The 123353-nt window shown below is 40.6% G+C and overlaps 3 protein-coding genes across 5 annotated transcripts; 2 read left to right on the top strand and 1 right to left on the bottom strand.

The window, feature by feature from the left end:
* Window positions 1–2078: 2078 nt before the first annotated feature.
* Window positions 2079–16192, bottom strand: LOC311039206 (polyhomeotic homolog 3). Of its 3 annotated transcripts, none has more exons than XM_084048872.1 (12): window positions 16070–16192; window positions 13380–14133; window positions 11752–11898; window positions 10754–10846; window positions 10324–10540; window positions 8587–9759; window positions 7510–7814; window positions 6455–6641; window positions 6017–6122; window positions 5286–5406; window positions 4379–4682; window positions 2079–2236 (listed from the first exon to the last, which is right to left on the bottom strand). In XM_084048872.1, exons 2-12 carry the CDS (start codon window positions 14112–14114, stop codon window positions 2082–2084), a joined length of 3543 nt encoding a protein of 1180 aa, XP_083904998.1. In that variant the 5' UTR covers window positions 14115–14133; window positions 16070–16192; the 3' UTR covers window positions 2079–2081. The 3 variants fall into 3 exon arrangements, with proteins under 3 accessions (XP_083904998.1, XP_083904997.1, XP_083904999.1); XM_084048871.1 differs by having other exon boundaries at window positions 10279–10540; window positions 13407–14133; XM_084048873.1 differs by having other exon boundaries at window positions 13407–14133.
* A 4048-nt stretch (window positions 16193–20240) lies between these two features.
* LOC311038895 (epithelial-stromal interaction protein 1) lies at window positions 20241–24102 on the top strand. The gene is made up of 5 exons (XM_084048521.1): window positions 20241–20760; window positions 21829–21887; window positions 22016–22099; window positions 22436–22509; window positions 23643–24102. Exons 1-5 carry the CDS (start codon window positions 20342–20344, stop codon window positions 23685–23687), a joined length of 681 nt encoding a protein of 226 aa, XP_083904647.1. The 5' UTR covers window positions 20241–20341; the 3' UTR covers window positions 23688–24102.
* Window positions 24103–25371: 1269 nt separating this feature from the next.
* Window positions 25372–61838, top strand: LOC311038463 (cullin-1-like). The gene is made up of 22 exons (XM_084047999.1): window positions 25372–25524; window positions 39585–40012; window positions 42548–42722; window positions 43883–44050; window positions 44925–44975; window positions 45298–45388; window positions 46373–46536; window positions 46837–46999; window positions 47456–47586; window positions 47960–48067; window positions 48585–48691; window positions 49827–49875; window positions 50268–50399; window positions 52758–52875; window positions 53275–53351; window positions 54071–54189; window positions 56965–57070; window positions 57487–57534; window positions 59099–59181; window positions 60026–60131; window positions 60242–60355; window positions 60632–61838. The coding sequence occupies exons 2-22, from the start codon at window positions 39873–39875 to the stop codon at window positions 60710–60712; spliced, it is 2331 nt and encodes a 776-aa protein (XP_083904125.1). The 5' UTR covers window positions 25372–25524; window positions 39585–39872; the 3' UTR covers window positions 60713–61838.
* Window positions 61839–123353: the final 61515 nt, after the last annotated feature.

Genomic DNA, 123353 nt, shown 5'->3' with positions numbered 1-123353 from the left:
TCGGGCTGGTAGAAAAATGCACAGAATGGGATTGACAGGGTGTGGTAGGGAGGAAAAAAACAACTTTCAGCCCGAATCTTAAACCAATCAGATCTCATCTCTGAGCCTATTCCTAACCTAAACCAGATATGGAGAACTGCATATCTTAGCTACTTATGAAACAGACCCAGATAGACAAAAATATGGTTGGTTCTAATTTAAACTAATAATTATGAACACAAATGCAGATATCCATTAAAGAATATTGAAATATTTATCCTATAACTAAAACTGAACTGTCTGGTTCTACTTCGGTGCAAAAAAAGAAAAGAAAAAGCAGCACATATTTGAGGTCCAGTCTGTAGAGTTCCAATAATATGTGATATGAATTTAAATAACCTGGGTTTATAAAATCCAGATTTATCATCATCCTGTAAGAATCCTGGTCTCCATATGTTCCTGTCTGTGGTTTGGCCCGTTAACTTATACATGATCCTGCTCACCACCGCCCTCTAGTGCTGCGTAACGAAACGGCATCTCATTCCAACACCCTCTCCACCATTTTAGGTTCAAGAAAACGAAAATCAAATTGCATTTACTTGATTAATTCATTTATTAAATAATTTCGAGCAGGATACGATAAAAATGTGACAATTAAAGACATCAGTCTCTACCCTGATAGTGACCTTTTTCAAATCCACAGACATACTTTTTGTCCAGAGGTTAACGTGATATAAAACATGAAACTTTGATTAATCACTTACAAAGTCTACTTGTCGTTATTTTTCTTCTTTGCACACACCGGTTATGATTTTCTACTGAATAGATTTTTCTCGTTGACCTCACGCTCTAAAAAAACTAAAATAGACAAATTTTCATATATTAAATGTTCAAAATCCTTCGTTGAAATAGCTTCAAATTTACACTCTCCAGCCGCTTTGGAAAATATACACAAAGATACAAAAAAATCTTCTCCATCCTCCTGCTACAGATGGAGGTTCCAAAATGGCTAACTGCCACTTCTCATCGGATTCCTTACTCCACCCTCGCTGCCATTCACATCAACGGTCTCCCATCTCTTAAGGCCACCCTCAACTTATAATCTTATAAATTAAAAATCATTGATTTCTTTTTGTGGACTTGGCTTCCATCAGGTCCTCATTCCACAGGAGAGGTGCTTGGACTTCTGGGGGGCCGCCATGACAACATATCAGAATGGACCCCCTATATTTGTTTAACAATAAAGTAAGGTAAGTAGTCATGGGAACCAACAGTTCCAGAGCCATGTGGCTTTTTAGTTCAGGAGCCAATCTCCTGTTTCTGCAGCGCGAGGCAGCTTGATGCACAAGTATCCCTGGACATGATGCTAGTATGTCACATGATGTACAAGTACACCCCCTGAACATGACGTACGTCACAGGGACTTACCCCCAATACGGCCCTTGACGCTGAGTGCCAAGCAGGGAGGCATTGGGTCCCATTTTTATAGTCTTTGGTATGACTCGGCAGGGGATGGAAGTCATTGAACCCCGAGCCTCCCAGTCTCAGGACGGACACTCTCTAACCACACGTCGTCCGCTGAGCTGATATTTTATTTATTTATTAAACAATTCAATCTAGGAATTGTGGAATCTTTGAAGGAGCCCCGTCATCGTGGGCCCTTGGAAGCTTTCAAATGTTTTATTCCTATATTTGACACTCTCCCTCCCTTCCTTCTCTCCCACTCTTCGTCGAACCACTTCTCTGTCAGACTCAAGACAGAAATGTTTTGCTGACTCAAGTGATTCTAGCTTTAACTTTTATTGCCATGTCATATTACCCCTCTTTCTCCCTCTGACACACACACACACACACGCACACGCACACGCACAGGAACACACTTACACACACACACACACACACACACACACACACACACGCGCACACACGCGGATGGAATTGTACCACAATCAGTAACACAGTTGTGAAGTTCAAACCTCGCTCCCGTGAACTTTTCCCTCTCTCTCTCTCTCCCTCCCTCCCTCCTCTCTCTCTTCTTTTTCTCTCACTCTTTCTCTCTTTTGCTTTCTCTACCCATAACCACCCCCCCCCCCCTCCGCTGTTCACTGGTGTTTCAGTGCGTTGATGTGAGCACAGATCTTGAGCGCTGGTCCCAGTTTGATGTTCAGACTGGTCATCAGGTGATCCTCAGTCAGCAGCAGGAGGGCCTGGCCGTCAATCTCCTGCACCCTGAATGCCTCCGCGACCTCGCTGCAGCCTGCAACCACAAGAGAAACCAGTGAAACTATAGCTCAAACAAATAGCTCTAAAACACACTAAAATGGCATGGTTTTCAACACTCACTGCCAAAATGTTCCGGTTTTCACCACAGTTAAAAGAATAACATAGATGTTTATCATGTTCTGTTCTGTTGAAAGGTCCAGACGACTAGGCATGCTAAAATAATTGTCCCCCATCCTGAAAAAAAAAGGCTAAGAAATTGTTAAAAGTAGCTAAAATAGCTCACAATGTGTCGCATCATTATGGGTTGTGAACTTGTATATATGTTCTTTTTATTTTTTTTATTGGTTTTAAGGGATTATGGGTCCCAGTTTTTGAAAATATACAAACAACTTGGTAGAGTTGGCTAGTTGCCTGAGTTCATGCAACTTGACAACCAATCACAGAACCTTTCAAAATGTATTTTATAGATCGGTATTCGGTAAAATTTTAACAAACAAATCATGTCATTATGATTTATTTTTATTGGGTCCATCGCTTTCGGCTCATCGTAGTAAATGAGTATCAGCTGGTCACAGCAGTACGCAACTGAAAGTCACGTGACGTGATATCAGCCTTTTAATTGGTTGCTGCATGAAGCTCTTTGCAAAATGTTCAAAGTGCTTCATTCAGCTGAATGCAACTAAGCTGCATGGAATGTCTCGGTTAATTGGAGGGGATGACACACACTGAAGCTGTATGTTGCATGAACCAAGTCGCATGGAAAGGTTTCATTTGTAACACTGCATAAGAACATAGAAAGAGTGTCTTTCTATCCATAATCCATAATGGAAATAAAGTGGATTGGTTTCATATTAAGCCAAAGCACCTATGACCGCTTGCTGAATGCACTGCAGCCTTCCAGCTCAACTGTGTGATTTTAGCAACAGAGAAGCCATGCAAGCTAGCTCGCGCAAACACACATAATTTACAAGCCTCAGCATTTTGCGAAACGCTTAATTTGATTAGTCATCTGGCTGCGGTCATGTGTTAACTATTACAACACCCCAGTCCCCAAGCCGTCGCGTAAATCACAGGTTTACTATGACAGAGCTTGTCGTGTGCAAAGAGGTTGAGATTGAGACCCTGGGAGGGTTATGTATGGTTACATAACTATAAATCATTAGTACAGTATTTTAGCAGCAGATATTTAGTTTTTTTTTTGTATTGTTGTTTGTCCAGTTTGTTTGAGTGTTGAGTGTTTAATGGCCCAGAATGGAAACAAGCCTTTGGCTTTTTTGTGTCTCAGCCATTTGATGTTTTTAGCCCATTGTGCTGCTGTACTTTTAAAATATTCAATCAATCGTGTGTGTGTGTGTGTGTGTGTGTGTGTGTGTGTGTGTGTGTGTGTGTGTGTGTGTGTGTGTGTGTGTGTGTGTGTGTGTGTGTGTGTGTGTGTGTGTGTGTGTGTGTGTGTGTGTGTGTGTGTGTGTGTGTGTGTGTGTGTGTGTGTGTGTGTGTGTAGTGAATGACTGCAAATAAAAGGCAGGGTAAGTGATTTTCTTTTGTTAAAATAAGTGTTATTAGCTCTAAATTCTGATAGTAATCATTGCTATAGAGCGGGGGGTTTCAACTGATTGTGAACCAGGGACCACTACCATGATTAAGAATCAATCTGGGGACCACTGTTGTGTTTGGTGGGGATATGTGGTTTAAGATTGGTTTCTTGGTATGCATTATAATCTGCTTATAACACTGTATAATTATAGTTATAAGAACTCATAAATACTCATAATGCTTTATAACACTGTTTCTCAACGAATGGTCCACGGACTACTAGTGGTCCATGGTATAATTAGGTCTGCAATGTGGTCCATGGGAAAATGTTTAAAATGTAAATTCATAAATAAATATGTTTAAATAATACTTTATAAGTCCATCAAATTTAAGAAAGTATTTGATTTAATTGATTTAAATAATGGCTGTTATGATACAATTCGTTGCACAATACTTCCCCTTCTTGAGATTCTAACTCCCTTTTGTGGAACTTCTTGACCTGCGACTTCCCAGTAAATGACAACATTGACGCGTCATCTTAGCTCAGCAGGTCATTTAGTTTCTCAACTAGTGGTGCGTAATTACCGGTGGTCCGTGTCTGTCTCTTCTTGGTTGTAAAATGTATTTTCTGTAGATAAGCTACCTGGCAGTGTGTGTATGAACGTCGTCACTTCCTCCACGCTCCAGTGGGCGGGGACAGGCTTGTAGGTGGTGGTCGGGGTCGTCGGGGCCGTGGTGGTCATGGCCGGCTCCGACGCCGTTCTCCTCGTTCTCCTCGCCGCGCCCCGGCGCTCCGCCTTGGTTGTCATGACAACCGCAGGTTCCTCTTCATCCGCTTCCTCTCCATCCTTCTCATCATCATCCTCCTCCTCCTCCTCCTCTCCCTTCTCCTCCGCTTCTCGCCGGGTGGCGGTCCACAGGACCCGAGGCTGGAGGGAGTCGCGTGACTGAAAAAGTTAATCGGAACTAATAATAAAATAAAACAATCGATGAATAACCAATCCCTATTTTGGGCATGTCATTATAGGGAAAAATGTAAAAAAAAATCAAGCCCTTTTGGGCCGTAAAGCCCAATCCACACCAATGATTTGCAATGCAACAAGTTGCAGCAACTTACAACCACTTGTAACTACTTGCTACCGAGTCCCCAAACTGTGCTGACCTGCAACATGTTGCAGAGAGAGTGGCTGTGGACTGGACTTCATTTTGTTAGTTCCCCAATACATTCATACAGTCTTTGGCAATTACTGGTGGCTCCCTCTTCCTGTTTGTTCTATTTGTTCACCAGTGACCATTTTGACTTTGTCCATGCAGTTGTTGGTTTTGAGTGTGGAAAGTTATGTTTAAAAAAAGAAAGAAAACCGTGATAATGTATTTCTTTTTAACAATAAAATATAAATCATTGTCTGGGGGCCAACTTTTGCAGCATAATATTAGATATATATTTTTTCTTCTATATGCATAGCCAAAGTGATACAGAGACTGAATTGATCAATATTAAAATTGGCTAGAATTTGCTTTCTGTTTTGAGTAAGTGGGTGAGTTTGTACCAGGCGCAATAGAAGGGGTTTCCCAGGGACGGACTCCGCCCGCTGGAGAGGTGGTCTAGGTCTCTCTGGGCGACTGCCTGCACTCAGAGCCCGCAAACGCTTAGTCAAACGAACGTTAAACCTAGAGAGAGAGACAGAGCGAGAGAGAGAGATGGAGGAGACAGATATAAAAGGGAGACAGAGTGAAAACATGAGACAGCAAGAGGGGAAGAGAGCAGATAGAAGAAGAAAACGGAAATAGGTGAGAGAAAGTGAGAAAAAGGAAACAGACATAAAGACAGAGGTGAGCACAGGTTGTCTGCCTGTGTGCTCTGTACTTGACACCTGTGTGTGTGTGTGTGTGTGTGTGTGTGTGTGTGTGTGTGTGTGTGTGTGTGTGTGTGTGTGTGTGTGTGTGTGTGTGTGTGTGTGTGTGTGTGTGTGTGTGTGTGTGTGTGTGTGTGTGTGTGTGTGTGTGTGTGTGTGTGTGTGTGTGTGTGTGTGGCGCCACCACTTCCTGCCTGACATTTCACAATGCACGTGTCACGTTACAATACATTTCGTGAAATGTTTGGAGGTGAACTAAACCGTTTTTTAATACAATGGACCCCCAGTTAGATATGCATTAGGCCATGGACCCCCAGTTAGATATGCATTAGGCCATGGACCCCCATTTGATATAAACATCTATCTCCGGGACCCCAATCTTAGGACCCTTTGCTGGGTTTTAGCCAATCACATGCTCTGCTCACCCTCGTGCACAGGATGTGGAGCAGAAGCGCTTGGAACGCATGAAGTTGTGGGCGTGGCCTCTTTTCCCACAGAACTGACAGTGCAGCACCACTTTGTCCTTCTGACCTGAGTCAGAGAGAGAGAGAGAGAGAAAGAGAGAGAAAGAGAAACGCCACAATTAATGTAATTTACATGCTATTTAAACAGATGCTACGTTCATTGTTTACCTGGTAACCTATAGTTTCGATGTAAAGATTGCAATTTCAATAGTATATTGTTTAGACTGATATAATACCAGGTGCTTGGTTTACCTTGGATCCTAGTTTCTTGAGGCACTACACTGTCTCTCTGCATTGTATGTACGTGATTACCTTGCTTATTATAGATATATATTATATATTGTCAAATATCTTCTTTTGACCAGGCTAAAGTTCTTCTCTAATTTCCAGTAAACGTACTGGTCCCACCAGGGTCGTCTGTAGCTCCTCCCTCTCCCTCTCCCTCGTCCGTGTCGGTGGAGTGTTCCTGTTCCGTTCGCTCAGGCTGCTGGGTCTCGGGGAACACTGCCGTCCCATTGGTCCCGTTCACTTCCTGGGGTGTGGTCGCCGACTGTTCAGACTCAACAAGCAGCGAGCTGCGATTCACCTGTAGGCGGGACAATCAAAGCTACAACTGAACCGCAACAAGTACTGGCTGAGAAGAGGATGTATTTCACCAGTTAGTTGTCTAACTGGTTGATGTGTTTAGTGCGTGAGAATCAAACATGATCTTCCACATTTCTTACCTCAGAATAGTGACGCTAGGGTGGTTAACCGTGACCTTTAATGCTACACAGCGTGTGTGTGTGCGTGTGTGCGTGTGTGTGTGTGTGTGTGTGTGTGTGTGTGTGTGTGTGTGTGTGTGTGTGTGTGTGTGTGTGTGTGTGTGTGTGTGTGTGTGTGTGTGTGTGTGTGTGTGTGTGTGTGTGTGTGTGTGTGTGTGTGTGTGTGTGTGTGTACTTGTACTACTATCGTTATGATGGCCAAATGTCCGTACAAGTACAGTAGAATTTGAGAATGGTTGGTGAAATAGATGGTGGTTGTTGTTTTTTTTACCTTTATTTTACCAGGAACTCTCATTGAGATCAGAAATATCTTTTACAAGAGAGACAGACCTGTGAGGTAAATTTTCCTGGTTCTCACAAGAGAAAAGGTTGTTTTATGGTTTGGGGAGTTATTCTTACAATTTAGGTAAGGATTCAGTTTGGGGATGGGTTAGGATTAGGCATTTAGAGGTTAGATTTATTGGTTACGGTCAGAGTTATGCCTGATTTATACTTAGTTGCGTGCCAGTGTCATAGCACAGCGACGCCTTCTGAGCTTGTAGATTAGATTTTCAGCTTGAGGGTTAGGGTTAAAAATGTCGAAAAAGGAAATAAAATGGCATCCGTAAATTTGCTGATCTAAAATTGTATGTCCTGACAAATGTGTGTGTGTGTGTGTGTGTGTGTGTGTGTGTGTGTGTTGGTACCTACAGGGAACGGCTGCAGTCCCTCCTGGATGACAAAACCCTCCACCAGGTGAGTCAGCACCTGCCTCCCCTCCGGCCACGGCCTCGGAGCCCAACGCTCGTTGCCCTCAGACTCATCCTCTGACCGGTCGAGGTTCTTCTCGGCTTCTTCCTGCGATTGGGTGATTTTGTCGGGCTGGTGCAGAGGCAGGCTGAGGTTGTCCGGGCGGGCGGGCTGAGCGGAGGTGGGAGGCAGGAAGGGGGTGCGGTCTGAGGACGGGGTGATGAAGGGGGAGGAGGGGGGAGACTGTGACGACAGGCTGGAGAGAGCTGGAGGCAGCGGAGAGAGAGGAAGACGTAAGCATAACAAGATGACTACTGTGTCATTATTATACAGAATCAGACTTCAACTTTATTGTCACCAGTCTGCATGCAATCATCATGCAAACATGTATGTATGTGCATATCGTCGCTGTCGGGTGGAAACTCTTGTACGATGAAATAGGACATTAATTTCCGTAACCATAAATAATAATAATATAATAAGTTGAAATATGAAATATGAAGATACACGTTTTTTTGCTAGACAGCAACTATATGCATTATGTATATGTACATTTGAGCCTCTATGTACAGTATATATGTTTATATATTTAAATATATATTTACATATATGTTACAGTATGATAGGAAAACCAGTCAGATTGAAAAAATGCGCTCCCCTGTGGCGCAACGCTTGGCACGGTGACTCGCTCGCCTAAGCCCGCTCGGTGCCTCTCGTGGCTCAATCACCTTCGGACGGCACGCCTCCGTCGGTGAAAACGAGTGCACCTTATTCAATCTGACTGGTTTTCCAATCATACTGGGACATATATACAGTATATACACTGTACTGTATAATGTGTCTGTGTGCTATGTACAGTATAGTACATACAGTACAGTATATACAGTGTGTGCGCACTGTTTGGAAGAGAAATAAAGTGTGTGTGTTTTATCACTGAGTTTTATTGCTGTGCAAATACATAGACAAAGTACATACACAATGAAGCGGAACTAGCAAAGATAGACTCAGCTAAGCTAAGCTGTGTTTTGTGATTTCCACCTGATTGGTTGTCAGACTGGGTGGACATGTTCTCACAGAGGTCCTCGTGACTGATTGGTTCCCTTTGAGCTTCCGCCAGCCTCTGGTTCTGTGCAGACAGCTCTGGGACCGAGCTTGTTGCTACTAGACCCGGCATCATGGCCTTGGGTTCTGGCAGGCTGTTTTGGATCGTAGCCGGGTGCGAGTTTGGTTCCGGGTTGTTGGGCTCCGAGTTCTGGTGCCGATGGACGTTCCTAATGGTCAGGTTTTCGGCCTGGTCCATGGGGGTCTCCCTTCTCTCCACATCCTGCTCCTCCTCTTTTTCGCCTCCTACTGTCCTCTCTCTCACCCTCTCTCCTTCCTCGGTCACCTCCATCCGCTCCACCTGGTCGGTAACCGTTTGGGATCTCTGCTCCAGTGGATCCGTGACGATCGTCTTCATGTTGCTCGCCGGACCCTTCCTCTCCTCCTCCTCCTCCTTGGCCTCCGCTCCTCTTTGGTCATCTCTAACGTTCACCCTCATGTCCTTTCCCACGATGTCCTCCTCTCCACTCCCGCACCCCGCGCCTCCCCTCCCCTTCTCTCTTTGCTCCTCCCCCCCCTGCTTCTCCCCTTGACGGACCAAGAGGCCGTGAGTTTGTGGGGGAGCCGGGCCAAAGGAAGGACCTCCAGGGGATGAAGGACACAGGAGAGAGGGGGGTGAGGACAGAGGAGGAGAAGAAGAAGAAGAAGAAGTTGTTTTTGGCATTGAGGGGTTCAGAGGTTGATGAAGGAGAGGGGGCGTGTCTCCGCTGCCCAAAGTCCTCTGTAATTGGCCGCCGGGTTCGGGGGTTTCCACGGTTGTGGAGGGAGTGGATTGGACCGAGGCGTACGTGTGCACGCTGTTGCCCTGTTGTGATTGGCGGCCCGAGGAGAGGGCGATGATCTGCAGCTGCCTGGCCGCCGAAGGCGAGCGCTCGAACGGGGAGGCGGCCATGGACAGCGCGGCATGCTGGGATTGGTTGGCTTGAGATAACGGACAGGCCTTCAGGGTGACCAGGTGCCTGTTGATGGGAGGGGCTTGACTGGTGTGGGCGGGAGCGGAGGCGGTGATTGGTTGAAGAGCTGGACTCTGCCTTATGGGCGCCCCACTGTGGCCATTGGGAGAATGAAGCCTGGGTCTCAGTGGGACGGCCCTCACCGGAGAATAGAGAGCTAGAGAGAGAGAGAGAGAGAGAACAAATTAAGCAGAGCGTACAAAAGAGAGCGGTAATAGGAGACACAAGAGCAAAAGAAACAATGACAGTTGAGAGGAAGAAAGGGAGAGAAAAAGAGGAAAAAAGACAGTGATGTTCAGAACACATTATACAAACAAACACAACACAATTAATCAAACTAATTGAATTAATCGATCATAAAAAAATGCATTATTAAAAAGATTATTGGCGAAAATAAAATAATAAAAAAAGGAGGCTCTTTGAGTCTCTGACTCCGCCAGTCGTCAAATTATTGGCTCAGTCTGTGACAAAAACAAAAAATTCTCCATGAATTCAAGGCTTCATGGAGTGTGTAATTGATAGAAAATAAGTCATATTTTGGGTGATCTAGTGCTTAATTGATTATTTGATTAATCAAAAAAGTTATCAATTGAATAATCAATATAATCGATAGTTGCAGCCCGACACATCACAAACAAACACAACACAACAAAGTACACAAACAAATACAACACACCATGCAAATGCCACATGTTCTTTATCACCGTCCATGGCAACTTACTGGGAGGCGGGACTGACAGGTGTGGACGAATGGGCATGGCCAGGCTCTCCGTTGCCGTGGTGCCAGGCTGTGGGCGTGGCCTGAGGGGCGGGAACAGAGGGGTGCGACCGCGAGAGAGGGGAGGGGGCGCTGAGGAGGAGATGGGACGTTTGAGACGAAGAGAAGGAGGGATGGTGAGCATCCCTGGAGGAGGAGGCCTCAGGGTTAGACTCTGGAGCTGAGGAGGAGAGGAGAGGAGCGGAGAGGAGAGGAGAGGAGAGGAGAGGAGAGGAGAGGAGAATGGAGAAGAGGAGAGGAGTTAAAAGAGAGATACTTCCCTTTAAGACTGAAAAAACATTTGTGGTACCTGCACATGCAAACACACACAAAGACACAAACACACACACACGCATAGACACACGTGCGTGCGTACACTTGCAGAGCGGCTCACCTGAGCAGAAGCAGGATGGGAGGAAGGGGTAGAGGAAGAGGAAGGACGGGAGGAAGAGGAAGGGCTAGGTCGCATGGCAGACGTGAGAATCAGCTGCCAGACAGAGAGCAGGGCAGAAAGAAAGGAGAGGAGAATGAGGCAGGCAAACGCACAGCGAGCCTTCAAGCAAGTGCTTGAGAGTAAGAGTGCAACAGTTAATAGAAATAATCAATTTAATCAATTATAAAAGATAATCGATAATTGATTATTTGGTTAAATAATCGATCAGTATTTTGGTCATGTAATTGCAGGTGAAATGTTTTTATAAATGTCTTCTTCTTTTAGCTTGTAGATCGCCTATATGAGACATATAATATTCAGATATTATATTATATTACGTATATTCAGTGTTGCAAATGATTGAGTGTTTACACTGTGCATTATACCATGGTTGAATTGAACTCCCCATGCACAGCAAAATGCCTGAGAGGTTTGGGTTAGCAACCATAATGTTTCTGGTTGAATTGTGGCTGAAACTGGTTGCTAATTGCCAGAAACCATGTTATAAATGCAACAATACACTTAGTTGAGGGCAGGCTATGATATGTTGCGATTGTAGCACACAATTTTAGCTATACGGGTGTTTAAGCGTGGAATTATCACAATATTATATCATGTTTTACAGCTTAATTATATTGTCACAATCACTAAGTGAGTGCTTTTGTTTGAAATGATAAAATGTATAGTTTGTATGCGTTCAGTAGGGGATACTTTTTTCCAAAGATGGTTAAGTATTTTTCTTTACGTTATTTGCGTGTGTGTGTGTGTGTGTGTGTGTGTGTGTGTGTGTGTGTGTGTGTGTGTGTGTGTGTGTGTGTGTGTGTGTGTGTGTGTGTGTGTGTGTGTGTGTGTGTGTGTGTGTGTGTGCGCGTGCGTGTACACACACACTTGTGTATGTGCCTGCATGCATTATGTATGTATGTATGTATGTATGTGTGTGTGGGTGTGTCAGTGTTTACCATCTGAGCTCTGAGCAGCGCCTGGTCTTGGCCAGACCCTTTGAGGCCTTTCCCCAGGAGCAATGCCTGTTGGGATACCCTCTGTCTGACAGGTGTGGGGATCTGATTGGCTCTCACAAGACCAGGTGTGCCTAGAGCTTGTGTCACCTGGAACAAAAGGGGGGGCATGTGGGGTGGGGGGGTTTAGAGTGAGGATATCTGCACACTTACAGTAGGGGGCGTGTCCACCAAGATGTTTTTTTTTTCTGAGCGCAGCGTATGTTTTGAATTGTTTACAATGCGAGTGCCGAGTTTTTGGTAACACCAGCAGCGTAGCGTGGCGCTGAGCATTTACATTGCGCTGGCGCGTTCACGTGTGGAGTTTTTTATCAGCTTGAAGCTGCGTGAAGCTGGAGCTGAAATATTTTCAACTCTGTGCTTTGGCGTTTTCAGCCAGGAAAAAAAGCCTCAGTGGACACGGCCCCTTATGCTAACATTTCTTAGGCGTGATTTAAGACTTTGCTGCGCATCGTGTCGCACAACAAAAATAGCAGACATATAGCTCACCGCATATCACGTCGTGATTCGTTGTGAGCTTGTAGATTTGCTATTTTCGATGCACGTCACTGGCATGCAACTAAGTATACAGCATATCATTAGACAGACAAACTGTGTGCATGAACGTGCGTGCGCACAGGGGGACACCAAGAAAAACAAACAATGCAAATGTTGAGTTTTGAATGCTGTGCTTAGCATATGCAAACCCATGTGGCACAGAGACAGACATGGATGTGAATGAATGCACACGTCTGCCCACGTGTATAACAAGCTCTGAACGATCAATGCATGTTTGTGGGTGGGCTGGAAGCCAAAGACTTCAGATAAAAGAAAACAGAGGAAATGAAAATACCAAACTGAAACTGAAACAAGGCCTGACCCCGTGACCAAAGAGATTCACACTTTCAGAGTCGTCTCGAACAACAGTCCCTGTTACAACTGCCAACCACATCACCATGTGTGCAAAATGTGTTTTTTTTACTAATACACTTTCAACAAATAGTTCACATCCATCTTTCAAAATATACAAAATCTTGATTAGCAAATGTATTTTATGAAATAAATACTTAATGTAAAAGATAACATGATACATTAAACAAATATGCTACACTCAAAACAAGCATGATAATTATGAAAAATTATGAATTATGAAAATGATTATGTATCTTGGCAATACTGACATAAAGTCGTCCTGGACATGATGCTAGCATGTCACATGATGTACAAGTACACACTAACATGTGTAACATGATGCTAGCATGTCGCAGGGATTACCCCCGTAATCCAACTCTGACATGCAGGAAGGCATTGGGTACTATTTGGATAGACTTTGTTATGATGACTCGGCCGGGGGTTGAACCCCGACCTCACAATCGCAGGACGGACACTCTACCACTGAGCTGGTACTGTATGTGTACATAACCTATATCTTCTGTGAAGGTGTTTGTTTGCCTTGCACTTACAACATATTGCACCAGCATGCTTGTCCATGCATGCAGTTATGCGACTATGAATGCTAGTCTGTGGTTGAGTACTGTATGTGCATGTGTGTCAGTGTGTGTGTATGTGTAAGTGTGCGTGTGTGTCCTCACGTTTTTACGTGCGCATTGGATATCTACCTGTCTGCCGGTCGGACTGGCTGGAGTGTGGAACGGTGTGATGGCTGTGGAGGTATGCGTGGATATGGGCCGTGCGTTCCCATTGGTCAGGACGGCGGAACTCTTGGGCGGCGCCGTGGCATCGCCGTGGGTTACAGAAGGAGAGACGGAGGACGCAGTGGGAGAGAAGGGGAGAGGAGGAGTGCTGGCCACCGTGGGGGAGGAGGATGAGGAGGAGGAGGAGGACACGTTGGACACAAGGGGGGAGCGAGCGGAGAGTCGGAGGGAGGACGAGGAGCTCAGGGCGAGTATCGCCGCCGCCGGGGCGGAGGAGGGCATTTTGGGCGCGGCCATCGGGGAGGGCAGGATGGGGCGGGAGTACGTGCGCAGGATGGGGGTGCCGGTGGAGGTGAGCCTCGGGGGAGCAGGGGCCAGGATGTGGGGGGGCGGAGCCCCGGCGACGGCCGCCGCCGCCGCCACCGTTTTGGGGACGTGTGACGCGGAGAGCGAGGGAGCCGGGGTGAGAGGAGGGGGAGGGGGGGAGGAGGTGGGCGTCTGTGCGGCGGGGTGAGTGGAGTCCAGGAGGGTGGGGTTGGGGGTGAGTCGAGGGGGGGTGGGGGTGGGCGTGGTGCTGATGGTAGTGGTGGAGGTGGTGTTGTTGATGCGGCTTGCACCGTTGGTGGCATTCCCATGATCTGATTGGCTCTGCCGGACCGGCTCTCTCTCCATCCTTCAAATGTTTATCACACTGTGGAACACACAGATGAATTAATAAGCAACAAGGGAGATCTCTATTGTTTATTTCCAAACAAACAATGCACCTATTTATGAAATACATCCTCACCTGAAGTTCACCATTTGCTATTTTTGTAAATCACAAACATGAATTGCCTACTTTTATCGTTATTACTTTAATTACCTATACAGTCATTTTGATTTTGCTGTCATTTTTTATAGATAGCATACACCTTTCATACTGTACAACTCTGACATTTTCCTTTGCACAAAGGTTAAAAATACGGTACTGTGCTGTCTGACCTTTGACAGCCTATTGATTTTAGTGAATGGTTGAGAAAATATTTGCCTAATATTTGTGGCACAACAGTATGACAGTTAGATACCAGATTTTTTTGATACATTGAATTAGGGAATTCAATTATAGACCTGTAAGCTAATGAAGTGACTCCAGCAATTTGAACACTTATCGCCTTTAAGAGTGTAGACGTGCTTTATATCTGCGAAGCGAAGCAACATTTAGGGATTTAGGGGTTTAACCCTAACCCCCAAAATGCATGCCTGGGTATCATTGGTATACACATAAATATCAATCCATAGCGTTCAGTCGTGAATTATGCGCAAGGACCTGTACAGCCAACCGTCCAACACACCATTGGTTCTCAAAGTGGGGTCCAGGGACCCCCAGGGGTCCTTGGGGGGCGGGGGGGTTCCAGGGGGTCCCCTCAAAAGTAGTTAACATAGCATCGCAATCATTTTAACCACTTTATCCATGTATATGTTGGCTATTCAAATAAAGCAGATCTACGAGCTTGTACATCAGCTATTTTTGATACATTTTGAAAAATATCAAAAACGTTTGGACATGTTTGACAAATCTTCTCTTCTGGGGGTCCCTGGCACGAAACATTTTCAGGTGGGGGTCCACGGCCAAATATATATATATTTGGGGGTCCTTGACATGAAAAGATTTGAGAACCAATGCAACCCACCATGCAACAACTTATTGATTCTGAACCACCTCGCATGTAATTAAGGCCTCACCTGAGAAGAAGCAGCCATAGGTCAGGAAGGATGGTGTTGTTTAATAAAGCTACATCATCAATATAATATAATATACACCAGCACATGAATGTAGTATCCTAATGGAAGTTCTCAATTAGGGGATGATATGAAAATGACATGTCACATGATTGTGGCAAAAATAATAGCGATCAACGATATTATCGCATAATCAAAAATATGCTTAAAACTTAAAATGCCACTTTTGTTAACCATCTCCATCTGAACCCCCAGCATCCCTATTTTTTGGGGGGCGGGGGGGCGTTAGCCAAAAATAGCAGATCTACAAGCTCACAAAGCGTTGCATTGCAACGCGTTGTGAGCTTGTACATCTACTATTTGGATATCGATTTGTGTGTAGAGTGAAATAAGAGCGTACCAAATGCGCTCTTTGCAGCTCAACAAAAGCTAATTCATTCTATAGTGTATGACGGAGGACAATTTCACGATGAATGTCAATCTCCGCGGTACATTTATTGTGACAATTTCTGAGCGTTTTTCTTATCACAATAAACGATAATAACCATTATCGTCCCATTCCTATCATCTCGATCAGTCGGGAGGTGAGAAACAGTCAGCTAAATGCATGCACCATCATCGCGCATGCAAGCAGGTGCGACACGGGGCGCTCAGCAGATGCTGACACATCTGGCCAGCCGACACTGTATGTTAACATGCATGTAAAGGTGACCCGCTGAAGGTGATCATAACAGTGACACCGACCACAACTAACTAGCAATCGGGGCCTAGATAATCATAACGGCGATTAAAAAATAAAGATGGTAGACTCTAGACTGTCAGGCAGGCCTCCAGCTAATAACATTTCAACAACGCGCGTATTAAACAGAGACCCCCCCTCCTCCAAGACGCACAGGGGTCTTCTTTACCTGCTACCCCCGAAATCAGCGACGGTTGGCGAGCTGTTATCCCACATCCAGAGGCGTTTGCATGTTTATAGAAAGTCTGTTGACTGTATCTGATCAACGTTTTTTTTTCCCAACTGAAATGGGCGTGCGTTTAAAACCTCACTTCCTCGTCTGACAGGCAGCGCAGGACCGCGTCACACAAACCCCCAGACTGGGATTTCTTTAGCCCTGCCTGAACCATGACTATCATACCATGACAGTCATGGATGAACTTCAACCTGGTGTATGCACTTTCTCCATTTACGGCCCGTACATCTACATAAACGTTCAGATTTCAAATATAAAGTGCTTACCACATGGCCACGGATGTTACAATTATGTACGGGCCCTCAGAAGTACTCGTACCTGTATTGTTCAATAAAACGCATTTTAATCCGATCGGTGGCCATTTTTCGTATTTTCGCCATATGCTTTCAACTACGCTACCCTATCGGTTGAGAGGTGTACTGCACTCTGTTACATTATAACTCTATGAGAAAATGGCCACCGATCGGATTAAAATACTTTTCATTGAACAATATTGAATATACGTGTACTTATATGGGCCCGTACAGAATTGTAACATCCGTGGCCATGGAGTGAGTACATTATATTTGAAATCTGAACGTTTATGTAGATATATGGGCCAAAAAGGGAGAAAGTGCAAACACCAGGTTGAAGTTCCTCCATGACTGTCATGATATGACAGTCAGTCATGTTTCAGGGCTAGCCTTGAACCTAACATTGCAGCACGAAAGATGCAATTTTTACCCAGTCATGTGAGTGTGTGGTTAGGCTATGCATAGGCCATGTGTCGGTTTCTGTAGACTGTTAGGTCAGGATGTGCAGAACAGGCTTTTTAAGCCTACGTTTAACCACCTAAATATCCGCTACTTTCTTTGAAGCCACTAAGAGCCATACCTGGCTGCTCCGTGTTGCCAACCGCAGCAGCCCCGCTTTGGGGCCACCGTGCAACGGCTACGGGGAGGGCCTTGCAGTCGGTCGGTAGGGGTGTTGATCCCATAGCTCGGAGAGATCGTCTGACCGGATGCGCTGTGCTGCGATTGGCTGATTATTCGGTTGTTGGGCCACCCAACTGTCTTCTAGCAGTGGTTCTCAAACGTCATGTCAAACTCAAGGACCCCCCAACTGGATATTTAATTGGCCATGGACCCCCCCATCTGAAAATAGTCTGTGCCAGGGACCCCCTGAAGAGAAGATGTTAAAAGAAATTCTAAATTATTAAAAGTTCTCCAAACATTTTCAAAAATAGCAGATACGCAAGCTCTCAGCGTGGCAGGCTGTGAGCTTGTAGATCTGCTATTTTATGAATAGGACCAATTTGAGGACCAATGTTCTAATAAGCATGGACTTGACCACTGGTTCTCAAACTTTTTCATGTCAAGAACCACCCAAATCTTTTCAGATGGTGAAAAACATATTAATTAGGGCAATGAATATGTTTTTGACCATCTGAAAACATGTGTGCGCGTTGTTAACGTGTATATCGTCTATTTTAAAATAGCTGAAGTGTAAAGGGTTAAAGTGGTTAATTGATTTTTATGCTATATTATCACATTTTTCTGTGGACCCCCTGGAACCCCCTTAGGACCCCTGGAGGGCCCCGGCCCGGACCCCACTTTGAGAACCACTGGTAAATATAGGCCAATGTAGATAAATACGTAACAAAACATTTTAGGAACAAGCAGCTGCAATAAGAAGCTTTTTTGTGCCAGGGATGAGATTTGTGTTGTTAAAATGTTTTTAAAATATTCTACATTATTTGATTTTTTTCCCAAGATTTTTTTAAAATAGCTGATCCGCAACCTCATGACGTGTGGCAATGCGAAGTGTTGTGAGCTTGTAGATCAGCTATTTTCATATAAACCAATGTGTTAAAGTGGTTAAACTAATTTAGCTGGGGACCCCCTGGAACCCCCTCAAGGGCCTCTGGGGGTCCACGGGCCCAACATCGAGAACCACTGGACTAGGCATCTCAAAAAAACACAGTTGCGAGTTCCCCTGTCAACCAACCAGCCAATCACAGCGCGACAGTCTCTGCTGACTATGGGATTGTGTGTGTAGTGTACCTTGCGGGAGGAGCTGTAGAAAGCAGTTTGAGCCAGAGAGGAGAGACAGCTCCACTCACAGCATAGGAGGACCACACTGTAGTGAATAGGCAGTGGTGGAATTGCAGTATCGATTCGATACTGCAATGTAGAAATACTCTGTTACAAGTAAAAGTCCGGAATTAAAAATTGACTTGAGTAACGTGCAAAAGTATTGGTATCAAAATGTACTTAAAGTAGAGGTAGAAAGTGCTCATTCTGCAATAATTAATGTCCCATTTCACAAGTTTTCAGATGTATACAAATCTTTTGAAAATAGCAGATCTACAAGCTCACAATGCGTCGTTGTGAGCTTGTAGATCGCTATTTTCAAATAGCCAAATCTATATATGGGGCTGAAGTGGTTAATATATGTTTTGTATATATATATATATATATAATAATCAAAACCTACAAAGTAACTAGTAACTAAAGTTTTCAAATAATTGTAGTGGAGTAAAAGTACAATATTTGCCTCTGAGATGTAGTGGAGTAGAAATAAAAGTAGGCTACTGGAAATTGGAAATACTCTTGTAAAGTAAAAATACCTCAACATTTTACTTAAGTGCAGTACTTGAGTAAATGTACTTAGTTACTTAGTGTACTTTACACCACTGACTGTAGTGGTAATAAGAGCTAATAGACTCTTATTAATGTCATAATAATAACAACAACAACTGATTATGACAAACATGCAGGCCTATACTAAACACTTTAGACCAGTCAGTTAAGCCTAGAAGTAGCCTACAATGAGTCTCAAAGTGGGGTCAGGGCAGGGGACCACCAGGGGTCCTTGAGGGGGTTCCAGGGTGTCCCCAGCAAAATTATTTAGTATTGCATCAAAATAAGTTCAATCACTTTAACATCAGCTATTTGAAAATAGCTTATATAGATCTGCTATTTTCACAAAATCTTGATTCAAATTTAACATTTAGAATATTGTTTTAAAAACAATTACACAAATCTTGTCCATGGGGTCCCTTGGTACAAAATATTTTCAAATAGGGGTCTGTGGCCAAATACATTGGCTATTAATTTGGGGGCCCTTGACATGAACATGTTTGAGAACCCCTGGCCTATATGGATCACACCCAATGGTCCTTTGTCACAACCGTCATGGATGAACTTCAACCTGGTGTTTGCATTTTTTGGCCCGTACATCTACATAAACGTTCAACTTTCATATATAAAGTACTTACCCCTATGGCTACGGATGTTACAATTATGTACGGGCCCTTAGAAGTACCTGTATCTTCCGTATTGTTCAATAAAAAGCATTATAATCCAATTGGTGGCCATTTTCTTACAGTTATAATGTATCGGAGTGCAATACACCTCCCCACCGATAGGGTCGCGTAGTTGCAAGCATATGGAGAAAATTCAGAGAAAATGGCCACCGATCGGATTAAATGCTTTTTATTGAACAATACGGAAGATACAGGTACTTCTGAGGGCCCGTACATAATTGTAACACCCGTGGCCATGGGGTAAGCACTTTATATTTGAAATCTGAACGTTTATGTAGATGTACGGACCAAAAAGGGAGAAAGTGTAAACAGCAGGTTGAAGTTCATCCATGACTGTCATGATACCATGAATAACTGTCCAGGTGAGGTGTAGTAGTTAACTCATTAACTGGTTGGTGGGGGAAATGCAAGAACTTGAACAAACTAAACACAAAATATATATTAAAAAAAGATTTTGACCAAGAAATGGTCAGTTGGAGGTGTGTTCTTCTCTACTGGTGTCATCGTTTGCCATGACTATAAATGTATTTGAGCCTTGAGATTTAGTGCAGATTTAGGTGTCAAGGAAACCCCTGGCCAAGCTATCCTATTAATGCCAAATAATCGGCTCAGCTGCTGACATCGGATCTGCTTACGGTGTCGGTGAGCCACACTGCTTGCTATGGGATACCATTACCATGAACACCGTCAACAGTGCATCAGATAGCCAACTGGAGCAAAATTTGGAGCAGGAGCATGTTTTGGACGTTTCACAGAAGACTCGGATAACCAGCTGATAGGATGACACATACAGTATGATCTATCAAATTCTCATTTCAGTGATGGACGCGCACGAAAAAATAAATACACAGGCTAAATAAATGGCACAATTGTGGTATTACGTTTTTATTTTTTAAAGTATGCCGATCACAAAGGTTATCAAGCCGGTGGAGACGACGACGAGATTGGTCGTAAAGCCTATTAAACAGGTTAAAATGAAAACTGGGATCCAAGCAGAAAGTGTAGGTAAAGTCCAGACAACTCCGTGCAAACCACGGGCTTCAAGCTGCTCAAGAAGTGTCCACATCAGCAGGTGTGAAGGTAGGAAGACGTCCACGGCGAGGAGAGAAGAACGGAGATCTAGATCAACTTGTGTGACCGCTCCTAAACCCGCTGGAAGTCGGGTTAAAACAACAACAAATACCCAGAAGGTGACCACTTGCTCTGTAGGCCTAAAACACGCAGGCATCGTTACTGCAAAGTCCGACAAGACTAGAGCGGCAGAGCTGTCAACAACAAAAGACCAGAAGACCCAGCTGCAGCATAAGGATATTCAGTGGTGAGAACTTATAATATTGATAGGGCCTGTATATACCAATTATTTTCAAACCATGTAATTTCAAGGACCCCCATAACCATAACATACCTAGGGGCCCGTAGGGACTGTTCCTACCCCCGAGGTGAGTATTCCTTTTTCAGTTGAGGTGAGTTTGTCTTGAGGTGAGTCTTCTTGTATTCCCCTGCAGGGCCCCTGGATCCCACTTTGAGAACAACTGGCCTATAGGCAACGATGTAGTTACTAGGCCTACTAATATGGGATTTTGTACTTTTTAGGTGATCTTTTTGATCACTATGGTCACTATCTATGACAATTTGGTTCTAACATCTACCTTTTGGAAGTTGTTCGTTTCTTAGTTCTTCTTAGTAGCCTAGTTCTTAGTATCTGGAGGACAGGTAGAGCAGACCTAATGTGGCTTGCAGCTTGACACGTGCTCTGGCCATCTGTTGCCATGTCTTAATCTCACTACACTTTTGCCACCCTTGAGTCATGCTTGGCAGATAGGAAGGTCTTCTGCAAACCTCTCAAGCCAATGTAAACATCCAGGAATAGATAACGGATATGGAATCAATCAATCAATCAATCAAGTATGTATGTATGTATGTATGTGTGTGTGTGTGTGTGTGTGTGTGTGTGTGTGTGTGTATGTATGTATGTATGTATGTATGTATGTATGTGTGTGTGTGTGTGTGTGTGTGTGTGTGTGTGTGTGTGTGTGTGTGTGTGTGTGTGTGTGTGTGTGTGTGTGTGTGTGTGTGTGTGTGTGTGTGTGTGTGTGTGTATTTATTAAGATTCCCTTATGTAATCTTTTACACTAATATACATACATATATACATATATATATATATATATATAGATATATATATATAGAGAGAGAGAGAGAGAGAGAGAGAGAGAGAGAGAGAGAGAGAGAGAGAGAGAGAGAGAGAGAGAGAGAGAGAGAGAGAGAGAGAGAGAGAGAGAGAGAGAGAGAGAGAGAGAGAGAGAGAGAGAGAGAGAGAGAGAGAGTGTCACAAAACTGTGAATTAGTTTATCAACCATTTTGTTTTGTTTTCTATACATTTCAGCCACAAAGCTTTCACAGTCATCGCCCCAAACCCCATGAGAAGAAGAGAGATCCAGAAGAGTGAGTCATCACATTCACATCTACATCTGGGATTAATTACTTGTTTGTTTATGTTGTTGTTTATTGTATTTCTTTTTTTTTATTATTGTGAGCAACACGTGATTGGCTGCATGGTTTGTGTTTGTCAGAGGCGGAGGAAGAGCTCGCTGCTCTGGAGGAGCTCAGGCTGAGCAGAGCCATGGCCTATGTAAACATCAACCCCAGCAGTGTTGGTGAGACGCACGCACGCACGCACGCACGCACGCACGCTAGAGTTGTTCCGATACCGATACCAGTATCAGAAAAGCTGCCGATACTGCCTATATTAATGCTGGTATGGTACTGGTTGATGTTGCACAACTGCTTTCATACTCTTACTGTACTATTTACATTATAATTTTACTAACTTGTAGCTGCACATTAACAATTATTAATGTGGGTTTTCTTTTTATCCTCTGTGTGTTAATGTGTAGCATGTGCACCCAGTTGCATGGTGTGACCATAATGTAACTTTCTTCTGATAAGTGTATTCTTGTGCAGATCCAAATAAAATAATTAAAATGTTACAGGAGGCTGTATGAGTCTTCAGGAGGTGCGTTTGAAACAGCAGCAAGAGATGCAAGGCAGCAGAAGACAAAGAAAAGTAAGATGCGATGATCATCACTTGAGCATGACAAAATAGAGAGTTGTGATGAAATAAAATACTAACTGAAAATCATGAGGGCTTTGAAGAAAAGAAAAAAACGCAGCCTAAAAGAATGGGGTACAAATTCACAATGTACTGTAAAAAGTGTCCGGAATAGGGACAATATAGGAGAATGACATAGATTTTAGCTCTTCCACAAGCGCTGCTAAAATTGATGTAATTTTGCTAATAATGATAATGTCAGTCCATCTGTCCCAACATTTTGGTCCAAAACTACTACTGGATTACTACCATTTGCAGTGTTTGTTCATCCTACTGATTTTGATGACCCCATGGTGGGCTTTCCTTTAGCACCACCCATGGGCCAAAATGTCCAATTGCACACACGATATCTGAAAATGTAACTGGCAGCTTGCTGTGGAATATGAAAGATGTTCTGGGTCAGTGGTTCTCAAGGTGGAGTCCAGGGACCCTCAGGGTTCCTTGAGGGGGTTCCAAATGGACCCTTACAGGGCTATAACCCCCTGAGTTACAGGGGTCCTTGACATTAAAAAGTTTGACAACCACTGTTCTGGGTAATCAATAGGTGCTGCAAGATGGAAGCCCATTGCTGCTCTTATCTGCCTTCAAGGCAGGGCCTTTTATTTTAAGCTGACAGTGAGTGAAAGGGGGGTCTTTAACTGTTTCTGCATTAAAATGCCGGCTTTATTTTCTCCAGAAAAACTTTTTAAAGAATAATTATGATTTATGCCACAAGTCACTGCCAAACTGTAATGGTTTATGAAAGTCTTGCACCGTGTCTGAATATTCTAGCACATTTTGGCTCAGAAACGGTCGGAATTGGAACCATTATTTTTTTCCCTAGGCACAATTTTTCTGGTATTGAAAAACCTGGGCATTGGGAAAAAGAAACTATATAAATAAAGCACATGTATTGTAGCTATTCACTCTGTGTATGCACGGACCCACACAAGTGTGCGCGCATGCACACACACACACACACACACACACACACACACACACACACACACACACACACACACACACACACACACACACACACACACACACATTGTATATTGTGTATTATGTAATTATATGCTATATACTTCATGTGTCTGTTGTTTCAGATAAAGAAACTATTGGTGGAGCCAACATCTGTAGTGATGAGCTGAGTGTCACTTCTTCATTCTCCTCTCATGCGGCAGTAGCTTAGTATACGTGACGTGTCGAAGACATTAGCTCCTCCTGAGTGCTCATCATGACCATCTGAGCAACCAGGTGAAGCTGAAACCGAATTTCCGCCCTGGGATTAATAAAGTTCTACCTACCTAGTAACACAAAAAAACATGTAGCCTACTTTACTTGTAGGTTAATGGTTTTTCAAATACTTACCTCTTGCAAGCACGCACCCTCCCACACACACAGCCTGCTCCAGCAGAGCCAAGCCGTAATAATCACCTATAAAAGACTACCACACACAAACACATGGTTAAGATGATTTATGCTTTCACAAAAAGGCACATAATGCAGAGATAAAAACATGAAACTACAATGTTATTTAAGAAATATATTTGTATATATACAAATATATATATATATATATATATATATATATATATATATATATATATATATATATATATATATATATATATATATTTAATAAATTATCTTTACAAACTTTATAAATTATCTTTATAAACTTTATACATTTCCTTTACAAACTCTCTTTAACTCAGATGCTTGAACATATAAACCCCAATCTATATTTTGTTTAGTTTTTTTTTACCCCAAAAATGTTGTAAACCCTCACATCATTATAATCCTGGACCGACTCAAAGGTAGATATACACTGAGATATTTTGCACGATTTAACTTGTATTACATTTAATTGTAATGTATAATAAATATAAGGGATTTTGGTGAGATTCTGTTTCCCTGAAATACTCTCTTTTCTTGTCCTGTATACTGCTGTTTATGTTGTGATAATATCAGCAAAAGACAATTCACCTAGTTGGAATCTATTTCCACTTGTCTGGCAATATACTTGATTTGACGGTTATTAATAAATCATTGAAGGTTGGAGAAAGGAGGCTCTGTCATTCTCTGACCCACCAGTAGAGGTCGTGCTCTACCCATCAGAGACAGCCACAGCTGCAGGAGATGGGACCGGGGCTGCAACTATCCATGATCTTCTTATTGATTGATTGATTGAATACTTTATTTAGAAGTTTGCAGAAAAAATGTACATGAAAGTACAGTTCAAATACAAGGTCAACTAAATAGGATTTAAAAAGCCCAAGATGGCCTTGGCTTGTCTCCATAAGGTTTCACTTATAAACAATTCAAAGTTATAATGGCAGCGGTGGGGTTCGAACCCACGCCTCCAGAGAGACTGGAGCCTAAATCCAACGCCTTAGACCACTCGGCCACGCTACCGTACGTAATGCTATCAATCTGTTGATTATGTTGTCAATTAATCGAGAAGCACGTTTTTTATATTTTACTTATTTTATATATGAACAACTCAACTAACCACTTAAGGCTAGTTTATACTTAGTCGCACAATGGTGTCATGAAACAAAATAGTGAAAATAACAAATCTACAAGTTCACAAGGCACATCGATTATTAATTGATCATTACATTGCGATATTAAACAAGTCTATGGGAATTCTGAATGGGGGGGCGGGAACGTGACCCAGGTAGGATGCATACATTACGTCAGACTTCGGTGCTCTATTGGCAACGAAAGAGTTAAGCGCATGACGTCACAATATTGTGTAGTCCACGCAGCCATGTTTGTAGTCTTTCGGCGATCCGGTGGCTCGAGCGATCTTTGTGCGAACGAAGCTGAAGGGTTTCCCATCAGGCAGTCGCAGTTAGCAGCAGGCAGCCACAGCACACACAGACGAGACACGGCTAAACGGAGAAACAACACTGCTTTTGGTCACTAATATTCAAACATCCTACGGGTTATAAACGGGAACATCGGAACGGTCCTAAAATGGTAAGAACAGAACAAACACCGCATTTTCCCGAACATAGCCTTCGTTTAGCAAGCGTTTCCCTCCGACGGCATCTTGACAATATGAACACATTTAGCATTAGCCTGCTAGCTGACGGCTAGCTGGCTAATGCTAAATGTTTTCCTGACTCATTACTGAGTAGCCCGGGCTGCCATTTTGCACCACCACTACCAACACTGTGTCAGCTGCTTTGCTGCCACACAGGGGTTTAGATTTTTACTTTAGAATAATAATATTGTTGCGGTGTATTTAAAATGTGACCACTGGGTTTTATCACCATGGGACAGAGGGAGCTCGGTTGGCTTTGCGAGGTCTAATAGTCTGTGTCTGCTAGCTACGTAGCTAGTTCATCAAACGTCTCCCAAGGCTAAGCTAACATTACCCAGCAGATAGCTTCTGTTAACTGCAGTGTTGCCATGTCTGCTTGTTATAAGCGACTTTGGGCTTGCTTTTCCTGTAAAGTTGCTTGTAAATATTGGTGGTGGTTGCGGTTTTTTGGACTTGTTTCTAAAGTGGAGCTGCTTATTTGGTCGTGTTTCCTAAATGTTGTTTAAATCAGTGGTTCTCAAATACTTCAAGGACCCCCTGATTACCGTGGGATTTGTGGTGTTAAAAATATTATTCAAAAGATTTCACAGTCTTTACCAAGATTCTTTTGAAAGTGGCAGATCTACAAGCTCACGACGTCAGCTATTTTCAAATAGCCAATGTACATTGGTTGAAAGTGGTCATGTTGCTTTTTTTGGGCTTGTTTTCATAGACCTGGGTACTTATTTCTATCGCAAAATCTGGCAACACTGGTTAACTGGGCTAACCTAGGCTACAATGCTAATGCTAGGCAGCAGAAATGCGTCGCAATGTATCACCCCTGACTGTCATAGACTGACTGTATATACATGTGTACGAAACGCTTGTTATACTTGTATTATGTTAGGTTAGTGTGATGTCTGGTGTCTTAAGCATCTCCAAGACAACGTTGGCAAAACCAGGAACTTAATTTGTTTACACTAACAGTCCAAGGGTAAACAGATTGTGGGTTTTGGACTTAAGTAAAATATTTTAGGGTACCGTCATGTTGGCTATACCTGCCAGGCTCCCACGTCCTTACCCTTACTTTAAGCAAACCAAAACCATACCTAAAGCATTTATAAATCCTAAACATGCACTTTTAACCATACACTTAAATGTGTCCACTTCTAATGTTAAGCCCAAACACAACCCTTTTAAACTTAATGTCTTACTGTACCACGTGGTGTTTACATTTCTGACTAATAAAGTATTCATTCAATCAATACCTGAACTTGGGTAATTGGCTTTGTTAATATGATACTTTTGGTTCAGGAGCCACTACTAATATTTGATCCTTAAAAGGCACAACTTGCAAACTACTGTAGTGTGTGCACTAGTCACATGTTTACAAATGTGTTGTCTTTACCTGTTGGCTACACGTCACATCTGAATAACAGCTACATGTGTAACTGATACCTAGACGTTCATGGAAATCGATGTGGACTCGCCCCGATTAGTTCCTGGAATTCTCATAACACATCTATTGTGTGAGATCATGACAAAGTATGTGAGATACCTGTCCTCTGGTTATTAGGCCTTTTAAGGTTATCATTAATGTTAACTGTAGTTTCTTAAGTCTTTCTGAACTTATGCTTCTAATTAACATACTGCCTTTGCCTTATGTATGAGCTTTGATATCGGCAGCAGTGTAGTTCTTTCCAGGAATTATAGCCACCTGGCTGCATGTTTTCTTGAGCATTAGTAGGCAAGTCTGTGATGAGGTTTGATTTGACATGTAGGAACAGGCTACGTCTACCCTGGAAATGTCTTGTGAATGGCACTGTCTGTATGTACTATGTATGGGCCTTTTGGGGTGGGACAACATTGAGTCAGTGACTACACAAATATAGGAATGAACATGGGTATTGTAGTATTACAATTGATGCTACTGTAGGTTTGACCATGTAATAGCATTGAATGTGTTATCTTGTTATATGGCCATGCTTTAGCTTTTTCTCAGTTATGTAGAGAAACTGTATTGCAAGAGACTGTCACAATTTTGAAGCTCAACGCATCACGTTGTAATGTGTTGTGACTGTGAGCTTGTAGATGTATGTAGAGAAACTGTATTGCAAGAGACTGTCACAATTTTGAAGCTCAACGCATCACGTTGTAATGTGTTTTGACTGTGAGCTTGTAGATTGGCAGATTCCGGTGGTTTTCGCCTGTGTGTGTCTGTCTATCCATGTGTCTGTCTGTGTACAGCTAATATTGGACACCGTTGGCGACCGTTAGCGACTGGAGTGTCACTGAAGTGAACTTTGCATGCATAGTCCCAGCAGGCCATGGAAGAACCTCCACCCCAAGTGTTTCAAATCTGCCTCATGGTGGCATTATATTGTGTTTTGATTTATAACTCTTTCTTGACATGTAAGTTACAATCACGCGCCCCTCCCTGATTCCTTTGATCATTCATGACGCAACTCCCCGTATAGCCCACAGCTATTTCTGCCTAACCATATTTTACAAATATTGGCCAAAACTCACAAGTTGGTACAGATCATCTCTGGAGTCATTTGATGAACATCATTCACATTTGTCATATTCCATTCTGATTGTTTTCCAACATTTGCGAGAAGTTGAATCACACATTGGGGGCCTCTAAATAATGCAGAGACAAAAGCAATTTCACTTCCACCTATAGGGGGTGCGGGTGCCACACATGCTAGAAATGTCACTGCTTGTTGGAGAAACATGATTATTGTTTGAAACCTTTAAACAGTTGTGGGAGGGAGCCTATTTCATGCAAAAAACACATATATCATGAATGCAACATCCAATCGGCCACAAATTGGAATTGCAAGTTGAGTGGCCTTTATAGAGTGCACCACCAAAAGCACTTTCATTTCTGCCCATAGTTGGTGCCACAAATGCGTAAAGTTGCACCGTATTTTGTAGAAATGCTATACCCCCCCTCAGCTTCCCCATGTCCTGATAGCCACAACAGCCCTGTCTAGGCAACCCAGCCTGGCAGAGATTCTGCACACAAGAGGAGCTCACTTTTCTAGTTATTTGCAGCCCTAGAGTGTACACCTGGTCTCTGTAAAAGGCTGGTTGATTGGACTGAAATGTGGCACCAAGGAAATCATTATCAGGTGTTTGTAGAAAATGCATACCAGGAATGACTTAAAAATAATATAACCACATGCGTAAAAAAAATATTTGTGTCTCAACATGACTGACTCACATTTTCTCTAAACTTATTGAAATGCACAATTCAACCATCCACGGTGTGTATGTCTTTATTTGCAGAAGTCAGTATTCAAAACAAAAGCCAATGGTGGCGATAAAGTTAAGAACAACACGCAGACAAAGATCGACGTTTTGGTCACACAGAATCGAAATGTAATTTAAAATAAAGTCAAAGTCAATGCAAAGGTGATTCACTGTGTGGGACACCTCTTTAGCAATAGAGAAAATCTGATTCAGGTCACCAGTATCAGAGGTTTCTTGTTTTGGGGTGCAGCAAAGAGCAATGTTGTACAATGTCTGTACAACGAAGGGGTTACATGATACACTCACTTAAAAACTGAACGTTTGACCTGACAGTGGTACTACTACACTGACTAGAGGGTCATGCGGTCTGAAATTATTACATTTATTCCCCTTGGGAACAGGAATGTGTACACAAGACTTTATATTATTCTCACTACATGTATTATCTTGGAGAATAAGTTATGGTATGAATCTATGTTGGCTTTCTGTTTGGGCAACACTATAGTACCCCCCCCACCAGCAAGCTCTGGGACTCAGGCATAAGCCACTATTTTAAGGATATTTCTAAAGAGGTGTTTGTACACTCAAGCATGTACTGTGCCAGATATGCTCTGTCGCAATGGGGTGCACCTTCTGTAACAAAAACTCTAGAGCTATTTCCCCTCGCCACTGGCACTGAGCATCACACCTTTGAATCGACGCTGTCGGTGTGTTCCAAATGCTGTTATGTTTTACCTGATGTGACCTGATGTAGGGAGTGTGTGCATTATGTATGAGGTGTGGCGGAGCGAGCGAAGTCATGGAAGTTGTTGTGAGTAATTATGAAGTCTATCTTGGATGGAGAGCCTCTGGCGGCCTGGCGCTCTGTGTCTCTGTTGAATGCTGAGCGGAGGGAAATCACAAGGTGCTTGCCCTGCTGTAATGTCCTGCTGAAATGTATCACTGAAATGTTCTGATGACATGCTTTACTACTTTAAACATCCTACTGTAATACCTGATTATCCCACTGAAATGTACTGATAAAAAATCCCACTGAAATGTCATGGAAAAAAAACATCCTACTGATGAAACGGCCTTCTGAATGTCTTGATGAAATGTATCGCTGAAACGTCCCGGTGAACCATCCTACTGAAAAGTCCGGGAGAAACATCCCGCTGAAAAGTTATGCTCACATGCATGTAAACCCATACATAACACACTTGTTCATTACATACACTCATAAGCAAGTCTTAGGATTTGCAAGAAGTCCCCAACATGCCCCAGTTTTGGCCCAGAGAGTTCCTTCACCTTCTCTCGTTAAATGATTTCACTCTCAGACCAGACTTTCTGCTAGGCAATGTTTGCCACCGTGACCGGCAAGATTATTTTTATCGGCCAAAGAATACATTTATCGGACATAATTTAATAAACGTTGCTTGCGTGTTTGCAGATACAGTATTACCTTAATATGCAGTAACCTTTTGTTTTATTTGATACTGTTACGTTTAGTTCATGATGGCAAGGAATATGTAGAACTGCTGCAATGTGTCACCAAGTTATTCCACGCTCTCTCCACTGTGCTTGCTTGTAATATTATCGTCATTCGGATTCTATTAGGGTCTCTTGTTTATCATGTATAATGCCCGAGGGAACCAAGACCACCTGTACTCAGTGACAGCGGCGCTGATCAGGAGGAGAGAAACGCAGCTGTGAAGCCTGATCTATGCTTCGTCGCATGACGGTATTGCACATAAAAAAACAGCCCTACAAGCTCACAACGCGATGCGTTGTTAGCTTGTATGACTAATATTTTCGATGTGCGACACCGTCATGCAACGAATAGGCTGATCTCGGATCAGATAACTGCAGCACAACTAGGCAGCAAGCTATCGGGATCAATAAGCTCATAAAATACGTATTGTAATTTTAGTAAACTATGTATTGCAATGTTGTGTTACATTATCCAAATAATAATAGTCTAATCATATAATATAGCATTTCCCAGCCGGCTAGGTGGCTGTGATGTTTTTATTCAGCGGTCAATTAAACGTTTTTATCGGTCAATGGCCGATATATACCGGAATATATAACGGAAACCTTGCCATTGATGTTGTTGTTGTTAGCTTTTGTCATAATACAGTCTTCTCTTAATGTAAGGGAATTGATGTACGGTAGCGTTGAGTCTGTGAGCTCTGGAAATATTGCAATTAAGTAAGGTTGTATTTGTTGTGTGTGTGGCGGCTATTTTTCTTTTTCACTGATGTATTGTTTATGTGTGTGTGTGTGGTACATGTAGGCCAATAGGTTGGTGTGTCTCTAGTCAGGTCGCGCAACAACCACCATAATCAGATTGACCGGGCTCAGGCTTTTGTTTTGTCTTCCATGAGTAGTGCTCTCTCTGTCTGTCCTCTCTCTCACTCACTCCCTGCCTCTACCTCCCACCTATGCTTGATGAACTTTCTGTTGGGTTGAAGGCTCCCCCATTCAGGGGGTGACAATGCCAGGTTCCTGTGTTGTGGTGTGATAATGGAGATACAATCGGGGTGAGAACTTTAACAAAGGCCACCAGCAGCCAAATGCTGCATGGCTGCTAGGTTTGGCTACTCCAACATACACTTTGGAAGGGAAGTTTGTAAGGGCTGCCTGCCATTGTTCTGTTTGTTTTCTGGCTTGAAAAATCGATGTTTTGTTGTTCTTATATCGTCATTGGACGGAACACGTGTTACTTTCTGTGCTGGATGTAAAGCTGTTTAGCGACTTGCAAAACAGCGATGTTAGCTGGTAAATGTTTTGGATTCCCCAGCCACAGTAGGATGGTGCAAGTTATTTTCCCTGAGCTGGACAGAACAAACATTTTGTAAACATACATCAATACATACACACCCAGGGCAGCTGTTTGTTTACTGTCTGGCTGCCTAAATATATCCTTGCGCTTTTCCTAGAAAGTGGCATGTTTCAGGGTCATGATGACCTATGAACATTGCCCCCCCCCCCCCCCCCCCCCCCAGGCCTTGTGTGAGGGAGGAACTTGTTTGTGTTGATTACAGGCATACACTTCCACTTTAACAAATAAGTCATTGGGAAACGGGGCCATGCTGTGATTGTGTAGGCAGCCTGCTGCGCGGCCGCATACTGAAGGAAGTGGTAATGATGCCGGATGCTGTGTCTGTCTGTACGTCTTCAGTGCACTGGCTTTGGTGTGGGTAGAGGGAACCCGCAATCTGACCCCAGCGCCGTGGTGAAGGGCACCATTCTTAACTTTTCATAGGATGGAACTAAGTGTCGCTGCTGAAAAGCCATGTTTGTCTATGGTGTGTGTCTTGTGTAAGCAAGAGCGAGCTAGTTGCGATTGTGTGTAAAAGGCCTTACCTTTTGAGTCCAGTGGCTACAGAGAGGTATTGTCTGCCCCCCCCCAGTTGCCATGGTAACTGTGGGAACAGCACACTGTACAGGTGGGGTTTGTCTTTCAGTGTTATGTGAGGATTCTTTGACGTTTGTGTGTGCGTGTGTGTGTGTGTGTGTGTGTGTGTGTGTGTGTGTGTGTGTGTGTCGATCCAGACACAGATATACTGAAGGTCTTGGAGAAGTCTAGCCTATAATGAGGAGCTGTGTGATCTAGCCAGCCAGCTGTGTAAGTAGGCTATAGGCTAACATCTGCATCAGAAGGCAGAGGTAAACCCAACCAGCATGTTAACTCGTAGGAAATGAAACGCCAGCCAAACCCTGGCAGATGTTTTGATAGTGCTGATAAAATGACAATTTCCTCTGGCAGCCACTTCGCAAGAGTTGGAAAAAAAGAAAAGAAAATCTATTCATCTAATTGTTTTTCCCACACTGCAGGTCAGCAAGCAGTGGGCAAACGATGCCAAATTCAGGACACTTATGGACAAACGGCAACAGTGCCTGTGAAAATTGAATGCAAATCGATAACCACGTGCCATAAGGCTGAATGGCCACAGTGCTACACCATGTGCTTCTACATATCATGCTTGTTGTAGACTTCCTTACATGTAACGGATGTTTGTTTTTAACGGCATGGCTCTGTAAGAGACCAGACTTATAGAAGAGGTTCTGTCACTCTGTCGGATTGTGTGTCTGTCTGTCCGGAGGCAATCTTGCAAACAACTTGTGCACATTTCCATTAGGCTAACTAGAGTTGGGCCCAAAATATTCCTATCGGCCACCGTCAGCCCAAAAATTGGCGATTTCCTATATATTTGTGCATCTGGTTGCTATAGTAGTGACTGTGCACTGTCAATGAACAGAGATGAGGCGACAGACTCTTTCTGATGGCATGCACCCATGCGATGCACCTCTCCCACTCTCACTGGCCAAAATGTGTCTATTCAAAGAAGAATTGTTAAACATTACATATCACTTATAGGATATTCTTTTCAGGAGCAGGCTAAGATCCCAGCAATGAGAGGAGATGATGTGAAGTTGAAGCAGTGTTGACTAGCTTACCCCAGTTTTCACCGTTGACAGCAATGATGTGGCAAAACACACCCATCCAAATTTACTTTTTACATAGACACTGTATTTTTAATAAGACGGACAAAATAATCAATTCTGCCACTGGCGGATAATCACCCAGTCCCCTCCCTCTCTCCCTCGTAACTAAATGGACTCGCAAGGCATTTGGGGCTGCAAACTTTTTTTTTTTTTTTAACTCACTGAGTGCCATTAACGTGTTTCACGTGTTTTTAGCGCTATGGCTCAACGTGCCATTAACGTGTTTGACGTGTTTTTGAAAAATTAGCATAAAAATTATTATTATTATTTTTTTTTTAAAAACATGTTCAGAACCCAAGATATCATCATCTGAAGGTGTGCAGCTCCACCCACTCCTTGTTTAACTTAGAACTGAAAAAGGCTGTATCTCGCTTCCTAAGCACTTTTTGTTTTCTGTGAAAAAAACTCTGGCACTTTTCAGAATCAATTCTGAAATAATTCTGGCAATCCTGGCACTCAATGAGTTAATATCCAGACTTTGCGGAATACAGAGAAATTTGAATGACAGCAATCAGTTAAGAATTAAGTGCAGGATCTTGTAAGACCGGGGGACATGCGTTTCTGTGTGGTCAGCTTGTAATGCGCAGCGAGGCTTTGCATTCTATATAAACAGCTATTGTAGGTAGGTTTCACTTTAGTTTTTACAGCTCGTTCTTTAAAAAAATAAACAAGGCTTTGCTCTCAAACGTACAGTAGCTGATAAAGAGGAAGCTATTCCTGCTCTCCTCATTGTGTTTTGTTAGACTCTGGGTAGACACACTGACCTGGCGGGGATGTGCGCTCAGATCGGAGCACACTTTTCTAGTTTGAATGCTCTTTTCAGTTGAGTAAAGTGAACTGGTGAGGTTGTGAGCGCTGGTCTGTCACAACAGCAGAACATTTTGCTTCCCTGCCTGTTTGTAAATCCAGCATCAGTTGGCAGTTTGACCAGGTAGCAACAGAAAGTTTGACTGGAGGTCCGTACGTTATTTTCTCTGTATTTTTGTGTTGATATATTTGATATGATATTTTAAGTTTGGTTGATACTATATATGTCTATGATATGAATACCATGGATCTCAACGGAAACAAGTCCGCAAGGACTTTTTTTGGCCCCTTTTAGACAAAAGTATTATAAATGTAATTGGGATGTTTACATTTTCTTTGCCTAATAAAAATTTCAATCAATCAAAACCTAGGCTGTCTTTGCTAATCTGGAGAGAATGATCCCCTCAGGTTGTAGAGATAGAGAGACAAGGTGTGTGTGTGTGTGTGTGTGTGTGTGTGTGTGTGTGTGTGTGTGTGTGTGTGTGTGTGAGAGAGAGAGAGGATCCAATGCCTTCATAAAGGTGAGGACAGTATTGTGATCGTCAACTTTAAGGATGTGGTTAGAATCAGGGATAGGCTGTCTGGACATGTAGCTGTTTTAGTTTATGTTTCAGGGAACAAATGTAGTTGGTGGAGATTAACAGAATGTCCTCAGAAGTGTGTGTGTAGTAGTGGTGTTTGAGTGCATGTGTACTTCTGTGCAGAGATTTCAAGTGCCACAAAGCTTAATCCAAGTCCTCACTTGCCTTTCAGGCTGTAGTGAAGTTTCCCTTAGGCCAAGTCAGCGCCTCTCTGCACCTGTCACAGATGAGCTGTTTACGGTGCATTGATTCATACTTGGATATGGGAGGAGGAGTCCCATCTGTGGGAAAGACTTGTAAATTAGGCAATCACACTGTGACCGAATCCCTACCTGTCCATGCTGGCGGTGTGGATAAGAGATGACTGCTGCTTGAGTGTGTGCATGTTAGTTGGCGTGCACAGTGTGCTTACGTATGTGCGTGCTGCATGCACGTCTAAATATAGCCTCTGCTGACTATACCAATATGGGTCATAAGCAGAGAGCCACACATGCACTCTGGTACTGACCAATTTAAAGACACACTGACTTTACCTCACTTTTAGTACTGGACAGTAGACCATCACGAAGTGATCCTATTACGAAATCTTTACCGTGATTGTTTTCATTTCAGTGTTGTCAGACGATAACGGACACTGTGCTATCTATATCTATATCTGTTCCAGGAATCTCTGCCTGTCTCTCCTTTGCATATCTTTAGAACCGTTCATCCGATCGACTTGATCTAAGTAAGGACCCGAGGAAGTGCAGTGTCGAGTCAGTGTGAATTTGATCAGATGAGCGGTCCTGTACAACTGGCCCGATCTGAACGGCCACGCATTCCCACGTGGCCGTTCCCATTCGGGTACTGCAATAGTACAGTAAAATCCAGAGTGTTAATTTGACTCTGAGAGTGCAAAAACAGACCCGTAATGTATTCTACACACATGCTTTGTGTGTTCACTGATGTCTCCCTCATGTCTCCCTCTTTGTCTCTCTCTCTCATTCTCATTATACAAGTCTTTTAAAATTAAATTGTTTATAATGTATAAAGGACAATAGGCAGGCAAATCGTAAGTAAAGTTTTTAATGATGAAAACCTTAACAATATCTGGGGGTCCCTGTAACAAAATATTTTCAGATGGGGTCGGCGGCCAAAGACATGTAATTTTGGCTGGTCCTTGACGTGAAAACGTTTGAGCACCACTGATATCTATCAACGTAAGTTTTTCAGAAACCAAAGAAAGACATTTGTATTTTGTAGATGCGTCCCTGGATTGAATGGGTTAACAGGAGATGAATAGTTCAGGTACTGTACCTCTGCATCTACTTCTCTCTCTCTCTCTTCCTTCCTTCTCTTTCTGGTCACATCCAGAGCCATTGGTCTTAATAGCAGGGAATGCGTTACTAAATTTAGCTCCTCCACTGCCTGTGTGTCAACAACAATGAACACTCCCATCTCTCTTTGTGTTTGTCAGTCTTTCTGTCCGTCTCCCCCTCCCACTGTGTGCCACTGCCTGCCCATCATCTCTCTCCTTGTCCTCCTGCATCTTCCATGTCAGGTAGAAACCTCATATGTCCATATGTCCAAAACCTAACTTTTCAGGATTCAAATTCAAAAGCAGCAAAAAATAGCAGATCTACCAGCTCAAAATGCAACTCGTTTTGAGCTTGTAGATTGGCTATTTTTGATGCTTTTGTGTGACACTGTAGTTGTAGCATGACGGAGAAACGTTAAAAGTTACAAAAATACGGAGATGAGAGGTTTCTGCCCGACGGCAAGGATTTCTCTGCCAAGTGCCAATCACTCCGTCAGTTTCTGTCTGCCATTGTCCCGCTGTCGCTCTCTCCTATTGCCTTCAGAATCCCTCTTGTGCCTTGTCTTTACTCTCATGTTTATTTCTCTGTCCCATTGTTTGTCACTCGCTTACTCTCTTTATTTCTGCCGTGCTCTTGCTGCTAGTCTTTCTCCCCCTTGCCCTCCTCTTTCTCAAAAGATGTTGACGCTGCAAAAAACACCAGCATTCATTTATATTATACTTCCTCCTCCTCTTGTGTCTGAACTGCATAGATGAAATTACAGCTTTTTATTAATCACTTAAGACCTTATGTCCTGTTTTGGGGAGTGTCATTGGTGACAGTATGAAGACTGACACGCAGTTGCAGTTACTGATTTATTACATTATTTACAATGTGTTTATAGGCTGGGAGGATGAGAGTCACAGTGTGTGTGTGTGTGTGTGTGTGTGTGTGTGTGTGTGTGTGTGTGTGTTAGCGTTTGCGTGCGCTTGTGCAGGGTATATTGGGAGGTCATAGTTCACTGCTGAGCCCTCTAAAGGTGTTGGGGGCCTCGTTCAACCAAACCTCTGTGACAGGAGGTGTCCATAGCAGGGCTCAAGACTAACGCCCGGGGAACATCTCCCCTAGGACAAGGTCGAGACGAAGAGGATTCTTTTAGCCTACTGCATATCACTGTCACTGCATAAATGGTCCGGAAAGCCGCACCACGAGACCACTTCATTTGCATTGTGAGATTAAAGATAGTAATTAGGGATGTCCGATTTTATCGGCCTCCCGATATTATCGGCCGATATTAGCATAAAAATTGATATCGGGAAAATATCGGTATCGGTTTTTGAAAAAAAAAAAATTTTTTTTTTTTTTTTTTTTGCTTTATAAATAAGTTACAGGAGTTCTTACTGTATATGGTGTGTGTGATATGAAATTTGAGCTTACCCTAATCACAATAATCCCTGCATATATCGGTATCGGTTGATATCGGTATCGGTAATTAAGAGTTGGACAATATCGGTATATCGGTTATCGGTAAAAAAGCCAATATCGGACAACCCTAATAGTAATGTTAAATGAAACAAACGCAGCCTTTTAAAAAAGAGCAGTTGTATGAATACAGTCTAGTCAGTCTACATTGTTATTACATTGATCGTTTTCTTGTTTCACCTTTGGTATCTGGGTAAAATGATCACTTATTTCCACATTTTATTAAACTCTGAATAACAGATCTCAACTCATCTCAAATAAATCTCTAGGTTTTGGAAAGCCACAGGCTCCAACTGTTGGAGATGCATTGCCTTCCGCACTTCCCATAATTCCTCCAACTCTTGTGCAATGTGCATGGTAAATCTTTACTAGCAGTCAGATGATAAGATCTTGTAACAGCGTTTCTTTTTTTTGTGGCCACCACCAGTCACAATGTGGAAATGGAAAGGATGGCCCAAGCATATTTCACCAGAAAAATATATAATAAGTTTTGGGATGGTTAAGCTTTACATTCACTTTGGGACTGTGTACTTGGGGATGGTTCTGGGATGTTTTGAACATACTGTAGGTGGCGGTGCTCAAGTCAACTTGAAATCGGGACATGGATGGGATAGTTGAATCACATCCTGTGCTTTGGTAAACCCGTAATCTAAGACCAACTGTAATTGTTGCCAACATATCACACTCTTAAGATTTATGAAGAAACCGGGTCTTGATTTATGATTTAGATCAGTGGTCCCTACTCCTATTTTTGACATTTTGAGGGCTGTGGACGGGGCCTGGGGACAACAATCAGGATTACTCCATGTCATTGTTTATTTGTACTGTGATCTAGGAGTGAAGCTTATTTATTTCACAGTTGCACTTGCTGTAAGCTGCCTTGGATAAGAGCTCAATTAAATTTCTCATACCCTGAGACTGTGCTGGATGCATAGTGTTTTATATAAGTTGTTACTGTGAGTGATAGGGACTCGTTTTGGGAAGGGAGTGAAACGTAATGAGTGGGGAGAAACCGTAAGAGCTGGGTTAGGTTCTCATGTAAATGAGTGGTTCTCAAACTTTTTCATGTCAATGACCCCCAAATTAATGTGTATTCAGCCGAAGACCCCGTCTGTAAAAAATATTGTGCCAGGGACCCCCATATACAAGATTTGCTTTGTTAAAATGTTTCAGAAATATTGAAAATTCTGTCAAGATTTTTTATTTTAATGGATTTACAAGCTCACAACCCCTGGATAACCCCCAAGGACCCCTGGGTGTCCCGGAACCCCACTTTGAGAACCACTGTTGTAAATCATACAAATACCCCTGAGCACAGACAGTCCAGTCTCAGTACTTTAGGGTGAACTATTATGGTTAAAATATCTGAGCATTGGGGTGGTGGTGGGTGAGTCAGATTCTTCAGATGTTTTCAGTGGTTGTTATAATAACCAGAAGCTTATCAGAGAGACTCAGATTGGAGCATGGACCATTAAAATACCAAAGTACATTTTGAACTGCCTGCATTGGCCAAGCAGTAATGTTAACAATATGGGCTTGGAGCTTGTACCAGTGTAGTTTATTATAAATGTGATTATTCTGTGAGCCGCCCTGGGAAGGAAAGGAAAACGGGGAAGGAGGAAGTAGTACAGTGGACTAATCTGCAATTAGCCGCGTGACGTCAGTGTTTGGTCGGCATGGCTACGATCAGGGCAGGGAGCCAGGTGTCCCAAGGATAAACCCTTCCTCCCTGCTTTGTACTGACACACTGTGTCACAACAAATATAATAGACTGTCAACTGCTGCTCAAACAAACAAAACAATTACAAAACTAGGGCTGCAACTATCGATTATTTTCTTAGCGGTTATTCTGTCGAATAATCAAGATGCGCATTTGTTTGATAATTAGTTTGATTGTATATATCAACAAATTAACATAATTCTTATTGAAATTGAAAAAAAAATAATAATAATCTATATCCCGCCAAAGTGTATGTATTCAAATTGAGTGCTGATTATGTTTCATAATCAATTAACTGTTGCACCCCTGAAAAAAAGGGGTTGGACACAAAACTAAATAAAAAATAATTATCCAGATTTACTAACCCCTCTGCTTTTTGATCTGTTGTTTTCTCCCAGGTCATCTGATGAGGAGTACCACCAACTGAGGGTTGCTGTTTGGCAGAGGCTTGGCAGACAGCACCACCTAGGTGCGTGGAGGAGGGTACTACAGCCTTCTTCTTTTTCTCCACAAACCAAAGGGCCATCTCTCCTGAAAGTGCCGCCGCTGCCAGATGGACACCACACCCTGAGAGCAGAGCAGCACAAGGAAAGAACCACGACAGGCGAGGGGAGGGTGGAGAGAGAGAGAGAGAGAGAGAGGAGGCTAAAGGAGGGCATTGTAGGGAGACGGAGAAGGCTGACAGAATGTCGTCTAACCGGACCCAGAATCCCCATGGACTGAAACAGATCGGGCTGGACCAGATCTGGGATGACCTGCGGGCCGGGATCCAGCAGGTGTACACGCGGCAGAGCATGGCCAAGGCTCGCTACATGGAACTCTACACGTATCCCACACATGCTTAATAATGAGGAGTCAGTGCGGGAGGCACGGTTGTGTATTTTGGCTGTGATTTTGTTGTTACATGCTTTCTCCATGGATGTTTTTTACCAAGAAATCCCCACGCCTACATGCAACACCCAAGTTTCTGGAGGATACTGTTGAAATTTAATGATTTAGTTTTGTATTCGTATTGTATTTTGTATTTATTTGCAAGGAAATTTTCCTCAACTGACTTGCCAGAGGAGAGAAGCAATTAATGTCAAAAAGTGTGTTGAATAGAAGCACTCATACTGCTGCTGTGTTTTCTGCCTTCCCAGGTAGTTGAGTAGTTCTCACTATTATCTTAGAGACACTCATTTTGTGAATTAATGTAGTATTCTATCAGGAAGTTAACTATGTTCTCAGTGTGCCAGATCGAAATAACTCGCTAGTACTGAAAAACCAACAGTCTTCTCGGTCCCTGCCGAATGGCGCTGTTATAAAACACTTATACTGCAAGGGCATTGTTTGCAGAATGAAAGCTGTCTTTTGCAGTATATAGCTGTTTATCCACATAATGCATCAGAACAAACAGACGGCTATTAAGATGATCAGAGTCTTATCTGTGAGCAATCCCCCCCCCCCATGCCTGTTTATTATTCGCCTTGTAAATGTGAGTGAAGTGCTCGTAAACAACAACTCCATCAAGATCATCATATGAATATAATCATGACAAACCCTTTCTTTCCGCACTAGATATTACACTAATAATGTAATGTAATACATTGTGAGATGTCAGTAGACAGAGTTGCAGCCCTGTACAATTCAGGAATTGTTGGTAGTATATCTGGGTGTGCGGGTGGCACGGGGTAAAGCTGTAGGATGTCCCTGCTGTCTTCTAGTCCAGTTCTCAACCTTTTCTGGATCAGGGCCCACTTGAAAATATCAAAAGCGTTCGTGGCAAATTAGACGGCCAATTCAAGAAATTATGACACTAGTAAATTAATCGAGCATATAATGATTGAGCAGGTTTGAAAAGACGTTACATATCATAAAATCGCTGTGTTTTGCCAATTATTTGGGGGCCCACTTGCAATATCCTCACGGCCCACCAGTGGGCCCCGGCCCGCTGATTGAGAATCGCTGTTAGAATTAATTTCCAGTTGAAGAGCTGGAGGAATGAGCTGGAACCAGCCCGAAACCAGTACATTCCTCCTCTCCAGTGGACATGCTTCATCTCACAAGACATTTCCCAGATATCATTCTCCGTTCAATCCAGCAGAATTAAACTGCTCCAATTCAGGTTGCCTGACTGACATTTCTGCTTATTAGAGCCTTTTTTGGGGCCCTCACTCTTGCTGTTGCTCGCTGATAGCTCCAAGGTGTGTGTGTCTGTGAAGATTCTCTGACCTGAATCATGAATTTTATTTGCATTTCGGGCATTTTACAGACACTGGTAGTGACTTAGAATGAGTGTCGCAGTACAATAAGCATGAATTCTGACTTTCAGGCAATAATTCCAACAGTTAAAGACGCACTCCTCACTGCTTGTAATGATGTAGATCCAGGAGTTAACGCTTGAATTGAACGCCATCTAAACGTTTATAGAGGCTGCACAGAATGTTTGGAGGATCATTCTGCCATGTTGAAAGAGAGATGGCAGAAGCAGTTTGTAATTGTAGTGGCCTCTTCCTTCTTGGCTAAACGATGACAAAGCACTTAATTTCTGTGTAATGAGAGGTGATATTTAAAATATCAAACAGGTCAGGGAGGTAGAAATGATGATATCACAAACTTCCCTTTTGCTGTGTGCCGTCTAATTGTTGCCGTGTGCCGTCTAATTGTAGTTTAATCACCCTCCAAACATCCCCGGGGAGGCCTCTAGTAGCTTGGTCTGCATGACCCTAATTATTATGGAGACCTGAAATAAAATTATATGATGCCACAATCTCATCACAGCAATCTCTCCGTTTTGGTGCCACTTCATCCAACATGGAGGCACGTGCCTCGTAACCATTCTGTGACAGGGCCCTGATTAAACCAGATTAGTTGTGACATACAAACGCTTTGCAAGGGCAGCATTTTTAAACTCGCCATGCCATGTTTAGTCTGTAATGAGGAAAATCTGTTTATATGCGTCCTGTGTGTCTATGCGCTAGCTTTCCCAGATCCACAACTAAGCGCTAGGTTAATTTGATCCACCATGTTTATTCTCAATTTAGCATATCGTTGCCGTCAGACAGACACCTTGTATCTCCATATTTCAACTTGATTTTATTTTTGTCTAAATTAATGCCCTACTTCATACATGAGTGTCGCACAAAAGTAGTGCAGATATACAAGCTCAAAACGTGCAACATATTGTGAAATTGTAGATCGGATATTTTCACTATTTTAAAATGGTTTTAAATTTATAATAAAGGAGTGGTTTTGGACTTACAAGGTTTCCACCTGACACCGATGGTATCGGTGATGTGCATATTGTGTATAATATATACACAACACGTTGACATTTTTTGTTTGCCCTCTGTTGTGTACTCACCTTAACCCTGTGCCTCAGACATGTATATAACTACTGTACCAGTGTGCACCAGTCCAGTCAGGGCAGGGGCTCTGTACCCGCGGCCAAGCCCTCCAAGAAGACCACCACTCCAGGCGGAGCCCAGTTTGTAGGCCTAGAACTCTACAAGAGACTCAAAGAGTTCCTCAAGAACTATTTAACCAGCCTGCTTAAGGTCAGTCCTTAATACACCATACACACACTAACATAACCTAGCAAACAAGCCTGCTTATGGTCGGTCCATTATACATACATCAGTACATAGTCACATTAGGGGTGCAATGTTTCTGGGATTAATATTGAATGGTACAGTTCCATATCCACTGTTCAGTACGCACTGGTGAATTGCAGACTTTTGCACATAATTCACACATTTACATTTCTTATGCCAAAATGGCTCTGTCATTGGAGAAAACCCTGTACCCTTGTCGTCTGGACTCGCTGTAACTTGAGCTTGTTGCCTCGTTCAAAAATCTCCAGCTCAAACAAAGTGCTCTATGACAGACAACACTAACCCAACAGAGGGGTAAGCATTGTAGGCACAACATTTTTTAATCCTTCCACAGAGATCAAAACGACTAAAAACAGTTTTATTGCCATATTCTTTCTTTGTGAGGGTCTCTCCCCCTTCAACAGTGAAGTCAGCAACGTAACGTTTTTTTCCCTTGGAAATAATTAAAGGCTGACAATGTTGTCATACTGGAATGTGTCAATTATGTTTCTTTTTTTAATAGGCAAAATAAGGATAGAATTTGAGATTTTCTCTTCTTAAAAAGAATTTGAACGAAAACGTGTCTCAAAATCATAGGTACCGTGGGTTAACTCAACCGTTGCACCCCTACATCACATAGTTATAGTCACCTATTATATAGGTTTATATACAGTTCATTAACACCACAAATATGCACATATATCTGTCTGAACACATACCAGATTTGATTTATGCGTGTGTACATGAACTTGTTCATTGGAAGATGGAAAGTCAGCCTGAAGGAGGACAAGAAAAAAAATTGATTGGGAAGAGATTAGGAAATGACATCTGTGTCAACTTACATTAACACAATGGTTTCTCCTTTCTCTTTTATTCTCCGTCTTTCCCCCTCCTTTCTTCCTCTATCTTTTTCCTCTTTTCTACTTTCTTTCTACTATTGTTCTTTTCGTATCTATTTTCTTCGCTCTTCCCCTTGCCTTTCCTCCCTCCCTCCTCGTCTCCCTCCCTCCCTCACTCCCTGTCTTCCTTCCTCTATCTTTCCTTTCTTCCTTCCACTCGGCCTCTCTTCCCTGGCTCCCTTCCTCCTCTCTTTCTCCCTTCCTTCGTCTATCCCTGCCTTCCAGGATGGAGAGGACTTGATGGATGAGTGTGTGTTGAAGTTCTACACACAACAGTGGGAGGACTACCGTTTCTCCAGTAAAGTGCTCAATGGTATCTGTGCCTACCTCAACCGCCATTGGGTCCGGCGGGAGTGTGACGAGGGACGCAAGGGCATTTACGAGATCTACTCGGTAAGCACACACACGGGACGGCCTGTGTAGAGCTTGAGATGGTGAGCTTGCAATTAGAAGGTCACCGGTTACAATCCCCCACCTGGCGAAGTTGAGATAAACTTGATTTGGAAAGAAAATTTAATACACAGGGAAAGTCGGTTGATTTCATACAGGAAACGCATGTACAAGTGCAAAAGTGCAGCTTCAGCAGATGAAGAAAATAGACAATGCATAACTTGCAAGCAAAATGTCTTGGGTAACAGGCTTTGGGTTGTGGGGCTAGCTGGAGGAAGTGACGAGATACCCTCTCACTGCCCCATCTACCAGTAATGTGCCCTTGAGCAAGGCACACAACGGCTAACCCTCATCCCCAGAGTGCTTAATGATAAACTGCTGGTAGTACTGACTATTGAGTATAAGGAATTTTGTTGTTGACAGAGAGCTTGCATGCTTGGTATATTTTTACATGTCTCCTAATGTCCTCCATTCACCTCGTCAGTTGAACAGATGCTTGTTGTGGGCAGCACTGGCTAACTGTGCCAACTGCTGCTGCTTAGATAAGATGATGCTTTTATCCAGCCATAAAGAGGAAATAGGGACACTGGAGCAGCCTGTAGCAGTATAACGGATATAGACAGACCACTACTTAAAATGAAAACAGCACAGGAGGACAAATGTTCATTTTCGATCATTAATTTGTGGTTGTATGCGGTACGTTCGTTGATCTTCTATTAATCCTCTCATTCTCTTCTTCTGCTCTCCTGTCATCCCAAACCACATCTCTCCTCTCCATAACCCTCCTCCTTTCTTCCCTCTCCTCCATTACTCGTTCCTCTCCTCCTCTCACCTCCTCTTCATCTTTCACCCCACGCCCTCCTCCACCTCCTCCCAGCTGGCGTTGGTGACATGGAGGGAGTGTTTATTCAGACCCCTGAACAAGCAGGTGGGTGGAACTCGATCTTGCAGACACACGCTGATGCCATCTAGCTAGCTGATCTGAGAGAAGACAATTAACCACTGAAACCCTATATAGACTTTGTTGTACAATGAATAGCGTAAATAGCAGATCTACAAGCCCACGATGCTTCTCATTTGTGGGGTTGTAGTTCGGCTGTTGACATGGATTTTACCAATGTTTGCCTAATATGACATGCCTAAAATAGGGATGCTAGGGTTCATCTTGTTTAATAAACATAAAGTGATGATCAAAGCAATGATATCGCTCTCTCTCTGTGTGTCTATGTCTCTCTTTCTCTCTCCCTCAGGTAACAAATGCAGTGCTGAAGCTTATAGAGAGAGAGAGGAACGGAGAGACCATTAACACCAGACTCATCAGTGGCGTGGTTCAGTCTTACGGTACGTTACCTCTCGATGACCCCTGTACGTTTCCATTGACTTGCTCTAAGCTGTTGTGTTAATTCATCATGATCATGTCATGTTACTGTATTTATGGACCGGTTTTCTAGATACGTCAGATGTTATTTAAAACATGCTTTTTGACAAATGGGTCATAATGTGCTTTTCAGAGAATATAAATAGAGACGACAAGAAAAGAGAACACAAAGTATTACTTGATGAACTTACCTTTTTAATATTTGAGTGGTGTATGCTCTCATCAAAGAGTTGCTTACAATGAAACTCAAAGTAAATTATATTTGTACAGCACATTGCATGCAGGTGCAATCCCGATATGCTTCACTTTAAAATACAACAATAGTAGTGAAATACGCCAAGTCAAGTACCAAAAATATACAGTGATCACCCTAATCATTCACATTCACATTGTAATGACGCCCCCCTCACACAAACAACAACTTACATATGCCCAAATAGGGTTTGGCAACACCGCACACACACAAACAAACAGCAACTAAAACAAAGTATGCCCACGTGGTGGCTGGCAACGCCACACATAAATATTAGCACACACATTCTAACCATTAAAGGCCTAGCAGAACAGAAAGCTCTTCATTTTTTAGAACACAATTTCTACACACATCAGGTCATAAGGTGATTTGTCCCAAAGCATAGGCCCCCCACCCACTCACAGACACAGATACTCCCCTTTACATTTCAGACATGCTTATCCATAGCGACTTACCAGGTCAGAAACAAACACAATCAGGATGAGTGTTACCGTAGAGCAAAGGTATACAGTAATAACTCAGGATATCAACGGCATTTCCAGCATTTAAGCTATGAAGTCGATGAAAAGCAAGTGCAGACGCAAAGACGTTTTTTCTCTTGTTGATGCTGGTGTTGCTCAGTTCTTTTCCTGGAGCAATTAGCTCAGTGGAAAGCGGGTGTGATTCATGATGCGACTGATCTCTCTCTCTCCAGTTGAGCTGGGTCTGAATGAAGAAGACGCCTTCGCCAAAGGCCCCACGCTGTCTGTGTACAAGGAGTATTTCGAGTGTCAGTTCCTCACCGACACAGAGCGCTTCTACACACGAGAGAGCACAGAGTTCCTACTACAGAACCCTGTCACAGAGTACATGAAGAAGGTACGGCGTACGCACGCCTAATATGAATATTAGTATTACTACTACCACTAGCATTACTACCACGATTAGAACTGTTAGTATTACTACTACCACTAGTATTACTACCACGATTAGAACTGTTATTACTACTTCCGCTGTTACTGTTAGTACTGTCCCTAATGCTATTTGTGTATGGGTGTGTGTTTGCATGCTTGCTTCTCTGTCTGTGTCTATTTTTCTGTTTGTGCGTCTGTCTCTGTCTGTGTTTCGTTATGTGGCTCTGTATTGCACGTGTGTGTGTCTGTGTGTGTGTGTATTTAGGCTGAGGCTCGTCTGCTAGAGGAACAGCGTCGTGTTCAGGTTTACCTCCATGAGTCCACTCAGGATGAACTGGCCAGGAAGTGTGAACAGGTGCTCATAGAGAAACATCTGGAGATCTTCCACACCGAGTTCCAGAACCTTCTGGATGCTGACAAGAATGAAGGTAAGGTCCTGCATTCATTCATGCATCAATTTCAATCACTTTTATTTATAAATGACAATTCTCAAGACACAACATATAGATCAGTCAAGACCATGCTGTTACAGAGACCTACCAGTTCCCCCTATAACTGGAAGAAACCTCAAAATGAACACATGGTTTTGCAAGGCAGATTTATTGTACTTAGAACAGTTGCATCCAGTATCATTGGGCATACAGTACGATATGGCAGCGCTCATGGTGTTAGTAATATATCATGTATAGTATATATGATCAAGTTAGTTGAGAGTAAATCAGTACAGTGTATCAAAATGATGCAGGTCAGGTCTCCAATGGGAAACTGTTGATCAAGATGATGTTCAGACGCAATAATGGCAGCTTTTTTTTTTTTTTTGTGAGAGCTTGTAAATCTTTTTGGCACCAAGTTAAGCATGTGTGTGTTTGTCCCCTCTCTGTCAGACCTGGGCAGGATGTACAACCTGGTGTCGCGCATTACAGACGGTCTGGGGGAGCTGAAGAAACTTCTGGAGACTCACATCCACAACCAGGGCCTGGCCGCCATTGAGAAGTGTGGAGAAGCTGCTCTCAACGTATGGACGCCACTGAGAAAAAATCTTATGTTAAAACTAATTCACAACGATGACACAACTTAGCTTAAAAGAGTCACTTCGACATATTTTTCAGTTGAAATTGCTTTTTTACGTTGTTGTTGGGCATCACGGTTGTGCGATGAAGTATGAATTAAAACTTAAGGGCGCATATTTTCACTGCCAATTGTTCTGCACACTACTAATTATTGAACAATTTAACCATAACCACAGCTATCCAATGTAGCGAAGATAACAAACTGTATTTGTATAAGGATGAGGATTTTCAGACTTAAACAACAAAAATGGAAAAGTAACTCAGTATATGATGTTATCCGATCAAACCAAAGCGTACTGTTTTGACGGTCTATCCCAGGACCCGAAGGTTTATGTCCAGACCACGTTGGACGTTCATAAGAAGTACAACGCTCTGGTCATGTCTGCCTTCAACAACGACGCTGGCTTTGTGGCTGCCCTCGACAAGGTCAGTGGCACACTCCTCAGTTTTGAGCTTTGTACGCAGTCTAATATGGAGTATTTTTTTGCAGTATTCTGTTGCACTAATGCGAGTCCTTTTTGTGCATTTACTTTGTAAGTAAGTTGTCAGCTGGTATATGTGTAATGCTGGGTTTTAGGAATGAAATGATTAGCTCTATAATTGATCAATTGAAAATAAAGTACAATTTTTGTAATCAATGATTGGTCATTTACAAATATGTGCTATTTACTACTTAACCAAAATGTGAATGCTTGGCTTTGTTCTGTTATAAAATGATTTGTTTTTGAGTGCTGGCTAAACATGTAAAGCTATTTCAAGATGTCTGTTGATGTCTGGATAATGTGTGATGAGTATTTACCATACTTTTTTACTTCATTACCATGTTTTATCAACATTATATTATTGAGATTTTTAACAGCGTAATCGGTTATGAACGTGCTAGCTAATTCCTTGTATGAACCTCACATTGACTGATGTGGTGTTTCTGATTGTGTCTCTTCAGGCTTGTGGTCGTTTCATTAACAACAATGCAGTCACCAAAATGGCTCAGTCCTCCAGCAAGTCTCCTGAACTACTGGCCAGATACTGTGACTCGCTGCTTAAAAAGAGGTGAGTGTTATAGATTTACCAAAAGACAAAACAAAGGCCCAGATACTTCTTAGGGTTTAGGTTTGAGGTTAGGGTTGGTTAAAGGAGTTGTTCACCCAAAAAATGACTTATTTTCTATCATTTACACACCCCATGAAGCATTGAATTCATGGAGATTTTTTTGTTTTTGTCGCATTCCTAAGCCAATTATTTGATTACCGGCGCTCTCTCCGGTAGGAGACTCAAAGGAGACTTTTTGAGTGTCCTACCGGATACATTAGCATCTTTCCGCCGGTCATCAAATTATTGGCTTAGGGACAAACTTGCGACAAACTTAAAAATCTCCATGAATTCAAGGCTTCATGGGGTGTGTAATTGATAGGAGATTTTTCATTTTTTTGGTGACTCCTTTACGGTCAGGGTGTCAGTACATGTCATTCACAGCATAAGTCTCCTGTTAATGGCTTAATTTTCAGATTGCATGTTTGTTTTCATTTTCTCCATAGTCATTAAAACGTTACCCGAATGATCGAGTCAGTGTTGGCTAAACATCATTTGCTCGTTTGAATTACGTTCCTTAACATTTTCTCAGGGACTATTTTTAGCTATACGTTTCAAATCAATCAATCCATTTAAAATGGATTATTTAAAACACAACAATAAAATAATTCTGATATAAAATAACCATGCAATAATATTGAATGTGTTTCATGTCTCAAGTATCAAGTCTCCAATTGATTTTCATACCAATGATGAAAAAAAGCCCTTAGGCGAACTCCAAGCACGCACGCTCAGTACAAGCAAGGACAAAAGTCAAAACGCCTTTAATGTGTCAGGACATACAGATTAAAAAAACAAATTAAAACGCCAAGGATTTTCATACCACCTCCAACCACTGGAGTACCAATTATATTAATACTTTACCATTCAGATTGGCTGAAATAACAGTTGTATTGATTAAAATATGATCAGGATTGCAGCTTTAAAGTCCATACTTCATTGCAAATGTGATAATGGAACACAGAGAAAGAAGTTGAATGGGATGAAACCTTAAATGACTGAAAGCCATGTTTTCCAAATGCATTTATTGCATTTGTTAAGGTTCTTTATATAAGCAGAAACTAATGGATGTACATTGTGTGTGTGTCCATTCTAGTTCCAAGAACCCAGAGGAGGCAGAACTGGAGGACACACTCAACCAAGTGGTGAGACACTCTGACCTCTATTAATAAAAAACAGTACTTCGTCTAGGAAAATAAATATATAAGGATGCTTTGATCTCGCCATAGCTGTACTCTGTCCTTATGTTATGTTATTACAAATATTTTTGTACTTGTTTAGATAAGAGCTTCTTGCATGTGCTTATTGTAATTGGATACTTTTTTAACTAGGTAGATATTTGTATAGAAAGGCCTAACCAGGGACAGGGGTCACAAATTAGCCTTGGCTAGAAACCCCACATACAATGCAATGGTTTCATGTTTTTATAACTTGATACATTGTTTAATGTATTGTCCCTGTCACATAAACATAAATAAATACATCTTTTTTGTGGCTTTTATTTTGTTTAAACTTGTGTGTGTGTATGTGTTACCAGATGGTGGTTTTCAAGTACATCGAGGACAAGGATGTGTTCCAGAAGTTCTATGCTAAGATGCTAGCTAAGCGCCTGGTCCACCAGAACAGTGCTAGCGATGACGCTGAGGCTAGCATGATCTCCAAACTAAAGGTCAGGAGACACACACACACACACACACACACAATTCATCCAGGTGGCGTAGAGCTGTAGTCTCCAACCACTGGGTCACGGACCGTTAGTGGTCCATGACCCATTTACGTAACGACTGGTACGTGCGGACCAGTTCTGGAAGGTGTGCTGTCTGGTTTCTGATTTCACTACCAGACTAAACGGGTGAACACGAATGTGAGATTATGCACTGTGTGTCATCCAAAGAGAGATGCTGTCTAGCGGAAAATAACAGCGTGTATTGAATGGCGTTATTAAAATTATCAACCACATCAAAGCCCATGCACTTAGCTTGCATCTGAGTAGATATGTGAGGAAATGAATGCAGAGCACAAACGCCTTCTCTTACACGCTGATGTCAGATGGCGACCCACGGGGAGATCCCTGGCCAGGGGGTTTGAGTTACGTGATTTCTTTGAGAAATAAAACCTGCGGTGGCCGCACATTTCAATGAGGGGGAATGGGTCTCAAAACTCACCGGTGTGACACATGCAACCTGCTCAAAGAACTCAATCCGTCAATCCGAGAGAGTGGCGACTCTTTTTAAGTTGACAGATAAAGTGGCTGCAGCTCCGCTGGATGAGCAGGGCTTGTAGATGAGACTGAGACTGTGCCTTCCTTCTCCCAGCTTTTGCGTGATCGCCTAGCCTCGCTGTCAGTGGAGATCGAGCGTTACTTCCCAGCCACCCCCGCCAAGTGCAAAGGAATGGATCCGCTATCCATTTGTGGTGTGCCAGGTGAATCGCCCTTGTCCATGGAGGAAGAAGATCAACCGGCGTTAACGTTCACCATGGCCGAGCCATTCAAAAACAATACAGACACACTGGACAGTACGTTTCAGGTGTGGGCAGGTTTAGCATACTGAAAGTGCAATTATCATATGCATGGAATAATTGCTTCATCATGGCTGAACCATTCAAAAACAATGGTACAAAGCATATGGCCAGTAGTAGCCTACCAGCGCTTATGCATCCTACAGATGAATGGGGGAAGTGGATTACTAGTGGTTAAGTTTAGCATGGAGCCTACACAAAAAACAATGCATCATATGCATGGCCTGATTCATCATGGAGGCACTTTTAAATAAAAAAGGAACAAACCAGTGAAATAATTTCTTAACAATTTGCAGCTACAAAGAAGAAGCATAGATAAGAAACAAAGGGAAAAAGTCAGATAACAGGACAACAATATCAAATATCCCATTTCATATCATTGTGCAAGTATAAAGAGAGTAAAATTCTATATTGTTGGTTGATAATTAATACAATATACAAGACTGTCTGGCCCCCACCCCCGTCGCAACCGCTCTACAATCGAACACATGTCAGTGTTCACTGGTGGGATGATGGTGAAGGGATCATGTCCTTGTCGCTGCACTAGCGGCCCCTGCTGGCTGGTGGGGGCACCTGTTCAGCGGGGGAGGGGATCGGGGGAGATAGTGTGAAACCTCATGATGAATCTCCACGTGCGTTAAGGTGCATTCACACCGGACGCGACTTAATTCAGCAACACGATTCAATATTAAGTCAATATAAATACGTAATATCAAGCAATATTTCACGTCTACCCCTGAATCGACGCGAATAGAACGATACGTGGCAAACAGATTTTCATCTCAATCGATTTTTGCAGAACAGAGCGACATTCAATAAGATGTGTGTGGATTTACTGAGCTATGTGATACAACACTGGTCAATAGACTACTGAGAGAGCAATCTGGGAACCCATTCAGTTCAAAATATATGTATATATGTTTTACCCCTGGGGGCAAGCTCATTTCAATGTCTGAATGACAGGATATCAGGCTTGGCCGTGCCCTTTTTAGGCTAATTTGCTTGCTTCCTGCGAAAGGGCTCGCCCCCTCGGAGAGCTTCTATTCCACAGAACCGCGATCCTGACGACAGATTTTCATTGAAATCCTATGAAAATCTGTCTTGATAGAATTCACCATCTCTGGTAAGCATGTGTGCGTGTTTTACCTTGCTTGACAAACACACTGATCAAAACACGCATTGCTGATGCTGCCGCGACCAAATTCACAAAATGTCAGTTGAATAGAGCGACAGCTCCCACGAGCTCCCACAAGCAACACAATTATTTTATCGCGTCTGGTGTGAATGCACCTTTATGCTCTCCTGGTGAAACTCCTCATGAAAAAAAGTGTCTGGTAACTCTGTGTATCAGAAGACTCATATGGTTGTCTACAACCTCCACAGGCCAACTGTGGAGGTTGGGAGCCACAGGGACCACAGTGCACATGGAGGGAATTGTCAAAGTCACCCATAAGGGATGTTTTGGCTAATTATCCAAACGTTTCTGTATGTGTTGGTCCTTTTACAGCAAGCGTGTGGGTTTGAGTACACGTCCAAACTGCAGAGGATGTTCCAAGATATAGGAGTCAGCAAAGACCTCAACGAACAGTTCAAGAAACACCTGTCCAACTCGGAGCCACTGGACTGTATGTACTGAGACACACACACTCACACAAACGAACGTTGGTTTTGCTAACTTTCATCACATTGGCTTACATTAATAACAGATACATGCCTAACCTTTACCCTTGCCTTAACCCTAATGGATACATAACTAACCTTATGTAAATGGGGACATTTACATGGGGACACAAATTGTGCGCACACACGCACGCACGCACGCACACACACACACACACACACACACACACACACACACACACACACACACACACACACACACACACACACACACACACTCACACTCACACTCACACTCTTCCTCCAAAAGCCAGCTGTAGACAACTAGTTAGATAATACATAAATTATAGGACCTCTGAACAATGGTTGATGAGCTGCTGATGTATTTTGTTGTTTGTGTGCAGTGGACTTCAGTATCCAGGTTCTGAGCTCTGGATCCTGGCCCTTCCAGCAGTCCTGTACCTTCGCCCTACCCTCTGAGGTGAGACACACACGCACACACACACGCTTGCGCGCACACACACACACACAAATAATCGATAGCTCTGCTGTCACGCATGTATGAGCCTACATATAGACTGTTTAGTGTTGTTCTTATGACCATCTGACCCTTAAAACATAGTTATTATTGACAGAACTAGTCTTTTTATTATTCTGAGGAGAATAAAGTAGAGATATGAGTTCATCCTCTGATAGTAGTCTGTCTGCCTTCTTGTAATCTTCATCTCTCTTTCTCTGTCGCCTTGTGTGCGTGGATAAAGTTCAGTCGCCACGACTGATTTCAGTATTTTTACAAGATTAAAGAGTATTGGAATGTGTCAAACTAGAAATAAAAAAAAATAAAAATAAAAAAGAAATAATTCATGTTCAGAATCATCTAACATAAAACACTTAACGGTCTCGGATTTTTCATAAACGCAAAGATTAAAGCCTCAACCTGTAATTCCTTCAACTGTTTGGCTGACGGCTGTATGTTGCTTTCAAGAACATACTGTAGGTTTAGAATGATAAAACCTAACGAATGATAATACCTAACATAACATATTGTGCCAATTGTTAGGAATTGTTCCTTCCATGCTGTTTCACAAATCGCAGATTGGAACGGCCTATCACAACTTTTCAGTCGTGAGATTTGTTTTTGCTTTAATCCGTGCGCGTGTGTGTGTGTGTGTGTGTGTGTGTGTGTGTGCGTGCGTGCAGTTGGAGCGGAGCTACCAGCGGTTCACAGCGTTCTACGCCAGCAGACACAGTGGGCGTAAACTCACCTGGCTCTACCACCTGTCTAAAGGAGAGTTGGTTACCAACTGCTTTAAAAACAGGTACGTACTGTTAGGGTTGGCATCCTTTAGGATTTTAACCATTCCGGTTCCTTAACGGTTCCCTTTAACGATTCCTACATTTAAAAAAAAATCTATATAATTTTGGCCTTCATTATTATTTTTTCTAAACACACATTCAATCATACATTCAGTATTGCATACATATTATTGTACTAGTTCTCAAAGTGGGGTCCAGGTACCCTCTGGGTTACTTCAGGGGGTTCCAAATGGACCCTTACAGGTCTGTAACTCTGAGAGTGTACAAATTTGGACCCTTACAGGGTCCAAATGTCCATTTGCGCATACTCAGAGTTATGGTTGTCATTGAAATGAAAAGGTTTGAGAACCACCGGTATTGTAATTGTATAGCAGACCACCGGTATTGTAATTGTATTGCAGACATTCTAGCTCTGACAGCGTGAAACCGTTTCCGGAAACGGTTCCAAATGTGATGGAACCGATTCCGGTTCCTCAATGTTGGCGATCCAAACTCAGGACTCCTGGTTCGCTGCCCTCCACTTCCTCCTGTCCAGCATCAGGGGCTAGAGCTTTACAGTGTTGCTTGCTCCGCTGTTTTCTGAAAAATCACATTTTTATTGAAAGAAAATCAAAAATAATGTTGCCATATAGTATAGCAACATCTAACATCACACAGATGCTGCAGCAGAGTGTCTATGTAGGTGGTGCACCTCTTTCCCCACCCAGCTGTGCCTTGGGTTGGCTCCCACAGTCTTAGTTTGCTCGCTAGTCGCTACCAATTCAAAACACCGGCATAAAAACCTCTCCTGGCAAACACAGACTGAAATCAACCTCAACAGTATGTTTTGGTGTGTTTGTAGGTAGTGGTACACTCTGCAGGCCGTCAGGTGTATTATGTCTTAACTCATTGAGTGCCATTAACGTGTTTTACGTGTTTTACCGCTATGGTGCAACGTGCCATTAACGTGTTTAATGTGTTTTTGAAAAAAATAGAAAAAACCCCCCCAAGATTTCATTATCTGAAGATTTGCAGCTCCATCCACTCCTTGTTTAACTTATAACTTAAAAAGGCTGTATCTCGCTTCCTAAGCACTGTTTTTTTACTTTGAAAAAATAAAAAAATAAAATCATAATGGCCAGAAATAGATAATAATAATTTGGGCACTCAATGAGTTAAATGTATTGTTGTGCTTCTGTAGTGACTATATTGCTGATTTGTTTTCTTGTTAGTTGTACTGGGCAATATATTCATTATCATCATATGATGTACCTTAAATGTGGTATTTTTCTGGTCTTAAATGGTATGTGTTGTATGTTATACATGTTGCTTTATAGAGGTGACAGAAAAATAATGAACCTTCTGTAACAGCGGTGATGTAAGAGTGCGACATCTAGTGGCTGAATGTTTTCTAGTCCAGTGTTTCCCCCTTTAAATGCTGCATTACAGTAAATGCAACATTTAAGGTAAAACATATTGTGGCATTTTGTAACTATCACTCAGCCCTAATTGAATTAAAGTCTGCATATAATGGTTATTTTCATAATCTCTCAATTATTGTTTTTGATTATTCCATTAATCTGTGATACATTTTAAAATAAGGCAATACTGTACACAATGTTGGTAAATGTTAACCCACATGATGCAACACAGAACCAGTTATTTGATTACTAAAATGTAATTTGATTAATTTTATTGATCAAATATTTGATCATGCAGGCATTGTGTATTCATTGCTGCTGTTAAATGGGGCTGCAACTATTGATTCTTTTCTTAGTGATTATTCTATCGGATACTTTTTCAACTAATCGAATAACCAACAAATTGAAAATGGAAGATCTACAAAATCACTAGGTTGTGAGTTTGTGGATTGGCTATTTTCGCTATATCTGAATTGTTTTGAATTAATGTTTAAACTTATCGATATTGATCTATTAATAAATTATTTTATAAAATTATCATTTTTATTTTAAAATAATAGATTTTTTCCATTAACTCTTGTACCCTTATTGATTTGTAACCCATTCAGACCTGTTTAACCTACACGTTTTTATGCCTTTTAATCCGGGACAGCGTCTGTGTCATTTTAGAAGTAAATTATTTTCAATAGAATTGCGACGTTTTTCTTAAAGGGTCTACACCATGAATTTTAACTTTTTCTTCATTTTTGTGTGTTTTTGGTCTCCCCCACCTGTCTTCTGTTCCAACAAATACCCGACTTCGAGCATGCAGGCTTTCATAGGCTATCTGTGGTTTTCATGTAAATTGGTCTGAAAACAGTCCGTCAGATTTGTTCCCCCAGCCTACGTCACGTCTGGGAACAATTCCTCCCGTTTTTCAGTTCTAACCAAAAAAAAAAAAAAAAAAACATTTTTTTTTCATTTTTATTTTTTTAAAAATTATTTCTTATTTTTTTTTTTTACTTTTTCCACACAGAACCAGGACATGACATGCATACAAACTGGCTCAATAGCGCCCCGTGTCAAACAGGACGATGTGGTATTGCAGGTGAAAGTGCTTTATAAGCCAGAGAGAAGTTAGTTGGAATGAGTATATCTGAGGCTTGATTTAGGCTCAAACCTTTTGAAAAACGTTTGAGGGACATAAACAATATGATATCAAATATTATTATTATTTTTTAAATTCATGGTGTAGCTCCTTTAAAACTGTTAGAATGTAGGAGGTGTTTTTAGAATGGGTCTCAATGTGTGTGTGTGTGTGTGTGTGTGTGTGTGTGTGTGTGTGTGTGTGTGTGTGTGTGTGTGTGTGTGTGTGTGTGTGTGTGTGTGTGATTGCAGGTACACTCTTCAGGCCTCTACATTCCAGATGGCCATCCTGCTTCAGTACAACACAGAGGACATGTACACTGTCCAGCAACTCACTGACAGCACACAGATCAAAACGGTAAGACTCAACTGTCTGTCTGTCTGTCTATCTATCTAATCTCATCTTTCTAATCTTCTCCATCAGATCAAAAAAGTAAGACTCAACTATCTATCCATCCATCTATATAATCTTACCTTTCTAATCTTATCTATTGGATCAAAACACATTTGAGATCTGTTTCAGGAAGAAAAGCATTATTTATTTTTGGTAAAAACATATGATCTGCATTAACACATTGCAAGTGCTATTTTATCATCTATGGAAAATAATTGTAAATGTGCCACTAATAATGGAGGTCAAGTTTGAATTAAAGTCTTAACTAAAAAATGTTGCCTGTCGATTTCTCTCACATTATACCGTACATATAGCCTAAATCCATTGCCCGTCAACTTTACATTGTTTAGTGTTCTAACTGCTTTTTGTTTGTATTTCAGGACATTCTTGCACAGGTGTTGCAGATCTTGTTAAAATCCAAGCTGCTGGTGAGTGTGATTATAGTTCAGTTTTTGTATAAATATTTGCCCTGTCTTTTAGCGCGGCATAGAATGTTACTGAACCCTGCAGACTTCTTTATATAAACACACTACTTGGTCTCATTCAGTGCTATATAAACACACTAGTTGGTGTCATTCAGTTCTAATCTACAGACCATTTTTGTGGTCTGAAGGATTTTCAACCCAGAAATTGAAATCTCATCCAAATGTTAAAGCTACAATCTGGGACTTATTTTAGTGAATAAAACGTTTAGCCATTCTCTATGGTAGAGTATTAATATCCTGTAACTAACACGTCTACAATGTCTGGAGGTGGTCTCCCTGCTCTTCTGTTAAGACATTTCCACCATCTTTGCCAGACCCAAGGGGTCTGGCCTACATGAGGCTTTGTACCTGTTTTCTCCATACATGGGCATGCCCCCTTTGCCCTTAGGCCCCAGCCATAAAAGTTTGTACCCGTTTTCTCCATACATGGGCATACACAGGCTGACACGTCATGTGAAGGGGACGGACTTATAAAAGTCTGTCCCCCTTTCGTCCATACATGGGCATAGACACAGGCTGACTCGTCATGTGAAGTCCGGCTTAGCCGTGACGTAGTCTTATAAAGTACTTATTCTGGGTCTGGCAGAACCAGGTCTCCTGGTCTTGTTATTGTAGTTTAAACATTGTTGCAGTTGCCTCTAGGGTCTGAAGTACTTACCACTAGAGTCTGATGTACTTGCCCTGCAGGGCAAGGACATCTCACACCATTACACATCAGACCAAATATGGAGATTATTAAAAAAAAATCACACCCAGTGTGAAGTGAGCGGTGTTATTTAGCAACAACAGTGGTCATCACAGTGATGGAAGCACTAATGTTGATAACGTGCAGTACACCCTCAGAGTTCCATTGCACACACCATAGACATATATATATATATATATAGCCTCCTCCGGCTCTGAGGCGCCAGTATCTCGTGTGCCATTTTGGAGAAGGCAAGCTTCCTGACTACTGGCCAATCACAGCGTGTCCTTTTTTTCCGGGACTTGGCCAAGTTTAGTTGTATAAAAATATAACGTGGTATTTTTATACAACTAGGTTCTGACGAGTTCCGGAAAATACGCGGCGTGATTGGCCAGTAGTCGGGAAGCTTGCCTTCTCCAAAATGGCGGCCGCGATACAGGTCGCTCCAATGAACTGCAGAGGCCAATGAGGTATCTAGGTTTCTATATCTATGGCACACACTACCACATATTGGTGCCTAAGGCACAAACGTTATGCAAAGCTCGGCCAATCCGTGAAGCTGGTGGGGTTGGCCAATCAGGGAAGCCGATGCCTACACCCCCCACAGTCTGATTCGGTGCGTCCTGCACCAAATCAGACCCACAGACACACACAGACATCCCATCTGCCATTGCACACCTCCGGGTCGTCTGAGACACCCATACCAAGTTTGAACGGTTGGACGGTGCCCAAGTACAGACATGAATAAACACACAAAGGTTGCGTGCATTTATAGATGGGTATGTATTCTTATACAGCATATGATCTCCTTTCTCCCACCAGGTCCTGGAGGATGAGAACGCTAACGTAGATGAAGTGGACTTTAAACCAGATACACTCATCAAACTCTTCCTCGGATACAAGAAGTGAGATCTACTTATCTTCACTTTCTGTTCTACATGCCTTTACCCTTTTCTTAACTTGTCTTTACTCTCTTTTCTCTCACTTACTTTTCACAGCTATATGTTGTTAGTTAATGGGCATGTTTTTCAATCCCCCCAAAACAACGTTTCTGTGCCATTTGACACCAAACTTGTCACCTTGCCACTTTAGAATGACCTTCATGTGAAATGTTTTAGCTGCACTAGCACTCTAAGGATGGCAATGGCCCCACCCTTAAAGGAGGAGTTCACCCAAAAAATGACTTATTTTCTATCAATTGCACACCCCATGAAGCCTTGAATTCATGGATTTGTTTTTGTGGCATTCCTAAACCAATAATTTGATGACCGGGTGTGTATCCGGTAGGAGACACAAATAATCTACTTTGTGTCTCCTACCGGATACATTAGCCAGTAGGAGACGGGAATCAAATTATTGGCTTAGGAATGCCACAAAAACAAAAATAAATCCATGGATTCAAGGCTTCATGGGGTGTGCAATTGATAGAAAATAAGTAATGTTTTGGGTGAACTACTCCTTTAAGCCAAAATGGGGCCTCGAAGGATGCCAATGTCAGTTCAAAACACGTTGGTCCAGTTGGTTGTAGAACAGCAGCAACAACACTGCCACTAGCTAGGCTTAGAATCTTAGTCGTGTTTATTACATATTTGATGTCCTGGCCTCGAAGACCTTGTGAGATGCTGATTAATAAAATCTTGTTAATTATATTTTAAAGTGAAAATATAGTGTACATAAAACTGAACTGATACACACCGAACAGGAGTGTTTTCAGTATTTATAGTAACGAGTGTTTTTGTCTAAATGCAGTAAGAAATTGCGGGTGAACATCAACGTACCCATGAAGACGGAACAGAAACAGGAACAGGAGACGACACACAAGAACATAGAGGAGGACCGCAAGCTGCTCATACAGGTCTGTGTGTTTATGTACTATTCAAATGTATCTTGTAACTCACAAAGTCGGGTTCAGAGGTCTCACTGTTGTCTTATGTTGTGTGTGTGTGTGTGTGTGTGTGTGTTCAGGCTGCTATTGTAAGGATCATGAAGATGAGGAAGATGCTGAAACATCAGCAGCTTCTGGCTGAAGTCCTGAACCAGCTGTCCTCCCGTTTCAAACCCAGAGTCCCTGTTATCAAGGTAAACACGCACACACATCTTCCTGCATTTAACCCAGAGTAATCATTCAAAACATAGACACATGCCATTCACTCACCTACTTTTCAAAGAAAAACGGTCCTTGATTTTGAACCTGTGCTACTGAATGAACATAATATAACATAAATTAATGTTAATGTTAACATTATGGTAACATTACCACACCATCCAGGCCTTCCTGGTATTAATTACACATCATTCTCGCTCTGCTGTTCATCATCTCTTATATCTTGTCTCTCGTTTCCCTCCATTGATCAGAAATGCATCGACATCCTGATTGAGAAGGAATACCTGGAGCGAGTGGATGGAGAGAAAGACACATACAGCTACCTGGCCTAAACATCAGCCCTTCCCCTACTCTTTTTATTTTATTTTTATTAGGTTTTTTTTTTTGTTCTTTCTTTTGTTTTCTTTTTAATGTCTGAGTAATAAAGTGTGAATCCCTCTGACGTGATGACGGACATGTTGCTTGCAGCTTATTGGGGGGTGGTTGTGTGTGCGAGGATGTAAACGAATCAGAATGACAGCCACGGAAGTGACAGGGGCGCAGGGATGAACTATGATCCCCCATGGAGACCTCCCCTGTCCGACCAGGAAGTCAGGAGAACGACATACTCACCCGTCCTTTTGAGACAAAACTTAAGTGGATCTATAGGACTCAAACAGACACCAACCAACACCTCCTGCTGTGTTTTCATAATGTAAATATGAACCAGACACTTGTAAGAAAACGAAAGAGAAAAACTTAACTTCCTCCCATCCTTTGTTGCATAGCGCAAACCTTAATGAATTTAGCCTACAGCCAATGAGGAGGTACTGCATCTTATAAAAAAAAAAAAGGGGGGGTGGGTGTTACTGCATGCTACAGCCTACCTGCATCATGGCAACGGCGTGGATAACCAGGAAAGAAGGAAAACAAAAGGTGACAGCGTGGAGCTCCCGACGGCCAGCAGAGAGATGCAGTCCTACAATATTAGACGACCCACTGGAATGAGATGAAAGACATAAGACTGTACTCTGTTTCAACTGTAATTTATGTATGTGACTGAACCCATGCAGGACTCGTGGTGAGTGCTGGTTTGGGTGTTTAAGGGGAGGGTTATGACCCTTCTACCCCTCCATAGACTTGCTGCTGCCTGATCCCAAACTGCCCCGTAACCCCCCTCCCCAATCCCCCAAGCCCACCCCCATTTCCCAACCCTGGGCACTTGAACAGACCTGACCAGAAATCTGATAACGGAGCGAGTCAAGAGACCTTGCCCATACTAGCTTTAACTCCATTATCAGTTGAAGTTGAGAAATTGATCGTCTCGTTTTCAGTAGCGGGTCTGTAAGGGCTTGAGGTCAGTTGGGATCATGCGCGTACAGTATGTCACCTGTATTATTGCTGCAAGGTGGACAACATTTGTACAGTGTGGTTCATTTTCTAAATGTGTGATAATTAAAAAGTAAAGGTTTCTCTATGCTTGCCTCTCCTCAGACTCAGTTTTATTTGGATCAGGCCGTTTTAAAGCCATTTCTGCTCCAGTAATTGAAAAGCACTGGGGTTTTGACCACATATTATTTAGATTTTCAGTGTAATGTGTACAACTGATGATTGAATCTTAAGGATATTCCAGACTGCATACATTACAAATTTAATTGGAGTCTCCACCCCCCTCGGACAAGAATAAACGTCTTCCACGATAAATACGTATTTTTGATGACTGTTTGGGTGACAGTCATAGTAGCCTATATGTGGTATTTTGGGTGACCATTTTTGTGACATTTACAGAGAGGGATCTTATCTTGGTACCTGGAGAACGTTTTGGAATCAAGCCCTCTTAAAGCTTACATTTCTAAATTGAGCAACAAGGAAACCGTGGGAAACTCCCAGGAAAACAACTTCATCTGGATTGTGCGGTTCTCTGCAGGCCTAATAAGGTTCTTAGTTCAACCCTTATTTCTGTTCTACTTTTGCAATTGTTATGAAAGCCAGGGGCTGGTAAAAAGTCAAGAATTCAACATTCAAAATCCCTTTCAAGAATGGATAAGTACCTGTAGAGTAGGCCAGTGGTGCTGACAAAACACTCAACCATGGACCAACCTATGTGGTTCTTGTCCATAAGGTTGAGTTTATTTTAAGAGGGACAAAATCAGAAAACCATTCACTTTGCAAGTCAAGTTTCTAGAATATTTGGAGGAATGATGGCAAAAATGTCAATGGTGTAATCAAAAACCAAATAATTCAACAAAAAACTAGTTGATCTTAACTTACAAACTATTTAATAGTCATTGAAAACAATGGATCACCACAGCTCTGAATATAATTCATTTGGGGAATGATGTCAGTTACACTTATACCAAGTTCATGAACACAGTTCCTGTGTCTCAGTTCCCAGGGTGCACCCTTCAAGGTGTGATGCCTAGGTAGTAGCGGTGGTCTCTTCATGTTGTAGTTTAGTAATGAATGGCTCAAGCTTCTCTCAGAGCCCCTTTTATGCCAGGTGAGTAGGCCTACAGGTGATGGCCCAGACCCCCACCCCTGGCACTCCTGGTACCCCATGAAGACAAAGGCCACATTTGCATCACTATATAGGTGAGGGTCGCACGCTCTGCTGAATGGACGCGGTGGTGATTATTAGCTGCCTGCCCACGTGAATGGACGAGGAGGCGGGCTAATGGTCTGACGGCTACTATTCTGTTTGGATTTCTTTTCACTGCCTGTCTTTTTTGTTGTTTTTGAGACATTTAACTTTAAGCGTCTAATGCATTGTCAATGGCAATGGATATAGAGCACCGAAGTGTGACGTCACTGCCAGTAGAGGGCCAGTAGAGGGCCCAAGACTCAAGACCCAAAAGAGTCTTGAGTCGAACGCATTAGATCCAAGTAGACATCAAATTTCTATTTTGGGCCTTAAGTCCCAAGACTCCATGCCCAAAAGAGAAATTTGATGTCTACTTGGATCTATTGCGTTCGACTCAAGACTCTTTTGGGTCTTGAGTCTTGGGACTCAAGGCCCAAAAGAGAAATTTGATGTTCATACTTTCTGTGGTCTCTTGCACGCTCTTCAGTGAAAGATAGAGAGATAAAGGTGCAACAGGTTGGATTTTAACCGGGAACCTTCTAGTTGCAAGTCCTGTATATAAACCACTGCACCACAGAAGTCCTTACATGTTCTGTTGACTTGCGTGGAATTTTCGGAAAGATTAGATAAAGGTAAAAGCCCCAAGTAAAAATTAGAAAGATGTCCTTGTGGGATTTGAACTCAGGACCTTCAGAATGCAAGGCCTGAATCTTAACCACTGCTCCACCATGGTACATACTTTCTATGGTCTCTTGCACGCTCTTCACTGAAAGATCAGATAAAGGTGCAAGAGTCGGGTAATAGTTGGAAACCTATCCTAGATGGATTTGAACCGGTAACCATCTGGTTGCAAGTCCTGTATCTATTGCACCACAGAGGTTCTAACTTGTTCTGCTAACTTAGCCTATCACATTTTGTACCCTTTTCCCTTTAAATATCCATTGCCATTGACAATGCATGGGGTGCTTAAAGTAAAATATTTCAAACACTACAAATCATTTCAAAGTAAAACATCTCAAGGATGCATGTCCACAGTAAGGTGGAATTTTTGAACTGTGAATGGAGTTTCTAGGTGAAAGTGTTTTTTTGAGGTCCCAAAACCTTCCATCCGCCTCCATTATAAATCTCTGAACTTTTAAAGGAGTACAATTCTAAAACTATGCAACATTTCAAAGATTCCTTTTCAGGCAAACATGTCCACAGTAAGATGAACATTTTAAAGTATGAATGAGGTTACTAGGCGTAAGTATGTAGTTGTAAGCCTGCCTTTAAATGTCCATTGCCGCATTAACAATGCATGGGGCGCTTAAAGTTAAATATCTCCAAAACTACAAATGATTTCAAAGAAAAAATCTCAAGCATGCATGTCGGTCAGGGGATCTTAGTATAATCTTACATTTCAGTCCAATTCACTTTAAAAAAAAATATTTTACTGATTTTCCTTTCAGACCCCAAATTAGATATTGCTCAATTTTTCAAATATTCACTTCCAATTTGAAGCTCAGATTATACTAAAATCCCATAAGCCTGTGAAGGAATCTTAGTATAATCTGAGATTCAATTCGAATTCACTTCTCAAGTCTATTTTACTGATTTTCGTTTCAGAACCTAGATAAAACATTGCTTCATTTTTTCAATTTTCTATCCCACCAAAAAATCAGGAAAATGCTACATTTTTCTGATATTCTGCTTAGTATTTTGTCTTGTTTTGATTTGGGACTGACACTGAGAAAAGCTCAAAATAGTTTTTTTTTCAAATCTTTCATCCCAGAATAAAAATCAAAGAATGTCTTCATTTTTCCAATTTTCTAGCCTACCCAAAAATCAGGAAAATGCTCCATTTTTCTGATATTCTGCTTAGTATTTTGGCTTCTTTTGATTTGGGACTGACACTGAAAAAATCTCTTAAAAACGGCTTTTGCCATTTTTTCATCCCAGAACAAAAATCAAAGAATGGCTTCAATTTTCCAAATTTCTAGCCTACCCAAAAATCAGGAAAATGCTCCATTTTTCTGATATTCTGATTAGTCTTTTGGCATCTTTTGATTTGGGACTGACACTGAAAAAAGCTCTTAAAAACGGGTTTTGACATTTTTTTTATCCCAGAACAAAAATCAAAGAATGGCTTCATTTTTCCAAATTTGTCGCCTACCCAAAAATCAGGAAAATGCTCCATTTTTCTAATATTCTGATTAGTATTTTGGCGTATTTTGATTTGGGACTGCCAAAGGAAAACATGTTTTTTTTGTCTTTGTTTTTCAAAATGTCAGTCATCTTTAAATCTACATTTTTCATCAAAACAAAGAAGTCACGTGACTATGTGTTAAATCACATGGTCTTTGTCCTTCAAAGTAAAAGTTGTAGTCTAACATGTAAGCAATAGGATCTACAGACAGTCATTAACACCACATGTAATGACTGTCAACCTGTCTTCATCTTACTTATACTATATAATTGACAAAAGCTCAGAAAGTTCGTGCGGGGTAAGCAAGCACAGGATCACTCCATTTGCCCCGAGATTTGCCACAGACTGTTGATCAGAGCTATGGCTATGTTTTAGGCAACTTACCCTACCTCGATCTATGATTGGACTCTCGGTTTGATTGATTATCTGATTTGCCTATCAGACCCTCAGCCTGATCTGGCAGGTTGCCATAGCAACCAGATACAGGAAGTCTGACCTCTTTATAACATGACCGAGGTTGGGAGGTTGGGAGGATGTGACTAGAGGCTATGGCCGCAAAGCAAATCGGGGAGGGAGGAGAGGGGAGGAGAGGAGCCGGGAGGAGAGGGGAGGCCAGAGAAGCCGGACTTCGCATGACGTGTGTGCAGACCTGGCCTATATTAGGCCTATGATGATTGTATCAGACTGTTAGCCACACCATTGAAGGATGAGGAGGAAATTGACTATTTAGAAGGGATGACAGAGGAAATGTTTGGAGAGTTTGAAGCGGCCCTGACATCTGATGAGTTTTGGACCTCGGATCTAGGGGGTCATAGGCCATATAGGCCAGGTCTGACGTGTGTGCAGACATGGCTAGAGGTTAGGGCCGCAAAGCAAAGCAAAGCGGGGAGCCGAGGGGAGACGGACTTCACATGACGTGTGTGCAGAGCTATAATTAGCCGTCATGGTTCATAAATATCTCTTACAGAGCATCTTACAGAGCCACGTCACATGTCATTATTGTCTCCGCCAGGAGACATTGTTTTCAATTTCCACATGTCAAGCTAACATTGGTCAAGCCTCACGTGACACGTGACAATACGGTGAAATAGTGTGATCTGATTGGCTAGTGACGTATAGCGGCCTATAAATACATGTGTCACTTTGAAAGAGTCTTAGCCTCTTTCAAAGTGAGGTAAGACAGGAATAATCACGAAATGGCGGATACTGTAACAATTGGATAGGACACTTACACAGACAGGACAGATAGGACACTTATACAGACAGGACAGATAAGACACTTATACAGACAGGACACTTACACAGACAGGACGGATAGAACACTTACATAGACAGGACGGATAGGACACTTATACAGACAGGACGGATAGGACACTTATACAGACAGGACACTTATACAGACAGGACGGATAGGACAGTTATACAGACGGATAGGACACTTGTGTCATGTTACTTTGACACAGTAACATGTTCTATTTTTTTGAAAGAATTAGAACATAAGAATTAGAACATTCCCAACATTCCCAACACAAGTCTGCTGGCGGAGACTTGTGCTCCGAGGAGCACTTTTTCTAGTTATTATTACTCTCCGCAGGAGAGTTTTGTTTTCACTTTCTAAATATGACACACCGATTGGTCAAGCCTCACGTGACACGTGACAATACGGTGAAATATTGTATAAATACATGGCGTCACTTTGGCAGTGTCTTGCCACTGCCAAAGTGACGTAAGACAGGAACCATCACGAAATGGCTGCATGGCTGATACATAATTGGCAAATAGGACAGATAGGACACTTATATAGACAGGAGGGATATGACACTTACACAGACGGATAGGACACTTATAGTACACAGACAGGACGGATAGGACACTTATACAGACAGGACGGATAGGACACTTATACAGACAGGACGGATAGGACACTTATACAGACAGGACGGATAGAACACTTACACAGACAGGACGGATAGGACACTTACACAGACAGGACGGATAGGACACTTACAGTATACAGACAGGACGGATAGGACACTTACAGTATACAGACAGGACGGATAGGACACTTATACAGACAGGAGGGATAGGACACTTACACAGACAGGAGGGATAGGACACTTACATAGACAGGACGGATAGGACACTTATACAGACAAGACGGATAGGACACTTATACAGAGGGATAGGACACTTATACAGACAGGACGGATCGGACACTTATACAGACAGGATGGATAGGACAGTTAGAACATAAGAATTAGAACATTCCCAACATTCCCAACACAAGTCTGGTAAGAGTGAGGTAAGACAGGAACAATCACGAAATGGTTGAGAAATGGCGGATACTGTAACAATTGGATAGGACACTTACACAGACAGGACGGATAGGACACTTACACAGACAGGACGGATAGGACACTTACATAAACAGGACGGATAGGACACTTATACAGACAGGAGGAATAGGACACTTATACAGACAGGACGGATAGGACACTTATACAGACAGGAGGGATAGGACACTTATACAGACAGGACGGATAGGACACTTATACAGACAGGAGGGATAGGACACTTATACAGACAGGACGGATAGGACACTTATACAGATAGAACATTCCCAACATTCCCAACAGCGGAGAGTTGTGCTCCGAGGAGCACTTTTTCTAGTTATTATTATTTTGTTTCGTAATGATGTGTTTTTGGGGCGGTGTAACCGCCCCCTATAAGTGAGGTTTGGACACTGACCAATCCTGCACCGTGATTGGCCAATAGTCTACAACGCAGTCTACAACCCTAACCCTTCCACAGTCAATGCAAATCAATACTTTTGCAAAGTTAGCCAATCACATTACATCTTGTGTCATCACCACTAGCTGTAATGTGTTTGGCTGACTTTGCAAATTCAGGACTGTGATTGGATAGCGAAACACATGACGCATGTGCAGCCCTATGAATAGCAGTATGGACTTAAAAAAAACACTTTTATGTTTTTTTTTAAGTGAATCACTTCCATCACTGTGATGACCACTGTGACCACACCGCCCACTTCACACTGGGTGTGATTTTTTATTTGTTAAACTAGATGTGAGGCTGACATCTAAGTTATTTAAACAACAGACAAATTGTGCAATGAAATAATTTGTCGTGTGTCGGTGAAATTAAGAGCAGACAAGACAAGACAAGTTCAAATTAAATGTATTTATTAATCAAGCATTAAGTTAAAAGTTAGAGAAATGTACTTAACAGAGATCTCTGGGCTCACACTAGCTTTCCTTATCATCAACAAATTGCATCGAGGTCACCTCACAAAGTCTGAGCCCTCCTATCTGTCACTAGAGCCCCTATATACTGAAATGTGTGATGGTCTTCAGGTTGGTAGAGACACCTCCTTCGTCTGCCCTTCGCCACCTGACTCAGCATTTCTCTTCAAACAATGTGGGGGGGGGGGGGGGGGGGGGGGCATTTCTCTCCAACCTGCATCTTTCTAAGATTAGGGAAGGACATAATGAACAGAAACCACAAATGCAAACACATTTACAGACAGATGACCTCTCATCACTCCAACTGCCGGCCCATCTGACAGTTTTGATTTTTTCATTAGGACAGCAATTAAACAATAGTAATTCAAGCAATCGCATATTCTTATTATAATACAAACTAGTAATAACTAAAGCTTTAAAAGGATATCGTTTGCCATCAGATGTCAGACTTTTTGTTGTCTCCATCTATGGGTATCTCCATTTGGGAAGGCTGTGATCGAATAGGTCACTAAAGTCGGGACTGATGTCAGGATGTCATTTGTATATGTGAGGGAACTTAATTTAACAGACTAAACATATTTTTTATTTTAAAAGAAAAACCTCTCTGTCACACTTATGCCAGTGTGCCAGCGGTGATCACCCTGGCCTCCCCTGTGCCAATGTTGGCACCCGTGCCTAAGGTTGCCTAACCCTGTGTTCAGCTAACCTCACAAAAATGTGCGTTTCATCAGAGAAAAATAAATTCTCCACAGCAGGATTCGAATCCGGAGGGCTAAATAGAAAGTGCTAGGTGTTTGAAATGTTGAATAAACATTCGATTTCCAACCATAACTGACACTCTGTTGTATCTTCTTAAATGTTCTGAGCTGTAGAAAATGTGACCTGAAGAGACTTAATGTGAAGTTTGCCCTGTTCACTTAGGGCAAAGTATGGTCTGGTCTAGTCAAGTCTGTAATCATCCAGGGGGAGTGGAGGGAACGGTGGAGCATCTTTGTGATGCAGTACTGTATGTGCAGTGCTTTCACTGGGGGCTTTTGGTAGGACAGAACACTTCCAGCCTGGACAGGTCCAAAGCGGGAGTCAACCAAGGGTTTATGCAGACATTCCCATGGTGCAGACTAATGGCCTGGACAGGGGGGTCAAAGTTCTTGTATGCCTCTTCAACCTTGAGCACCGAAAGGTCATGGAGAGGTCCAGCATAAGAGCCTTGTACTGTAGAGTGTCATTCTGTAACACAGATGAGTGACACTAGTTGGTATACTCCACATGTTTTATACTTAATAACTCAACATGTAATAACATTGGGACATTATAATTTCAATATCACAATAATAATATTTGTTAGTGTTTATCATTTTAGAGTACAGTAGTACTAAAACAGTAGTACATATTTACATACCTAATTCATCCTTCTAAAGTTCTTGTCTTCGATGACTTGGTGATGGTCATTTGCCCGACTGGACCAGGTTTCAGCCCCTATGACTCTCAGGTCATGGACCTGGTGAGATGAAGGAGGAGCCCGGCCAGGAGGCCACCCACAGAGCCTAGTCCCTCCACGTGCCAGAGCCTCCCCGTGTTCAGGCAGAGTAGTTCCGGAGAAGCGGACTGAGTGGCCCTGTCTTTACCTATAGGACTGACCGTGGGTAGCTACCTGGGATGTAAGTTGGGGCTTGATCAACCCCGGCTGGGTCACCTGGGCGAGGGTGTATGTTGCGAGACCCGAAACACCCTATGACCCCAGGCTACAACACTGATGATACATCCCAGGTGCATCCATGTGATGTATTCTTAATTGTATGCACTTAATTTAGGAGAGAATATCTCAACTGTTCTTGGCTAATATGACCCCTGGGAACAACTTAGGAACTGTGACTAATTCTCTATCCGGGATGAAATACCCGAAAATGACCTCGCCCTCTTTTTAAATGACCATAACCGGTGCACTATACGTTTGAACCACATTTTGAGCTATGAATGCAAACTTGGTGTCTAAATCCTGTTTTTTGACAATTAGAAACATGTTTGAATGCTTATTTTTATGATTTAATCTATCTAGAGGACACTAATTTGATTATCACAAATATGGCTACTATGTTATGAAACAACCAATGTATCTTACGATGTAATTTTATTGAAACAAGAATGATTTAACAGTAGAACTAATTCCTATGATGATAGGCATACAGCTACAGCTAATACAGTATGTTCAACAATGCTCAGCATAAAGTGTAATACTATATAGTATACTATTCTATACACCATTGACTAGTATGATATCATACAGTACTAGTCACTAGCCACTGTCAGGATTCATCTACTCTGCTGTGGAAACCACGGCTCTTGCCGGCGTACAATATATGATGATGATAACCATATACAGTACTCCAATCTTTGGAAAATCCATCTTTTCAGGCTCCAAAGTAAGGGTGACCAGAGTTTCTTTGAGATACCTGCACTCCTTTTCCCATAGTCAGGGAAGGCTGATGTTGGTCAAATAGTACCAGGTCCCTTGAGAACCTTCCTCCCACCCAAGCTGCACTGATTGAGCATATCAGAACCTGGGAACCTTACTGGACCCATCTTGCAGACGCCAGTAAATCTTGCGCCATCCTCCTCCACTGTGGCTGCAAAAGTCATGTAGTGGACACAGCAAATGCTGCAAAACTGGAGTCTGCTGCATCTCTATATGTAGATGTTGTGTGATTAGGACATTAAAAACAGTCATCACCCGAGGATTCAAAAGGATCAAACACATGCAACTGTGTGTGCGTGCGTGCGTGCGTGCGTGCGTGCGTGCGTGCGTGCGTGCGTGCGTGCGTGCGTGCGTGCGTGTGTGATAAAGTATGTACAGTATCAGTTATCGCAGAACGGTTCTGTTGTTGTAGTAACACCAAGACACATTCCTAGCAACGATTTGTTGTTTAGCAATTCACTTTTCTGATTATAATTTGAACATATTGTTCAAGTTTCATACACCTTCTTTGACTATTATGATAGTATTCACTTTATGCTGAGCATTGATGTGCATACTGTACTGGTTGTTTCTGTACCCTTTGGATTCTATAGTCATATTATGTTGTTTTGATAAAATTACATTGTTTTCTCCGGTTTGATCTTAACTCATTCCTTCAACGACTGTATACACTCAGTCTGGATGAAACTTTATGTTACAAAACATGTTTGGTCATATTTGGCCATATTTGTAATAAGCAAGTTAGTGTGCTCTACATGGATTCAATCATAAATATGAGCATTCCGATGTGTTTCTAAAGCTCAAAAAGTATAAAGTGGACACGAAGTTTGCCAAAAATGTCACTAAGGTAAGTGAAACACATTTGCAAAACTAATATTTCTTTGAAATATGCAAAATAGAGGTCCATCCACACCCAGTCATAAAGATAAGCATTCCAACATGTTTCTAATTGTCAAAAGAAACATGATTTAGACACCAAGTTTTCTCATTTATAGCTCATCTGGTTACAAAGCTTTAGCCAAAACCTTTTTCAGGTGGTGGCCATTTTCGATTTGGCCACAATGACGACCCAGAGCATTGCTGGCTCAGGTACCCTTGCTCAATCATTGGAGCATGCCCTGGGTAACATCAATTTAGGTGCTTCTAGACTGATTCACACAAAATTATTCCTATAGCCCTGGACTGTAATATGTTGGCAGTTTCTTTTGCATTTTTTAGCTGTTCTGTCATAAAATATCAACTTAGAAATATTACACTTTACTATGTTTCCCTAAACATAAGTATTGTGAACATTTTGAGCTTCTCAGTAAATCTGTAGCTCCAACAGTTTAGCGGATAGAGCCATGTTGGAAGTAGTGCACCGGTTATGGTCATTTTAAAAAGGGCATGGTCATTTTCGGGTATTTCATCCCGGATAAAGAATTAGTCACAGTTCATAAGTTGTTCCCTGGGGTCATATTAGCCAAGAACAGTTGAGATATTCTCTCCTAAATTAAGTGCATACATATCTAAGCCAGGTCCTAGAAAGTGAATGACCCCTGCTGGTGGAGCTTCCACACCACAAGTATATAGTTGTAAGGAGTTTACTGTTTTATGTCCCAGAAAGGTTTTAGTAGTCTTGCAACATACTTTTGTGAGACGTAGCTTTGATCTAAAAAAAAAGACAGAAAATGCATTAAAAAACACATCATACATTCATTACATGTGGTGTTAATGACTGTAATGACTGTAGATCCTATTGCTTGCATGTTAGACTACAACTTTTACTTTGAAGGACAAAGACCATGTGCTTTGACACATGGTCACATGGCTTCGTTGTTTTGATGAAAAAAGATGATTGACATTTTGAATAATAACCTTTTCAGGCTTTTAGAGTCCAGATGAATTAAGAAAAACAAAGACAAATAAAGAGCGTTTTCCTTTGTCAGTCCCAAATCAAAAAAATGCCAAAATACTAATCAGAATATCAGAAAAATGGAGCATTTTCCTGATTTTTTGGTGGGCTAGAAAATTGGAAAAATGAAGCCATTATTTGATTTTTTTCTGGGATGAAAAAATTGAAAAAAAAACATTTTCAGCTTTTCTCAGTGTCAGTCCCAAATCAAAATACGCCAAAATACTAAGCCGAATATCAGAAAAATGGAGCATTTTCCTGATTTGTTGGTAGGCTAGAAAATTTGAAAAATTAAGCCATTATTAGATTTTTGGTCTGCGATGAAAAAAATGGCAAAAAACTTTTTTAAGAGTTTTTTTCAGTGTCAGTCCCAAATCAAATCATGCCAAAATACTAATCAGAATATCAAAAATTAGAGCATTTTCCTGATTTTTTGGTGGGCTAGAAAATTGAAAAAATAAAGCCATTATTTGATTTTTGGTCTGGGATGAAAAAATACAAAAAAACTTTTTTAAGAGCTTTTTTACAGTGTCAGTTCCAAATCAAAAAAAGCAAAAATAGTAATACTAATGAGAATATCAGAAAAATGGGCCATTTTCAAGATTTTAGGGTGGACAAGAAATTTAAAAAAATTAAGCAATGTTTTATTTAGGTTCTGAAACGAATATTAGTAAAATATACTTTTCAGACGCTTATTCCAATCGAAGAACAAATAATACATAAGATGCCCTGACTCCAAAAAGCCCGGGGGATCTTAGTATAATCTGAGCTTCAAATTGGAAGTGAATATTAGAAAAATTGAGCAATATCTAATTAGGGGTCTGAAAGGAAAATCAGTAAAATATTTTTTTTTAAAGTGAATTGGACTGAAATGTGAGATTATACTAAGATCCATGTCCACAGTAAGGTGGATTTTTTGAACTGTGAATGGAGTTTCTAGGTGAAAGTGTTTTTTTGAGGTCCCAAAACCTTCCATCCGCCTCCATTATAAATCTCTGAACTTTTAAAGGAGTACAATTCTAAAACTATGCAACATTTCAAAGATTCCTTTTCAGGCAAACATGTCCACAGTAAGATGAACATTTTAAAGAATGAATGAGGTTACTAGGCGTAAGTATGTAGTTGTAAGCCTGCCTTTAAATGTCCATTGCCGCCTTAACAATGCATGGGGCGCTTAAAGTTAGATATCTCCAAAACTACAAATGATTTCAAAGACAAAATCTCAAGCATGCATGTCGGTCGGGGGATCTTAGTATAATCTCACCTTCAATTCCAATTCACTTCTGAAACAATTATTTGACTGATTTTACTTTCAGAATCCAAATAAAACATTGCTTCAGTTTTTCAAATAGTCACTTCCAAATTGAAACTCAGATTATACTAAGATCCCATAGGCACTTTGATGTGTGGGGGTATTTTAGTATAATCTGAGATTCAATTCGAATTCACTTCTGAAAAGTCTATTTCACTGATTTTCGTTTCAGAACCTAAATAAAACAATGCTTCATTTTTCCAATTTTCTAGCCCACAAAAAAATCAGGAAAATGCTAAATTTTTCTGATATTCTGCTTAGTATTTTGGCGTCTTTTGATTTGGGACTGACACTGAAAAAAGCTCAAAATAGGGTTTTCCCCCCATTTTTTCATCCCAGAATAAAAATCAAAGAATGTCTTCATTTTTCCAATTTTCTAAGCCCACCAAAAAATCAGGAAAATGCTCATTTTTTCTAATATTCTGATTAGTATTTTGGCATCTTTTGATTTGGGACTGACACTAAAAAAAGCTCTTAAAAACTACTTTTGCCATTTTTTCATCCGAGAACAAAAATCTAAAAATGGCTTCCATTTTCCAAATTTTTACCCTACCCAAAAATCAGGAAAATGCTCAATTGTTCTGATATTCTGATTAGTATTTTGGCATCTTTTGATTTGGGACTGACAAAGGAAAATATCTTTATTGTCTCCGCCAGAGGTGGAGAGTATGTTTTCTTCTCCGTCCTTCCGTGTGTCCGCCAAGCTAACATTGGTCAAGCTTCACGTGACACGTGACAATATGTTGAAAGGGTGTGCTTTGATTGGCTAGCGAGACGCATGACGAAATAGAAACCTATAAATAGGTATATCACTTCAAAAAATCATTTATATTTTTTGAAGTGAGCTTCCATCAGCCAAGCTAACATTGGTCAAGTGACACGTGACAATATGTAATATAAATAGGTAAGACAGGATTAATCAGGAACAGTACTGGCGGAGACCTGTGCTCCGAGGAGCACATTTTCTAGTTTGTCTTTGTTTTTCAAAATGTCAGTCATCTTTTAATCTACCTTTTTCACCAAAACAAATAAGTCACGTGACCATGTGTTAAATCACAAATTCAAAGTAAAAGTTGTAGTCTAACATGTAAGCAATAGGATCTACAGACAGTCATTACACCACATGTAATGACTGTATGATGTTGTTTTTAATGCCGTTTCTATCTTTTCTTTTTTAGACCAAAGCAACGGCTCACAAAAGTATGTTGCAAGACTACCAAATCTTTCTGGGACATAAAACCGTAAACCCCTTACAACTATATACGTGTGGTGTGGAAGCTCCACCAGCAGGGGTCATTCACTTTCCCCTTCTACCTCCCAACTTCACAGCACCTTAGTAGTTTTACTGAGGCGCTGTCAACCTATCAACCTTTTTCTTCTATACAAATATTTTCTTTCACATCAGGATTTAAAGGACGACTTCACCCATTTTCAATGGGCTCGGGCTCACTGATGATTGATGAACTCCCTTAGCCATGATGTCAGTCCTGATGAACTCCATTAGGACTATGATGTTGGTCCTGGACGTTTCGGTTATCTCCATATATGGAGTTCCAGGAGGGGTTCTCTGATGTCAGAGCTAGGTATCTCCATGTATAGCCGTCTAGGAGAGATTCTATGATGTGTTGGATATTTCAGCTATTTAAACAACAGACAAATTGTACAATGAAATAATTTGTTGTGCGTCCGTTCGTTGTATTGGTGAAATTAAGTGCAGACAAGACTGTTAAACCCAGTGGTGTGTTGTAGTGCTGTTGTATTAAGAACCTTTCACTCCCATAGAGGTATAATTATAATATAAAATGCTCACAGCTCCGAGATGAGGCCCCATGCCGAGGTCTCCCAGAATCGGTTGAACGGCCGCAAAGGGTCCGCTGTTTTCCCTTTTCGCCACATCGTATCTAACCTCGGTCCCAGCCTCACTCATCTACGAAAAAAAACAAATGGTAGATTTCATTTATTTTATTGTACAGTAAGTTATATGAAAAATAAAAATCTTGCTACAACCACTTTAATACAAGGGTTGAAAGGCTGGACTTTTTACTGTCTCTCTCTGTGTGTATGTATGCGTGCGTGTGCATGCGTGTGCGTGCGTGCGTGTGTGTGTGTGTGTGTGTGTGTGTGTGTGTGTGTGTGTGTGTGTGTGTGTGTGTGTGTGTGCGCGCGTGCGTGTGTGTATGCGTGTGCAAGTGCGTGAGTGTGTATGTTGATGCTAAATTGTCTAAATCATGGTTCTCAGAAAGTGGTGTCCGGGGACCCCCAGGGGTCCTTGAGGGGGTTCCAGGGGGTCCCCATCTAAATCGGTTATTTCAGCATCAAGATCAACTTGACTACTTTTATCCTAAATATGTTATGGCCGGGATTTGAACCTCGGTCTCCCACGTGGGAGGCCAATATCTTAACCGCTAGACCAAAGAGTATTTTTTATACTCTGGGGGAAATAGGCTGTATGGATAGCAGCCATATTGTGAATACATTCACAGGTGTTACCAAAGATACTAAGGCTCTGTTCCATTTAGTGTAGCACAGTGGTTCTCAGATGTTTCAATTTCCACGACCCCCATAACTCTGAGTTACACACTCGTAAGGGGCCATTTGGAAACCCCTTAAGGAACCATGAGGGTCCCTGGACCAACATTTTAGAGCCACTTGGTGCAGCAGGCCATATATGTTAGTGCACGGCGGATTTGTAGTATAGCAGTGTTTCCAGTGAGCCAACATGACACCCTGACCTCTGTTTGAGCAGAATGGAACAGAGTCTTCATTAATGTCATTGGTAACACCTGTGAATGTCTTCACAATATGGCTGCTGTGCATAGAGCCTATATCAGAGTTTTATAGAAACAATAAAACTGGCACATCCACTGGACGGCAGGTGCAGGACCAACAGTGGATATATATAAGAAATAATAAAGTCTGCACACTGAAAAATGTAAAAGAAGCTCCCAGTCAAGGCTTTAAAAAGCCTTGACTGGGAGCTTCGTTTTCTTTAATGTGCAGACTTTAGTATTTCTTATAGATATCAGACTTTTATCTCATCAGGCTGTGAGCCACTCTGCTACATATACATGATGCAACATGTTGTGAGCTTGTAGATCTGCTATTTACAAAAAGAATCTCGGAAGAAATTGGAAAGAAATTGCAATATATATATATTCTTTAACATTTACAACACAAATCCTTGTATCCCTGGTCCCTGGCATTAAAACATTTCAGATGGGGGTCTGTGGCCAAATACATTTTATTGTGGGGGTCCTTGACATGAATTTATTTTGAGAGCCACTGGTCTAAATGTCCAAGATATCATCATCATCATCATCATCATCATCATCGGCATAGTCAGATAATAGTTTGGGCAGTGGTGTAAAGTAACTAAGTACATTTACTCAAGTACTGTACTTAAGTACACTTTTGAGGATTTTTTACTTTGCTGGAGTATTTCCCATTTTCAGTACTTTTACTTCTACTCCACTACATCTCAGAGGCAAATATTGTACTTTTACTCCACTACAATTATTTGAAAACTTTAGTTACTAGTTACTTTGCAGATATAAATATATTCCATTATCAAACACATTAACCACATCAGCCCTATTTTATACCTAGGCTATTTTCAAACATTGTAGTACTTTTACTTTTGGTACTTTATGTACATTTTGATGCCAACACTTTTGTACTTTTACTCAAGTAACATTTTGAACACAGGCCTTTTACTTGTAACAGAGTATTTTTATATTGCGGTATTGCTACTTTTAAGTAAAATATCTGAGTACTTCTTCCACCACTGTCAGAGGATAGTTTGGGTAATATTTCATACATGTGAATCTAAATGTACTTTTTCTTCCTGCCTTGACCATCTTAATGGAGATAAGATGCTGGTTTCCTTTTCCAGCAGCACTTGGCAAAACTGCTGTTCAGACGCTATCTAGTGTCCATCATCAGACACTACATGTGTCTGACTATGGCTGCTATAAACCAGTGGTTCTCACACTTGTGTCAAGGACCCCCAAATTAATGTATGCATTTGGCCACGGACCCCCATCTGAAATGATGTTGTGCCAGGGACCCCCAGACAAGAAGATGTATGTTAAGAAGTTAAACATTATTAAACGTTTCCCAGTCCCACACATTTTCGAGATTTTTCAAAACATTTCTAAAATATCAGTGGTGCTGTGAGCTTGTATATCTGATATTTAATATGGATAAAGTGGTTAAAATGATTGTGATGCTGATGCTGTATTAAATAATTTTGCTGGGGACCCCCTGAGACCTCCCCAAGGACCCCTGGGGGTCCTCGGACCCCACTTTGAGAAACAAGTTCATATTGATGTGTGGTTTTAAATAGACAATTTATTCAAACACGTAAACTGTCTCATTAAATATGCACAATTTAAACTACAAGAAGAATCACATATCAGCTGAATGTCCAACATGTTTTATTATATTTTTACTCATGCAAATTGAGAATAGATGGACTTTACTTGTAACAGAGTAGCTATGTTTATATTATCACTACTTTTACTATAACAAGTTTAGCATTTGTTCATAATAATTTAAGTTAATATAAAAGTTTGAATATAAGCTACTTCTTCCACCACTCGCCTACTTTCCACTATCACAGGAAGAGTGTGTGTGTGTGTGTGTGTGTGTGTGTGTGTGTGTGTGTGTGTGTGTGTGTGTGTGTGTGTGTGTGTGTGTGTGTGTGTGTGTGTGTGTTTGTTTGTTTGTTTGTTTGTTTGTGTGTGTGTGTGTGTGTGTGTGTGTGTGTGTGTGTGCGCGCGCGCGTGTGTGCGTGCGTGCGTGCGTGCGTGCGTGCGTGCGTGCGTGCGTGTGTGTGGCAAGCGCGCACGTACGTGCGTGCATGCGTGTGTGCACGTTTGTTTTTTTTACTCCATACCAGCAGTGGTGGAAAAAGTACTCACATTTTTTACTTATTAAGTATCAATACTGCAATGTTGGCCTATAACTCTTGAACCGTAGGTCGTAAATTAAAAATATTTTTTCCCTAGATTCCTTGGGTCATGACGCATTTGTGTCAGGATAGATTTTCCGCCATTTTTAATTTTCATCAAAACACACTTTTAGCTCCTCCTCCCACATATTTTGTCCAAATTTTCTATGTCAAAAATCGGTACACATGATCTCTGGGCCCATGCGATAAACATATCCAAACGGCATTTTGATAGTCCTTACCGTTCGTCCGTAAATGGCTTCCAAAGTTAGTGGGAGGGGCCTGTTTTACCAAAAATGCCAGAAATCACGAACGAAAAGTCCGGTGAATCCCAAATTTGAATCACATGTTGAGGATGGTTTACTCAACAAATCCCCAAAAGCATTTCCATTTTGACCCATAGGGGGCGCCACAAATGCACAAAATGTAACCGAGGCAAAAACATGATTTTTTGGGGGGATCAGTCCTCTCAAAATGAAATAAAAGCGATATCAGGAGTGACGTGACAATACGATTGGTCTGTTACATTTGTGGGAGGGGCCTATTTATTTAGTGGGAGGGGCCTATTTCCTAAAATCAAAACGGCACGTATCACGAAGGCAGGATCCGATCGGCACCCGATTCGAATGGCACGTCGCACGGCCTCCGACGGTATTCCTCCCGGCGTATCCCTCGAGTCGTGATATGGTCGGCGCAACCACACTTTGCAATTTCCCAGAATTGCGACGCGTCTAGTTATGGATGCTATAAATCAGTAGAGACCCCCACATTAACGTATGCTTTATGGCCACGGACCCCTAGGGACCCCCTGGCCCAGGGGCCCCCATCTGAAAAATATTTAGTGCCAGGGACCCCCAGAAGAGAAAAGTTATGTTAAGAAATTCAACATCATTCAAAATGTTCCAAACATTTTCAAGATGTTTCAAACATTTTTAAAAATATCAGATGTACAAGCTCGCTGCGCCACCTCGAAGTGACGCGCTGTGAGCTTGTAGATCTGATATTTTTGAATGGCCAAAGTATAAAATATGGATAAAGTGGTTAAAATGATTGTGATGCTGTATTTTAAATTGAATTGATTTTTTTTTGTTTTAAAACATACTGGTTTTAAATAAACAATTTATTCAAATATGTAAATATACACGATTCACATATGCAAAGTACAAAAGTATTCACATTAAAATATACTTAAGTGCTGAAAGTAAAAGTACTCATTTTGCAGAATATCCCATTTCACAAGTTTCCAAATGTGTAAAAATGCTTTGAAAACAGCAACTACAAGCTCACAACGCATTGTGAGCGGTTGATTTCAAATAGCCTAAGTATGCATAGGACTGTAGTGGTTAATGCATGTTTTGTAATCATATTAAACATCTATAAAGTAACTAGTAACTAAAGCTTTCAAGTAATTGTGGTGAAGTAAAAGTACAATATTTGCCTCTGAGATGTAGTGGAGTAGAAGTAAAAGTATTGAAAATACTCAAATAAAGTACAAATACCTCAAAATTGTACGTAAGTACAGGAGTACATGTACTTAGTTACTTTACACCGCTGCTCTGCACAGGTGAAGATGATTTAGTGTTGATGAGTAAAAAGCAGTCTGTGGGGATCTATTCACTCTGCAGGATGAAGATCCTGTCACGTTCGTTTGAACGTGTTCAACGCACCGGACAGTAGGCGGGGCTTTAAACCGGATGTGAATACAGACTTAAAAAAGTCGCATGCGCACTACGCCTGCTTTCAAACATTTTAGCTTGCACCACGTCGCGCCGCTCTGCTGAAGGTAATGTTTGATTTTTATCTAAAGTTTAAACACTCACTGTGTGGGGGTTTGTAGATCTAACCCTGCCATATGTTCATGTGTGTTTATAAATCTACTTTAGTCTTGGATCAAGACGGCCCGTCAGGGATTGTATTATTTATGGTGATCGAGTCTGATGTTTGTTGGTAGTTTTAAACGGATCATAAATCCTCATAAATTAACCCAATCCAACATATAAAGTGTTTAAACACAAAGACACGGATGTTACCCGTCCATACGGGTCTGTTGTGTTCCGTAATATTACGTAGAGTTTAATAAAGACGCGTCTTAGTCCCGTGTGCGTCTGAACGCCGTTTAGTTCCACATTTACATGGACATTTACCTGCTGCAACAGCCACTTTACCAAATAGTTTGTGGTTCTGTGTTTAAGGCTCGTGCGTCTATACTTATGTATGCATTGTAAATATAAAGTGATTATCTTAAAGCCACAGATGTTATCCGTACATACGGGGTGTTGGTGTTCAGTTAATGTTCAGTATAGATTAATAAAGAAGTGTTTTAATCCCCTCTGTGGATAAACGTCATTGTATTTCCTGGATTACATGGGGTGTAATACCGGTGTTCACCTGCAACAGCGCCACTTACACCCATTGAATGATATATACAGTGATGTTCAGACAGACCAGATTGAAACATTTATTTATCGAATAATGCGGAATATTACCGAACATAAAGGGTCTGTATGGTGGGAAAACATCTGTGGCTTTGGGATAAACACGTTATATTTAGAGTAACATATATTTATCAAGATGTTTGAGACTTTAACATGGAACCAACTAACAAACACTATTTTTGGAGAGTGTTAAGAATGTCAAAGATAGGATAATGATAATAATGTCATTTTATCTGTACAGCACTTTTCACATTTCATACTTTTCATCAAATATCTAGAACAAAACAAATGTAAAAGCCTAAGGATAGAGATTAAACTGAGCTAAATTGTAACATAAGATAAATAACACTCAGGCAGGATAATAAGTAATCTAAACTAAATATCGATATCAAAATCGATAAGAAATCTGAGTCTTGATCTAAGGCTAAGATGAAACTATAATATCGTCTCTATCGGGAGGAAACCATAGAATGTCCCAAACTGTTACTTTTCAGGATTAAAAAAATGGCAAAAGTAGCAGATCTACAAGCTCAAAACGTGTTGCTTTGTGCCACGTTTCAAGCTTGTAGATCTGCTACTGTTGATGGTACTACTTGAAAATGTGTCCACATTTTTCAATATGTTTTTTTAAAGCGAACATTTTTAACACTAATATTTGCTTCTGGGGGGATTCTACAAATGTCTTCTAAATCAGTGGTTCTCAAACTTTTTCGTGCCAAGGACCCCCAAATAGACATTTATTAGCCCGCGGACCCCCATTTGAAAAGATAAGCCAGGGACCCCCATAATAGAAGATTTTTCTCTCTAGCAGTGATTTTCAACCATTTTAAATTTCAAAGACCCCCAGTTTGACATGCATTAGGGCTACAGACCCCCATTTAATGGCATGTATGTCTCTGGGACCCCAATTCATATTGTAAAATCAATGTTAATTTAACTCAGAGTGTACAAATGGAACCAAATGGACCCGTTAGGGTCCATTTGGTTCCATTTGTACACTCTCAGAGATACAGACCCATAAGGGTCCATTTGGTCCCTGTCCATCATTTAGCTGGGGACCCCCTGGAACCCCCTCAAGTACCCCTGGGGGTCCCCGGACCCCACTTTGAGAACCAATGTTCTAAATCATACGTTTTTTGAAAAAAACGTATGTTGCTATAATCAAACTTTTTCATGTCAAGGACAAGGACCACCCAAAATGATATGTATATTTGTTCCAGGGACCCCCCAGAAGCAAACATTTGAGTAAAAGAAATTCAGAAATTTTCACAATTTTTCAAAAAATAGCAGATATGCAGGCTCATAGCGCCGCACTCGGTGAGCTTGTAGATCTGCTATTTTTGAATAGCCAAAGTGTAAGATAATGGTTAAAGTGTTTACACTGACGCGTTCCCGGTCTTAAAGGGTTAACACTATAGCATACATGGGCAACTGGCGGCCCGGGGGCCACACGCGGCCCTCACCTTAACTTAATGCGGCCCGCAGGTTAATAGTGATATATGTTATTGATTTCAGCTGTTCCAATTCCAAACATGCAATCATGACCCGCTTTAATTACTCCAGTCTATATTATTAGTTCAATGACTTTATATCCAATGTATTTGTATTTAAGTTCATAAAGTTAACTTAATTATAAGCAAATCCGTTTGAAATTAAATTTAAAAAAAAACTGTCAGGATTCCAATTCCAAAATAGCTGATCTACAAGCTCAAAACGCGTCGCGATGCGACGCGCTTTGAGCTTGTAGATCAGCTATTTTTTGCTACTTTTGTGTGACATACTAGAATGACGAATTTAATTTACAAAAAAAGTAAAAATATGGAGATAAGAGGCGTCTGCCCGACAGTAACAATAATATGCAATGTGTCCCTCTGGAGTGAGTGTGGAAATATAGTGGCCCTATACACCATCAAAGTTGTATCACCCCTGCACTAATAGCCTACTTAAAAACTGTATTTTCTATTATTATTGTTATTATTATACAATATATTAAATTTAATGTTGGTATATATCTGTGTCTTGCAGGTTAATCATGTGACCTTCTGCAGAGTGGACTAAATGTACTTCATACAGTGAGTTAAAAACGCTGAGTCATGGCTCCTAGCTATGACTCAGCGTTTGACTCACTGTATGAATGCTTCAGGGAAGGTTCAAAGGATGGATGGAGTCATCAGGAGATAGCTGGTAATAGAGTGTCTGTAACTCAGGACAAGGGGCTTGAAGATGGAACCTCGATGGCGTCGACGCAACAACGAGGCTCTGAGAGCTGAAACGTATAACGGTGCCAACGAACGTTCTCCGTTTGAGATACAAGGCGTACGGTGCTCGGGACGTGGTGCCATACAACCTACGCGGCTCTATTAATACCAGCTATCTTCAACCACGCGGCGGGAGGCCCCGCACGGTACGTACCTGGATCACACCTGGCCAGCAGTGGTGGAAAGTAACTAGGTGCATTTACTTGAGTACTGTATTAAGTGCAATTTCAAGGGATTTGTACTTTCCTTGAGTATTTCCAAATTTCAATACTTTTACTTTTACTCCACTACATCTCGGATCCAAATATTGTACTTATTACTTCACTACATTTATTTGAAAACTTTATTTTAGTTACTTTGTAGATTTTTACTATAATTAAGAAAAACAATTATTAACCACTTCAGCCCTATATACATTTTGGCCATTTGAAATTAGCCGATCTACAAGCTCACAATGCGATGCGACGCATTGTGAGCTTGTAGATCGGCTATTTTTAAAAGATTTTAATATATTTTGAAAACTTTTGAAACGGGATATTCTACATAATGAGTACTTTTTATTTTTGGTACTTCAAGTACATTTTGATACCTGTACCTTTGTACTTTTACTCAAGTGAATTTTGAATTCTGGACTTTAACTTGTAACAGAGTATTTCTACATTGCAGTAGTGATACTTTTACTTAAGTAAAAACAAATCAGTATTTTCTTCCACCACTGCTGGCCATTATAAACTAGGGCTGTGTCACCATTACAAAATGGAAGTTGACGATTCATTGTCACATGATTGATGAAATCAAAGATTTAATTGTGTTTGACGTTGAGCATGGGAACATTATGAATACAAATGTAATTTATTTTTGGCTTTTAGGGCTTCGTAAACAAAATTGCACAAGGTAGATATGACACATAATATACATCATTTAATTACAACAAATACATTCATAGTGGGATTAGCAGAGTGGAAATAGCCAATCTACAAGCTCAGAACGTGTCGCATCGCAACACGTTTTGAGCTGGTAGACCTGCTATTTCCACAAAATGTTTGAAAATATATGAACATTATTAACATGGTAATGATTATGACGATTATGCAAAACATAATTGCAAATTCAAATAATTGCAATTAGGCTATTGCGTAATAATTGTGACCGGTCTAGTATAAACCCTAGGGTTTATACTCATGGTAACTGATGACTGGTATCAGACATCACTTTGAGAGCCACTGGTCTAGCGGCTGAGAGCTGAACCAATACGTCTGTGGTTTTATTTTCAAGCCGAATCCCAACCCTCAACATTCTGCCTCCTCCAGTGTTATGGAGAAATTGGTGACCTGGCAAAAGATGTGTCCATCGTGTCCATCACATGTCAAACATCCAAAGTAAATCACTGCTGTTAGTTCATGAACAGAGTTGCTCTGTTCATAAACAAACGGTTGTTATTTACATTTGGACGTGGTGATGTTTTTGTGAAGTCCACGAGATGGTCGCATGTTTTCTGAAGGTCACCAATTTCACTGTAACACACAACCATGCTGGAGGTAGGAGGCACAAACTGGAGTTTTGGAATCAGCGGCCATATTGGAAATAAATCGGGCCTCTTCCTCATTTCCCTTCACAGGTGTTACCAATGATGCTAATGAAGGCTCTGTTCCAAATGGACCCTTACGGGTGTGTAACTCTTGAGTGTACAGATGGAAACAAATTACAGTCCATTTGGTTCCATTTGTACACAGAGTTATGGGTGTCCTTTGAGAACCACTGTGCTACACTAAATAGAACAGAGCCTTCATTTGTATCATTGGTAACGTGGTAATGTGAAGGAAGTAAGGAAGAGGCCCAATCCTTGGCCAAATGAATATTCATGTGGGGGTCCTTGATATGAAAACATTTGAGAGCCACTGTCTTTAGTTGTTTCTGAAACTTGATGAAATGATAAGCATTGTAGACTTTACTTGAACATGGTGTTTGATACAGGAATAGACGGCACCTCTTTGCTAAATTGGCAATGTTTCTCCCAAAATGTAAAGCAAATGAAGAATTTGCAAAATGTTCTTAAAGCAGGGGTCTTCAACAGGGGGTCCGGGACCCAGAGTTACTACAGGGGGTCCGCCAAATCTTTTTTTACATTAACCACTTGAACCCTAGCATCCCTTTGCTGAGGAGAACTTAAGCCAAAAATAGCAGATCTACAAGCTCACAACGCCTCGCGCTGCAAGGCGTAGTGAGCTTGTAGATCGGCTATTTTTTAGCAAAGAGTTATAGGTGTAGAGGGAAAAAAGAGCAGCAAAAGTTTATCCCAAACACAATTTTATACAATATAGAGGGGGTCCCTGCTTCATCTCTCTCTCAGCTAGGGGGACCTTGGCCTGAAAACGTTGAAGACCCCTGTCTTAAAGGGATAGTTTAAAACAGTGGTTCTCAAACTTTTTCATGTCAAGGACCCCCTAATTGACACTTATTACCCCGCGGACCCCCATTTGAAAAGATAAGCCAGGGACCCCAATAAGAGAAGGTTTTTACGGCTCTAGCAGTGATTCTCAACCATTTTCATTTCAAGGACCCCCCAGTTTGACATGCATTAGGCTACGGACCCCCATCTAGTGGCATTTATACCTCTGGGACCCCAATTCACATTGTAAAACCAATGTCAATTTAACTCTGAGAGTGTACAAATGGAACCAAACATTTGGTTCCATTTGTACACTCTCTGAGTTACAGACCCATAAGGGTCCATTTGGTTCCTGTCCATCATTTAGCTGGGGACCCCCTGGAACCCCCTCAAGTACCCCTGGGGGTCCCCGGACCCCACTTTGAGAACCAACGGTTTAAAACACTTTTTCCTATGGATTAGTCACCCCATGGAGACATGAATTCATGAATATGTTTTTGTTTTTGTCTCATTCCTAAACCAATAATTTGATGACCGGCAGCGGTTCCGGTAGGAGACACAAAGAGTCTCCTTTGTGCCTACCGGTCCATAATTCAAGGCTCCGTGGGGTGACTAATCGAAAAAAAGTATGTTTTTGGGTGAACTATCCCTTTTTAAGTAATGTAAAGTACTACGCGGCCCGAACGTCTAGCGTGACGCGTCGTTCACTTTGCAGTGCCACCTTACAGGCACCTCACAGTGTGAGAGAGAGTTTTGTGCTCTCCTAAATCCACGGCAGGCTTTATAGGTAGGATGTGATGTCATATTTATAGGTAGGATGTGATGTCATGCTGTCGTGAGATTACGTCACACTGGCGTTGTGTCCATATTCGGGACGACCGTCTCATCGTGATGTCAGATTACGTCACACTGGCGTGATGTCAGATTACGTCACACTGGCCACATACAACGTTCGTACATACTGACAACCGACATGGCGCAGGATTCAAATTGTATATATAGATACATGATGTGAACATGTACGGGTGGGTACATCATTATCAGACCTAAAACGTATTGTTTTATGCCCACAGTGGCTGTAGGCCAGTCAAGCATCTTCAAAGCATGTACTTAAAGGAGTAGTTCACCCAAAAAAACACTTATTTTCTATAAATTGCACACCCCATGAAGCCTTGAATTCATGATTTAGTTTTTGTCTCATTACTAAGCCAATCATTTGATGACCGGGTGTATTTCCGGTAGGAGACACAAATAATTTACTTTGTGTCTCCTACCGGATACATTAGCCGGTAGGAGACGGGAATCTAATTATTGGCATAGGAATGCGACAAAAACAAATCCATGAATTAAGGCTTCATGGCGTGTGCAATTGATAGAAAATAAGTCATTTTGTGGGTGAACTACTCCTTTAAGTTACTTAATTACTTACTTTGAGGAATAGAAATGGCCAATTACACATTGAAGTGCCCACTTTTCCCGGGTGCCCACTCTTCTAGTTACAAAAATGTTGATTTATTTTCAAACATGTTCAATGTTCATGTACAATACAATTAAATCCTTAATCACAATTATTTTTGACAATTACTCAAGTAAAATGCCATAATGGTGACACTGCCCTGTCAGTGACCAGCTTATGGCTCTACAGACCATCTTGGCTTCCAAAATGTCACCCTGTAAGGCCTGCTCAACTCAACGTTTTTGTTTTCTTTTTTGTGTCTTTACAGAACACGAAGATGACAAGAAGTAGACGTCCGTAAGTGAAGATGGCAGGAAGGTAGGAACCTTTTGATTGCAGCTGCTGCTTGTTAAGGGGGCTACATGCTACATGCTACCATACCATGTATGTGGTAATTTGCGTCGTCTATCGTTTCACGTCATTTGCATCGCGTCATTTGTGGGTAAAGCTTCATCACGTCGGTCCACATCACATAGGACCATGTGCCTTTCTGTGATGTGGATTAATGTGATTTTATTTATTGTTTCACGTCATTTGCGCCCAAAAATTTGATCACATCGGTCCACATCACATATGACCATATGTGGTCGTAACTTCTCCTCTTTTTCTCTATTCTTTGCTTTAATAAAGCAATAACAAGATTATTTGTTTTTATTTACTTTTGTGTCTGAGTTATTTGATCGATTTTTTATTTTTGTCTATCTTTCTTTTCACAAACACATTTCTTTCTTCTTGCCTGTCTATTGCACTAGTTCTTCACTAGTGGTTTGTGTGTACAAATGTATGTGATGTGGAGCTATGTGATTTATGTCTGGTATCATTATGGTAGCATGTAGCCCCATTAACACTGTGTTAACAGTCATCTATGCTGTAGGTCTGTGCAAACTAAAAGAGAAAGCAAATGATGTGCGTGGTGTCATTTGCTTCTTAGTGTTTTTTTAATTTCTTCTGCTGTTTGAGTCGTGGCTGCTGTTCAAGGTAAGTGATAGTAGTGACACGGTCTATCATTGGTTGTCGGGCAGAAACCATATATATATATATATATATAATTTTTTTTTTGTCGTAAAGACATTTCTTTACTTGGTCATACCGTGTGACAGTGTCACATACTAAAGCAGTACAAACAGCCGATCTACAAGCTCACAACGCAAAGATCATGACAATTATATTGGATCCATTGGAACACAGGTTATTTTGTGTCCATTTTAAAAAGTAACAATTTTGGACATACAAGGTTTCTGCCTGACCTCCATACTTTAACTTCCCCTCTTTTCTCTTCATTATTTGCTTGAATAAAGTTATAACTTTTTTTCCTTCTAGTGTGTCTTTGAGTTTTTTACAAATGGAACCAAATGGACCCGTGGTCCATTTGGTTCTATTCGTAGTACTGACAGTATACGTATCCAGGCTGTTTATGTAATGACAGGGTACAGTATATGTAGGCCTACGCTAAGCTGTATAATATAGTGACAGGGTACAGTAGATGTATACTAGGTTGTATAATATAGTGACAGGGTATAGTATATGTATACTAGGTTGTATAATATAGTGACAGGGTACAGTATATGTATACTAGGTTGTATAATATAGTGACAGGGTATAGTATATGTGGCTCTTGGTCACATAGCAAACTCACATAGTTAAACCTATTTGTGCTTTATCTATTTTTGATAAAGTTAAAAATATAGCTTTTTTTTTGCCCTGTCATAGTATCAACTAAACATTTTTTTAGCTTTAACTGTAAAATTTGCACTATCAGCGCCGCTTGCGTTGCGTCATTTAACGGGTGGCGGGCCAGCGGTTTGCGTCGTTTGCGTTCAATGCCCGTCATTCGTGAAGAATATGTAAGGGACTGGACCAGTTTTCTTTATTATTGGGTCACGGCCAGCGTTTGTGTGATTTATGTCTCGTAGCATTTCGCGCCATTTGCGTTAAGTAATTTGATTTGCGTCGCGTCTCAGGATTTCACGTCATATCCGTGCAGGTAAGTCTTCATCACGTCAGCCCACATCACATAAGTCCAGGGTGTAGTGTAGTGTAGTATGTGATGTGGATTGATGTGATGTATGTGTTGTCATTTCACAACACATGCGGGTAAAAATTACATTTGATTTCACGTCGCTTCCGTCATATGCAGGTAAGTCTTCATCACGTCAGCCCACATCACATATGACCGTACACGGGGGCCGTATGTGATGTGCATTGATGTGATGTATGTCTTGTGTTGTGTCATTTCACAACATATGCGGGTAAAACATCATCACGTTAGTCCACGTCACATATGAACATATGTGGAGGTATGTGATGCATGTCGTCCTTTACGTCGTGTGTCGTTTCGCGTAATTGTATTGCCGTTGTACCGTTTCAGGCTATTTGCGAGTAAAGCTTCATCACGTCAATCCACATCACATAATAATAATAATAATAACATCACATTACTGGTCGTAGGGTTAGGGTTATATGTGATGTGGATTTATGTGATTTTGTGATTATTTCACGACATTTGCGGATAGCTCGTCATTCACATCGGTCGGAAATGTTTTCTTTTAGGCGAGGTACACGCCGTTGTTTACAGTAGGTCAGAACAGGGAGAGATGTAGGGCCATCATTCATATCATATGCATTTAATGACTTTGGTTATTCCTGTTGCTTGTGTTGTATGTTGTGTATTAATGTCATTCATAGTGTTGTATATTGTGTACTAATGTCATTCATAGTGTTGTGTACTATTGTCATTCATGCTGTTGCTGTATTGCTGACAAATATTGGCACAATTGATTTTGCGTTGCGTCATTTGCGGTAAAGCTTAATCACGGCAATCCACATCGCATATGACCAGTATGTGATGTGAAGGTGTTTGACGGATGTCGGCATGTGCATCACGTATAGTTACTCGTTATTTGTGCCGTCATTTGCGAGTAAAGCTTCATCACGTCAATCCACATCACATAATAATAATAATAATATAATATAAACGATACATACAACCATATGACCAGTATGTGATGTGGACTTCGTTTCACGTTGTTTGCGTACAATGCTCGTCATTTGGCCGGAGAATAATGAAGAAAATGGACTGATGCTGGACTGAGACTGATGCAGAGAACATGAAACAAAGAATGCTGCTGCCATTGCGTCATATGCGCCTCGTATGATTTATGTTAATCGTTCACAAATGATGTAAATTATACGAGTCTCTCTATCTATCCCTCTCTCTGTGTCTTCATCCCTCATCTCTCTATCTCTCCCCCTGCTAAGTATGTTGGTGAATGTAATGCACATTACAAAGTGCTTTGGTTAAAGGTACTATAGATAAATGCACCATTTAAATTGAAACTTTGAATTGAACTCATAGGCATCAGCTAGCAGCCACTGTGACACTGTGTAAGAGGCAGTTCAGTCACTGTAGACTGTATTACTTCTGGAAAATACAATAAACATTAGTCATAACTGTGTGATTGCATTCTAAACATTACAGTCATAACTGATGTCATTCAAAATGTGTAAGCTCTATATTTAACAGCTACCAGGCATTGTGCCACTGCAGAGGTTCCCAAACCTTTTAGCTCAGGACCCAAACTAGTGAAGATAATAGATTTGCAAGCTCACAACGAGCATGTAAATCTATTTTCACAACCTCTTTTTTTTGTTTTGTTTCTAATTTATTGCTTAGACTTGTTGTTTTCACGAAATAGCACATGCTCTATTTTGCTTGCTTCTTATATGTGCTTTTAATTCATTTTCATTTTACTATTTGACCCCAGAAAAAATAGTCACTGTTTGAATCTGGATCTGAAATTATCAATAAACAAGCAATGGCAAAAACACACTGGAATGTAAACATTTCAGTGTAAAGATTTTCATAACGTTTTAGCTCGAGACCCAAAAGAGAAATGTGATGTCTCCCTGGGACCTAGTGAGAATAGCAGATCTACAAGCTCGGCTTGTAGATCTGCTATTTTCATTACTCTTATTTTAATATTTTAAATTGAATTTCTTTGATTTTTGTTTTTAAATGTATCGGGTTCTTTTGAAACATAAGAACGTTTTACTACTCTAAATATTGTATTTTATTCATGTAAAACAAATGTAGGATGCTAAAAGGAAAGAGGAATATTCACTGACTGATCTCAAAAACAAATTAAAACTGGCAGAAATAAAGACTCACTCCATAAAAACCTTAAGGAAAACTCCTCAGACAGAGACTAAGAACATATATTTTTATTTTATTTTTTCTATGTTCATAAAGTGCTCCAAGTGCTCCAAGTGAAAAGTGCAGCGACACACATTTAGGTCGTAGGACCATCGTCAGTGCAATTAAAGCTTCATCACGTCAGTCCACATCACATAATGACCGTAATGTAGTGTAGTGTAGTATGTGATGTGGATTTCTGTGTTGTCATTTGTGGGTAAGGCTTCATTATTCATGCCGGTCAATAGGCGAGGCACTGACGATGGTCCTTTGACCCAAACGTTTGCTGCTGCACTTTTCACTTTTAGCACTTGGAGCTCTTTATGAGCATGAACAAATAAAACACTAATATATTTTTTTAGTCTCTGTCTAAGGTGTTTTTCTTAAGGTTTTTGTGGAGTGAGTCTTTTCTTCAACCGGTTTTCCTTTTGTATAAAGATGTTAACATGGCTTCACATTTATGGTCTGTAATGATTAAATTATTACACATTTCTAAATGTTTTTGTTTGGAAGAGTCAAGATTGTATTTCACACTTGTAAGTTCTGTGGATATTTTTGCTTTGTTTTTTTGATAAAAATATGATGTATTGTTTACCCGATGATTAAATGCATTATCAGGTTGTCATTAAAAAAAAAAAGTAAAACAAAAAATCCACAGAGCTTTAAAAAGTGTTGAATAAAATAGTTTTTCCTTTAAAAACAATCTTAATTGTGAACTACATTTTGCTCATGTACAGAGCGTTAATCGATAGGGTTATGTTTTGATGTTGTAGATCTTTGATTTGATTGAATACTTTATTAACAGGTTTGGGGGGGGGGGGGGTATTTACTCATGACCCAAGAAAATGTGTCCACGACCCACCATTGAGTCCCGACCCATAACTTGGGAAACAGCGGACCAGGGTCCATTTGTTGCCTTAAATGTATGAGGTTCTTTTGAAATATGAGAACTTTTTATTTCTGTAAGTGTTTTATTTTTAAAAAATGTAGGAAACTTAAAGGAAAAAGAGAAAGATTGATAGACAGATTAAGAAAATCTATTTTTGTTTTATTTGTTTCATGATCATAAAGTGATCCAAGTGCTCAAAGTGAAAAGTGCAGCAACACACATTTAGGTCATAAGACCATCGTCAGTGCTATATCATCAGATCTGATCTAATTTGCGGTTAAAGCTTCATTACGTCAATCCACATCACATAATGACCATAGTGTGTGTCTGGTGTAGTGTAGTGTAGTGTAGTGTAGTATGTGATGTGGATTTATGTCTCGTATCATTTTGCGTAATTTGATTTGCGTCTCGTCTTATCATTTCACGTCACTTATAAGTCATTTGCAGGTAAGTCTTCATCACGTCAGTCCACATCACATATGACCATAGGCGCTGTATGTGATGTGGATTTATGTGTTGTCATTTGCGGGTAAAGCTTCATTATTCACAGCGGTCAGTAGGCGATGCACTGATAATGGTCCTTTGACCCAAACGTTTGCTGTTGCACTTTTCACTTTTAGCACTTGGAGCTCTTTATGAGCATAAAAAATTAAAACACTAATATATTTACTTAGTCTCTGTCTAAGGAGTTTTCCATAAGGTTTTTGTGGAGTGAGTCTTTTCTTCAATCGTTTTTTTTTTTTTTTAAAGATGTTAACATAGCTACCCATTTATGGTCTGTAAATGATTACATTATTACAAATTTTAAAAATATAAAATTGGTTGGAGGAGTCAAGATTTTATTTCACACTTGTAAGTTTTGTGGACATTTTTGTTTTTTGATAACAAATATGATCTATATGTCATTTACCCGATTAAAAGCATTATCAGGTTTTTATTAAAACAAAGTAAAACAATGTCCACAGAGCTTTAAAAAGTGTTAAATAAAATAAAGTTCCTCTAAAAATGTCAATCTTAATTGTGAAACTTAATTACATGTTGCTCATGTACTTAATCCATAGGGTTAGGTTTTCATCTGCCGTAGTTGTAGATCTTTAATTAAATGTTCATTTACAGAGTGTTAATCCATAGGGTTATGTTTTCATCTGCTGTAGTTGTAGATCTTTGAAATGTGTAAATCAGTGGTTCTCAACCTTATTCTGGATCTGACCACTTAACATGGCAGCCGTGTTAAGTGGACAGATGGGTGGGCCTTTTCAGAGCATGCTTTAAAGACCAATCAATCCATTGGTACTAACTTAGTATAAATTATTTATTTAGTATAACCTTTTTATATTAAATCTTAATGTTTTTGCCAAATATTTAGGAGGAGAACCGCTGGTTTGAATTTCAACTAAATGTAAGTTGTATGTTAAACAAATTATTCCCCTACTTTATGGAATTGCTTTTCTTTTTTTAATTTACTTTATGAAATTAGTTTGAGCTTGTAAGATCTACAAGCTCAAACTAATTTCATAAAGTAAATAAAAAAAAACGTGTAGATTTTCATTATTTTATTTTATTTATGGAATTTCTTATTTAGCATTTTCTTAAATTACATTATTTTGAATGTTTTTCTTTATTTTGTGACATTGATCTTGTAGATCGGCTATTTTCACTTTTTATAATGTTTTTTGGACATCAACAATATTCCAATATGTCATATCTGCTCCATTCAGAACAAACCAATGTCATTTTCAAATGTATTTAATACATTACAATGTTCAATGAACCGTAATCCACAGGCCAATCACCTGCTGGAAGCTTTGATTGAATACTTAATTAACAGGTTGGGGGGGGGGGTTTATTTACTCATGACCCAAGAAAATGTGTCCACGACCCATTATTGAGTCCCGACCCATAATTTGGGAAACAGTGGACAAGGGTCCATTTGGTTCCATGTGTTTCCTTAAATATATGAGGTTCCTTTGAAAAATAACGTTTTATTTCTGTACATTTCTTTCTTTCTTTTTTATTGTAGGAAACTAAAAGGAAAAAGAGGAATATTTACTGACTGTAGCTGGTCTCAAAAACAAAGCAAAACTGGCAGAAAAAAAGACTCCCTCCACAAACTCCTTAGACGGAGACAAAGAAAAGCTATTTTTATTTTATTCGTTTCATGATCATAAAGTGCTCCAAGGGATCAAAGTGAAAAGTGCAGCAGCAAACATTTAGGTCATAGGACCATCGTCAGTGCTATATCATCAGATCTAATCATTTGCGGTTAAAGCTTCATTACGTCAGTCCACATCACATATGACCATAGTGTATGTCTGGTGTAGTGTAGTGTAGTGTAGTATGTGATGTGGATTTATGTCGTTTCATTTTGCGTAATTTGATTTGCGTCTCGTCTTATCATTTCACGTCACTTCAGTCATGTGCAGGTAAGTCTTCATCACGTCAGTCCACATCACATATGACCATAGGCGCTGTATGTGATGTGGATTTATGTGTTGTCATTTGCGGGTAAAGCTTCATTATTCACGGTGGTCAGTAGGCGAGGCACTGACGATGGTCCTTTGACCCAAAAGTTTGCTGCTGCACTTTTCACTTAGCTCTTGGAGCACTTTATGAGCATGAACAAATAAAATGCAAATATATTTTCTTAGTCTCTGTCTAAGGAGTTTTCCTTAAAGTTGGTGTGGAGTGAAAACATGGCTACCTATTTATGGCCTGTTCATGATTTTTCCATGGCCAGTCATTTGGGATCAATAAAAGTAGGAAAAAAGGCTGTTATTCTAGTCCGGACTTGTCCTTTAACATGGCAGCCTTGTTAAGTGGATAAACTAAATTGGTAAATGGATGAACAGTGACGGGATAGATGAGGGAGGTCAGAAAGAGTTTTTTTTTGTGCAAATATTAATTTGAATATCTGTTAGTTTATTGTATCTTATCTGTATTTTGTTTTAGTTTTTCTCCTTTTTTTATTGTTGTAATGTTAATTATTGACATGTATTTTGGGTTATTGTTTTCCTGTTTTCTTCTTGGTCGTCATGACTTCATAGGCTTGTCAAAATTACATAATGGCATTAGTCTTTGATGGATAATATCATTGGAAATTATGTAATATTTGCACAAAAAATATTTCAGTTGTAATTTATGTTTTGTTTTAACTTCCATTTACTGTATTTGAATGTGATGTTTTTTTTTTGTATTTATTTGTTTATTTATTGCTTTCTTCTTTTTTTTTATAAAGGCGCTATATCACTAAACATTACCGTATCTGATCTCAATAGGCTCATTATCTGTAACTGTACAGCTGTGCTGCTTCAGGAATTCTGTGACCAACAGCGTAGCTCATCATTGTTGTAATGTGAAGAGACTCATCTTCAGACTCCACCTCATCCTGTAGCACTTAGATGCATTTTGAGCTTGTAGATCTGCTATTTTCAAATGGCCAACGTTTAAATAGGGTTAATGTTTGTATGTTTTGTAGTAATAATCAAAATCTACAAAGTAACTAAAGGTTTCAAATAATTGTAGTGGAGTAAAAGTACAATATTTGCCTCTGAGGTGTGGTGGAGTATAAGTAAAAGTACTGAACATTGGAAATACTCCAGTAAAGTAAAAAATACCTCAGATGCTGGGTTCATTTGTTGACCCGGCATCCTATAGTTTCTATGTACAGATTATTCATTTATTATACCGTTTTGACTGATGCTAGGTTCTTGGTTTACCTGTGATCCTAGTTTACTGAGACACTACACTGTCTCTGTTTTCTATGTATGTGTTTACATTGTTTATTGAGTCACTCTGGACAAAGAGTATAGATGAATTGAAAAAAGTGACTTTACTGTTGAAATGTAAATGAGTGAATGTTACCATGTGATTTGTAAATAACAACATAAAAACAAAGGCTCTGGTGTGGTTCTCCTGGTTTACCGGGATGGGGTTCAATTCCCTGCAGTGCCCTACTCATAGTGTTGTATTTACCATTTTATATGGTCTGTTTTATTTATGTTCATAGTGTTGTATTTACCCTTTATGGTTTTATGTTTTATTCTTTATGTTCATTGTGTTGTATTTACCCTTACATGGTTTGTTTAATTCTTTGTTCATAGTGTTGTATTTCCCCTTATATGGTTTATTTTATCTTTATGTTCATAATGTTGTATTTACGCTTACATGGTTTGTTTTATTCTTTATGTTCATTGTGTAGGGTTGGGATCCTTCATTATCATTATAATTGTTGATGACCAAATGGACCATTACATGTCTAACTCTTTAGTGTACAAATGGAACCAAATGGACCCGTTATGGTGGTCCTTGAAATGTAAAAGTTTCAGGACCACTGGTATTGTAATGGTTTATCAGACGTGAAGTCCACACACCAGCTCTGACAGTGTGATGGATACGGTTCCAAACGCAGCTACAAGCTCTTAGCCTGTCTCAAAGTGGGGTCCGGGGACCCCCAGGGGTCCTTGGGGGGATTTCAGGGGGTTTCCAGCTAAAGTAGTTAAGGTAGCATCATAAACATTTTAACCACTCTATCCATTTATGTTTATCGTGCCACGCTGTGAGCTTGGACATCTGCTATTTTTTGAACATTTTCGAAGGCCCTCCCCAGACAGCCAGGACGCGCTCGCCTCTTTCGCCGTTACCACGCTATGATCCCTGCCGAGACAAAGGGAAGATCTCCCACCACCCAGCTGGGTGGAGGGTTTTCTGCGAAAAAGTCCGGAATTCTGTGTACGATCGCTGTGCTGATGTCCAGAAGTGCTTGTCTGTCATAACTCCTTAGACACCCGACGGTGTAGGAAAAAAAGAAAAGGCTTAAAAATACTAAAAAGGAAAGACGCTGCCACGCTGAGGAGTGTGTACGGAAGCAGCCTTCCCCCTCCATTGGCGCTCCCATATCTATGCCTTTTACCCTGCCAGCATACCATGCTATATATAGGCCACGCCTACAAACATTTGCAGAACTAGTATATACAAGAGACATGATGAATGCTGTGTGCTGCCAACTGCCAGTCTTAAATAAATGAACTTGAATGAATCTATGTTTCATCATTGATAGATAAAAACATTACATGGTACCAGGAGTGGTCACGAGTCGTCAAGATGGAAAGTGTGAAGCCGCCAGACGCTGTGAATTGGACTGGTAATGTTGACTACGAGTGGCGCACCTTTAAACAGCGTTTCATGCTGTACCTGATGGCTGTAGGACTGGATACAAAGGCGGATACACGGAGGATTGCACTGCTTCTGACCGTCGCGGGACAACAAGCCGTGGAAGTATACAACACATTTGTGTTCGCCGACGCGGAAGACATAGACAAGTTTGACGAGATTGTCAAGAAGTTTGATGAACACTGTTCACCAAAGAAGAATGAAACCTTTGAACGGAATGTTTCGCTCGAGAATGCAACAGCCAGCTGAAAGTTTTGATGTGTTTCTAACGGACTTAAAGCTAAAAGCTAGAACGTGCAACTTTGGAGTTGTGCAGGATTCTATGATCCGTGATCAGCTTGTGTTTGGCATACAAGATTCAAAACTGAGAGAGAGGTTGCTAAGAGAGACAGAGCTAACCCTTGTATCGGCTGTGAAAATAAGCCACGCCAGTGAAATAGCCATGCAGCATGCGAAAACATTCGATGGAGACGCTAAAGATGGCGCAGAAATCGCCATGGTGTCACAGAAGACGTACAAAGTTCCGAGGCAGTTCAATCAGCGAATTCAATCAGAGACTTTTAATTGCAAAAGATGTGGTGGGCGTCATGCACCAAAACAATGCCCAGCATATGGAAAAATGTGTCACAAATGTCAAGGACAGAATCACTTTTCCAAACAGTGCTTTTCCAAGGGAAAACCAGGCAGAGGGGAACGTGTACACACAGTGGAGGAAAATGACCTGTGTGATTCCTTCTTTGTGGGCATGGTGACACAGGATGTGGACAACATGTCTGAAGAGACCAAACAGACAAGTGTGAATCGAGTGGAGCAGGACAAGTGGACCGAGCCATTGCACATAAATGGAGCTGTTATTGCTTTCAAACTGGATACAGGAGCAAAGGCTAACATGATAAATGAACTTCACATCAGGGACATGAAAGTGAAGCCACATATTCGTCCTAATCCAATTCCACTCAAGGCCTACAATGGACAACCCATCTCCACAAGAGTAATGTGCAGACTGAAGGTGAGAGTTAAAGGCAAAGAGCATCACCTCATGTTTGTAATATACTGCTAAAAAAAATAAAGGGAACACTTTGATCCCTTAATTCTTTTGAGTTTTTTCGTTAGCAGTATGTACACAGTTCATGAAAAAACTCAAAAGAATTAAGGGATCAAAGTGTTCCCTTTATTTTTTTGAGCAGTGTAGTTCCAGATGGACATGACTCACTGTAGGGAGATGAAGCATGTGAACTATTGGGTCTAGTGAAGAGGATGTATAGCATCAAAACAAATGCACAGAAAAGCATAGAGACAATAGTGGATCAATATACAGATCTATTCCGAGGGTTTGGTGTCTTACCATACACCTACAAGATCCAACTAAAAGATGATGCACAGCCAGTCATTCATGCTCCCAGGCGGGTTCCAGCACCGCTCAGAGAAAAGCTGAAGCAAGAGCTTGACCGAATGACGTCACTGGGAGTTATAAAGAGAGTGGAGGAGCCCACAGAGTGGGTGAATTCAAGGGTGTGTGTCAAGAAACCAAATGGAGATCTACGTGTGTGCATGGATCCAAAAGACCTCAATGGAAACATTAAAAGAGAACATTATCAGATTCCAACAAGAGAAGAAATAACAAGTGAAATGGCCAGTGCAAAGTACTTCAGTAAATTGGATGCTTCACAGGGCTTTTGGCAGATCAAACTGCATGAGGACAGCACAAAGTACTGTACATTCAATACACCGTTTGGTCGCTACTCATTCCAGAGAATGCCTTTTGGAATATGCTCTGCACCTGAAGTGTTCCACAGAACAATGGAGCACATATTGGAAGGTGTAGAAGGAGCACAGGTGTACGTGGATGATGTAGTGGTGTGGGGATCCACACTGGAACAGCACAATGAGAGACTCATCAAAGTGTTGCAAAACATCAAAAGGCATGGACTAAAACTGAACAGAGCAAAATGTCAGTTTGGTGTGGGAGAAATCACCTTTCTGGGAGACAAGCTTTCGAGTGCAGGTATCGAGCCTGACATCCGCAAGGTGAAAGCTATACTGGAGATGCCGAGGCCTGAAGATAAGCAAGGTGTGTTGAGAGTGCTGGGAATGATCAATTTCATTGGAAAATTCATACCAACTTTATCAACAAAAACAGTGCACCTCAGACAACTGTTACAACACAAGTGTGACTTTAAGTGGACTGACAGTCATGAAGAGGAGTGGAAAACACTGAAAACCATTCTCACAACAGAACCAGTGCTGACGTTTTTCGACCCATCCAAGAGGATAAAGATTTCCACTGACTCGTCCAAAAATGGAATAGGAGCAGTGCTACTACAAGCTGATGGAGATGATTGGAGACCTGTTGCCTACGCGTCAAGAACAATGACAATAACTGAATGTCGCTATGCACAAATCGAAAAAGAGCGCTTAGGACTAGTGTATGGATTTGAAAAGTTCCACAGTTATGTTTATGGCCTACCAAAGTTTGTGGCAGAGACAGACCACAAGCCATTAATATCCATCATAAAGAAAAACCTCAGTGAGATGTCACCACGCATTCAAAGACTAATGATGAAGCTGCAACGTTATGATTTCGAGCTGATATACACACCAGGTAAACACATAGTTATGGCTGATGCTCTGTCCAGGGCAACGACACTGAGTGACACACCAGTGAGCTCTACAGAGATTGATGTCCAAATACATGTGAACATGATTGCAAAAGCATTACCGGTGTCAGACAGAAAATCTAAGAAGATTGCAGCAGAAACTGAAAAGGACCCAGTACTACAGAGGGTCATGAAAAATCTGGAAGAGAACTGGCCAAAAGGTGAATGTCAACAATACTACAACATCAGAGCAGAGCTGAGTGTGATAAATGGACTTTTACTCAGAAAGAACAGAATTGTCATTCCTCAGACACTGAGACAAGAAATGTTGAAGAGACTTCATGAGGGGCACCTCGGAATGGAAAAATGCAAAAGAAGAGCCAGAACAGCAGTTTATTGGCCAGGAATCAACACAGACATTGACAAGATGGTCTCGAGCTGTGAAATGTGTCTGAAACACCAGAAAAAGCAGCAAAAAGAGCCCATGATAACCACAGACCTACCTAATGTGCCTTGGCAGAAAGTGGGAACTGACTTGTTCCACTTGGATGGAAAAAATTATCTACTAGTCATAGATTATTTTTCAAATTATCCAGAGATTGCACTGCTTTCCAGCATGACAGCTACTTGTGTGATTACACATATGAAATCTATCTTCGCGAGACATGGAATTTGTCAGACTTTGCAAAGTGACGGGCCATGTTACAACTGTAAGGAGTTCCAGAACTTTGCAGAAGAATACGATTTCCAGCATGTAACCTCAAGTCCCCTGTATGCCCAGTCCAATGGTAAAGCAGAAAAAGGTGTGCACATAGTAAAAAAAACTGCTCAAGAAAGCACGAGAGAGTGGTTCTGATCCATATCTAGCTCTACTGAGTTACAGAGCATCACCACTGGAACATGGAATGTCTCCTGCTGAGCTTCTGATGGGACGCAGGCTACGAACCACGCTTCCTTACACTGCAAAACAAAAGAAGTATAACATCCTGAGACAGAAACAGAAGTGTCTGCAAAACAGACAGAAAGCAAACTATGACAAAGTGTCAAAAAGTTTATTGCCACTGTCACAAAATGACACAGTGAGACTTGAAGATTCAAGCTACTGGAACAAGAAAGCCACAGTTCTTGAGGAAGTGGGTCCGAGATCCTACACCGTCAGAACAGAAGATGGTCAAGTCCTGAGAAGGAATAGGCGGAGCTTGTTAAAAACAACAGAGACACTTAAAGAACAGTCAAATGATGATGATGAAGTTTGTACAACATGTTATAGCAATATTATTAACAATAATATTCCATTCGGATGAAGTTGTAGCTCATTTATTAGGAAGAGTTTCAGCAGAGAGACAGCATACACAGATCTGTAGAGCCAGGCCTCCTGGCCTGACCAACAGCCCATTCGGAGCACAAGCTTCCTGAAGTGTCATATGCGACACCTTTTATACACAAAGATCTCTCCCCTAAATGTAGATAAATATAAACAGGCTATACTAAGTAACAGTACCATAGAGCTGACTGGTTAAATTAGCAATGACCATGTAATGTATAGTATCACAGGACAGATTATTTGCTGACACAGAGCATAATGTGGAAATAGACCGTTGTATCAGTTGTTGAATGACAGGAACAGAAGCTTTGAAAAGGACCCTGCTGTGTGGCTACCATTCTAGGGCCAAAATACATATAGATACATATGTGATTTAGAACAGGTTGGCATTCTCAAAATAACCATTACATTCCAGAGTTTTTTGTTTTTGTACATGAATAATCATATTCATGTACATACGACAGGAGATTTTTAGAATGACAAAGCTATATATTTTCTCAACCATTTACTGTATGATCAATCAGACAAAAATATCAGGAGACAGGACGTGCGACTTATAACTGATGCATAATTGCCTGAGACAGAAGGCATCACTGACTCTGCCGTTAACCTCATAATAATATCCAAAGTAGATCTACTTGTTTTGGTTTGAGAGTTTTGAGAGCTTCTAAAATGTAGTATAATGTCAAATCTATCTCTGTTTGTACCTTAAATCTCTGTTTCTCAAGGCTGAGGGCATTTACCAATTCTATGCACTATTAAGTACAGTTATTTTCCATTTCTGGATGGACTCACACCACGGCTTTCTCCGTCTTCCACGGACTATGTACAGTTCCTGTACAGTTATTTTCCAGATCTCTGGATGGACTCACACCATAATTGATTCTCACCCTTCCAGACGTTGATATGCCAGAGATTAGGCAGTACAAACAAATATTTTACACATTAGTTATCGAATATAGTTTTCCAGTTTTAATGGCTCTTTCCTCCATCTTCACGGGTCCATTTGGTTATGTCTCTGACAGCGAGCTCCACTCGGCTAGTGGTTCCACTATTCAGTGGCTCTCAAATGCAGCATGTCTTTTTGTGGCTAAGTCCTCCTGCTGTGGCAAAGTCTCTTGGTGTTTGACCAGGTGTCGATTTCGTCACCTCCGCTGTTACATGGTGACATTGTTGGTGCTGCTCTCATGGCTCCACACACGCTCTGCTGTGGAAAACGCATGCTCTTCTTCTTCCCTCTGTGGCTTGAAGCTTGTGGTTTTCTTGTTGTCATCACAGACAGAACGAGAAAAAGAAATGTTCCCCCAAAAACCTGTTAGGAGTACGTTTCAGGCAATTTAAAGTTGATCGGTAGTGACTTTTTTGTGACTTTTTTTTTGGTCCCTAACATTCATCGAGCTCTGGACTTAGTAATTTTTTTTCCGTTTCGGTAGTGACACTACCGAAACGAAAAAAAAAATGTTCCCCCAAAAACCTGTTAGGAGTACGTTTCAGGCAATTTAAAGTTGATTGGTAGTGACTTTTTTGTGACTTTGTTTTTGGTCCCTAACATTCATCGAGCTCTGGACTTAGTCATTTTTTTTCCGTTTCGGTAGTGACACTACCGAAACGAAAAAAAAAAAGTTCCCCCAAAAAAAACCTGTGACGAAAAATGACGAAATATGCTGGTGACGAAAAATGACGAAAAATGTTGGTGACGAAAAAATGCTGGTGACGAAAAATGACGAAAAATGCTGGTGACGAAAAAATGCTGGTGACGAAAAATGACGAAAAATGCTGGTGACGAAAAATGACGAAAAATGCTGGTGACGAAAAAATGCTGGTGACGAAAAATGACGAAAAATGCTGGTGACGAAAAATGACGAAAAATGCTGGTGACGAAAAAATGCTGGTGACGAAAAATGGCGAAAAATGCTGGTGACGAAAAAATGCTGGTGACGAAAAATGAGGAAAAATGCTGGTGACGAAAAAATGCTGGTGCCGAAAAATGACGAAAAATGCTGGTGACGAAAAATGACGAAAAATGCTGGTGACGAAAAAATGCTGGTGACGAAAAATGACGAAAAATGCTGGTGACGAAAAATGACGAAAAATGCTGGTGACGAAAAAATGCTGGTGACGAAAAATGCTGGTGACGAAAAATGACGAAAAATGCTGGTGACGAAAAAATGCTGGTGACGAAAAATGACGAAAAATGCTGGTGACGAAAAAATGCTGGTGACGAAAAATGACGAAAAATGCTGGTGACGAAAAATGACGAAAAATGCTGGTGACGAAAAAATGCTGGTGACGAAAAATGACGAAAAATGCTGGTGACGAAAAATGACGAAAAATGCTGGTGACGAAAAAATGCTGGTGACGAAAAATGACGAAAAATGCTGGTGACGAAAAATGACGAAAAATGCTGGTGACGAAAAAATGCTGGTGACGAAAAATGGCGAAAAATGCTGGTGACGAAAAAATGCTGGTGACGAAAAATGAGGAAAAATGCTGGTGACGAAAAAATGCTGGTGCCGAAAAATGACGAAAAATGCTGGTGACGAAAAATGACGAAAAATGCTGGTGACGAAAAATGCTGGTGACGAAAAATGACGAAAAATGCTGGTGACGAAAAATGACGAAAAATGCTGGTGACGAAAAAATGCTGGTGACGAAAAATGACGAAAAATGCTGGTGACGAAAAATGAGGAAAAATGCTGGTGACGAAAAAATGCTGGTGACGAAAAATGAGGAAAAATGCTGGTGACGAAAAAATGCTGGTGCCGAAAAATGACGAAAAATGCTGGTGACGAAAAATGCTGGTGACGAAAAATGACGAAAAATGCTGGTGACGAAAAAATGCTGGTGACGAAAAATGACGAAAAATGCTGGTGACGAAAAATGACGAAAAATGCTGGTGACGAAAAAATGCTGGTGACGAAAAATGCTGGTGACGAAAAATGACGAAAAATGCTGGTGACGAAAAAATACTGGTGACGAAAAATGGCGAAAAATGCTGGTGACGAAAAAATGCTGGTGACGAAAAAATGCTGGTGACGAAAAATGAGGAAAAATGCTGGTGACGAAAAAATGCTGGTGCCGAAAAATGACGAAAAAAGGTTGGTGACGAAAAAATGCTGGTGACGAAAAATGACGAAAAATGCTCGTGACGAAAAAATGCTGATGACGAAAAATGCTGGTGACGAAAAAATGCTGGTGACGAAAAATGCTGGTGACGAAAAAATGCTGGTGACGAAAAATGACGAAAAATGACGAAAAATGACGAAAAATGCTGGTGACGAAAAATGACGAAAAATGACGAAAAATGACGAAAAATGCTGGTGACGAAAAATGACGAAAAATGCTGGTGACGAAAAATGCTGGTGACGAAAAATGACGAAAAATGCTGGTGACGAAAAATGACGAAAAATGCTGGTGACGAAAAAATGCTGGTGACGAAAAATGACGAAAAATGCTGGTGACGAAAAATGACGAAAAATGCTGGTGACGAAAAAATGCTGGTGACGAAAAATGACGAAAAATGCTGGTGACGAAAAAATGCTGGTGACGAAAAATGACGAAAAATGCTGGTGACGAATAATGACGAAAAATGCTGGTGACGAAAAAATGCTGGTGACGAAAAATGACGAAAAATGCTGGTGACGAAAAAATGCTGGTGACGAAAAATTACGAAAAATGCTGGTGACGAAAAATGACGAAAAATGCTGGTGACGAAAAAATGCTGGTGACGAAAAATGCCGAAAAATGCTGGTGACGAAAAATGACGAAAAATGCTGGTGACGAAAAATGACGAAAAATGCTGGTGACGAAAAATGACGAAAAATGCTGGTGACGAAAAATGCTGGTGACGAAAAATGACGAAAAATGCTGGTGACGAAAAATGACGAAAAATGCTGGTGACGAAAAAATGCTGGTGACGAAAAATGACGAAAAATGCTGGTGACGAAAAATGACGAAAAATGCTGGTGACGAAAAAATGCTGGTGACGAAAAATGACGAAAAATGCTGGTGACGAAAAAATGCTGGTGACGAAAAATGACGAAAAATGCTGGTGACGAAAAATGCTGGTGACGAAAAAATGCTGGTGACGAAAAATGACGAAAAATGCTGGTGACGAAAAATGCTGGTGACGAAAAAATGCTGGTGACGAAAAATGATGGTGACGAAAAATGACGAAAAATGCTGGTGACGAAAAATGATTGCAAGACTGCAATCTGTCAATTGCTAACTTGCGCCTTGAGAATTAATGTACAATTTAAACAAAGAAAAAAAATATATATATAAAGAAATGTTATTGAGGGAGGGGGAGGTCAGTGTCCTCGACCTTCACTTGAGAAATTTTCTGTGCTTGAACACTGAAGACTGAAGTCGATGGACAGTTATAGACTACTAGGATGACGTCATAGTCAAAAATCTGTCAACATTTTTCGTCATCTCACTCCAGGATGACGTCATAATGGTTTCGTCGTTGGAGATGACGTAATGGTTATGTAACCGTTACGTCATTCTTAACAGTATATAGCTAAGTGCGGACCGCACGTAGCTATATATATATACATATATACTTATATACTTATATATATATATATATATATATATATATATATATATATATATATATATATATACATATATACATATATACATATATACTTATATACTTTTATATATATATATATATATATATATATATATATATATATATATATATATATATATATATATATACATATATACATATATACATATATACTTATATACTTTTATTTATATATATATATATATATATATATATATATATATATATATATATATATATATACATATATACTTATATACTTATATATATAGCATTTACAAGCATTTATAAACGTTTATAAGTAGTTTGTAGACTATTGACAAATCATTAACAACCTGTTTGTTGACATTCGTAAATGATTACTAAAACCTTTATAACTACAGTTACAAATCATTTATAAAGTATTAGTAAGTAGTGAACTATTCATGAATAAGCCATTTATATACATCTGTAAAAGATTATTAAATAATTTGTAACGACCCATTCTAAGGCATCTATAAATGTTTATAAGCAGTTTGTAGACTATTAACAAATCATTAACAACCTGTTTATTGACATTCGTAAATGATTACTAAAACCTTTATAGCTACGGTTACAAATCATCTATAAAGGTATTTTATGACTATTCATGAATAAGACATGTATAATACATCTGTAAATGATTATTAAATCATTTGTAACTGATGTTACATAATATATACAAGCTATTGGTAGCTTGTTCATGTTTAACATATGCTTTGTTAAACATTCCTAAAGTATCTATAAATCCTTAATACATGTTATTATGTGCCCTATAGTAAGGTGAAGACAGTTCATCATTTACAACTGTCTGTTAATGTGTTTGTTCATGTTTAACATGCTTTGTAAAACATTCCTAAAATATCTTAGACTATGCATTATTATACTCTACCAGGAAGGCTGTACTTGTCAGCCATCTGTTAGCTCAATGGGTTGAGACGCAGTATTCATGATCCAGAGGCCATGAGTTCAAATCCCATTGATGTCTTTCCTATGATTCTTTCCTTTGCAGACTGGCTTCCAGAAGATCAACTGAAAACTACCAGGAAGGCTTTACTTGTCAGCCATCTCTTAGCTCAATGGGTTGAGACGCAGTATTCATGATCCAGAGGCCATGAGTTCAAATCCCATTGATGTCTTTCCTATGATTCTTTCCTTTGCAGACTGGCTTCCAGAAGATCAACTGAAAACTACCAGGAAGGCTGTACTTGTCAGCCATCTGTTAGCTCAATGGGTTGAGACACAGTATACATGATCCAGAGGCCATGAGTTCAAATCCCACTGGTGTCTTTACTGTGATGCTTTCCTTTGCAGACTAACTTCTAGAAAAACAAGTTAAAACCACCAGGAAACCTGTAACTCTCAGCCAACAGCTTAGCTCAACTGGTAGAGCGTCTGTCCAATAACTTGACTTGACTTGAGTGGGTTCGATTCCCACTCGAGTCAAGTGTCCCCGGTAACTTGAGGCAACGGATAAATTGACTGATATCCTTAGTGATGCTTCCCTTTGCAGACTAACTTCTAGAAAAACAAGTTAAAACCACCAGGAAACCTGTAACTCTCAGCCAACAGCTTAGCTCAAGTGGTAGAGCGTCTGTCCAATAACATGACTTGACCGGACTTGAGTGGGTTAGATTCCCACTCCAGTCAAGTGTCCCCGGTATCTTGGGGCAACGGATAAATTGACTGATATCCTTAGTGATGCTTCCCTTTGCAGACTAACTTCTAGAAAACAAGTTAAAACCACCAGGAAACCTGTAACTCTCAGACTTGACGTTAGTGGGAATCGAACCCAGGACCGCTACGGATATCAGTCAATTTATCCGTTGCCCCAAGTTACCGGGGACACTTGCCTAGAGTGGGAATCGAACCCACTCAAGTTCGGTCAAGTCATGTTATTGGACAGACGCTCTACCACTTGAGCTAAGCTGTTGGCTGAGAGTTACAGGTTTCCTGGTGGTTTTAACTTGTTTTCTAGAAGTTAGTCTGCAAAGGGAAGCATCACTAAGGATATCAGTCAATTTATCCGTTGCCCCAAGATACCGGGGACACTTGACTGGAGTGGGAATCTAACCCACTCAAGTCCGGTCAAGTCATGTTATTGGACAGACGCTCTACCACTTGAGCTAAGCTGTTGGCTGAGAGTTACAGGTTTCCTGGTGGTTTTAACTTGTTTTTCTAGAAGTTAGTCTGCAAAGGGAAGCATCACTAAGGATATCAGTCAATTTATCCGTTGCCTCAAGTTACCGGGGACACTTGACTCGAGTGGGAATCGAACCCACTCAAGTCAAGTCAAGTTATTGGACAGACGCTCTACCAGTTGAGCTAAGCTGTTGGCTGAGAGTTACAGGTTTCCTGGTGGTTTTAACTTGTTTTTCTAGAAGTTAGTCTGCAAAGGAAAGCATCACAGTAAAGACACCAGTGGGATTTGAACTCATGGCCTCTGGATCATGTATACTGTGTCTCAACCCATTGAGCTAACAGATGGCTGACAAGTACAGCCTTCCTGGTAGTTTTCAGTTGATCTTCTGGAAGCCAGTCTGCAAAGGAAAGAATCATAGGAAAGACATCAATGGGATTTGAACTCATGGCCTCTGGATCATGAATACTGCGTCTCAACCCATTGAGCTAAGAGATGGCTGACAAGTAAAGCCTTCCTGGTAGTTTTCAGTTGATCTTCTGGAAGCCAGTCTGCAAAGGAAAGAATCATAGGAAAGACATCAATGGGATTTGAACTCATGGCCTCTGGATCATGAATACTGCGTCTCAACCCATTGAGCTAACAGATGGCTGACAAGTACAGCCTTCCTGGTAGAGTATAATAATGCATAGTCTAAGATATTTTAGGAATGTTTTACAAAGCATGTTAAACATGAACAAACACATTAACAGACAGTTGTAAATGATGAACTGTCTTCACCTTACTATAGGGCACATAATAACATGTATTAAGGATTTATAGATACTTTAGGAATGTTTAACAAAGCATATGTTAAACATGAACAAGCTACCAATAGCTTGTATATATTATGTAACATCAGTTACAAATGATTTAATAATCATTTACAGATGTATTATACATGTCTTATTCATGAATAGTCATAAAATACCTTTATAGATGATTTGTAACCGTAGCTATAAAGGTTTTAGTAATCATTTACGAATGTCAATAAACAGGTTGTTAATGATTTGTTAATAGTCTACAAACTGCTTATAAACATTTATAGATGCCTTAGAATGGGTCGTTACAAATTATTTAATAATCTTTTACAGATGTATATAAATGGCTTATTCATGAATAGTTCACTACTTACTAATACTTTATAAATGATTTGTAACTGTAGTTATAAAGGTTTTAGTAATCATTTACGAATGTCAACAAACAGGTTGTTAATGATTTGTCAATAGTCTACAAACTACTTATAAACGTTTATAAATGCTTGTAAATGCTATATATATAAGTATATAAGTATATATGTATATATATATATATATATATATATATATATATATATATATATATATATATATATAAAAGTATATAAGTATATATGTATATATGTATATATGTATATATATATATATATATATATATATATATATATATATATATATATATATATATATAAGTATATAAGTATATATGTATATATATATAGCTACGTGCGGTCCGCACTTAGCTATATACTGTTAAGAATGACGTAACGGTTACATAACCATTACGTCATCTCCAACGACGAAACCATTATGACGTCATCCTGGAGTGAGATGACGAAAAATGTTGACAGATTTTTGACTATGACGTCATCCTAGTAGTCTATAACTGTCCATCGACTTCAGTCTTCAGTGTTCAAGCACAGAAAATTTCTCAAGTGAAGGTCGAGGACACTGACCTCCCCCTCCCTCAATAACATTTCTTTATATATATATTTTTTTTCTTTGTTTAAATTGTACATTAATTCTCAAGGCGCAAGTTAGCAATTGACAGATTGCAGTCTTGCAATCATTTTTCGTCACCAGCATTTTTCGTCATTTTTCGTCACCATCATTTTTCGTCACCAGCATTTTTTCGTCACCAGCATTTTTCGTCACCAGCATTTTTCGTCATTTTTCGTCACCAGCATTTTTTCGTCACCAGCATTTTTCGTCACCAGCATTTTTCGTCATTTTTCGTCACCAGCATTTTTTCGTCACCAGCATTTTTCGTCATTTTTCGTCACCAGCATTTTTTCGTCACCAGCATTTTTCGTCATTTTTCGTCACCAGCATTTTTCGTCATTTTTCGTCACCAGCATTTTTTCGTCACCAGCATTTTTCGTCATTTTTCGTCACCAGCATTTTTCGTCATTTTTCGTCACCAGCATTTTTCGTCACCAGCATTTTTCGTCATTTTTCGTCACCAGCATTTTTCGTCATTTTTCGTCACCAGCATTTTTCGGCATTTTTCGTCACCAGCATTTTTCGGCATTTTTCGTCACCAGCATTTTTTCGTCACCAGCATTTTTCGTCATTTTTCGTCACCAGCATTTTTCGTAATTTTTCGTCACCAGCATTTTTTCGTCACCAGCATTTTTCGTCATTTTTCGTCATTTTTCGTCACCAGCATTTTTTCGTCACCAGCATTTTTCGTCATTTTTCGTCACCAGCATTTTTTCGTCACCAGCATTTTTCGTCATTTTTCGTCACCAGCATTTTTCGTCATTTTTCGTCACCAGCATTTTTCGTCACCAGCATTTTTCGTCATTTTTCGTCACCAGCATTTTTCGTCATTTTTCGTCACCAGCATTTTTCGTCATTTTTCGTCACCAGCATTTTTCGTCATTTTTCGTCATTTTTCGTCATTTTTCGTCACCAGCATTTTTTCGTCACCAGCATTTTTCGTCACCAGCATTTTTTCGTCACCAGCATTTTTCGTCATCAGCATTTTTTCGTCACCAGCATTTTTCGTCATTTTTCGTCACCAGCATTTTTTCGTCACCAACCTTTTTTCGTCATTTTTCGGCACCAGCATTTTTTCGTCACCAGCATTTTTCCTCATTTTTCGTCACCAGCATTTTTTCGTCACCAGCATTTTTTCGTCACCAGCATTTTTCGCCATTTTTCGTCACCAGTATTTTTTCGTCACCAGCATTTTTCGTCATTTTTCGTCACCAGCATTTTTCGTCACCAGCATTTTTTCGTCACCAGCATTTTTCGTCATTTTTCGTCACCAGCATTTTTCGTCATTTTTCGTCACCAGCATTTTTTCGTCACCAGCATTTTTCGTCATTTTTCGTCACCAGCATTTTTCGTCACCAGCATTTTTCGTCATTTTTCGGCACCAGCATTTTTTCGTCACCAGCATTTTTCCTCATTTTTCGTCACCAGCATTTTTTCGTCACCAGCATTTTTCCTCATTTTTCGTCACCAGCATTTTTCGTCATTTTTCGTCACCAGCATTTTTTCGTCACCAGCATTTTTCGTCATTTTTCGTCACCAGCATTTTTCGTCATTTTTCGTCACCAGCATTTTTCGTCACCAGCATTTTTCGTCATTTTTCGTCACCAGCATTTTTCGTCATTTTTCGGCACCAGCATTTTTTCGTCACCAGCATTTTTCCTCATTTTTCGTCACCAGCATTTTTTCGTCACCAGCATTTTTCGCCATTTTTCGTCACCAGCATTTTTTCGTCACCAGCATTTTTCGTCATTTTTCGTCACCAGCATTTTTCGTCATTTTTCGTCACCAGCATTTTTTCGTCACCAGCATTTTTCGTCATTTTTCGTCACCAGCATTTTTCGTCATTTTTCGTCACCAGCATTTTTTCGTCACCAGCATTTTTCGTCATTTTTCGTCACCAGCATTTTTTCGTCACCAGCATTTTTCGTCATTTTTCGTCACCAGCATTTTTCGTCACCAGCATTTTTTCGTCACCAGCATTTTTCGTCATTTTTCGTCACCAGCATTTTTCGTCATTTTTCGTCACCAGCATTTTTTCGTCACCAGCATTTTTCGTCATTTTTCGTCACCAGCATTTTTCGTCATTTTTCGGCACCAGCATTTTTTCGTCACCAGCATTTTTCCTCATTTTTCGTCACCAGCATTTTTTCGTCACCAGCATTTTTCGCCATTTTTCGTCACCAGCATTTTTTCGTCACCAGCATTTTTCGTCATTTTTCGTCACCAGCATTTTTCGTCATTTTTCGTCACCAGCATTTTTTCGTCACCAGCATTTTTCGTCATTTTTCGTCACCAGCATTTTTCGTCATTTTTCGTCACCAGCATTTTTTCGTCACCAGCATTTTTCGTCATTTTTCGTCACCAGCATTTTTTCGTCACCAACATTTTTCGTCATTTTTCGTCACCAGCATATTTCGTCATTTTTCGTCACAGGTTTTTTTTGGGGGAACTTTTTTTTTTTCGTTTCGGTAGTGTCACTACCGAAACGGAAAAAAAATGACTAAGTCCAGAGCTCGATGAATGTTAGGGACCAAAAACAAAGTCACAAAAAAGTCACTACCAATCAACTTTAAATTGCCTGAAACGTACTCCTAACAGGTTTTTGGGGGAACATTTTTTTTTTCGTTTCGGTAGTGTCACTACCGAAACGGAAAAAAAATTACTAAGTCCAGAGCTCGATGAATGTTAGGGACCAAAAAAAAAGTCACAAAAAAGTCACTACCGATCAACTTTAAATTGCCTGAAACGTACTCCTAACAGGTTTTTGGGGGAACATTTCTTTTTCTCGTTCTGTCTGTGATGACAACAAGAAAACCACAAGCTTCAAGCCACAGAGGGAAGAAGAAGAGCATGCGTTTTCCACAGCAGAGCGTGTGTGGAGCCATGAGAGCAGCACCAACAATGTCACCATGTAACAGCGGAGGTGACGAAATCGACACCTGGTCAAACACCAAGAGACTTTGCCACAGCAGGAGGACTTAGCCACAAAAAGACATGCTGCATTTGAGAGCCACTGAATAGTGGAACCACTAGCCGAGTGGAGCTCGCTGTCAGAGACATAACCAAATGGACCCGTGAAGATGGAGGAAAGAGCCATTAAAACTGGAAAACTATATTCGATAACTAATGTGTAAAATATTTGTTTGTACTGCCTAATCTCTGGCATATCAACGTCTGGAAGGGTGAGAATCAATTATGGTGTGAGTCCATCCAGAGATCTGGAAAATAACTGTACAGGAACTGTACATAGTCCGTGGAAGACGGAGAAAGCCGTGGTGTGAGTCCATTAGGGGTGTCACGATTCACTTACCTCACGATTCGATTCAAAATCGATTCCTAGGGTGCCGATTCGATTAAAATTGCGATTCTGCGATTAATTGATATTCGATCCGATTCTGCGATTTATTGCGATTTTCTAGGGTGCCGATTCGATTAAAATTGCGATTCTGCTTTTAATTGATATTCGATTCTGCGATTTATTGCAATTTTCTACCCCAAATCACTTTGCTTTAATTATACTAGAACATTTTAATATAATATAAACCATGAAAAGTTGAATCATACACTTCAATGCAGCCAGATCATATCAGTCAGTCTTTCTGACATTGATTTCAGACAAAGTGCCAGTGAAAAAGGTACTAACTTATTAAAAAAAAAAAAAAAAAAAATGTAATAAAAAATCGATTTTAATATTTTGATTCGATTTTTAAAATCGTGGCATTAAGAATCGCGATTTATTCATGAATCGATTTTTTTTGACAGGCCTAGAGTCCATCCAGAAATGGAAAATAACTGTACTTAATAGTGCATAGAATTGGTAAATGCCCTCAGCCTTGAGAAACAGAGATTTAAGGTACAAACAGAGATAGATTTGACATTATACTAAATTTTAGAAGCTCTCAAAACTCTCAAACCAAAACAAGTAGATCTACTTTGGATATTATTATGAGGTTAACGGCAGAGTCAGTGATGCCTTCTGTCTCAGGCAATTATGCATCAGTTATAAGTCGCACGTCCTGTCTCCTGATATTTTTGTCTGATTGATCATACAGTAAATGGTTGAGAAAATATATAGCTTTGTCATTCTAAAAATCTCCTGTCGTATGTACATGAATATGATTATTCATGTACAAAAACAAAAAACTCTGGAATGTAATGGTTATTTTGAGAATGCCAACCTGTTCTAAATCACATATGTATCTATATGTATTTTGGCCCTAGAATGGTAGCCACACAGCAGGGTCCTTTTCAAAGCTTCTGTTCCTGTCATTCAACAACTGATACAACGGTCTATTTCCACATTATGCTCTGTGTCAGCAAATAATCTGTCCTGTGATACTATACATTACATGGTCATTGCTAATTTAACCAGTCAGCTCTATGGTACTGTTACTTAGTATAGCCTGTTTATATTTATCTACATTTAGGGGAGAGATCTTTGTGTATAAAAGGTGTCGCATATGACACTTCAGGAAGCTTGTGCTCCGAATGGGCTGTTGGTCAGGCCAGGAGGCCTGGCTCTACAGATCTGTGTATGCTGTCTCTCTGCTGAAACTCTTCCTAATAAATGAGCTACAACTTCATCCGAATGGAATATTATTGTTAATAATATTGCTATAACATGTTGTACAAACTTCATCATCATCATTTGACTGTTCTTTAAGTGTCTCTGTTGTTTTTAACAAGCTCCGCCTATTCCTTCTCAGGACTTGACCATCTTCTGTTCTGACGGTGTAGGATCTCGGACCCACTTCCTCAAGAACTGTGGCTTTCTTGTTCCAGTAGCTTGAATCTTCAAGTCTCACTGTGTCATTTTGTGACAGTGGCAATAAACTTTTTGACACTTTGTCATAGTTTGCTTTCTGTCTGTTTTGCAGACACTTCTGTTTCTGTCTCAGGATGTTATACTTCTTTTGTTTTGCAGTGTAAGGAAGCGTGGTTCGTAGCCTGCGTCCCATCAGAAGCTCAGCAGGAGACATTCCATGTTCCAGTGGTGATGCTCTGTAACTCAGTAGAGCTAGATATGGATCAGAACCACTCTCTCGTGCTTTCTTGAGCAGTTTTTTTTACTATGTGCACACCTTTTTCTGCTTTACCATTGGACTGGGCATACAGGGGACTTGAGGTTACATGCTGGAAATCGTATTCTTCTGCAAAGTTCTGGAACTCCTTACAGTTGTAACATGGCCCGTCACTTTGCAAAGTCTGACAAATTCCATGTCTCGCGAAGATAGATTTCATATGTGTAATCACACAAGTAGCTGTCATGCTGGAAAGCAGTGCAATCTCTGGATAATTTGAAAAATAATCTATGACTAGTAGATAATTTTTTCCATCCAAGTGGAACAAGTCAGTTCCCACTTTCTGCCAAGGCACATTAGGTAGGTCTGTGGTTATCATGGGCTCTTTTTGCTGCTTTTTCTGGTGTTTCAGACACATTTCACAGCTCGAGACCATCTTGTCAATGTCTGTGTTGATTCCTGGCCAATAAACTGCTGTTCTGGCTCTTCTTTTGCATTTTTCCATTCCGAGGTGCCCCTCATGAAGTCTCTTCAACATTTCTTGTCTCAGTGTCTGAGGAATGACAATTCTGTTCTTTCTGAGTAAAAGTCCATTTATCACACTCAGCTCTGCTCTGATGTTGTAGTATTGTTGACATTCACCTTTTGGCCAGTTCTCTTCCAGATTTTTCATGACCCTCTGTAGTACTGGGTCCTTTTCAGTTTCTGCTGCAATCTTCTTAGATTTTCTGTCTGACACCGGTAATGCTTTTGCAATCATGTTCACATGTATTTGGACATCAATCTCTGTAGAGCTCACTGGTGTGTCACTCAGTGTCGTTGCCCTGGACAGAGCATCAGCCATAACTATGTGTTTACCTGGTGTGTATATCAGCTCGAAATCATAACGTTGCAGCTTCATCATTAGTCTTTGAATGCGTGGTGACATCTCACTGAGGTTTTTCTTTATGATGGATATTAATGGCTTGTGGTCTGTCTCTGCCACAAACTTTGGTAGGCCATAAACATAACTGTGGAACTTTTCAAATCCATACACTAGTCCTAAGCGCTCTTTTTCGATTTGTGCATAGCGACATTCAGTTATTGTCATTGTTCTTGACGCGTAGGCAACAGGTCTCCAATCATCTCCATCAGCTTGTAGTAGCACTGCTCCTATTCCATTTTTGGACGAGTCAGTGGAAATCTTTATCCTCTTGGATGGGTCGAAAAACGTCAGCACTGGTTCTGTTGTGAGAATGGTTTTCAGTGTTTTCCACTCCTCTTCATGACTGTCAGTCCACTTAAAGTCACACTTGTGTTGTAACAGTTGTCTGAGGTGCACTGTTTTTGTTGATAAAGTTGGTATGAATTTTCCAATGAAATTGATCATTCCCAGCACTCTCAACACACCTTGCTTATCTTCAGGCCTCGGCATCTCCAGTATAGCTTTCACCTTGCGGATGTCAGGCTCGATACCTGCACTCGAAAGCTTGTCTCCCAGAAAGGTGATTTCTCCCACACCAAACTGACATTTTGCTCTGTTCAGTTTTAGTCCATGCCTTTTGATGTTTTGCAACACTTTGATGAGTCTCTCATTGTGCTGTTCCAGTGTGGATCCCCACACCACTACATCATCCACGTACACCTGTGCTCCTTCTACACCTTCCAATATGTGCTCCATTGTTCTGTGGAACACTTCAGGTGCAGAGCATATTCCAAAAGGCATTCTCTGGAATGAGTAGCGACCAAACGGTGTATTGAATGTACAGTACTTTGTGCTGTCCTCATGCAGTTTGATCTGCCAAAAGCCCTGTGAAGCATCCAATTTACTGAAGTACTTTGCACTGGCCATTTCACTTGTTATTTCTTCTCTTGTTGGAATCTGATAATGTTCTCTTTTAATGTTTCCATTGAGGTCTTTTGGATCCATGCACACACGTAGATCTCCATTTGGTTTCTTGACACACACCCTTGAATTCACCCACTCTGTGGGCTCCTCCACTCTCTTTATAACTCCCAGTGACGTCATTCGGTCAAGCTCTTGCTTCAGCTTTTCTCTGAGCGGTGCTGGAACCCGCCTGGGAGCATGAATGACTGGCTGTGCATCATCTTTTAGTTGGATCTTGTAGGTGTATGGTAAGACACCAAACCCTCGGAATAGATCTGTATATTGATCCACTATTGTCTCTATGCTTTTCTGTGCATTTGTTTTGATGCTATACATCCTCTTCACTAGACCCAATAGTTCACATGCTTCATCTCCCTACAGTGAGTCATGTCCATCTGGAACTACACTGCTCAAAAAAATAAAGGGAACACTTTGATCCCTTAATTCTTTTGAGTTTTTTCATGAACTGTGTACATACTGCTAACGAAAAAACTCAAAAGAATTAAGGGATCAAAGTGTTCCCTTTATTTTTTTGAGCAGTATATTACAAACATGAGGTGATGCTCTTTGCCTTTAACTCTCACCTTCAGTCTGCACATTACTCTTGTGGAGATGGGTTGTCCATTGTAGGCCTTGAGTGGAATTGGATTAGGACGAATATGTGGCTTCACTTTCATGTCCCTGATGTGAAGTTCATTTATCATGTTAGCCTTTGCTCCTGTATCCAGTTTGAAAGCAATAACAGCTCCATTTATGTGCAATGGCTCGGTCCACTTGTCCTGCTCCACTCGATTCACACTTGTCTGTTTGGTCTCTTCAGACATGTTGTCCACATCCTGTGTCACCATGCCCACAAAGAAGGAATCACACAGGTCATTTTCCTCCACTGTGTGTACACGTTCCCCTCTGCCTGGTTTTCCCTTGGAAAAGCACTGTTTGGAAAAGTGATTCTGTCCTTGACATTTGTGACACATTTTTCCATATGCTGGGCATTGTTTTGGTGCATGACGCCCACCACATCTTTTGCAATTAAAAGTCTCTGATTGAATTCGCTGATTGAACTGCCTCGGAACTTTGTACGTCTTCTGTGACACCATGGCGATTTCTGCGCCATCTTTAGCGTCTCCATCGAATGTTTTCGCATGCTGCATGGCTATTTCACTGGCGTGGCTTATTTTCACAGCCGATACAAGGGTTAGCTCTGTCTCTCTTAGCAACCTCTCTCTCAGTTTTGAATCTTGTATGCCAAACACAAGCTGATCACGGATCATAGAATCCTGCACAACTCCAAAGTTGCACGTTCTAGCTTTTAGCTTTAAGTCCGTTAGAAACACATCAAAACTTTCAGCTGGCTGTTGCATTCTCGAGCGAAACATTCCGTTCAAAGGTTTCATTCTTCTTTGGTGAACAGTGTTCATGAAACTTCTTGACAATCTCGTCAAACTTGTCTATGTCTTCCGCGTCGGCGAACACAAATGTGTTGTATACTTCCACGGCTTGTTGTCCCGCGACGGTCAGAAGCAGTGCAATCCTCCGTGTATCCGCCTTTGTATCCAGTCCTACAGCCATCAGGTACAGCATGAAACGCTGTTTAAAGGTGCGCCACTCGTAGTCAACATTACCAGTCCAATTCACAGCGTCTGGCGGCTTCACACTTTCCATCTTGACGACTCGTGACCACTCCTGGTACCATGTAATGTTTTTATCTATCAATGATGAAACATAGATTCATTCAAGTTCATTTATTTAAGACTGGCAGTTGGCAGCACACAGCATTCATCATGTCTCTTGTATATACTAGTTCTGCAAATGTTTGTAGGCGTGGCCTATATATAGCATGGTATGCTGGCAGGGTAAAAGGCATAGATATGGGAGCGCCAATGGAGGGGGAAGGCTGCTTCCGTACACACTCCTCAGCGTGGCAGCGTCTTTCCTTTTTAGTATTTTTAAGCCTTTTCTTTTTTTCCTACACCGTCGGGTGTCTAAGGAGTTATGACAGACAAGCACTTCTGGACATCAGCACAGCGATCGTACACAGAATTCCGGACTTTTTCGCAGAAAACCCTCCACCCAGCTGGGTGGTGGGAGATCTTCCCTTTGTCTCGGCAGGGATCATAGCGTGGTAACGGCGAAAGAGGCGAGCGCGTCCTGGCTGTCTGGGGAGGGCCTTCGAAAATGTTCAAAAAATAGCAGATGTCCAAGCTCACAGCGTGGCACGATAAACATAAATGGATAGAGTGGTTAAAATGTTTATGATGCTACCTTAACTACTTTAGCTGGAAACCCCCTGAAATCCCCCCAAGGACCCCTGGGGGTCCCCGGACCCCACTTTGAGACAGGCTAAGAGCTTGTAGCTGCGTTTGGAACCGTATCCATCACACTGTCAGAGCTGGTGTGTGGACTTCACGTCTGATAAACCATTACAATACCAGTGGTCCTGAAACTTTTACATTTCAAGGACCACCATAACGGGTCCATTTGGTTCCATTTGTACACTAAAGAGTTAGACATGTAATGGTCCATTTGGTCATCAACAATTATAATGATAATGAAGGATCCCAACCCTACACAATGAACATAAAGAATAAAACAAACCATGTAAGCGTAAATACAACATTATGAACATAAAGATAAAATAAACTATATAAGGGGAAATACAACACTATGAACAAAGAATTAAACAAACCATGTAAGGGTAAATACAACACAATGAACATAAAGAATAAAACATAAAACCATAAAGGGTAAATACAACACTATGAACATAAATAAAACAGACCATATAAAATGGTAAATACAACACTATGAGTAGGGCACTGCAGGGAATTGAACCCCATCCCGGTAAACCAGGAGAACCACACCAGAGCCTTTGTTTTTATGTTGTTATTTACAAATCACATGGTAACATTCACTCATTTACATTTCAACAGTAAAGTCACTTTTTTCAATTCATCTATACTCTTTGTCCAGAGTGACTCAATAAACAATGTAAACACATACATAGAAAACAGAGACAGTGTAGTGTCTCAGTAAACTAGGATCACAGGTAAACCAAGAACCTAGCATCAGTCAAAACGGTATAATAAATGAATAATCTGTACATAGAAACTATAGGATGCCGGGTCAACAAATGAACCCAGCATCTGAGGTATTTTTTACTTTACTGGAGTATTTCCAATGTTCAGTACTTTTACTTATACTCCACCACACCTCAGAGGCAAATATTGTACTTTTACTCCACTACAATTATTTGAAACCTTTAGTTACTTTGTAGATTTTGATTATTACTACAAAACATACAAACATTAACCCTATTTAAACGTTGGCCATTTGAAAATAGCAGATCTACAAGCTCAAAATGCATCTAAGTGCTACAGGATGAGGTGGAGTCTGAAGATGAGTCTCTTCACATTACAACAATGATGAGCTACGCTGTTGGTCACAGAATTCCTGAAGCAGCACAGCTGTACAGTTACAGATAATGAGCCTATTGAGATCAGATACGGTAATGTTTAGTGATATAGCGCCTTTATAAAAAAAAAGAAGAAAGCAATAAATAAACAAATAAATACAAAAAAAAAACATCACATTCAAATACAGTAAATGGAAGTTAAAACAAAACATAAATTACAACTGAAATATTTTTTGTGCAAATATTACATAATTTCCAATGATATTATCCATCAAAGACTAATGCCATTATGTAATTTTGACAAGCCTATGAAGTCATGACGACCAAGAAGAAAACAGGAAAACAATAACCCAAAATACATGTCAATAATTAACATTACAACAATAAAAAAAGGAGAAAAACTAAAACAAAATACAGATAAGATACAATAAACTAACAGATATTCAAATTAATATTTGCACAAAAAAAAACTCTTTCTGACCTCCCTCATCTATCCCGTCACTGTTCATCCATTTACCAATTTAGTTTATCCACTTAACAAGGCTGCCATGTTAAAGGACAAGTCCGGACTAGAATAACAGCCTTTTTTCCTACTTTTATTGATCCCAAATGACTGGCCATGGAAAAATCATGAACAGGCCATAAATAGGTAGCCATGTTTTCACTCCACACCAACTTTAAGGAAAACTCCTTAGACAGAGACTAAGAAAATATATTTGCATTTTATTTGTTCATGCTCATAAAGTGCTCCAAGAGCTAAGTGAAAAGTGCAACAGCAAACGTTTGGGTCAAAGGACCATTATCAGCGCATCGCCTACTGACCGCTGTGAATAATGAAGCTTTACCCGCAAATGACAACACATAAATCCACATCACATACAGCGCCTATGGTCATATGTGATGTGGACTGACGTGATGAAGACTTACCTGCAAATGACTTATAAGTGACGTGAAATGATAAGACGAGACGCAAATCAAATTACGCAAAATGATACGAGACATAAATCCACATCACATACTACACTACACTACACTACACTACACCAGACACACACTATGGTCATTATGTGATGTGGATTGACGTAATGAAGCTTTAACCGCAAATGATTAGATCTGATGATATAGCACTGACGATGGTCTTATGACCTAAATGTGTGTTGCTGCACTTTTCACTTTGAGCACTTGGATCACTTTATGATCATGAAACAAATAAAACAAAAATAGATTTTCTTAATCTGTCTATCAATCTTTCTCTTTTTCCTTTAAGTTTCCTACATTTTTTAAAAATAAAACACTTACAGAAATAAAAAGTTCTCATATTTCAAAAGAACCTCATACATTTAAGGCAACAAATGGACCCTGGTCCGCTGTTTCCCAAGTTATGGGTCGGGACTCAATGGTGGGTCGTGGACACATTTTCTTGGGTCATGAGTAAATACCCCCCCCCCCCAAACCTGTTAATAAAGTATTCAATCAAATCAAAGATCTACAACATCAAAACATAACCCTATCGATTAACGCTCTGTACATGAGCAAAATGTAGTTCACAATTAAGATTGTTTTTAAAGGAAAAACTATTTTATTCAACACTTTTTAAAGCTCTGTGGATTTTTTGTTTTACTTTTTTTTTTTAATGACAACCTGATAATGCATTTAATCATCGGGTAAACAATACATCATATTTTTATCAAAAAAACAAAGCAAAAATATCCACAGAACTTACAAGTGTGAAATACAATCTTGACTCTTCCAAACAAAAACATTTAGAAATGTGTAATAATTTAATCATTACAGACCATAAATGTGAAGCCATGTTAACATCTTTATACAAAAGGAAAACCGGTTGAAGAAAAGACTCACTCCACAAAAACCTTAAGAAAAACACCTTAGACAGAGACTAAAAAAATATATTAGTGTTTTATTTGTTCATGCTCATAAAGAGCTCCAAGTGCTAAAAGTGAAAAGTGCAGCAGCAAACGTTTGGGTCAAAGGACCATCGTCAGTGCCTCGCCTATTGACCGGCATGAATAATGAAGCCTTACCCACAAATGACAACACAGAAATCCACATCACATACTACACTACACTACGGTCATTATGTGATGTGGACTGATGTGATGAAGCTTTAATTGCACTGACGATGGTCCTACGACCTAAATGTGTGTCGCTGCACTTTTCACTTGGAGCACTTGGAGCACTTTATGAACATAGAAAAAATAAAATAAAAATATATGTTCTTAGTCTCTGTCTGAGGAGTTTTCCTTAAGGTTTTTATGGAGTGAGTCTTTATTTCTGCCAGTTTTAATTTGTTTTTGAGATCAGTCAGTGAATATTCCTCTTTCCTTTTAGCATCCTACATTTGTTTTACATGAATAAAATACAATATTTAGAGTAGTAAAACGTTCTTATGTTTCAAAAGAACCCGATACATTTAAAAACAAAAATCAAAGAAATTCAATTTAAAATATTAAAATAAGAGTAATGAAAATAGCAGATCTACAAGCCGAGCTTGTAGATCTGCTATTCTCACTAGGTCCCAGGGAGACATCACATTTCTCTTTTGGGTCTCGAGCTAAAACGTTATGAAAATCTTTACACTGAAATGTTTACATTCCAGTGTGTTTTTGCCATTGCTTGTTTATTGATAATTTCAGATCCAGATTCAAACAGTGACTATTTTTTCTGGGGTCAAATAGTAAAATGAAAATGAATTAAAAGCACATATAAGAAGCAAGCAAAATAGAACATGTGCTATTTCGTGAAAACAACAAATCTAAGCAATAAATTAGA

The sequence above is a fragment of the Gymnoscopelus microlampas genome (assembly GCF_963454915.1).
Source record: "Gymnoscopelus microlampas genome assembly, chromosome: 22".
NCBI classification, from domain to species: domain Eukaryota; kingdom Metazoa; phylum Chordata; class Actinopteri; order Myctophiformes; family Myctophidae; genus Gymnoscopelus; species Gymnoscopelus microlampas.
Note: the sequence above shows the minus strand (reverse complement) of the source record. Positions and strands in the feature narration are given on the sequence as shown.

Excerpts from the sequence above, each read along its gene's own strand:
- LOC311039206 (XM_084048871.1), bottom strand. The coding sequence starts at position 14,114 with ATGGAGAGAGAGCCGGTCCGGCAGAGCCAATCAGATCATGGGAATGCC. Across the intron at positions 10,541-10,753 it reads CCCATCCTGCTTCTGCTCAG|CTCCAGAGTCTAACCCTGAG; the intron begins GTGAGCCGCTCT and ends TCTCCTCCTCAG. Across the intron at positions 6,123-6,454 it reads AGACGACCCTGGTGGGACCA|GTCAGAAGGACAAAGTGGTG; the intron begins GTACGTTTACTG and ends TCTCTGACTCAG.
- LOC311038895 (XM_084048521.1), top strand. The coding sequence starts at position 20,342 with ATGCCGATCACAAAGGTTATCAAGCCGGTGGAGACGACGACGAGATTG. Across the intron at positions 22,100-22,435 it reads CATCAACCCCAGCAGTGTTG|GAGGCTGTATGAGTCTTCAG; the intron begins GTGAGACGCACG and ends AAAATGTTACAG. Across the intron at positions 22,510-23,642 it reads GCAGCAGAAGACAAAGAAAA|ATAAAGAAACTATTGGTGGA; the intron begins GTAAGATGCGAT and ends CTGTTGTTTCAG.
- LOC311038463 (XM_084047999.1), top strand. The coding sequence starts at position 39,873 with ATGTCGTCTAACCGGACCCAGAATCCCCATGGACTGAAACAGATCGGG. Across the intron at positions 40,013-42,547 it reads CGCTACATGGAACTCTACAC|ACATGTATATAACTACTGTA; the intron begins GTATCCCACACA and ends CCTGTGCCTCAG. Across the intron at positions 54,190-56,964 it reads ACCAACTGCTTTAAAAACAG|GTACACTCTTCAGGCCTCTA; the intron begins GTACGTACTGTT and ends GTGTGATTGCAG.